Source organism: Scomber scombrus, chromosome 3 (genome assembly GCF_963691925.1).
Source record: "Scomber scombrus chromosome 3, fScoSco1.1, whole genome shotgun sequence".
Classification (NCBI taxonomy): Eukaryota; Metazoa; Chordata; class Actinopteri; order Scombriformes; family Scombridae; genus Scomber; species Scomber scombrus.
The window spans coordinates 27,004,140-27,148,318 of NC_084972.1; the positions used below are offsets into that span (position 1 = coordinate 27,004,140).

General features: G+C 39.5%; 5 protein-coding genes across 10 annotated transcripts in view; 1 reads left to right on the plus strand and 4 right to left on the minus strand.

Moving 5' to 3' along the window:
* Positions 1–7,036, minus strand: part of sh2d5 (SH2 domain containing 5) — an 8,118-nt gene extending 1,082 nt beyond the window's left edge. Inside the window, exons 1-10 of one of the 3 annotated variants that reach the window (XM_062415177.1) lie at positions 6,849–7,036; positions 6,724–6,771; positions 5,712–5,777; positions 5,513–5,593; positions 5,359–5,433; positions 5,117–5,263; positions 3,769–3,969; positions 2,079–2,262; positions 992–1,097; positions 733–892 (exon numbers count right to left, since the gene is read on the minus strand). In XM_062415177.1, coding sequence (XP_062271161.1) covers positions 733–892; positions 992–1,097; positions 2,079–2,262; positions 3,769–3,969; positions 5,117–5,263; positions 5,359–5,433; positions 5,513–5,593; positions 5,712–5,762 — 1,005 coding nt within the window. In that variant the 5' untranslated portion in view covers positions 5,763–5,777; positions 6,724–6,771; positions 6,849–7,036. The remainder of the gene's footprint in view (positions 1–732; positions 893–991; positions 1,098–2,078; positions 2,263–3,768; positions 3,970–5,116; positions 5,264–5,358; positions 5,434–5,512; positions 5,594–5,711; positions 5,778–6,723; positions 6,772–6,848) is intronic. The other 2 variants (XM_062415183.1, XM_062415170.1) reach the window with 2 other exon arrangements.
* Positions 7,037–10,322: 3,286 nt separating this feature from the next.
* On the minus strand, positions 10,323–21,807 carry hp1bp3 (heterochromatin protein 1, binding protein 3). Of its 2 annotated transcripts, XM_062415953.1 has the most exons (13): positions 21,723–21,807; positions 21,123–21,207; positions 19,729–19,924; positions 18,910–18,972; positions 18,619–18,775; positions 18,389–18,532; positions 18,179–18,238; positions 15,663–15,802; positions 15,313–15,403; positions 14,325–14,484; positions 14,122–14,233; positions 12,734–12,880; positions 10,323–11,808 (listed from the first exon to the last, which is right to left on the minus strand). In XM_062415953.1, the coding sequence occupies exons 2-13, from the start codon at positions 21,187–21,189 to the stop codon at positions 11,286–11,288; spliced, it is 1,860 nt and encodes a 619-aa protein (XP_062271937.1). In that variant the 5' UTR covers positions 21,190–21,207; positions 21,723–21,807; the 3' UTR covers positions 10,323–11,285. The 2 variants fall into 2 exon arrangements, with proteins under 2 accessions (XP_062271937.1, XP_062271938.1); XM_062415954.1 differs by lacking the exon at positions 18,910–18,972.
* Positions 21,808–24,719: 2,912 nt separating this feature from the next.
* eif4g3a (eukaryotic translation initiation factor 4 gamma, 3a) lies at positions 24,720–77,902 on the minus strand. 3 transcript variants are annotated; one of them, XM_062415589.1, is made up of 34 exons: positions 77,291–77,902; positions 62,958–63,125; positions 61,125–61,217; positions 59,526–59,558; positions 55,930–55,950; positions 52,535–52,714; positions 51,886–51,997; positions 51,484–51,647; positions 50,443–50,568; positions 48,464–48,686; positions 46,947–47,738; positions 45,919–46,007; positions 43,967–44,270; positions 43,658–43,779; positions 42,105–42,221; positions 41,446–41,601; positions 41,001–41,198; positions 40,187–40,333; positions 39,844–40,080; positions 38,234–38,338; positions 36,647–36,785; positions 36,204–36,334; positions 34,195–34,285; positions 33,433–33,553; positions 32,985–33,211; positions 32,720–32,832; positions 31,172–31,344; positions 29,878–30,003; positions 29,662–29,743; positions 29,118–29,216; positions 28,767–28,913; positions 26,663–26,744; positions 26,434–26,571; positions 24,720–25,473 (listed from the first exon to the last, which is right to left on the minus strand). In XM_062415589.1, the coding sequence occupies exons 1-34, from the start codon at positions 77,468–77,470 to the stop codon at positions 25,292–25,294; spliced, it is 5,418 nt and encodes a 1,805-aa protein (XP_062271573.1). In that variant the 5' UTR covers positions 77,471–77,902; the 3' UTR covers positions 24,720–25,291. The 3 variants fall into 3 exon arrangements, with proteins under 3 accessions (XP_062271573.1, XP_062271574.1, XP_062271575.1); XM_062415590.1 differs by lacking the exon at positions 55,930–55,950; XM_062415591.1 differs by lacking the exons at positions 55,930–55,950; positions 59,526–59,558.
* Positions 77,903–78,972: 1,070 nt separating this feature from the next.
* On the minus strand, positions 78,973–95,169 carry ece1 (endothelin converting enzyme 1). The gene is made up of 18 exons (XM_062443492.1): positions 95,026–95,169; positions 91,183–91,321; positions 89,314–89,526; positions 89,037–89,161; positions 88,786–88,932; positions 88,247–88,312; positions 87,738–87,926; positions 87,422–87,564; positions 86,461–86,575; positions 84,278–84,388; positions 84,089–84,187; positions 83,841–83,918; positions 83,640–83,743; positions 83,209–83,319; positions 82,015–82,082; positions 81,570–81,760; positions 80,956–81,051; positions 78,973–80,053 (listed from the first exon to the last, which is right to left on the minus strand). Exons 1-18 carry the CDS (start codon positions 95,152–95,154, stop codon positions 79,877–79,879), a joined length of 2,301 nt encoding a protein of 766 aa, XP_062299476.1. The 5' UTR covers positions 95,155–95,169; the 3' UTR covers positions 78,973–79,876.
* A 12,273-nt stretch (positions 95,170–107,442) lies between these two features.
* Positions 107,443–126,198, plus strand: alpl (alkaline phosphatase, biomineralization associated). Its single transcript, XM_062415658.1, has 12 exons — positions 107,443–107,580; positions 109,987–110,147; positions 110,687–110,806; positions 112,880–112,995; positions 114,659–114,833; positions 116,311–116,486; positions 119,670–119,810; positions 119,983–120,052; positions 120,198–120,332; positions 123,367–123,558; positions 123,680–123,799; positions 125,301–126,198. Exons 2-12 carry the CDS (start codon positions 110,027–110,029, stop codon positions 125,564–125,566), a joined length of 1,632 nt encoding a protein of 543 aa, XP_062271642.1. The 5' UTR covers positions 107,443–107,580; positions 109,987–110,026; the 3' UTR covers positions 125,567–126,198.
* The last annotated feature ends 17,981 nt before the right edge of the window (positions 126,199–144,179 follow it).

The window sequence follows — 144,179 nt, forward strand, 5'->3', positions numbered from 1 at the left end:
CTGACATGAGAACTGAAAACGTAAGAATATTTTTTCCCAATTGGCAGATCCATTATCACAAATTTATGTTTAGCCAACTTTTGCAACATCCAAATAAGGACTTAATTCTAGCCTACATCTCACAATTTACACTGAATTACAGTGAAATATGTTTCAAATGATCTACAAGGGACCTTAAAGGAAGATCACTGTATCCAAGTGAGATATCAGGTGTAGGCCTGTCACAATAATTACGTTATCGACTTATCGTACAATAACGTAATTATCAACATCATCATGTCTGTATATCGACTTATCATATGATACATGGGCATGACCTTGATCTTTTTTTTTTTTTTTTTCCCTCAATATTGCCACACTTCAAATGATTATGCTATTATGTTATCATCATATCAGTGGTATTAAATTATCTTCAAATGACAATAATATTGCGATTATTTCTGAGACAATATATCGTCCAGGTGTTGGTATCATCCTTGAAAAAAGTGACAATATTATACTAAAATTTTATAAAAATATATAATCAAAATGTAATGATGTTCATGACGTAAGTTGTGGAAAAGAATGAAAAGTCTAACATACAATTAAGGTAAGTTTCTTCTCTGTAGTTCGGAGTCTACAACATCTTATGCTTTTGTTTCCACTACAAATCTGAGAAAATATTCGCCTCAAAAGCCTCAATATTTACGAAAAGTATGTACAAGTGTCTACCTGCCCTGACAAGATAATTACCTCCAACAGGAATTTCCCTTTACGAGTGTTTTCTATGAGATGTGTGATCAGACCAGAGGGGAAGCGAATGATGAGAGAGCCACACTTTGGTTTCTTCGGATGAGGGCAAAGGAGGAATGATCCCAGAACATCGTCTGCAAGCAGGGAGTAGCTGTTGTCACTGCAATAAAAACACAAAAAAACACCCTTAGAAACCCACTAACATTTTAAGGGGAAATTAAAGGCTAGGAGATGTGAGGTAAGTTGGAGTGACGCTCACGCTGCGATACCAGCCCAACACCACACTGCCTGAGCCAGTGCTTCTTCTGTTTCGGCCAAACTCGGAGCACGGGATCTCCTCGCTGGTATCTTGTCTTGCTCCTTTCCTGTTTCACATATTTAAGAAAAAACAGGAAAAAAAGGAGGAGGAAATCATTATGAATTTAGGATCATTTGTTTACATTCCAAGATCTCCCAAAAGTTGAGATGTTCCACCAGCCGTGTTTGCTCGGGAAAACGTCCAAAGTAATCCCGACTCGGTGAAGGGAGTGTTTGATTTATAACATAGCAGGGATGAGATGAACAAAACAATCAGTGATGAAATAAGCTATAAAAACAAAGCTCGTGTTGCAGCTCGCTCAAACTGACAGTGAAATGAAGAAAGGCTCTAAACCAGGGGTGTCAAATATACAGCCTGTGGGCCAGAACCGGCCCGCCAATGGGTCCAATCCGGCCCACTGGACAACTTTGCAAAGTATGAAGATTACAGTAAAATAATTCAAATTTTTTCCACCACAAATTTCATACTTTTGTATAAGTCCTACAAATGTTTGTCTTTTTGTTAAATTAATAGTTTTAACAAGATTGCTATGTTATGAAAAGTATTATGAGGATTTTTATGGTTTCATAAAGTTTTTGGAATTTCCAGTTTCAATAAAATACATTCAAATAATTATTATACATTATATTTTCATAACTAAACGAGAACATGACATTGTGCAAAATAATCGGAAAAAACAAACTGCTCATTTTTCACAGTAAATGGTAAAGATATTACACATATATTATTTGTTATATGTGATGGTTCGGCCCACTTGAGATCAAATTGGGCTGCATGTGGCCCTTGAACTAAAATGTGTTTGACACCCCTGCTCTAAATTGTGAGGAGCTTTAAATGTATAACCCGAGTGAGACAAGATAATTATCCACCACCTTATATAACGTTGAATATCACGCTATACTCCTGTGGATCGTGACACCAGAACAGACAGTGAGTGGCTGCCCATCACCTAACAACTGAGGGTTTTTTTTGCTTTACCTAATCAACTCTTTGACCCTTGAAAGCGCTCTGTGAACACTTGGCCCACCTTGTGATGCGCTCAGTCGCTCCTGAACATTTCGCTGTTTGAGCGGCGTGAAAGTGAAGGAGCGGTACGCCCCCGAGCGCAGTACTTTGTTGCGGATGGCTTTCTTGCGCATCAGGGACGGGGACGACGTTGGGAAGACTTCATCTTGGCTGCTGTGCTGGTCATCAAAAGACTTGTGACTTTTCTACAGATGGAGAAAAGAAAATATAATTAAATCTCTTTAATTCATTAAACTAGTGGAGCTAGTTAAATTTTGTTTTATTTGAGTTAAACAGTAGCACATCCTCTTAATTTGTTTAGCATTTTTCACACTGTGGACCCTTTGATAAATCTATAATCTGTAACTACAAGCAACCCATTTTTTATACATATATACAGAGTCAAGTGATCAATTATGAATACAAAAATATAAATTATAGATGCTTTAACCCTTACATACAGTTCAGGGTCAAATATGACCCATTTTTACATTTGACAGCTGTAAAACCATCCTATACACATTTCTTCTAGCTAGACTTTTCCTAATGTGACCCCATATATACAAAAATAATCTTTTTATTAATTTATTTGTGTGCAGCCGATACACATTTTAGTATATGCAAGTCCAAATTTGACCTGTGTTTATTACAAAATTCTAAAATCAACATTCAAACACGTAGGGTTAAAGAAAATGCCCTTAAATTTGCCGTTAATTTGTTGTTAAGTACGATTTGAAGAATCAATTGAGGATAACTGAGACACCGTCATGCAAAAAATGTAACGTAAAAAAAGCAGTTTCAGGGTAAATTGTGACTAGAAGGGAAATACTTGGGTTCAAGAGGGCAAAGCAATAATATTAATGGGTCGGTAAAAAATAAGGGTTGGCAAGAAGAGCAATTCAAATACATCTTAAAAAATATTTTTAAAAGCAGCATCATGTTTGTTAAAATGTAAATTTTGTATTTCTGTTGGCTTTGTGCCATTTGAAATGACATTTGCACCCTTTTTTTTTTTTAAACCAATAGTAAGACTGAATGCTCCTGAAAATGTCAAATGGTGTAACCACAAAATAATGATAAATATTAGATATTATATCCACCTACAGTGTATTTAAGTGCACTTATACAAATAATTACTTCATTTAAAAACATCAAATGAAAAGAAAATGTATTAGAACTAGTATTAGTATTTCTACATTTAAATTTTAAAGCATTTTGTCAATATTTAACAGGACATATCCTAAAAACAAAATTTTTTTCTAAACGAGTTTTGACAAATGATGTAAAACTTGTTAAAAACACAGTGTTGCGTTGCTAAAAGTGGATTATATTTAATCCACATTTTAGTTCACATTTATTTTCCTGTATAAAATTAGATTATTATGAAAAAATACCGGTCACACCAATTGACCCTAATTCAGTTCAATTTTATTTGTATAGCGCCAAATCACAACCAAAGTTATCTCAAGGTACTTTTCACATAGAGCAGGTCTAGACTGTACTCTTTAATTTAAAGAGACCCAAAAATTCCCTATGAGCAAGCACTTGGCGACAGCAGCAAGGAAAAACTCCCCTTTAAACAGGAAGAAACCTCAAGCAGAACTAGGCTGTACGTGGGCGGGCTTCTGCCTTGACCGGTTGGGTTGAAAGAGAGAGAGGGGGGGAGAGACTTGTAATGATTAAATGGAGGAAGAAGATGTTAAAGTCCAAACCTTTGTCCCTGGCAACCACCCCCTAAAAGGGGCTCTTCTGAAGGACACCAGGGCACTGACGCTGAGAGGGAAGCCGTGGTTGAGCAGGGAGGGGCTGCGATGAGGCAATTCGCCAACAGAGTCTCCCTGGGCTTCATCTGGGTGCTTCTCTAAGTAAGACAACTGGAAACAGCGGCAAAGCAGCAGGTTCAGGAACTGGGCCTAAAGCAGAGAAAAAAAGAATGAATAGTCGCAATCAAAAAATGTCCAAATATCCACTTTAGAAGATTACCGTAAATCTGAAAAATTGTAATTCAAATAATGATACTTTTCATACTATAATGCGCTGAAGAAAATTATGTTTATTTCTAAAATGAGATATAAACCCATTACAATGTGTGGTAGTCAAGTTTGTTGTGCTTTTAGCTGCCACTCATCCAGAAACATTGTCAATAGGTTGAAACTTTTCTCCAAATTTTAAATATGAATGTACTTTCCATTATCTATCATCCACTATCTTTGGCAGGTAAAGAGAATATGCTGTGAAGATGATAAAACATTGCCTCCTTTACTTCAGCAGAAAAAAGTCCTCACACTGCACCTTATGCTCTTCTTCAGACTAGGTCTAGATCTAAGTCCTAGTCTGAAGACGAACATAAGACTCAAAACATCACTGCTGATATCTGGTGCAGACTCTCTTCTGCTGTTACAGATTTAGTTATTTGGTCCAGCACCTGCTTTCTTATTCTGGATGTGCTCGTCTACCACACAACTTTCTCCTCCAGTTTGGGCCATGAAAAATTAATATCACAATCTCTGGATAGATCCAATTTAAAATGGTTATGTTTTATTCGCTGAATTTGAATATCGTCAGTTGTATCTCGTGTTCACTGGTTACATCAGTTATTGTCAGAGCTGTGAGTTATGTTGTTGTGGTAGCGTCTCAGAGTCCGTCAAAGCTTTTTTGGCTACATTTTCACTGGACATAAATCAATGACGTTTACCTGTGCTCAAAGATTGAAGTAAGTTCAATTTTGATGGTCATACTGCTTTAAAAAGGTATTAAACTGTCAATCTGTGTCAAACATTGATCCAAAGATGTTGATGCAGTTAATGCAGCAGGACAATAATAAAGCCATGTTAAACTCCCACAGTGATTTCCTCAATTGGATTATAAAACCCTCAAGTTTAGTGCAAGTAATCTTTTGTAACCAGATCTGTAATTTTCTAATAATAAAAGTTATTTTGTACCAAAGCATGAAAGTCAAGAGTCAAATCGTTTCCTTAACTTGGTTGTAATGAAACAAACACTGACACAGGGTAAAAAAAAATGAAAATGAAAATAATTTGTTTGCGATTCATTTCTTACAGCTCGGGCGTGCCTCGCCTTGAAGACATGGCAGTACAGCTGTGCGTCCATGCTGCCGGGGTTGTGGGAGACGAAGGCAAACTGGGCATCGACGGGCCGAGCGGTGGACAGAGAGACTCTCCGCAGAGCGTGAGCCATCAGGAGGGTCTGCAGACATGAGGTTGGAAGTTTAAAACAAGCTCATCAGATCCACCCGTCTGTATATTCTCATAAATGTTTCAGAGACAAACCACCCTCCTTACCGTTTCATCCTCATTGTACATTTTCACACCTTTAATGGAGAATTTCAGGGATACAGACCTTCTTCTCTTGCATACCTGATTGAAGACAAACAATACGATAGTGATTATATCCTCCGTAAACTTCTCAAGAAACCTCGGATGTCACAGGACTCACTTTAAGGGACTTCAGCTGCGTGTGTAGTTGCTCCATCTGGTCATCCAAACAGCAGTCGTCCACAGGAAATGAGCCCACATACTTCAGAGTAAAAACAAAACTTAAGGAAAAACCAACACACACACACACATACACACACAGGGAAAAAAGAAGAAACTAATGCAGATAAAAGATATAAAAACACATTTTCTGAAATTACCTCTGCTGATCGTGTCACTATGCCATCTTCTGTGGTTGGTGCCTCACCCATGATGCCTGTTTATCTCTGTAAAAACCAAACAAAATATATCAGCATGCAAAATCAAGGATGATAAAAACAAGAGCAAAAAAAAAAAAAAAAAAAAAAGGAGTTCATTTTAAATGTCAAAACATACACAAAAAAATAATGTAAGGAGCTTAAAGCAAGTTAAGAAATCACAATAGTAGGTTGAGAAATAAAATAAAATATAGGAAAGACATTGTAGATTGGACGCAGGGTTCCCACGCGTCCTGGAAAACCTGGAAAATGATTGACCAATTTTCCAGTCAAGGAAAACACATGGAAAATGAGAGAAACAGTAAAATGTCCTGGAAAACCTTGAGTTGTCCTGGAAAATTATTTATCCTCCCTTTGCTTCTCTCTGCCTTTTGAGGGAATGCAAACATTTTAGCAGGTTTGCACTCAGTCTGTTCTTACGCTGCCTTCAATGGGAAACATTAAGGCACAGCTCTTCTCTGCTTCTATCTAGATATAACCTCTTGATGTTGCATTTGACTTAAAAATGTACAAACTTTTCATCCCGGGGAGCATCACTCCAGACCCCCCCATAGAGGGTCGGACTGAGATCCCACCACCATATTCTCTCACAATTCTGTGGGACACACTGATTAGTGAATAGCTTGATTAGTTGTTTGTCAAACTGTAGCAGCTGAAAAAGTCCTGGAAAATGATTTCAAGAAAAGAGTGGGAACCCTGGGTCATATTTCAGGAAGAAAGAAGTCCAGCATAAAAGTTAAAAGATTAAAACAAACAAGCAACAGAGTGTCAGTGAAGCCCGATTTAAGGTAGTATTGCTGTGTCGCCCTTAAACACACATTTTAAACGCGTCACATGGGACACTTTTTATTTGTTTTTACTGAGTTTACCGTCCAGACATTTCCCAACCTGTGGACTGAGTGAGTAAGTGAGTGACTAAGGTTAAAAACAATGACAGAAACACCGCCAGACAAACCTTTTTGCAACGTCTCCGCCCCGTGCACACCGTCTCAACCTGAGCTCACTTTAAAAAATGTGTTAAATGAAGACTTTTAAATCAGAATAACTCACTTTATAACTCACACTGCGGTCTTTACTCACCTTACCTGTCGCGTCCTCTTGAACCAGGTGTGCTGCTGGCTCGAGGCGGAGCCCAAAGGAGAGAAACACGGGAGAAGAGGAGGAGGAGGAGGAAGAAGCCTTCAAGCATAAGAGCAGTTCTCTTCCTATAATGTGAAACTCAGCGGAAGATAACGCGTTGAATCACTCCCCCCTTCCCCTCCTCTTTTCTCTCTATCCAAACTTTTTTTTTGTTCCCAGCTCCTCAAATTCCTGCTGATTGCGCAATTTTCCCCTCTGACGTCACGTACGCAGAAGTGGAAAATATATTATTTACTCAAATAAAGGTTACAAAACAAACACGTTTTTTATTATTTACATTATTTTACATAAGAAAGAAGCACATAATGGATATACTCAAAATTCAGACATTTTTAAGATGTATAAATACTCATACTTACTTAATAATTGTCTTAAAAATAAAGTTAATTTATCTTCATGAAAATAATGGTTTGAAAGTTCTTCTTTTTTTGGGCTTATGAGCTTTTTTAAAAATGTGTTTGTTTTGGTACTTTTATTTGAGTAAATAATATCTCAAATAAAAGTTCCTTTTTTTTAAAGGCTCATAAGCCAAAAAAGTTTTGAAACCATTATTTTACATAAGAAAGAAGCATATAATGAATATACTCTAAATTGTTCTTAAATATCCCCTTCAGACATGTTTTAAGATGCATATAAAGCACTCATACTTACCTAATAATTGTATCTAAAAATAAAGTTCAGTTATTTTCATGACCATTACATAATTGTGTATTTGGTTATTTATAATGACAAGTTAATTTGGGCTTGTAAACAAGTCTTATCGACTCCCAAGTGGTTTGACGGAGGTTTGGTGATCCTAAAATATTAAAGATCCCCTCAGACGTGTAACAAAACATAAAAATAGTCTGCTTTGAAAAATAGTGTGTCTGATATGGTTCTTCTACAAAAACACAAAGTATAATTAGTACTTTAAAATCCTTAAAATAACATCTACTCCTCCCTCACAAATATAAACCCAGAATCTAAAAATATTCAAATATTCTTTTAATTTCAGAGGTTTAACAGCTGGACACAACCTGTCTCCAACCTCACTGTGAAGTCTGTTATCAACATTTGTGCACTGAAGGCTTCAAGTTTCTACTTCACACTTGTGTAAGTTGAATATTGGACCACGATCAGCTCCAAAGTAGTCGTTATGTCCTAAATTTTTCTTAATGCAAAGAAAACCTAATTAATGACCTTTTCTAGGGCTCGTTCCCACTCCCAAATAAGAACTCAATCTAAAAAGTGACATCTTGTAAGTATTGAGGTATCTGGTTGGATGATGAACTTCCTTTCAAAGTACACATTGAAAATCTTGTGAAGAAGTCAACACTAATCGTCTCCTTCACACCATCAGAGTATCCACTTGAGCCGACTAACAGCTACGAGGAGGATCAGCGGCCCTCGTGGAGGTGGAGGAGTACGACTCCTATGGACCTGTCACCACTCAGGTCACCATGATCACTGAGGATGTCTTCCTCTACGCCACCACTGAGTCCCACTACGCAGAGCAGGACACCGGGACCAGGGAGGAGGGCCTGCAGAAGGTTGAAGGTCCTCGAAACAAGGTTTGGTTTAACATGTTAGCCAGGTAAAAACTTGAGCAGGCCACATTTTTAAGTATTTTGGACGATGGTGATGTTGTTTTACACGATGCCTCTTGTACACTCTGACTTTTAGATCCTGTGAAACAACCAACTCTGGTTCTTGTGCTCTTCGTTGTACGTTTTATAAATTGGTAGATGGGTTGTCACTAAATCTATATAGACACCTTCATATGTATATTTTTGTGTATGCTGGTAGGGCTGAGTATCGTTTAAAAAATTACGATACCAGTACCAATCCAAGTACCTTTAAAATGATACCAAATGAATACTTCATTCGATACCCATTACACATTTTGTGCACTTTATCTTATTTTGTCATTTCTCTCTATATTTTATATTTTATCCAGTGTAACAGGTGTGTAGTGTAGCCACACTTTAGAGCGTTTAGGTGGCATCTCGGCTGCTGAACTGCTAAGCGCTCTAACTCAAATTCACTGTGACTTCACCATCACAGACGGGTTGTAGCTGCTGTGGCAGTGGACTAATCACGTGTCGCATTAAATCGAAGAATGCTTGCGTCGATTGGCTGTGAGGGAGTCCGCATTAATAGTCATATTTTCTAACTCTGGGTCCAGAAAAGATTGATTGCAGGTATCGTTTGACGGGAGACGTGTCGATACTACTTATCGATTAGGTATCGATTTATTTCGGCCGATATCTTAAGAGTATCAAATACCGATACCCATACCTAATGCTGGGTATATACAGCACCACTATTAGATTTGATGTTTAAGCAATGCTGTAATGACCATATATAATTATTTCTCAGTCTCTTTATTAGAATACAACCAGAAAATACAGGAAATGTGTATGCAGTATTAAAAAAAGTTGTGCATAGTGCCGAGAGGTCACATTAATAATACTGACTTTTGCCTGTAGAAGACATTTTGTTATGAAAATTGTTTTTTATTTTTATTTTGTGTACATATTTCCTGTATGTTCTGTTTGTATCTTAATAAAGAGACTGAAAAATAAATATGGATGGTCATTAAAAGTTAAAGCTAGTGTTGGTTTTAGACTTTAGCACAGTACTGTATGTATGTAACCATCTGATGCAGACCTCCAGCAATGTTAAAGCTTCGTTACATCAGTCAGCTTCATTACCAGATTCAAGTGGTTTGCAATGAGCTGGGAAAAAAAAAATCCTTCTCCTACTTTAGTCCCTGGAAGTAATCTGCAGAGCATTTTATATTTTAATAATGTAATCCTCTTTAAAGCCATTTTTAAAAGTACATTTAACTGAGACATGCAACTGCTTGAGTTACTCCCCTCCCTGATTGTTACTTTGTACTCTATTATATATAGTATATAGTGTTTTATTTCTGTTTAACATAACTGGTGTGACGTGTTGGTCAGGTCTCTTGCAAAAGAGTTTTTAATCTCAAGAAACTTCCTGGTTAAATTATGAAAGAAAGGAAAGGGGAAAAAAAACCCATCTCCTTTTCAAAACCATAAAATAATGATGTGCTCGCCTTTAAAAAAAAATGTTTTCATGTAAAGTGGTTTCCTGGTTTTTGTTATTTCATGACGTGGTTTTCTGGCCAGTGACCTTCAGGAAGTGACACAGATCAATCAAATTAATTTGGACATTAATTTCCTAATATTGAAATTCCTGCAAAGAGACTAACAGGGAACCTTTAACATCATTACACAACACTATGAAGAGGATGAAGAAACCCACATACTCATAATTTATTACCAAGAATCATCAAGTTAATTTAAGTATTTAATAATGCTTTCTGCTCTGGAATCAGTGTACTTTTAAAAAATCTAATATTCCCCCCCCCGTACACTAAATTAAATGATAATTAAAAAACAAAGACTCTACAAATATAGCCATTTTATTAATGACTTGGAAAAAAAGCTTAACAACACAAGGAATACATGCATGCAGGGTATGTATGAGCTATTTATCCTCCTGTTTCTTATTCACAACACACATTTCTGAGTTTGGTACTGAATTACAGCTGTGAAGCAATAAAAGTGATGTATGTATATGCTTGTTAAACACACACACATATATCAGAAGACAGTTTGACTGTATTTTGAATGAATACTAAACATAGTGTTTTATCCTCTGTTGAGTCCTCGACCCGTCACCTGCAGACCTAATCTTTTCACGGGGCAGTTTTTTTTTCTTTAATGGATTATATAAAAAGACAAATGTGGAGAACAATTCAGTTTCTAATGCAGAACCGCAATGGCAAAAATATGGTAACCTATACCCAGGACACACAGGACAACACCCTTAAAATCTGTGTTTCATAAAATATTAATTATATTAGTATCAGTTCAAACTTTTAAATCCCACATTTTTAAGCTTAAAAAAGGTCTCTTCTTTTCAAACCTCCAAATAAAACACCGATATCTCACTTCATTTGATATTAGGAATGTGTGCTGCCAACACCTAAAGAGTGGATGAGGAAGAGATATAAAAACAGAAGTTACTACATGGCTCTAAATTACAGTATGTTGGATCTGGGTTTCACAGATCTGTTTTAAACGGCAACACTAACTGAGCTTTTTTTCTACACATTGTGTTTGAAAAGGATAATTCAGATACTCTCAAATGTACAGTAAACTTAACTGGTAGGATAACATTCTTATTTCTACAATAGAAATAAAAATAAAAAAAACAAGAAAAAAAAACTACTTGCCCCATTAAAAAGGGAGAATAAAATGATAAAAAGAAAGAGAGAGAGAGAGAGAGAGTGGGGGGCACTGAAACAAAGCGGCAAGACTTGCTGCATATTCAGAGCGACCCAGTTTATGGAAGACGCTCCTGGGCTCATTTTTTCCCTCTCTTGGACTTGCGAGTGGACTGCTTGCTTTTCTTCCCCCCCCTTGTGGCTGCAGGCTCGTCGGAGGAGGATTCTTCAGGCTCCGGCCGCCTGGATCCACCTTTGGTCGCTTGTTTTTTTTTAGATGCGGGCTCCTCAGGGGACAACTCCTCAGGCTTTGATCTCTTGGACGCGCTCCTCGACGTCTCCCTCGCGGGCTCCTCCGGAGACGACCCTCGGGACGCCGCTCGCTTGGACGCGCCTCTACTCAGCTTTTTCACCGCTGGCGTTTTGGGCTTTCTTGCAGGAGCTCCTCTCTTGACGGGCGTGGCTTTAGACGGCGGCGTGGATTCCTTCTTGGAGGCCGGCTGTTTCTTTCCCGTTGTCTTGGCCGAAGACGGGGCTTTCTTAGCTGGAGATTTCTTTGCGAGGGCTCGTCCCCTGCCTCTGGCTTTTGACTGACTAACGCTCCGAGATTTCTTGGTTGGTGGAGGACGGCGAGCTTTGGGTGGAGGCCTCTTTTGAGATTTCCTGAGAATGATTTGAGAAGACAGCAGTTAGTTGAGTAGAAAGAGCGTAATTATACGAATATCACATGTAGGTGAAATGATTTTAGGAAACAACCACCAACTTATTTAGATCTCAGTTGCAGCTTCATCGGGTCAAAATGCTTAAAAATGGTTAGACATTAATACTGTTCTCTAAAGAAAGAGTACATCTTTACCCCTTACATTTTTTTATTTTTTGGGCTTTTTCTTCCTTTATTGGACAGTTTGTGGACGAGAGGAAACAAGGGGAGAGATAGAAATGGGTATGACATGCAACAAAGGTCTCTTGCTGGACTCGAACCAGGGACTTTGGGAGTACTCGGCTATGGAGGGCGCCCTTGTGCCCCTCAAGAATTTATCTTTATTTATTTATTTGCTTGTATTGTATTTCTTCATTACTGTACAAAGTCTCAACCACAACATATGTTTATGCTTGTGTGTTCACAAAAAAATGTGTGTCAAGACTTTCATGTATTAAACACATTTTTTGCACTTCTTAGCTTTAAAAGATTTGCTGTATTCCCACTTTTTGGGATCAATGTACATTTGGGTGCAGAGTAAATGTGCAGGCTTTACTCTTTTCAGCCAAGCTGGTACTTTAGTGCAGGGATGGGAACATTACTTTGGAAATGTTTACTAGTTACCCTATTTAAAATATAGTTCATGTAGATTTTGAAATATAAAATAAAAGATATTTTATGAAAAAAAGTCAAAAATCTAGCATGTGTTTAATTGGTACAGTGACAGCATTTATGCCATGTGTGCTCCAAATAAGGTCCACATCATGATTTATTTACAAAATATTAAAAAAATACTGGTTTGAAAGAATTAAAAACAGTTATTTTTATATATATATATATATATATATATATATCGACGGGTCGAGGATTCACAACTTTTACACCCACCTCTTGCGGGCAGGAGCTTCGTCTTCGGACTCTTCCTCTTCTTCAGACTCTTCTTCCTCGTCAGAAGATTCAACCGTATGCCTCCGCTTCGGTGGGGGGTTTGTCTTCGGAGGCTCTTTGAACTTGTCGGGATACAGGATGGTGGGACTGAAGAGAAAGATTCAAATGAAAAGATCTGAGAAAACATGCAAAACAAGCACGTCAGTTGTGTGGGCGTCTCTGCCTGAACCTCTGCAGCATCACACGACAACTTACTGATTACAAAATAACCGGAGACATAACCGCAAGACATTTTGTTCTTTGGTTGGCTCCAAGCGTTAAAACTAGGACTGTCAAAGTTAATAACACGTTAATGCTAATTAATTTTATCAGCACTATTTGTTTGACCCTTGTCCCGGCCCGTAGTTTGGAGATAAGGAGGCGATGCAGCAGCAAAGTTTTGGATAACAAGCAGAAATGGATAAAGAAAAAAAAAGTCTTATTAACGGCAAATTCAGCACCAAAGCCCTAATGCAAAGTTATTTGCATTTATTGTCGATGTGAACTGAGTTACCACCAGAGTACATTGAGTTTTAAATACAACCTGCTGGCCGAGCATACAGCTGATACAGAGAGACTTCCTCCCGCTCGCCAAAGGCAGACCTTCGTCCTCCACAATGTTAACCGGCCTGCATGCTGTAGCCACCAATTTAGCTACCGCTGTTGAAAGTTTGTTGCGTGTAGAGTTGTCCATGCGTCTCCCTTGGCAAACCATCTAGTGTGGTCTGCCTTTAGTGAGCAGGAAGAGGGCTCTCTGTGTCAGCTGCTTGGATAGCAGGTGGTTTGTCATGTTATGTTTTCTTAAAATTTTGTCAGCATGCAGTATTTCATTGTTCTGAATTTTTTCAATAATAATATAATTATTATAATAATAAACATACATTTGCATAAGCATATGTGTCCTCTCCCATGTTGATAAGAGTATTAAAAACTTGAAAATATCCCTTTAAAGTAAATTTAGAACAAATAAAAAATGTGTGATGAATCGCAAGTTTACTCAAGACAATCATGCGATTAAATATTTTTAATCGATTGACAGCCCTAGTTTAAACAGAAAATATATTCAAACTAGTAGATCCACTGAGGAAAGAAAATGGACACCTTGTCTTTTAATTATTACTTACATATCTAAAGGATAGAGGAGATTGTATGTGGTACAGATAGAAAAACCCCAAGGCAAATTTGTGTTTTTGATGAACTTGACTAGTTAAGATGTTATAATAATCAAAAATCCTTATAAGTAGGAGAACAGTCTGTTATTTCTGGGCATTTGTAATTTGAATATTGTGTTTCTCCGTATAAAAATGTGTAATTAGTGGATCTACTTTCTCTACATGTGGTTGATATACCTTGGGTAGAAGGGGAACGAGAGCTGGTAGGTCCCTGTGAAGCCGTGACCGGTGATCTGGTCCATCCAGCCGAGTACTTTACACTTTGTCAGGGTCCTCCTCAGGTTGGCCACTAAAGAAACAGAGTTGAAGCAGGCGTGGTTTTAGCTACATCAATGTCAGTCTGTCGTTGGGTCTTTTGTTGTGGGTTTATCTTCACTTACCTAACTGGTACTCCTTTCTATCCTTGTTAGCGTCTACTAGGTATCTGCGTAATGTAGTAGTGCTGCAGGTTTTAGGTTCATTCATGGCTGTGATGGCGGCTGTGATGGCGTCCTCCAACGTGCTGCCTTTCAGCAGGACCTGGTTGCCGGAACGTTTCAGCTGTGACAGACAGACGGAAATAAACATTATTAAAAAGACACATGGTTTGGTTTAAAGTTCATTCACTTGCCTGTCATTTCCTACGCTGCTAAAGTGAGAGAGAGTAGGTCGATCATATTTGTGTACTAGTATTTGACACTTTTCTCTGTTTTCCTCCTAGTTTTCATAAAGAATACTTGCCTGGTATTATCTTTAGCTCTTGTAATATCTAATTTGACTGAAGTACTAAAATACAACTATACCCAAGCAGGCAGATTGATCCTGAGGTGGTTCTGTGTGGGTGCTTCCCATTTTTCAGACTGACCAAGTTACCATGCGTTACCAGATGTTGGCACCTGCATGAGACAGGACTTGTGTAAACTGAAGAAGTTTTACCTGACGGACTTAGCTTTAGAAAAAGACAAAAAAATAATATCCAGGAATTGCCTTTTAGGCTATTATTAGTTTTTAAAGCTTACAAATACACATAAGATAGATGAAGAGGAGATTGTGTGACATGAGCTAGTGGTGGAAGACAAACATTACATCTTTGTCTACCGTAGTGGCTTTGATTTAATGTTGCCAAAAATTGAGCATTTTATGTGCTGCCAGTTATTTGTGACAAGATGTCACTCATTTTAGAAAAGAAATCATTAAAATAGTGTTTTTTACTTAACCAGGCCAGTAAAACGCACACTGAGATCGAGGATCTTTCACAAAGGTGACATGGCCAAGAAGGCAGCAACACACATCATAATATAAATAACAAGATTAAAAAAAACAGTGTACAAAACAACATGTAAAAGCACAAAGCAGCAATAAGACGTATCCATGATAAAAGAGCTTTACCTGGAAAGTCCCTCTCGCTCCTTTCCCAGTGATTTGCTCCAGCTGTCCTTTCTCTACCGCCTTTACCAGGGCCGTCTTCAGGACATCCGGCCTGACGACAAATCAGAGTCAATAAAACATTAATAAATTCAATAATCTCAGCTAATGACACAATGTTAAAGACCATTTCAGAGACTCTGAAATCTATGTCACTGGTAACACTGTATGTGCTTCAAGAGCTCACCAACAGTTTAAGTTAAAGCTCTGAAGGCTCATCCACTCTTTTTCCATCTTAAAATGTTCATGTGTTTTAAATTCATGTATGAAACTTAAAACCAGCAGTCAACATGGAAACAGTCGTTGTAATGTACCTGCTCTCGATGTTGAAACTGGGGAAGTGCTGCTCCAGGTATTTCTTGATCAGGTTGTAGGAGGCCTCTTTGGGCTCACAGAGCCGAGTGATGATCAGAGGCAGAGCGTCTCCCAGAGACTCCTGCTTCTGACCAGCTTTCTGAAACACCATCAACAGACATGACGATTAAAACCAAACATCTCGATTTCGTAGGGAGTAATGGGAAAAGGAAGCCGTTGACACAGCCTCTTTAACATAATGATTAGACTTATAAATAGTGTACCGTCGTCTCCTCCTGAATATTTTGTGGTACTCGTCTATGAGTCGGGACATTGTAGGAAACTCCTCAGTGAGGAGAAACTGACTGAGGCTGTTTGTCTGAGTTCTGCAGCTTTAAATCACTTCTAGGACTGTAAAACCTATCTGAATGATGCAAACTGAAGGAAACTCAATGCTGCAAAATAAAAAATATATTTAAGGTTTTTTTCTTTCACTGAATGCAACATTACTAACCAGGCTAATAAAAAAAACTTAATTAATATACAGGAAATAGCATCAGTTTGTGACAAGCTATCTAGCTGGTACGTGTCTTTATTTTTGTAATTTTTGAGAAGTCTTAAGTAGGTTTGATATGAATGTGTTGGAGCTGCTCTGGCAGTCTGCTATCATGGCCGTTTGCATCATGGCTGCCTGGACCATGATGCTATGATTTATGTTTGTAGATGTTCATTTTGAATGGGGAGAATAGTTTATTTCAACACTGGCCCCGACAATAGTACGTAATTGATTGTTTGTAGAGTTACAAACCTAACCCTAAGTCTTTTAGAGTTGACCGACCCTTAAAGTATGTTGTTAACCTGGTTTAACCTTCTGCAGTTACTGATTGATTCTGGTTTTGCGTTTTGCTGCCTGACTAGTAAATTAAATACGAGTCAGAAGTTTCTCACAATGTGTCAGGGTGCCAAGAATCACTGCAATCACAAAACTTTTTTATGAGAAAACAGAACTAACATGACTTTCCTTTTCTGAAAGGTCAGGAAGTTTTAAAAAACACATTTAAAAAGGTAAAGTCAGTGATTCTACTCCGGCGTTCATACACAGCGCCGGTTTTGTAAATCGACTTGAAAACAAAGTGAATCGGAGCGAGTCACATAACACTACCAGCCAATCAGAAGCAGGGGGCGTTTGTACGTGTGCACAGGATCAGGGGAAGCCATGGGAGCAGCTGTCTGTGTGAGGACATGACAGTGTCTCATCTCCAGCACCTGTTGAATGGTGGAGGAGGGCTGTTAACTGGAGAGTGAGAGGCCAGCTCACATGGAAAGTGTTTTCTCATGGAGCAGATATGATTTTTATTAAATGTGTCAATCCATACTTAATTAAAGACAGTCTAAGAGACTGCAGCGAGTCTGTTTCTGTGGTTTTAAATGTAATCTGAGCAGGAAGCTGCTTAAATAACACAAATATCACACTTAATGTGTTTTCAACTTATTAACTGTACCAATGAATCAATTAATACAAACACTGCTGATTTTTTCCCGTGGAGCCGACGTGCAAACTATTTTGGTTCAGTAAAGTTCTGGGTGGGGCGAGGAAAATAAGTAATATGGATGATCCTGTATTGATCCACAAAAGGCAAAAAAAATCAATTTTCTAAATGTTTATTAATAACGTGAAAAAGGCGGAGCTCAATAGCGAGGGTAGAGCAGCACCTGGATAGTCAACAGCGCGCACATGTCGTCTGTCAGCTGCAGTAATATAAAAAATTTGGAATGTGATACGTTGAGATGACGGTGAGGAAAATAACTCTGTCCAGTCTGTCTCGCCTCAACAACCCAGCGCCTGCTCAGCATGTTGGACAGTGATGTCTTTCCCAGAGCGAACAGTGCAGCAGAGACTCTGCTCTCCACTGCTGGAGACATGACATTAACACAGCGGAGCACTCCACCCTCAGTGTGTTATTCACCCCTACGAGGGCTACACTGTTTATTTATTTTGGTTCACAACTCATTTTTATATTAAAAGATATTTATGTTTAACATTCAGATTTTTAAAGCACTTCCTAAATAAAAACAGGGAGTTCATATTGATCTGTCTTCTTGTATCAATTGAAGAAAAATTAGCCATGCAGTAATATAGAAAATTGAGGATGTGATATGTTGAGATGCTTCAAGATGCATCGTAAAATTGAATCGAACCGATGACAGGAGAATCGTAATCTAATCAAGTTGTGAGGACAGTGAAGATTCATTGCCTTGGCAATGCACAGCCATGAATTTGAGGGGCCGAGCTTCCAAAAAAGCATGAAGAGAGGAGTGTTTCTGTTTGAGTGATTAGTTCATATATCAACAATCTTTCTCAAGAAATTACTGACTCTACCTTTAAAAGATGAAATGAGAGTTCAAGGGGCCTTTCTCCTACTTCTGAAAAGCTTGATGAATACCAGCTCTGACCTACTGACGTTCAGTCTCCCCAAAAAACAGAAAGTACTGTGAAGTTTATGGTACATCACTTCCTTCTTCTGCTGTAACATACCTTTAACCAGTTGGACTTATTCCCGATGGCGAAGGTTCCTGAGAGGCCTTTACCCTTCAACTGAATGAGAGAAAAAGCAAAAATAAGAATAAGTAGACAGACATCTTTACTATGTACCTACATTTTAATTGACATGACGTGAGAGAAAGCCGTAAATTATAATAAAAAGACATTGAAGACTGTTTTTTGTTCTATCCCTGCATCCTTTACCTGTTTGATGGTACCTTTCTCCAAATGTTTCTTCATTGCTTTCTTGATGAGAAACTTCTTCTTGTCAAGCTCCATTCCAGGGTAGTTTTTCACAATATATTTCATGACGGACTGGTACGAAACTCCAGTTCTGTCATTACAAGCCTGCAAAGAAAATGGAAAAAAGAAAATCACAAAAAAAGGACAAAAAGAAACGACTGACTTGTGTTGAGAGGCGGATTTGTACACACCGTTATAGCTTCGATGAGGATATTATCCACTTTGTTCTGAGTTCCTGCAAAGTTGGTAACTGGAAGCTTTTTGCTCGCGGTGACGCTAGCCCACGCAGGAATAGTCCTTTTAACCTTCTTCCCTTTGGCTTTCTCATACTTGTAGCCATCCTTCAACCTGTCACCAACAAAAAAACAACAAAAAAAACCCAAACACAAGCAAGACACAAGTTTAGTGACACAGGGTTGTTTTCTTTAGGAGCGATATTTCACTGTGATCGTTACCACCCTTATCCTTTATCACATCCTCACCTTAGTAGGAGAACATAGCAGTGTGTTGCGCACTGTCCAGCCGCGCAGTCCTTGCATTTGTCACTTTGTCCGTTTGACACCGACGGGAAAGACAAAATGAAGTTTGAGAACATCTGTCTTTAATGAGCACCATAGGATATCTGTGACGCTAATAACTGGAGTTGCTAAAGCTAGTGTACTGTGTGCAGAGAGTTTATGTGTCGGAGCCTGTTTTTCCCACTCGGTTAAGCTTCATCCTGACTACTTGCTTTGTCAAGGTCTGGGAGAAGAAAAGGAGGAGAAATTACTGGAGTTATTAACTTGGGAGAGCATAGTAAGATCTAATTATTTTTCTCCTTACATTAGCTGGGTTCCCACATATGATCTTTACAACTAGTGTCAAGAAAAGTTACCAAAAAAAAGGGTTTATCCGCGTTTAAAAGTGCCCAAAGAATCTGGTCATTTAAAGCTACATTTAGAACATGTTTTGTTTAACTTTTATTTTCATCTAAATGGGCAAAACATAAATATCTGGTTATTACATTTAACGTATTAAGTTCGTAGCAGATAATGCTGCTCGCCAGACTTTCATGATGCTAACGTCCTCTCCTCCTGGACTCCTCCGAGACCGCGTCCACATCCACTGGGACTGCTACATGTGTCTGATGACTATGTAAAAAGTGGGAGTGAATATGGCTGTGACAGGTCACAACACTGCAACCCCGAGAGAGGCGCAGTACTGTCATCCAGCAGAGGTAAGGATCATATAAGCAGATAAAAGTGCTATCAAAGTGAAATATCGCTGTCAGAGTTGCAGCCTATCTCTCTGGTGAAACTCACTCTTTCTTCTCTGTTCCCTCTCCTTCTTTCTCCACCGCGGCTCCTTCGTCTGCCTTCTCTCCGTTCTCTCCATTCTCCGTGGGCGCTGTCTCGGCCGCCGCCTCCTCCTCGCCCTCCTCTCCCTCAGCCGTCGCAGCTGAAGATGCGGCCGGCTCCTCGTCAGCAGAAGGCGACTCCTCTGAGGTGGCTTCAGGCTCTGAGGAGGAGATTCAAGAAAGAGGAGAAAGATGATTTTATAAACATTTCCCAATCTGTTTATAGTTGATAATGTAGAGATAACCATGAAACAGACACATAAAGAGGTGAACTGCACGTCTTAAATCAACAGCATATACATGATGTGCACCGTAACCACTCGGCAGGCTGTTTCACGTTTATGTTGTTCATGTTGATGATTTTCTAGATTAACTAATTTGTCTTTTGTTGAAAAGACATTTTAAAAATGTCCTGACTAACAGTCCGAAACAGAAAGATATCCAGTTTACTGTAAAGAAATCAAAATAGTTGGTGGTTAAGCGTATGTAGATTACATTTAAAAAAGGTATCGACCGAAATGAATCAATACCAAGAAGTATCTCCCATCAAACGATACCTGCAATCGATCCCTTTATGCACCCAAAGCTAGCAAATATGACTATTTGTACGGACTTGCTCGTAGCCAATCAACGCAAGCATTCTTCAATTAACAAATCTTAATAATTTGAAAGAATCAAATCATTTAAATGTGGAGTAGTGGTGACCATGACATTTATTGCAATTGGTATTGGTATCACTTTAAAAAGGTACTTCCATTGATAATGGTATTGTAGATATTTAAACGATACCCAGCCTTCATGTTTATTCACACATCGTAGCAAATTCACGCAGCTTTTTCTTTCTGGGGACTTTCCTGCGTCTGTGCAACCTGGGTGACGTTTACGCCTTTCCAGCATGAGACTGCCCTTGTGTTTTGTCTTGATTCCCCAGCTGTAGCGCACTATTTGACCTTGTGAGAAGCAAAACATCCCTTGAACTTGCTGTAAAGTGTCTGAGAGGCATGTTTTCCCCGTAAAGACATCAATGTTTTGATGATGTGTCGATAAGTTTTTCACAACCTAAACACTGCTTTAAATTATATGTTGCTCGTTTAAAAAATGCTGCATTTCACAACAGTTATTAAGGATCATCTTCTCAAATGAATTATATCACCTAAATGTGCTTTAAAGCTTGCATTTAAACACCAATAATCATGTGATCATGGTGTTGATGTTGTGGTATTTATGTCTGCAGGCTTGTTTCTGTGGTGGAAGCTTGTATAAACAAACATAGACACTTCCGAGTGCAGCATGGACTCTCAAATCACGGTGGTGGTTGCATGTGGCTTTGGTTCAGGTTCAGGTGATGGACGTCCTCACCTTTCTCTGCTGCAGAGGAGGGGAGCTTCTCCGGAGTGGGAGTTGCTGCTGCTCTGCGAATCGGCATTACACAGAGGAGATTTACCTGCAAGACGGAGAAAACAACACTGATCTGAGAGACACAAGAGTGTGTGCGTGGTTGAAAAAGGCGACTCTGCCAAACCCACTTCATTCATTGAGGCCCCATTCCTCTCCCTCTCCCCCCCCCCTCCTCCTCCTAAAACAGGAGCAAAAGGTGCGCTTGTTAATCAATGTGGAAAACGCAGCAGAGCACCTTGGAGCCGGAGAACAGCGCTGCAGACCCTCCAGCCTCTGCTAATAATAAACCCTGCTCACTCTCACACGGGGCCAAAAGATGAGTTGCCAGAAATTTTTTCGGCAATTCGGCCATTTTGTCGGTCGGGTTTTACACACACACACTCTCACACACACACACACACACACATACAGTGATGGCGTCGCACAAGGCAGAGAGATAATTTCACTTGCATGGGATAAAAAAAAACAAAAAAAAACGTCGGTCTGCACTTGTTTCCCGGCAACGCATCCGTGCACCCGCACATTTATCTAACGTCGTATCACAACGCGAGGCACACTTACCTTTCACTTATCGAGAAAGAGTGGGACACTTTGGAGTAAATTTCTGCACGATCCTTTATTTAGATTTCTGTTTACGAGCCCCGCCCCATTAACGCCGCCGTTGACGTCAGCACGTAGTGAAGACACGCCGTCAACGGCTCCCCGCCTTCTCCGTTCTTTGTCCCGAACTGTCATGGCCGCCGTCAACCGTCAAAATACCTTTGAGTTTTACTCTGTAATGTTTGGAAACTAATGTGGTGAAAACAAGCTTTATTATGATAAACTATATAACTAATGACTTACTAACTTCAAAATAATGACTTACTAGCTCAAAATTATGACTTAGTAATTCAAAATAATGAGAAACTATCTCAAAATGATGATTTAATAACTCAAAATAATGATTTATCTCAAAATAATGCCTTAATAACCCCAAATAATGACTTATCTTCCGACTTATTAGTATTATTTTGAGACAGTAAATCATTTTGAGAAAGCATCTCATATTGACTTACAGGATTTTTTCCCCCATCACATTGGTGAAATGGGGCTTCGACAGTACTGTTGTAAACTATGTAAAGTACAAATATAAATACTTTACCTGATAATAAATCAGCTGTTTTGCTGGCCTAAAAGAAACAACAATTCACAAACTATGCATTTTTGTCAAATTTCTTTTCAAATAGCTCAAAATATAAATTATTTTGTCCATATTCTGAGCTCACTTGATACTTAGTCTTTCTGGTCAATAAAACCTTAGACCTTAATTATTTTAACCAAGATAAACCAATTCTTGGCCAATGAGCATTGACAAACTACAGCTCTGATTTAGTTTTCAATGGGGGTCTATCGCTCAGACTCATGGGAGTTGTAGTTCTCTAATGCTATTGAGGGTAAAATAGTTATATCTTGGTTAAAATTGAGATATGCTTGGAGCTTTAAAGTAGTAGACACCTTTTATACTTTGAATATTGACAGGAAATTCCTCTATTATGATTCAGAACAACCAAAAAAATTATGAAAGAAATGCTGAATAGGAAATACAGGAACTGAAAGCTAGCGGAGCAAAGCTAACCTAGAAAAAGAGAAGGAAGGCTCTGTTGTGTGATGATGGCTGAAAGTCTGAAAACTGCTTTTTGTTTAAAAAAAAAAAGCCTTTCACCATTTCCTGAAGCTCAAGATGACTTCTTCAAATTGTCGAAACTGCAAAGATAAAATGATAAAAATAACAGAACAACCCCACAATTAAGAAACTGGTGTACAAATGTTTGGCATTTTGTTTAAAGAGGAACAAAAAGTCCTTAAAATGATAAACTGATTATCAAATTAGTTGCTTCATAATATTTTTCTGTGGATCAACTAGTTCATTAATTGCTTCAGCTCTAGTCTCTGTTCACACAATGTTTTTTGGGTGATCTAAAAACAGCATTAAAGACGTGTGAATACATCAGAGACCAACGGAGATCCAATCACTCGAGTCACAGTTGGTAATCAGATACATGTGACCACAGACACTGAACTCTGAACCACAATGACAAACTATACACCATCAAAATGACATAAAAAATGTGGCACTGATTGTGAGTTAAAATAACAATTCTTCAAGCTTGAATGCCTCAGCGGACCAAATCTGAGGCTCTAGGTGACTCCCAGGGTCGGGGTCCAGTTCAACCCTTCAGCTCTTCTTCTCCGTCCGATGATGTAGAGTCGTGATCCAAAATAGAAAAACTGAAACTCTGTGTCTTTAATCACTCCCTACATACTGTACAGTTCACTCCATTGACCCCCTGGGGCTGGGTATCGTGTACAACACTAAGATACCAGTACCAATCCATGTACCGTTAAAGTGATACCAAACTGAGTACTTCATTTGATACCCATTACCGGTACACATTTAGTGCTCGTTTTTATCTGGTGTAACAGGCGTGAAGTGTAACCACACTTTAGAGTGTTTACGTGGCATCTCGGCTGCTTGAACTGCTAAGCGCTCAACTCAAATTCACCGTGACTTCACCACCACAGACTGCTGTGGCAGTGGGCCAATCACATGTCGCATTAAACTGAAGAATGCTTGTGTTAATTGGCTGTGAGGGAGTCCGCACAAATAGTCTTTTTTTTCTAGCTCTGGGTGCAGAAAAAGATCGATTGCAGGTATCGTTTGATGGGAGACGTTTTGATACTACTTGGTAGAGCTGGGCGATATGGTCAGAACCAAATATCTATAACAATATTTTTAACCAAATACCTTGATGTTTATAATTTGACAATATTGTTGGGACTATCGGTGCTTTCAGAAAATATTTACACAGTGAGATTTTTGATAATCATCAGTAATATATATACATAGATATGACAAAATGAATAAAGGCAGATAATAGAACAGTCTGTTAAGCTCAGAAAATGACATTTTTACTGTAACGCAGCCTTTAAAAGCAGGAAAAGACAACACGTATTCCATATAACGATACTGAAAATCTAAGACAATATGTGTAAAATATCACAATATCGATATAATATTGATTTATTGCCCAGCCCTACTACTTGGTATTGATTTATTTCGGTTGATACCTTAAAAGGTATTGAGTACAGATACCCAGCACTATGAATGAGTGAACGAGGGAGTGATTTCGGACAAACACACACACACACAGAAGAGATGACCCCCATTCATCACAAAAGATCAAATCATGAGAATCACCTTCTTTTTTTTTTTTTTAAATACCTTTTTTGTCTTTAATGTATTTACAAGCTTTTTAATCTGCTCTGTAGGTCTGAATTATTACAAGCATGTCAAGTTCAGCAACCCTGGCCATTTGCTTTTTAAAGTTGCATTTTTGCTCATTTCATGTGAATGTGTCCCGTTTGTTTGTTCGACAGTTCTGTGGACTGACCTGCATCGCGACTTCAATGCATACCTCTTTGCCTCGTCGTGAGGCGTATGTACATATCACGTGGAGCAAGCCTCAAACATCATTCACGGACAACGTTAATAGTTTCTGTGCATCCAGGCCTCCTCTGTTTTTTTTGTTTTCGTTTTGTTTTGTTTTTTAATCTCTCTCTTCCCCTTCAACCCAAAATAACTTTGTTTTTACCCTGTTTTAAACCAAACAGTGTGGAATCCGGGGAGTCTTATTTATTTCACAATTATTATTTTTGTTATTATAATTAATTATATTGTTATTTCTGTTGACATTTTTCTCATTGTGAGCATCTGCAAATGTTAAATAACTTTCATATTTGCAGTCCTTAAAAAAATAATAAATTAAAGAGTCCAGAACCTATGTATCTTTTAAGTCTCTTCTTAAAAAGTAACAAAAAAAAAAAAAGAACAAAAAAAAAGGAAGTTAAAATTTAAAACAAAAATATTTTCTATGTATTATACAGGTATTTAGTGCTTCCGCCGTTGGGAATCCAAACTCAAAATGGCGGTATGTTTTCAGAACTGTACCGCAGAAAAAAATTCCAGCCGTAAACGTGTCGTCCTGCCCATACACCCATTTTGAATGTTTGTTCTGCTGTAAGGAGATGCAGTTCTAGTACGCCTTGCCCCCCTCAAACCCCCGCCCAAGCGGAGGCGTCGCCCCCCCTCGTCAATTATCCTCAGACTCCTCCTCCGCCTCCCGCAGCCAGGTGAAGAAGGCCGTGACGGACTTGAGGGCCACGCCTTTACCCTGCTGCTCGGCCGGGTCTTTGCTCGTCTCCCACTTGTAGAAAGCGTCCTCCGAGATGACGTCCTCGTCATACAGACAGTCAAAGAACATCCGGAGAAGGTCTGGAAGAAAGAGAGCGAAAATACACATCACATCAGCTCTCATCTGTCATCTGGGAAGTGCAATGCCAGTTAAAATAATCATAATTAGGTATTTCTTCAAATTCTAAATGACCCCCAAATATCTTTATTCATTTATTTTTTTTACTTATTAACTAAATGTATTTATTAAAAATTACACAATATGTAAACTTTGTTTTTAAAAAGGTGCTATATAAATAAAGCTATTATTATTATCATCATCACTTCTTCAACTGAGCCCCATCCAAGCAAGTGAGAGGAGGAGGAAGAGAGATAAAACAGTGACATCAACTAATTTATTGGTTTCACTCTGCTTCATTTAGAGGAACATGACGGACTTCTGTGTTCACTGCTGTGATTGAACGACTCCGCTGCTTCTATCAACTGAACATGTGAAGAAATCTTTGAATATGAGTGTCGGATAAGATGATTACATGATTACAGTTTTCTCTTGATTGTTTTGTTCTGTCTGCCTTACTGACTATCTTTTTAACCCTTACTATCAAAGCCATTATCCAACTCCACGTCCCTTTAACTACTTTACACAAAACATAAATCAAGTAAATGTTAGTGAGTTCAATAATATCCAGATTCAAAGTTTTGTTAACCGTTTCACTTTTTAAATTAACTTTAAGTTATTTGCCGTTATCGGGATGATTTTAAAATGTATTTTTAATTGCTGTTTCAAAAGTTAAAAAATTAATTGAATTTAGACTTTTAAGCCAACAGGACACAAAAAGTCCTCGAGGTGCTCAGATCTGATGGAAATTTGAACGTGATCAAAATTATGTGACGTGATCAAAAGCTCCAGAACAGCTACTAAATGGACCTTGTGGTGAGATTACAGTATCTACAACACTACTTAAAACATGTTAACCAAGTAAGACATTGCTTCTAACCCACAACTTAACGTTCTCTGATAAGAAATGAAGCAGCACTTACTCGGAGGCTGATCGAGGGCGACTATCAGCGCCTGAAGTGCATAAAGTGCTTGCAGCTGTCGCTCAGTGTCTGAGTTAAGGTATTTGAGTAATACAGGCAATCTCCTCTGGATGATGGCCGTGTCCACTCGTGTGTCGTCTGTAAATGAGTTCAAATTTAAAAAGTCAGCAGTGAGATTTGAGCAGAGTGAAGAAGTGAAGTCTCTCCCTCCAGGTGGCGACGCGCTTACCTTTCACTGCTGCTTTACACACAGCCGTCATCAAAGCCCTCAGGAAGGGAGACGAGCTCATCTGAGATTCGTCGAGGTTTGCCTGCAGCACGGAGGAGGAGGAGGAGGAAAAACACACACACACACACACACACACACACACACACACACACACACACACACACACACACACACACACACACACACACACACACACACACACACACACACACACACACACACACACACACACACACACACACACACACACACACACAGTGTCACAGAGTCAGTTTCACAAGGCTCAACACACTCAAGAACAACATGGTGGCGTTATTGTATCATTTAGTCATTTTTGGATGACGTCCTCTGCACACCAACACTTAAATAAGAAGCATCGTGTGCACATTTTTGGGTCTATATTTATATCCTGAGGCTCATCTGGAATATTTTTGCATGATTTACAGTTTTCTAATTTCCTCATTTATCTTATATTGGCTCTTTTTCAGTTCAGCCTCTGTCAGAAACAGGCCGTTTTTTATTTGATGCCTCGTTCTCTGACACTCCAGCCGCATTGGAAGATACATAAATAGACACAAGTAGCAGGATTTTTTCAAAATGTAAACTTCTTAAATATATCCGTACATGTTTGAGCCCGAATCTGATCTGAACTGAGCGAGTGGACGACATTAATAACTGCAGACGACTGTTTGTTGGCACGCACGGACGATCATTTGCTGCCTTGTGACACTTTGTAACTTGGATTTTTGAAAAGTGCTCCATAAATAAAGTTTATTATTATAATCTGACGTCATCACGTCAGGAGGAAGTGGAGCTGACTTTGCAAACGAAGCACTGAAATTTGAAGCTCTCACTTCTGTTCTGACATAAGGTATCTTTTTGTCTAGCTTTTTGTTTTCTTCCTCTCTTCCAATTTTTCTTTACTTATTTGTTTTTTTATTGTATGTTTTAATGTTTCCAATTTTTACTTTTCAATTGTTATTTTTTTCTTTTTATTATAATTGGGTTTTATTTATATATTTTTGTTAATTATATATTTGTTATGCTTCCAATTCTTACTGTTAAATCATCAGATATTTAGTTTTTATGTAAAGCACATTGAGTTGCCCCTATATATGAAATGTGCTACATAAATAAAGCTGTCTAATGGCAAAAGTGATAAAAAGAAATAAAATAAAATACTACATACAATAAATAATATCTGTGTGAATAATCTGCAATTTCATCAATGTGCAATATGCAGAAGTTCCTGATATCATATACATGTTTAAAAACATACATTTTGTAGCTCGACTTCGACCGTAACAGCCCACTATGATCTCCTGTTAGGTGTCATTTAACTTAACTTTATGTCCCGGCTGGTTTCTGGTACTCTGAACTACTATCAGCCCAATAACAGTCTGTGAGTCACCACCTCCACATTCCTGCTGGTGAGTGCTGTTGTGTAACGTGGTGATTATCTGTTGTAGTCGGCTCCGTCATTCATGTAGTTCAACACCAGATCAAAGTAAAATAATCCACCGGATTTGTACTGAAGAGTTATTTTGTGGTAAGGAAGACTTCTTTATTTCACCTTCCTCAAAAACACGCATGCATCAAACTCAAATGAAAAGTTTATATCAGCTTCGACTCTAAATGTACTTTCAGACTGCAAGTGGCTACAGTCTCTCTCTATTGTTTCCTAAGTAAACACGACGGTGGTTTAACTTTTCTCAACTTGGCACCTCAAATGGCTGTGACCATGGCAACCACAGAAATGACACCAAGCAAAACTAAGCAGAAGTTAATTTTACTGGTATCAGTTCCCTGAATTGTACACCTCCTCACCAGCAGTTAAATATTAACCAATAAAACTTGTCTGTCAGACATCCGATCTTATCTGAGCCACTTAACGCTGTTTATGGACCGTGTTAGTTTAACTTCCTGTATTAAACGCATCATATTACAAGTTATTTACTAAGATTATTACTTCAGTATTTTTTGCTGGTTAGTGGCTCATTATCTAAATACGCTGTGTCAGAGTTTGTAAGTCATAAATATCAGGCCACTAGTCTTGCAGAGTTTGGACGATAGATTCTCTGCATGCATGCGTCACTTCTCGTACCTCGACCCAGTCAAAGATCTGCTCGTCGCTGGCCATGTCCTCCAGGAGGAGTTTCTCCAGCTGGCGGCTCAGCTCCTCAGGAGACAAGATCTTCTTAGTCAGAGTCGTCTCGGGGCCGGAGCCGTCTGACAGAAGGAACTGGAGTTTCTGGTTGGTATCATTGATGTGACGAGGAAGTGATGAATGAAGGAAAAGATGATGAAATGGACACAAGAACGAGGAAAGGTTAGAATGTGCTACTTATTAACTTATTAAGTTAAGTACTATTATCATAGTATTAAGTAAGCAGATGATGGTGACTCAGTTTTCCTAAAATTGATATTTGTTGATTTGAAAAGCTTCATCACCGACCTGTTCTGAGATGAAAGCCTGGACGTCTTCTCCCTCTGGGAGGAGGTCGGTCCAGTTGAGGCCAGATTCCCTCCACAGAGAACCCACAATCCTATGGCTCTGTGGGGACAAGAGGGGGCAACGTCACACCTCACTTCAAATATCTTAATCCAGTTTCCAGCAGTGGGACAGAAAACTACAGCAGTACAGACTCAATAGATTGTCAGTTTATAATAGAAATACGATTACATAACGAATAAATAAACCAGATATATTTATTTGCTACAAATCAAAAGGACAAAATAACTTTTTATTTGGACGCACATTTCACACGACTGATACATTTTAATAATAGAAGTGAATGAATAATCAAATCCTTTGTAATGCTTAATAAAAAGTGCATTATTTTGTCTTTACTCTTTAATATATAACCAAATATCCATCACAAAGTGAAAGGGCAGAACAGTACAGGGCTGCACATCATATAACCCACAAAATAATCAATTGTTAATCTTGTTAGACTTTAAAGTGAATGATTAAAGTTTAAAAATTAAAAAGTGCTTACCATTTGTTTGCATAGTATGTACAGTATTTTAGAAATTAAGATCCCAGCTCTTCCAACAGGAAGCAAAGGTTTGCTTAATTCACTGTAAACAAACAGAAAAGACACAAATTAATTACAAGTCTGCCTAAATGTTGTTCAACTTTCATGCTACTTCAGATCTGCTCAGTTTGCAGAAATTATGGTTTTGAGCATTAAGTGAGTGACGCATCTCCGTACCTAAAGAGCTCTCTCATAGAGAAGCCCCCTTCCTTCAGCACAGGGGTGAGCAGCTCGGCCAGGTACAGCCAGATGTGGGGAATGTCGATGGCCATGTCGTCCGCTTGCTCCAGCGTGTCTGAAAACCTGAAGGAAAACAAAAACAAAACATATTATTCTTTAGGATAACACTAAAAAATGAGAACATTATGGCTCCTGTGATACAGAACAACTATATACAAACATACAAGTGTCGACATGTATAAAGCATGAAGCTGCTCAAACCACCAATAACCAACAAGTTAAGGAGAAACAAAAAAAATAATTTAGAAGAAATAAAAATTTAGAAGTAACAGTTTTCTTCTAAAATATTTTGAAGAAAAAACAGTGATTTAATAATGAAATTCATTATTTAAATTCGGTCGCTTCTGAGCAAGAAATTGTTTGAAAGTCCCTGAAAAAAAAATATCACCTCTTCATTAAAAAAAAACGTTGCTAATTTTATTTCTACTTTCGACCTGACATCACTTCAAGTTTGATTGGTGAAAGTTGTTGTAGATTTGGATGAATGAACTGTTCTGTTAAGACCCTGGAAATGAGGTTAAGAGGGCCATGACTGAATAGAGGGTTGTCTGTTTAAAATTAAAGAGTCAAGTGTAGAGACTGAAGAGGATTTCATTTTAGAAACCTTTTTATATTAAAAAAAAAGCACTTAAATTTGAATAGAAAACATCCCTTTTTCAAAAAGCACTCAAATTCTGACTTTGTAATTACTTTTAAACACCAATGAAAAAATATTCAGACATTATGTTCAAAATGTCCCAGAATGTATTCATTTTCCAGACTACCGGTATGTTCATATTGGTTGGACAATATCAAGTTGCCCAAAATAATCTATACAGAACCTGATTGGTTGGTTGGTTGATTGAATGATTGATTGATGAATAAATGAAACTGAATTTACTTTGTTTGATTTCCAAATTTGAACAGCTGGAAAATGATTTTTGTACATCTTTAAACAGATAAACAGTTTGGTTGTATTCCTTCAACAAGAACACTTTAAAAAAAAAATTTCTTTTTTTTTCTGGTAAATCAAATCTTTTTCACTCATTTACCACCATAAAAGAAGCTTAAAAAGAATGGAGTTTATCTCTTCTTACGAATGCAGCGTTTCAATCAATGAGACGTTACATTTAAGAAAAAGCAGACACGACTGTGATGTGCCAAAAAAATAAAAAAGGTGACCATCAGCTCTCTGCTAATAGAAAGTGATTATCTTCATGTAAGGCGGCGAGCGGCCTGCAGGTGAACTGACCCTTTGTAGAACTGAGGCTTCTGCAGGAGTCCCTGCTGCACCAGCTGGAAGAGGAGCTGGCCCATGTGGTCCCGTGTTATCTGACTGCGCTCCAGGGTCGACTCAACCCCGACACGCACAAAGACGTGCAGCTGAGAGCTCAAGTCGAACTCGTCCACACACTGGATCGCCTCCTGCAGAAAACCAAAGAAATACGATCAAGACTGGAAACTAGAGGGAAGCTAGGTCACTTAATATTATTAAGAGAAAGTAAAAACTTCACTTTAGCTTTTCTATCAGTCACTACAGCACTTCTTTTAATAGTTATATTGATTACTTGATTTTATTTGTCGATTTTATTCTTTTTTTTAATAGCTACTTTTACTGTGTACTATTTTTATTATTTTTATTCTTATATTCCATCTTATATTACATTTGTGTTTTATTTACCTCTTTCTTTTCTGTTATTCTTTTAACATTGTTTTATGCTCCTTTTATGTGAAGCACTTTGTTTATATAATTTTTGTTGTAAAGCACTTTGAGCTGCATTTATTGTATGAAAGTTGCTGTACAAATAAAGTTATTATCAGACCCAAACTTAATCTGCAGACTTTTTAAATTTAATTTAATTTTTTACAGTTTACAGTTTTCGGTGATGATCCAATGAGTGAAAATCTGGGGAATTCTGTGGAACATTTTTTTTGCTTGTTATGTGATAGATAATATTAATTTAAGATAAGCAAGATAGTTTTTAGTGAATCAGAGCTCAGCCACATTGTTCTGGGAATAAAAACAAAATTTGTGTCCACTGATATCAAAACACATCTCTCTTTCTGTCGTTGTTTTGTTAGCTAGTATGGCGTGCGGTTTCCAGTATAGCCGGCTACTTACACAAAATCACATTTGATTTTGCATTTGATTGGGTTAACTTCTGTAAATGCCTCTGTATTATAAGCAAACATTTGAGACAACATTTTGCAGGAAAAGACATAATAATGTAAAAATACAGATTTTATGACATATTTGGCATATAATAAGAGATAAATAAGCAATTAACACAGGGACACAAGATTAAAAAGTGGGAAAAAGTAACTTTCAATCCACCGGGTCTGAACATTTTGAGTTTCACAAGTAGCATCTTTATTGGTGGTAAATCTGCGGAAGTGTCATCGGAATTCTGTGGGCGCAGATTTTGTGTGGGACTGATTACTATTATTAGAGAAACGAGAGGGGGAGGTAAAATACTACATGAATAAGTCAGTCTGTCAATACATGTGTACACAGAACTTCGTTTAATACATTTAAAAGAAACAAATCTTAATGTTTGATAGAAGCAATTTCTGTTGGTCATTTATTTTTAAACTCCACAAATACAAAACGCATGTTTTATCTGAATTAATGTTTTATTTTAAAAACAGTTATTTGCATGATTGATGAATCTGAAGGAGAACTGCCTGATTAAATTGTTAAAATCTCTGTGAGATCCATTTCCATTAAACCATTTGCACCTATTATCACAGATCTTAGACACCATAAGTCTCGTCTGCCGTTGATTTTCTTTTGACTTACCTTGTAATCATTTATGTGGAGGAACTCATCGATGATGGACTTTGACTTCCTCTCTATCTCCTCCTCAGACAGGGCGGGTTTGTCCACTGTCGGTGCCGCTGGCTCAGGTTTCACTGTCAACGTAAAACAACAGTAAACAGCAATGTCTCTAGTCCGTATGAGTCTGTCCTCTCTGATTTAAATCTCCACATCAATATAAAACCCACTCTATTCTGAATTTGATAAATCACACAATTCCTTGAAATTTTATCTAGATGTTCCTCACCAGGCTCTTTGACTCTGCTGCGCTCCGGTTCCGTTTTGTCCTCGGTGACGCTCGGTCTCCGGGGCTCGGCTCCTTCTCGTTCCCGGTCTCTTCGCGGCTCCTCCGGGGTTTGGCTCTCCAGCAGCTCCTTCGAACTGCCGCCCCTGATGAAAGATCCGGGCCGTGACGATGGCGGCGCAGAAATCAGAGGCTTCTCACTGCGTTCTCTCCCTGTACTGCTACGAGTGCTGGAAAGAAAAAAATTAGACAACAATAGCCCCATTTCCACAAAGGAAGTTCCTCTCACTCGGCCCTCTACAGATGATGTTACTGAACATGAACAGAATGGGGAAGCACTTTTATGAGTTCAGTTTTTAACAAATTTGACTCCAGTCCTGCTAAAAGAAGGTCTAACAGTTTAACACTTTATTGACGGAGACAAATAATAAGCTTTGCTGTGTTTATTCACCTTCCCAGAGTTCTCCTGGAGTCAAAGTCTGGGTTCTGTGGAGGGGTGGTGGAGGGTTGAGGTGAAGGTGTAGACTGCAGCGCGGAGAAACGGTTGAGGCTGCTGCCAGTCCGTGATAGTTCTGTGAATAAGAAAGACGATATAATAAAACAAATGAAATAACAAAAAACACCATCAGATCAACAGAAGAGATGATGGGCTTTTAGAGTTGAGCAGTTCTTTAACACACGCTCTACTAACCAGGCTACTATCACTTTCTGTAAACATGCAGCGGATGAGTAACCAGCTTTCTCCTCTACCCTTGACCTTGTTTGGAAGCACTGTTTCTCCTGAGTCACCGTATTTACAACATAAAACAGACTAATATGTCGAAAGTTCATCGCTGACAAAAAAGGGAAAAAAAACACAGAAAATCTCCTGTAAGCTTCAGGCTCAAATTAAATGTGGGACATTTAAGTGAGCTGCAGATTTTTTCATCGTTGAGTTCTGGCCGCTCACAAAGCACAAATGAGAGTGATGCGTCAAGGTCAAGCATTTTTATCTCTTAGCATCAACTCTAGTTAGAGCCAACATGATTATTTAAAATGTTTTACAACTCAAATTTTGGTAACATTAAAATTAAAATAACAGCTTTGGGTGATAATGTTACGTTTTGATGAGTTTGTACCACGATGTGCCTCAAAAGGCTAAAAGATGTGGAAACAAAATGATGTAATATTTCCACCTGCTGTGGTCTCGGTGAGTTAATAAGCATCATCTTACCCGAGTCGCTTGCTTTGGCTCCTCCACTGCTGCCCTTTACCCACGTGACCTGAGCTCGTGGGCCAAGCTGGATCTTCTCATCCATTTGAGGCTGCAGGAAGAGAATCGTGTATTTATTCTTAACGAAGACAGCATTTTGTGAATGAGACTTTAATCCATGTGAACTGAAGAGAAACATAACGCACATCAATCAGTGTAGATACTGGTCATGTTTGTTATACACTGAGAACAACTCGCTGCTCAGTTTATTTGTATTCAGTGTTTTTAGGCATTATTGATTAAATGAGGACAATAACACATAAAATACTGATTATAACATCTAATATAAGACATGAATTATCTTAAAGTCTTAGTAAAACAAGTGCACAACAACACCGAGAACATGACAGAGTCTTTCCAGCAGGGGGAGCTCTGAAAATAACCTGTTTTTTTTTAGTTTTTTTTAAATACATAGTAGGACCCAGTGGATCCAGCAGGGGGACTTTGTGTTACTGTACATGTAAACCACAATAATGTAGATCAGATGAGGACAGGGACAGTTTGTGTACACAGCTTAGTTACGTTGAGCCTCAGGATTCATCTCAGTGCTGTGTAAACAGTTATCTCCTGTGTACAGAAACTTTCTCCTGACAGTAACAACTACGTGTGAGGGAGCTTGTGACTGGAGAGAAAAAACACTTGAACCTGAGACAAACTTGTCATGACATGAAAAACTATCCCATAAGAACTTTTATTTAATTTGAGTGAGAGTAAAAAAACAACAACCTGTGGACTCATGATACAAAATGCTGCAATTTAATGTTTCAGGACTTTCAGCGATGAGTTTCTAATCTGTGATCATTCCTGAAGTCACCACAACACTGAATTGATCTTCTGTTGAACAGATGGATTATTTATCTTATTATCCTGATTTTAATCATCAATTCAATCATAATTGTATCATAGTATCATACAAGGATATAAATAACTAAGTTTCTAATCAAGTCTATCATCATTTATAGAGGAGCATCTTCACATCTCTGACAGACTGTCATTTCTATACTCGTGCAAATATGATCTGATGTTTTATGACATGATATCTATTTTAATTCTTTTTACAGGCTACGGTCTGTGCACACACAACTTACAATAAGCCTGCATTAAGTAAAGTGGTATAAAAAGCAATTGAGATAAGTTTCACAGCAGGTAGCTTTGCATGAAACAATAAAACTTGAATTTTACTGTGATGTCATCATATCGTATTTGACAGATTATGTGGGTGTGAATATTTCGTGGTCAGGAAGAGATCCAGACAGACGCTCTTCACTCACCTCACAATTACCAAAACAGTGATACCTTATATTAAGTGAAACTAATAGCTGCAGCTCATTTATATTTTGAGTCACTTGTTCACAAACGCTGTGCTGTAACGAAAGCACACGCAGGTGTTGTTTTCAGAGGCAATCTGTTGATCTAAGCTAAAACCTGGACTACATTTATTAAAAATGTCTGAAATTATCTACAGACGTCATTATGTTCATTTTAATTTCAGAGTTTAGATCCTAACAGCTTTCATCATGATGTGTGCTGTTTTACTGCAGGACGGCTACAAAACTGGAGCTGAGGAGGCTTCTGCTCACACACACATGCACAGTATCTGGGTTATAAATTTTATGATGGTTTTTATTATAAGATATGTTTGAATGGAACATAAGTAGCCAGCAGGTTGTTCATGTCATTGTACGCGCAATCTGTACGGAGGGATGTGAGCAAATCAAACTATGTGGGTCACAAATAAATGATATGACAGTGATCAGTCTCAGATTGAGTGTCTCCAGCGCCTGTAAACTTCTTCCAGTGTGAGATACACTGAGTGGGTGTAATAAAACGTACAATTTGGGTGTCAGTGTAACAGACTTTAAAAAAAAGGTTGATAGACTAAAATTACAGTTCTTTGGCATCCCTCCAGCCGGTGGCGACCTCCGAGCTCATCCTCCATGCCTAAAAACAGACTTGGCATCATGTCTCACCTTTGAGATCTTTGGGATCTTGGTGGGGTCAATGGTCCTGCTGTTCTTGGTCATGGGCACAGTGTTCCAGGTCTCTTCTCTCGGCGCGCGTTGATCTCTCTGATCTCTTTGATCTCTCGGATCTCTCTGATCTACGGGGCACAGAGAGACACACACACACTGAAATTTAAAATGAGCTCAGTGATATTTACATTTACTGGAGTCAAACGACTGTCAGAGAGACATTTCTGACCATGACTGCCACACTTGATGAATTATTTCAGGTCAGCTGACAGACAGGAGGGAGGCGGGCGGGGGCTTCCTGTCTGCCGCTAGGCACAATAGTGTCTCTGCAGGCTATAAGGACAGGAAGTGTGCCTGTACACTCGCAGGCTTCCTGAGTCACTGTAGCTGTGCCTATGTGATGCTAAGCCTTAAAGAGGATTTAGACTTGCAGGCCTAACCTGGCCGTCTTTTGCTGTCCTTGGAGAGCAGCTGCTGGTGCACTTTTCTTTGCTCCTCCTGCTCTTCAATCTTCGCCTCCTTGTGGATCTGCTCGATGGTTTTCGGGCCCTGATCGGCTCTTCTGGACACCCAGTTGTGCTGTAGAAGGAGGAGAGGATAACCACGATGATGTGAATGAAGCAGCTGTGTCAGATTCAGCATTTTAAACTCATTTTCCCCTCGATTTAATGTTAACTTTGAGTATTAGTGGATTTAATCACACGAGATACATCAAAAATAAAAGAAGCCGTGGACCACAGAGGAATATCCTAAAATTTAAGGGATGCACTGATGATCTGAGCAATGATACTGACAGATGAACATGTTAACTCTACGCTGCTTAAGTGCCGATTTTAATTTAAAATTTGACAGAAGCGGCACAGCAGGGCTCGAGTCCGTGTTTTTCTGATGTCTTGTAGTAAGGAGACGGTGACATGGATTCAAACAGCTTGTGTTAGGTATGAGTTAGGAGGGAATCACATTTAATCAATTCAGACGTCGCTCTATTAGAGAAGCCTGATATATTACACTTTTGCATGTTAAATCATTTGCTTCTTGTTTATTTGTCTACATATTTGTTTCTGTCAGTGTTGCGAGCCCAGTAAAGGTTCATGTGCTCCTTCAGTTTATTACTAAAGTCATAAATCCAAAGTATAATCTGGTTTTAATTATATTTTTAACAATAATACCTATGAAAAAGGGAATTATTAGACTTTAATAGCGTTCATGGTGGAGATATTAAATCAGTTTGGAGGACGTACGCTCCAATTCATTTCCATTTCCTTCAAGATTGTGTTAAAATAGTATCTTTTTTACTGTTTTCATTCACTATTTTAAACTGTTAAAATATAATGTTACAACATTTTTCTGGATTAGTACTCAGAGCTTTTGTCATGAGTCAGTCTGACCAGCAATAAAAAGCCCCTCATAACCCATTTTCCCTATTAAAAAAGGTGATGTCATGTACTTCTGTGCACTAATCAGGATTTAACAATAGTTGAACCAGAAGCTGATGACAGTTATGGAGGTTTTCTCGCTTATGAAGCCAGACGATCTTCAATCAAACCACACCCACACAGTCCTGAGGACGAGGATTAACTTGGACTTGGAGAGTTTAACTTTGAATAAATAACACCGCAGGATGTTTTTTTTATTATAAAACTGTAACCTTGTTGATTATTTAATGGATTAAATTTAATATAACAGAAGAATATTTAAGTTTTTAAAGGGATTTAAGAGTCAATTAGCTCCTCTATCGTCAAGAACAGGCAGGTCCAGGTAGAGCTTTGCGTCTGTCCTACAGTTTATTTTCCCCAGAGTTTTTTCTCTCATCAATCTCTCTAAAAACAAACAAACAAAGGTCCTCAAATTCAATAATAAGAGCAGTACAAAGAAATCCATTTAGCAGAAATATGACCAGAATACCCAACATCCTCCTCCAGAAGGTCAGAGAGAGATCAATGAAACAGATCTCTGTGGGAACATGGGAGCCGGACTTTGGACTCAGCTGTGCGACTGAACAGATACAAAACAAACATCACACTCACCAATCTCAGGTCTATAATGTCCTGTAACATAAACCGTATCCGAGATGACGTCTTCCTCTCCTTGACAATTTTCTCCATCTGATTGAAATACTGATCCATTCGAGGCTGCCGAGAAAGAGAAAGAGAGAGAGACAGAGAGAGAGGGTTAATCTTCAGACGTGAAGGTTCTCTGTGTCCCTGGACAGCAGATTTTTACGGATTTCCAGATGATTTCACTCAATTGACTCGATTGTTCGGCGACAGCAGAACAAAAACTATAATAGCCTAAAATGAACAGATGCAATTCACAGTAATGGCAGGGCATTAAAACTGCCTTGTTGAGGAAATCACCACATTAAAACAGGATGAAATTCACCAACATGACTAGACGGATGAGTCCAAACCACATTCTGTATGATTTAATCCACTACAGCAGCCCTTTTTATGTCTGCATACAGTATAAATATCATTTAGCAGCAAATAGAAAAGAACCAAAGCTAAATAGAGTTGATAGGTCTTTTATTTCCTCTGTTGCAGGGTGATTGGTAGTTGATTAGGATTAAACCATACATCACACACAGACAGAGACAGAGAGAATGAGAGAGAGACAGAGAGAAAGAGAGAAAGAGAGAGAGAGCAGAGAGAGCAGAGAGAGGCCCTCAGGTCCGTTGTGTCTCTCTACAAGCATCTGAGGACTCACGCTGTGTCCAGCTGGGAGTCACTGATGTCTAACAGGAGAGCCGATTCAAACAGAACAAAGCAAAGTATATTCCTGTTTCCTCATAACCTACATACAGTCTCTCTCCCCCTCTCCTCCACCTCTGGGATGAAATGTAGCCCAGCTGGTTTCAGATCAAATCCCACCAGAACCTGCTTCTTTTTTGTCTCCCGAAAACTGTGACGTCAAACTGAAACGCTGACGTCGAGGAGCTGCTTACTGGGCACGAAGCTAAACTCTTCACCTCATGACTTCGAGCCCTGAAAGAAGCTCTCGATTTCTTCTTCGCTTTTAATTTTGGAGTCTTTAACAAAACGCCAGGCTCGTTCAAGGTCTTCCTCCTGTGTCAGCGTCAGCCTCTAAATATGTTATCAACGAGAATACATGTAGCTCATCATGCTGACGGCCTCAAGGCTTTTACAGCAGGTATGACGCAACAAAAATGTAGCACAACTGCAAGTCACAGTCACACTGATAATCACTCTTAATGTTATATTGCAGAGAAAAAAAAATCTGCTCACCAACTGCATTTTATTTTCTGAATAAATTAGGTCTGCAATTAATCATTATTTTCATTATTGATATTGATAAATAATTTTCTGAATTTGCTCTTGGTGAGAAAATGATAAATAACCCTGACATTTTGTCTAAACTAAAAGTCTACAACCCAAAGATATTCAGTTTACTGTCTCAGAGGACTAAATAAACCCATTAAAAAAAGATTTTTTTTTTTACTTTATTTATACACCAGACATCAGACGCTGTGTTTTGGAGGCTGTCTGAGCCACAACAATCTCCTCCGATATCAATCAGTCTGCAGAACTGAGCAGAATACAGACGCTTTCTCACAAATTCCCCTCAAACACAAACCCTGACTATTACCGAGCACTAACCGCTCTCTCTTCTGACTCACCTTGGCTTTCTCGAAGTCGAGGTCCTTGCCAATGGTGGTGAGCAGCCTACACAGGCACTCCAACGACTCCTGGTCGTGGTTCTTCAGCAGCTTCACCACACAGTCGTGCATGATGGCCTCCGTCAACATCTTGAGCTTGAAAAGTTCGCCGATGAACTTGATGTTGCCGATGGAACGCCTTCGGGCATGGTCTTTGGCCTCCTCCAGCTCGTCCTGAAGCCGCTCGCGCTCCGTCGACTAAGGAAGGAGAATGGAGGAAATGGCAGCTATGTTACCTCTTATTCACAAAAATGTAGCAGTGTAGAATCGGGCATCACATTTGACCCATACAAAGATCACGTACCGATGCAGCAGAGTCCAGCTCTTTCTGCTTCCTCTCGAACACCACATCGTCCACCTTGTCTTTCTCAAACTCCTTCTGGCAGCGGTTTAGCAGCAGCTTGCGAAAGTTCACTGTGGTGTTGGGTTTGTCGGTCATTTGCACTTTGAGCTGAACATCGTAAAAGAAACAGAAATATAAAGACGAGTTAAATGATGAACTAAATGCTTTAATTGTGTTAAATGTTGAACAGTGAATCAGGCCATGAGACTAATGATGTTTTCTGAAAGTCAGACTGAAAGAAATTACTTCACAAAAGCACCAAAAACAGCTTTAATCATTTCTAAATTTGGATTTTTTATACTTTTTTATAGATTAATGTTATTTCTAAGGTTACCGTCTGATGGCAGTCAGTTAAAAATGTTTGTCCCACATTATTATTAAAAGTATCTCACAGTCAATAGATGCATTTTTAATTGTTGACCGTTTTGTAAAGACTTAAGAGAGATTTTGATGTATTACTACCAACAATTGTGACTCCAACTAGGCAACAGCAGCCTTCTTTTCTCTCCTGCTGAGGATAGTCGGTGTAAACATATTAAGATTTTTTTTTTTGCAAGTCACCAAATGAATTCTTAAAATGTGTCATCGTTTCCTGTCTGAAAAATGAACAATAGATGAAGTAAGGGTATTATTCATACTTTTTTCCCCCCACCAACATCTTCCAGAGAAGTCAAATTATTTTTCACCATTGACCTTTCAAACACAACCTGTTTTTGTTTTTTACACACTCTTTTGTTCAAAATGAAAACAATAAGCGTTTAGTGTCAGAGCTCACCGTGGCGAGGCAGCGGCACATGTTTCCATAAGCAACAGAGAAGCTGGGCTCGTCGATGGCCTTCTCAAAGACGAGGTCGATGACTCCTTTGAGCCTCTCCTCTGTGTCGATGGTCAGGTCCGTCACCTGCTTCATGAGCTGGTTGAACTTCTGAGGCGTTAGCTTGTTCAGGATGCTGCGTACCTTCCTGAAGAGATCCTAAAGGGGGGAATCGATCAGAAACGTTAGAGGTCAACGATCAAACAGTCTCTAAACTATCTCATTTGTCAGGCTGCCTATTATCAGTAGTACTTTCCTTCTTTTTATTAAAACGGTCTGTTAATTATGGAGAATAATTAGAGTTAGGATTTCCAATAATTTCAATCAAGTGGATTTTGATAGCTGGTTTTCCTTTGTGTGTCGTTTGTGTGTGTTTGCATGTGTGTATCTTTCTGCTGGCCCTTACCTGTGTTTGCTGGGCCTCGGGTTCCTCTGGGGGGGGCTCTCGCTTCATGCCAGGTTTCCAGGCGTTCTCGGACTTCTTCAGCTGAATGTCGTCGTTCACCGACACGTTCATGATGATCTTCCTGGGTGGAGGCCGCCGCGTGCCGATGTTCATAAGCTGAGGATGCGATGAAAGAACATGAAGGTCAGCGTGATTACAGTTTTTCTTTCTGTCAACACGACACACCGTCTGTGCAGTGTTGAGTCTGTGTCTGAGTCTCTGTGTGTTTAATGAAAAGTTACAAATCTAAATGTCATTCATCATCTTTGCTGTGTGTTGCGTTGATATCCTGTGAAGCATTTTCAATTGCCTTGTTGTTGAAATAGACATAAATTTTCCTTGCCTTGCCAGAAGACTTTGCTCGTTATCTTGTGAAATATCACACCTTTTGTACTGGAAAGCTTTATCACTGACCTGATATCTTGTCTAGTTGTGTCTAATATGTCGCTACGCTCTAGTAGATTACAAAAATGGTTCAATATTTTTTGGGGAAAAAAAGATCTGTTGTGCCTGAGTTTTGAGATAAAACGAAGGTGGAATTAGGGGAGTGAGTGTGTGCGTCTTTATGAATGATCGTGGGAGCTTGAGTGTGTGTGTGTGAGTAGGCATGCGTGACTCACAGCAGCTCCACGTCCTCCGGTCATCTGCCTGCCAAAATCTGCAAAGGCAGGTGTGAAATCAGGTCCTCTGGAAATCACCCTGGAATCCACTCGAGACAGCATCTTGTTTTGGTTCATCTGTAGGACACAGAGCATATATATTTACACACACACACACACACACACACACACACACACACACACACACACACACACACACACACACACACACACACACACACACACACACACACACACACACACACACACACACACACACACACACACACACACACACACACACACACACACACACACACACACACACACACACACACAGAGAGAGAGAGATTGGGCTGAACAGCAGGGGGAGCAGTGATCCTCTAATAGTACTGGCAACAGGGCAAAAGGAGTCAGCCTGGTGAGAAAGTGTTTGCATTTCTAACCGGATGGTGCTTTAAAGGTGACCAGCTGTAAATGACAGTCACACAACATTAGCAGTTTTTTGGTGTTGTTTTTTTTTTTTTTTTTTACTTTACAGGCGATAAATTCTGCTGGACTGGTTCAGCAGGTCGTTCAGTGTGTGAGAGAGAGAGAGAAAGAGACGTCAGAACCAGATGTGGAAGAGAAGGAAGGAAGAAAGGAACGCAGGAGAGAGAGGGAGAGAGAGAGAAAGAGAGACAGAGAGAGATAGTTGTGGGGGAGGAGAAAAAGAGAACAAATCCAGCTCATTGTCTTTAAGCTGTCCTTGACTTCTTCGCTACTCTTTTCCAGCGAGATTTCACTTTCTCCCACAGAGAAAAAGAAGACTATGGGATTGTGCATCAACCGGTCTGGTTGTTCTTTTCGGAGAGGTGGGGGTGGGGCATGTACTCTTAAAATGCTGCCAAGTGTGACATAATAGCAATGTGATTTTAATCAAAACAGCATTTCAGCGGGCCCATATGCTCCACCCATATGTATGTGTGTGGATCAGAAGAATGAACCAAACTCTCTGTGTTGTATCTTTGATTTCAATGCACAAAATCTAACAGAGTAAAGTGAGGTAATGTCTGTATTTACTTGAGCCAATAATGAAGGACCCCATTAGATAAAAAGGTTATTCAAAACGATGGCTGCAACAAATCTTCATTCATCAAATCTATGTTGTAATCACTTAATTGATTAGAATTTTAAAAAACCTCGGCGGTGCCTGAATAATGCCCTCCACAAATTCCCTGAGCCCACTTCAAGTTACGTATTTATCCGTCCAACATTTTAAAATGTGAAGATATGTGACGTACATTTACATCAGGGTTTCATTTATCATTTTTGAGAAGCTGGAAACACACTGAAAACTGAACACTGATACATATGATTTCTATTTAGAGAGGCAAATATTGTGGCCATAATTTAACAATAGATCCATGTTAAAGGACACATTTAGGGCCTCCTAAGGTGGTTGGTTACCTGTTAGATAAACTAATGGTACACATTACATCTAGCCTTCAATTTACCTTCAAATTGCCTGAGAGCTCTTATAACAATAAGACATTTTTGCATGCAGGGCCCTCTGCAACAAGTGGCTTACGTACCTTGTCCAGCACCACATCACTGATGGGTGGGAGTCCCTCAGGTTTCTGTATGCAGGCAGGCATGAACTGGAAGCCCAACAGGAATTCCCTATCATACTGACGCTTCCCGGATTCAGACAGGTCTGGACCACCAAGAAGGGTTTGAAAAGGAAAGAGAAACACGTTTAAAAACAAAAACAAATGGGACAAACACATGTTAACGTGTTCCAGATTTGAAGTTTAAACACAAAGAAATAATTCAAGTTGGGAAAGAAACTGCTGATAAAACTCTGAAAGCTTTTCCACACATCTGTCCGGCTCCTTTCTAACCTTCTATGTCCTGTGGAGCCCCCGTGGAGTTCTCCTTATCTCCTGGGGTGACCCCACTGTCACTGCTCTCCGTCTCCGACGTGTGGCCCGCCCCGTTCCTCATGGGCTCCAGCTCGGACTCTCCGTTCTCCTCTGGGGCGGCCGGCTTCCCGTCGGCCTCGGGGCTGTTGGCGGGAGCTGCAGCAGCGGTGGCGGCGGTAGTGGAGCTGAAGCCTGACGGTAGCGGCGCGGGGCTGCTGCTGCTTGGTGGAGCGGACTGCAGGGACTGGTCTACAGCAGGCTCATCTACTGGCCTCGGCTCGTCCTGTGTGGAGGCGAGATTGAGTTTTCAGATGCGTGACTTATTTCCTTAATATCTGTCAGCGAGCATTATGTCCCGCATAGTTAAACTTAAGCAAGATTACACATTCCTAGCTGCTAAATAGTTTAGCTTATTTTGGAGATTTAAAGAACAAAAAAAAGACTCTTAATTGCAGAATAAATATCTGACAGTCCATAGAATTTCAACACTAGTAGCATTACAATTTCTCCATAAAATACTCGGAGGTCATTTGCAGAGAGGGATGGACGCATAAAAAAAAGGATTTAAAAAAATGCAGGAAAAGAAACAGGAATGAAGGAATAAACACAGAGTGAAGACAGCGGACTCAGGGATGAAAGATGATGAAATGCAGAGAGAAAAAGCAAGAAAATAGGAGCCCAACAGTTACAGTGGTCAAAATTATGCTGGTATGGTTTTCATTATATTTCTACTTTCATTCAACTGTTATTATCTGTACATTCAAAAAGATTTAAGGAAAAAAAAGGGGATTCTTTTGCTTCTATTTTTACTAAAAAGCAGTTTTTAGTCATTGTAATTGTATATTTTTGGACTTTTTATTAGTCACACTAAAGTCAGAACATGAACTTCCTGATTAAACCTGTGAATTGTCCCACAGCAACAACCTAACAGCAAAAACAATAAAAAGGAGAGGAAACAAGAGAGGGGCAGAGCTGATTATACGTACAGTGGGCCAGACGAGCAATGAAGATGATGGATAACTCCTTGCTGTCGTAGTCAGACGATAACGACACCCCAAAGTCATTTATGTCTGCTTTCCCCCACCACACATGTGGAAACATTTTACACTATTGCCTACATCATGCCTTTCCTCTGCTCGCTCACATAATCTGTGTCCCCCCTTCTTTGATACTTTGGAGGCAGTGTAAGAATGTACAAAAGTACAAAATGAGATATCGAAACGTGAAAAATCTCACAAAATATTTGAAAAGTAAGTCAGTTTTACATGATAATTATTGTCTATTTGACTATAAGCAGAAATATACTGAACATAATTTGAAGTTGAACTTATCTAAAATTTAAGATGATTCAAATTCAATTCAATTATGTAGGACTTTAAAGGTGCAGTGTGTAGAATTGAGTGGCATCTAGAGGAGCGGATTTGGCAGAAATGGATTTTAATACTCATAAGTATGTTTTAATTAAGTGTATAATCACCTGAAAGTGAGAATTGATGTGTTTTTGTTACCTTAGAATGGGCCCTTTATATCTACATAGAGAGCGGGTCCCCTTTCACTGAGGTCGCCATGTTGCACCGCCCTGGTTCTACAGTAGCCCAGAATGGACATGAAAACATCTATCTTACGTTTTTCACAGGTTTTGCGGCCTCTGCATGATCTCTTACACACTTGGAAGGTGTGTGTGTGTGTGTGTGTGTGTGTGTGTGTGTGTGTGTGTGTGTGTGTGTGTGTGTGTGTGTGTGTGTGTGTGTGTGTGTGTGTGTGTGGTGGTGGTGGTGATGGTGGTGGTGATGGTGGTGGTGGTGGTGGTGGTAACCTCACCGTTAGATGCCACTAAATATTACAACACTGCTCCTTTAAATACTCACTATAGCTTGTTCGGTCTTATTATCTCGTCCTGCATGTTGAGCAGTTCCGGTGTCTTTTCTTACCTCTTCCTCCTTTTGAGGTGCATCTCCAGCAGAGATCCCTTCATTTGGTTTCCTCCAGGTCTTTGGTATAGCAGAAGCAGTCTGATTTACTGCAGGAAAATACAAAAGCAGAAATATGTAGTCAGCCGCAGCCAAGCAGCAAACAGCCAAACCATAATGGATTAAAAAGACAGAAATCTTTCAGTCTGTATTCATAATCCCTAAAACTGTATACATTTAAATCTAGATTGAACAGACCAGACAAATAATTCTTAGGTATATTTTAAACCTGTGATGGGTGCTCGATAGTTTAATTTTAATATCGTGGAAGCCTGATAATAAAATAAAATGATTTGAAGTTACTTAGCTATGCCTTTAACACTCTCTAAGTATAATAAACCTCATTGATCTCTCACCAAAATATAAATAAACTTAAAAATCCAGTGCAAAAATAAATATTTGATCTGAAAAAGCAGAGAGAAGGTGAAAAAAGTTGGACTTTTCAGGAGTTATTATTTTCAATGCTTTATAACTAGTGCAGCAGACATTCTTCCCATTTCTAGCCATTTAAAAGAACTGTCAATCTTCGTTATTTTCATTTAACTCTGTTGTTCATACTTGCTCGTTCATTTATCTTTCAGACTGAGGCGAGATAAAATAAGTCCGATAAGAGATTTGTTAGCATTGGAGCTTAACAAATCCAGGTATTCTGCCAACAGGGAACCAGATCAAAAGAACCCATCCCTACACTTCCTGGGAATCTGTGTCAGTGTGGTGTTTGATAAGAGATTATTTGCAGTGTGTGCTGTACAGCATTCATAAAACCTTAAATCCTGAGACATGCCAGACTTGTATTTATTTAGACATAATAAAAGCATAAAAGAATTATTGGACTCATAACATTTAAAAAAAAAATTCCGCTTGTAGAGTTAATTACTCCACTGCTTCAAGTAACAATTAAACAAATTATCTGGGCTTTAATATGTTTTACAGTAAACTTTTAAAAATGTCATATCTGGATTTACCTTCACAAGCGACAGATACAGTACCTGTAGTGGGACTCTTCCTGGTGAGTTCTTGTTGCTGGGACTCTGTTTTGCTGTCAGTAATGCCTCCATGTGCCTCTGTCGCCGCTCTGGGGACGAGGTCTTTAGTGTCCAAGGACTTGCTCGGCTCATCGGCCTCTGTTGTGGCCTGCACTAGAGGCGGAAGGCCGGGTGGGAGAATAACTGGCAAAGCTGGGGCGGGGCTTGAGGTCAGGGTGACTGGCACCACAGCCACAGGTGGCATAGAGGCAAGCGCAGCAGCAATGGGCACCTCTGGTCTTACATCAGAGGGCAAGGTTTCAGAGGAGGAGGAGGCTTCTCTGTAAGCAGGAGCGGAGGCCTGGGGCTGGAGTGCAGCTGTGGACAGAAGAGAAGGCTCATGAGCTGGTGGGTCCAACTCAGTCCCAGAGTCTGCAAGGCCATTCAGAGCTTTGGGAGCCGGCGCTGGGGAGGCAGCCAGAGATCGTGGGGCTTCTGAAACAGGCTTGTCTATGTTGGGAGTCTGAGGTGGCGCCAAAGACGGTTTATGTTCCCCAGAGGAGGAGGAAAAGGGGGAGGGAGACGATGCTGGAGCAGCGGACTCCCTGGCTGAGGGACGTTCACTGGTGTTGGCTGCCGCGAGTGGAAGAGCGACGGGGGCGGCCACTGAGGCGGGGAAGGGAAGCTCTGGTTCGGCAGGAGGAGAGGGCTCAGTTGCAGGAGTGTTGGCCTCCAGTCTCTCTACGGGGGCTTTGGGCTGCACAAGCCCAGGTGAGGAAGACTTCTGGACAACTGGCTCCAATTTTGGCGTTTCATCTGGGGGGAAAGAGGAAGAGGAGGAGTGCAGATAAATAATAAATACGTGGCTTCAGAATGGGATCTGCTCAGGTACAGGTTTTACAGGATTTGCATCACTTACTGTAATAACAGGTTTTCTAAATAGATAATGTGTGTAAAGATGCTTGGATGGAAACACGGCTTTGAGTAGTCTTTAAACTAATTAACATTTTGTTGGAGATGAGGCCTTTGCGGTAATTATGCCACTTATTGCAATTAATGTCAATTAAGAGATTGTGACCGGCTGACACAAACCAGCCAAACAATATGTTGCAACATTTACGTGAAGGTATCAATTAGGATAATTAAAAACTGCTGTATGAACTTTATAAATAAACCTCTACACAAAGGAAGAAGAAATGCTGATATAATAGTTAACCGCAGGAAAAGCAAAGAAGCCTGTTGACACTTCACTCTGATAGGTAAAGAAAATGAAAGTGAAGGCATTTGGTGTGCAGTGTGCAAAGAAAAGAAAAGTGTTACATAATCCATGTTTTAGCAAATAGTGTCTTGTGGGAAAATAACCCCAAAGACGCCACTGGCTGACAGGAGCAGAGCAGGCCAGTATTCTGTGAGGAGGATTTAATGTTGTATTTTTTACAATTTAAAAAACTAAATATATGGTTAAAACTGAAGAGTGGGAGCCCTATTATTAGCAGTTGTGGATGTATTTTTTTAAGAAGCGAGGGGGTGTTAGGGCAGACCTGGCCCTGGTTTGTTGTCTGAAGCCCCAGTTGTCAGTGGCTGCTGGGGCTGCTGGGGCTGCTGTGGCTGCTGTGGCTGTTGGGGCTGTTGGGGCTGTTGGGGCTGCGGTATCTGGGGGGGCTCCATCGTGTAGCCTCCAGAATGGGCTTGCTGTGGCTGAGGAGGCTGCGGCTGCTGCTGCTGCTGCTGCTGCTCTGGAGTCTGGCTGCTGCTCAGCTGCTGCTGCGATTTGAGGTAGAAAATGTGAGGATAATGAGGGTGCGGCCATAAAAACTAGCAACACAGAAAACCAGAAAAGACGGGCACAAAGATGTAGGCAAGCGCGCGCACACAAACAAACAAGCCCAAATGCAGAATTAAGCAGAAATAAAGAGTCCGATGGGGTGTGGTTACATTAGCAGACGGCAATGAAATGCAAGACAGAAGAGACAAGATGGAGAATGAAGATCAATGCAGAAGGAATGGCAGGAAGAAAGGGAAACACTCAGAAAAAAAGCAGAGTAAAGGATAAAGGTGGAAAGATGCAGATACGGAAGAATAAAATAAAATCAAGAAGGGGCACAAAAAGACAGAGAAAGAGAGGAAAGACACTGTTAACATCCACAGAGGACACAGGAAGGAAAGAAGTCACAATGTCCCTCTTCAGAATCCAGTCAAATTTGGGCATGCTTCATTTAATCTATTAAAATAGTCCAAGAGAACAGTACTGAGAACTCTTGCCTTTTTATATTTACTTGTGCACAAAGAAAGAAATCCAAATTATTCTTTAGTTAATGAAAGAATTGACAGACACGAGAGTCTGAGTGGATTCTGTAGAAGGAGCAAGAGAATACAGACAGTATGTACGCAGTCTACAGTGACAGAGAGGAAGCAAGTGTAAGATATAAACAGCTGATAACAAGATTACACAGTGAATCCATCACATCTGTTAAGAGAATTCAATGTAAAAAGGTTTTCACTACTTGCGATCACAATGACTAAACATATTTTGTATATCATGTTTTTGAAATGAATCATGAATTATGAGCTGAATAATCCCAGGAATGTATGACTGTATATGAAGGACATTCAACTACACAACACCACAGCTCCCAGTTCCTCCCACTCCAACTAAAAAAAAGACTGATGCTGTCCTTACTGTGTTGATCCCAGTAACATTGCATACATGTATATAATCTCAGGAACTTATGCATAGTGCACATTTATATACAGTACTGTGCAAAAGTCTTGGGCCACCACTAGCTTTGTTGTTTTAGCAAAGTTTTAATCCATATTTATTTTTCGGTCTTATTATTATTATTATTATTATTATTATTATTAATTAAGGTTCCATTTCATTTAGGTTTAAGAGAGCCAGGTTACTGCTATTGCTCAAGTGTAAGGGGCAGTCACACTAAATACTTGCCACTTTTGCCTCTAGAAGCTGTTTTTTCTGATTTTGTTTTTTAATACTGCATACACATTTCCTGTATGTTCTGGTTGTATTCTAATAAAGAGACTGAGAAATAATTATATATGGTCATTATAGCATTGCTAAAACAACATTGTTTACTGTATATTGTAGCTTATTTATTTATTTTATCACTCTTACACTGCTACCTTTTCCCACTGTAATGCTGTCACTTATCAATAAAGATACATCTTATCTTATATCATGTAAACATGTATTTTTATATATACAATAAGTCCTGTGCAATGAACAACATGCATGTAACATTCTGCACAGAAAGCCATCATAAATTCATCATAAAAAGAGTCAGACTGCAGAATAAATGACCAAAGATAGAGGGCAGATTCTGTCTGTCACACAAGATTAAAGCACACTCTGTTACCATACCAAGCAACATGAGACGTCCTTCCTCTCCTCAGCCAAAGATCGAGTCTAATCAGCTGCTCTTTATGTAAGGACTGTAAGTGATTGGTGTGTTAAGAGTGTCAGAGAGAGAGAAAAAAAAACATTCAGCCTGTTGAGCCATACCTGTGGAGGGGTGGGGGTAGAGGAGGGGGGACCGACAGGAGGCGTTGAATTCCTGCTCCCTGAACCCCCTGCCATGATCTCCTCAGTGATATCCCTGCCACCCTGATTGGGGTCACGGATACGGATCTGGGAGGACAATGGCGCAAAAAAACAGACCTCACTAAAGCACCCAAGTCTCAGAGCGACCCGTATTTTATTCATGTTGGAGAGCAAGGAGTCTGTGTTATATCAGCAGCCACTTTCTTACACAGCTGCAAACCAATACACAAAATAACAAGGGACAGGACTAAATTAGGAATTAATCATTTCTCGCGTGTCCCGAAATGAGCATCACACTCCAAAAACAAAATCAAATTCAGCGTGCTGTCACAAGCTAAAGAAAAGCACCACATCTAGGTGTAAATACAGTGTGGCTGCACCGACCGCTAATAATGTCATGTGACCAGGTTTTTGGGGAATGTTTGAGCCACATCTGGCACTACGGTGGCTCACACGCTCCATCATCTCTGATGGATGCCATTAAATAAACACACCTGGTTATGCAGTAAGCATACTGGTGTTTGCCAAAGCCACTATATTCAACAGTACTCTGAGAATTTAGTGTGTGGTACAATGCAACCCTTCTTATTTTTTAAGATACGGCAAAAGGAAATAGGCCAGTGACATCTAAAAATAAGTATTTCAATGTGTTACAACAGACTCAAAATTAGCTGTGCTATACATACATTTGTGGTATGAGTGCTATAGTCAAGATTAAACACTCACACAAGAGCATGAAAGCTAGTTTAAATTCTGTGTTTTAATTAAACATGTACCATATTTCCATTTCCCCCCCCCAAAACATTAAATATTTTAGACCAGGCTAAATGTATTGTTACTCTCAACGCATAGATTAAAATTTCCAGATAAAGTTTTGCCTTTTTATCTCACAACCCTACATGAAAGCAACCGATTCTTAACATTAAAAGTATTAAAAATGGAGGCTCAGAGTTTTTTTATTATCTAATATCGAGACATCAGGTGAACTACTGAGATACTCACTGTTTTTTTCTCACGCTTGGCTGGTGGTGGAGGTTGCTGTGGTGTAGGCACTATGATGGGGGGTGAGGGGGGGTACACAGTCTGTCCTTGGTAGTAGGGTGGACCAGCTGATTGAACGGGAGCAGGGACAGAGGGTGAGACAGGTGGGTGGTACCTGAGGGGATCTGAATGAGTTCACGAGAAAAAGAAGAAAAAACAAACAAACACAGGAGAAGAAGAGAAAAGAGAAACATGTTTTAGTACAACACAGTTTAGAGGTCCCCGCTCTCAGGGCACACAAGGGTGATGGGTAGTGTGTATTCTTGCAACTGAGATCATATTTGAAATGTGATACGGGTGTGGAAATAGTATGTGATGCGTGCGTGTGTGTGTTTGTGTGTCTGTGTTGGATTAATGACTCACGATATGGAGCAGGGTACTCCCCTGGCCCTGGACCAGGATAGAAGGTGCCAGACCCTGGAGGCTGTACAGAATACTGCTGAGGAGGTCCCACGTAAGGCGTACTGTGGCGATACTGCGAGAAAAGAAGAAAGGGAGATTAACACGTTCATACAAATTCATTAAATAATAAAATATATGAACTCAATGCTATTTTTTTTTTTTTTTACATGGTGAAATTTATTTGCTACATGGTTGAAAGAGAAATCCAACTTTGGTTCAGTCTCCTGTTAAATCTGCTCTACACCATTTTGCTTTTATCTTTCTAGTAACTCAATAGGTTGACATTTTGGGAAATATTCACTTTCTTGTTAATCAATCACACTCATGAATCTAGAGTCATTGTGCCATTGCCAGCAGTCAGTTTTGATAGTCCAAAGGTAACAAAATACATCTATCACCTCTGCAGCTCATTAATTAACATATCTTATATCTTGTTTGTTTAATCCATATTAAAACCTGAGTGTTAAAACAACATTTCTCAAAGTTCTCAAACTTTGAGAAATGTTTTTAGGAAACTATAATGCAACTGATACTGAAATATGGGCAGATAATTGAAGTTATCCACTGCTATATTAAATAAGAGCGATCCATTTCCGTGTGCCAGTCTCACCTGTGGGATGTAGTACTGAGCAGCCTGTGGGGATGGAAAAGGCATAGGTGCCATGGTCATCATGATTGCTTGATTAGTGGGGTAAACAGCCGCTGTGGGAGTCTGTGAGCCAGGCCGTATGGAGGGTGTGTTCGTAGGGATGGTGGGCCTCGCAGTCTGCATCTGAGGCCTCTGGAAAAACTGAAGGAATCATATGAGAGAGATAGAGAGAGACGGAGAAAGAGAGAGAGAAAACAAAAAGATATTAAGCACTATCCTAGAGGCAGCAGTCTCATTTCAGCGTGCTGTCACGCTTTATCTCAAATACAAAAAAAGTAGTTTTTCAGATGTCTTCACCATTTGGCCTACACATTTCTCACAGTGAGCCAACCCTGTTTTTATCAGCAACTGAAGAAAAAAAAAAGGAAAAGTGGAGGCTCAGCAGCAGGACTTTAAATCTTTCTCTAAACTTTTCAATCACAACGCACGATGATTCACAACAAAGCTTCGAACGCACACTTTCATACCGCTGTAAAACTCTACAAATCAACCGATCCTTCATGAATAACGTCACTAAACATCTCAGAAGTTTGGATTTAATGCTGTAGCTGGCGAGCAATAATCTGAATGACAACAATGTAGGGAGTACGGCTCCCTTTTTAGACTCTTTGGTCCTAAATATTTCATCCTATAATCATTTAATCAACTGAACAGAGGCTTTAAAAACAAGTCGTTCATATGGAGGTAAAATGTAAGTAAAGAAAGCCATGGCACATTCACTATATGGCCTGCTCAGCACAAGGTTCCTACTGTGAAGTTCGTACATGTTGTAAAAGGATCTTTGTGGTCTCCACCTTCATTTTGTTCAGCAACTTACATCAGAGAGAAAAAAAAAAAAGCAGGTCAATTTGGCATTAAAAAATATTAATGACGGCAGCGGATTTATCTTTTTTCTTCTAGTTATGTGCTTCATGTCTAGTTTCAGTTGAGTTTTCTTTCCATTGTTTTTTTTTTAATCAAGATGTATTGTGATCTAACCGATAGTTTCACTTCTTGTGCTAGTTTTTTTTTTTTTCCTTGATGTTTGCGAGACTGTGATGGGCCGACGTTAACCGGAGAGCGGTTTGGAATTGTGACAAATTTGACATTTAGTGAAGATAAGTGAAACCAGATGCTGCCGCCGCTGCAAACGCAGACAAACACGTAACGAGATCAACTAAAAATCTAACGGTTGCCATGGAGATATCCCACACCTAAACACACACACCAGTGGTTTATACTGTTGTTCGCCTGTGGGGTCATTGGGTTTAAATATCTGTTGAATTTTTGGTGATTGATATTTCAGCATTAAGTATCTACTGAGAGATGAGGACTTTCTGTGATGATGTTTCCTGTAGTAGAATAAACTTTATCCCATATAAGAAGTTTTTTTTTTTTTAAAGCGAAGCAGAGCAGACAGTGTTGGCAGAGACTGTACAGATTAATGTTTCCTGCTGAGGCAGAGGCCCAAAACCTTAAAAAAGGGGGCGCTGCCAAAGTGTAAATTTATTATTACTTCTTGTTTTGTTTTTTTATACATTTTCCTATTTTTTCAGGTATTGGTATTGGTGAGGTTTGTTTTTTTTTTCTTCTTCATTTTGGCCGGTCTGACTGCACAGTAATATGCTGCAGCAGACTCCACAGTAATATGCTGCAGCAGACTCCACAGCTGCAGAAAATAAAAACACTTGGACTGCTGAATGGCTTCAAATACCTCTTCTTCTTCTTCTTGTGCCTGAGCTGCTTTGGTCAAACCTTACAGTTGTGCTCAATGTGTGACACACAGCATGCCTCCGTCCATCAGGCATCAATATGGCCCTTTCATGTGCTTCAAAAGGGGCACAGAAACACTGAAATATACTGTACTGACGCCTACAGTTACAATGACTTCTATACAGGAAACGTCACAATCGGTTTAAACGTTTTTGGGTGGGCTTTATGTTTGAATGGCACATAAATTAAAATGAATCTGAAAGAAAGGCCGCTACCAAAAGCTGTGACCGACTTCCAAACATCTGAGGACTCCAAACCAAAGAGTCACAGTGTGCTTTGCTGACGGAGAGCAGAATCAACAATGCTGTAAAACCATCTAAAAATACCCGGGAGGGAAATCACCTTTAAAACGTAATAAATCAAGTTTAATGGCTTTTGTTATAAATGGCCCTGTGGAAATCTGGGAAACTACCAGGAAACTGTTCATTAGCAGCTATCCCAAAGAGAGTCTCTGTGAAAAAGTGCTTACATGGTGAGAAATACAAGTAAACAGACAAAACAACTTTTAAACACTTGATGAAAAGAGGAAGTTTGTAACTTTAAAATAATCACTGCACATCCAACGGGCATCTACGAGAAAAAAAGAAAAGAAAAGAAAAGAAAAGGTAACAGACACTTTATATCACATTAACCCTTACATACTGTTCATATTCTGCACCATCGCAGTATGTTCCCCTTATAAAAAAGTGTCTATACCCAATTTTGAGCCACAGATCAGAACAGAACAAAAAGCATAAATAACTGATCTGACTGACCAATAAGTGATTAAACCTTGATTAATGTTTGAGAGAGCAGAGAGTGTATTTTTTAGGTTTAACACCACTCATTTTTGGAGAAGAAACAGCTACTATCCACACAATATCATGTCCTATTTTACCTAAGACATGAAAATATAACATAGCAATAATGATTGAAATGTATTTTATTGAAACTGAACTTTATGGAACTGTGGGGTTTATTGTATAACCATTAGAGCCATCGGTCTCCACTGCTAAAAATAAATCCTCATAACTTCTATCTTATTAAAACTATTAATTTAACAAAAAGCCATGTCAGGAGATATGGGTCAAATTTGACCCGGAACAGCATCAATGGACAACAATTTGTAGCATCAATACATAGGTATAATATTTTAAAAAATATTTTAATTTTTGTGAATCAAATTTCAGGGTAAAAGACATTTGGGGTGTTTTTACAGCTGTCAAATGTCACAACGGGTCAAATTTGACCCGAACAGTTTGTAAGGGTTAACATATAAAATGGAGCTGGAAAAAAACCCATATTATTAGGAGGAATATACCATATCTCTTTCATTCCGCATGCTGTTCATTAATCTGTGCAAGTCCATTAAAGATGAATAATGGATGAAGAAAAAATTACTCGAACTGAAAAGTAAAGTCCAGTAATGATCCTCTACGAGATAAGACGTGGACAAAGAAAGGGATGAAATGAAGAGAAAGGACCTGTCTACTGAGCATTCACTCTACTGATGATGAGAGGAGGGTGAGGGGGTGTGCAGGGGTTAAACATTAAAGGGGAAGGGATCATTTCAGGATGATCCTCATCATGCCATGCAGGTCCGCAGAGACAGAGGTTAATGTTACCTGGATGGGCCTGAATCCTCCCTTGAGTATTGAAAGCAGGAGAGAGAGAAGAGCCAATGGGAGACTGAAGCCTCAATACAGAATAAGCAGGTAAGCATACACACACACACACACACACACACACACACACACACACACACACACACACACACACACACACACACACACACACACACACACACACACACACACACACACACACACACACACACACACACACACACACACACACACACACACACACACACACACACACACACACACACACACACACACACACACACACACACACACACACACAGACAGAGACAGACAGAGGAAACTACCCAGTTATTTCAATCTACATGACACGACGGCTGGTCCTCCTGAATCACTTCTACAAAATAAATAAATAAATGGAACGATATAAAATGAGCACTGGTTTATCATCAGTGGGCGGTAGAGTGGGAAAAGCTTACCAGTCACGGTCAAATTGTATCAGCATTTCAACTCGTGGCCATATGCCATCCTGACGTAAGCAACATGCACACAAGCCTCTCTCTCTCTCTCTCATTCTCTCACACACACACACACACACACACACACACCATGAGGTATTCCCTTTCTGAAAACGAGCACTTAGGCCAATGCACCAGTCTCACATCTCGCTTTGCCAAATTGGCATTTTCCAGCCCCCACAGACCTGGCTGTAAACTGCAGCGTTGACTGAACAACAGAGGAGGTAAAGACCCCCCTCCCCCGCCCGTCTATCTTATGGACTGCCCTGCTAGTTTGGGTATTTTGGCTCAGACATTTTGTGGGTTTAATGTAGAGAACAGAAAAAAACCACACTTAGCTCCGACTGATTTAAATGATTTGAATCATTTCACCGTCTGAACTTCTCTTTATCTGCATTTCTACATCTTTTCCTTCAGCATCGTAGCACAGTTTATACAAAGTGACCTAAAAGTGAAAAAGCTGTCATCTTTATACCCTGTAAGGTGCAAGTTAAGGTAAAAATGCTAACAAAGAAAATTGGGTTAAGTTCAAACTACTATGTGACATTTTCTCACTGTCTAAACAACAAACAAAGACGACACACTCAAAGATAAAATTTACAGATTAATCCAGTAATTTACACACTGACACTGAAGGGCTCTCTGAAGGAAACAACAGTTGTTTGTTAAACTGTAACTTCCACTGACTTCGACCTTTTTGGCTCACACACACACACACACACACACACACACACACACACACACACACACACACACACACACACACACACACACACACACACACACACACACACACACACACACACACACACACACACACACACACACACACACACACACACACACACACACACACAAGTACAAATACAAGCAGTATTTGAAATCCAATGAAACTGGTTACACAGATAAGTGGAGGAAAATACATGAAACAATGATGATGGTTGTTTGAGGACAGACTTATGTTTTTGAGCAAATGAATTAATTTTCTGATCTCTATGTACCCTTTGCTGTGCATCGAGTGTGTTTCGCGTGGGGGGGGGGGGGGGGGGGGGGGGCGTGTAGGGGAATGAAGGGGGTTGAGGGAGGGGGGCGACAATGGCCGTTTTTCTCATCGGTATAAAAGGCCACTGTTCAGCTTCATCTGCTTTCCACTTCCGTGGTGGCACAAGAGAACCAAGCGCCAGTTTGTGACAGCCAGAGCATGCACTTGTGTATATGTATCTATGTGTGTGTGTGTTCACGCTAATGCCAGCAAACACACCCGACACACTTAAACAGCATACTATTTATAGTCTGTTAAAAAAAATATTGTTTGCACTCAACCTTCCAGAAGGTGAGGATGTTAGACAACAAGTTACACAGGGTACAACTTTTAGGAGTGGTGGGAGGGCGAGGAGGGGGGCCAGGAGGGGTGACTAACACATCAATTTTAAAAGTGGACAGCTGCATAAATCATAAATCATAAATCAACAAACACAAAAAGAAAACAGGAAGTCACACGGACCGAATATCAGCGCCCAGACATGTCCGACACCGTTAGCGCCCACGAGGGTAAAAACAAACAACGTTGTAAATACTGCGCGGCCAGACGTGAACTCATTAACACGCCCTTCATAATCTAATGACGCCGGGTTCACGGAGGGTCAACCTTCAGCTAAACAGAATCCAGGATGTAAATTACACACAAATGTTATTCATGAACTCAATCACACAACATCCTCTTTCCAGGACTGCAGCCTACCTGACCACTGAATGATTTCTCTTATCACTTCATTCTCTTTTACCCCGAAAATCAATAATTACTGCCCCTGATTATTTAAGTTATCAAGTAATAATGTTAACTAGTCAATAAGCAATGTGAAATAGTATCAGTAGTATTGCTGTCATCTGTGTCCATCTACAATATGACTTGTAGTTGTGGTTGTGAAGAAAATTAGTCACAACGTTCGCACCCAAATTAAAATAGAAAACAGTTTAATTGCAGTAACTTGATGTAATTACTGTTAGTAAATGAGATGGTGGTCTCCGGAGGCTCTGCCATCGCAAAAAGTCACACAGATTTAGATTAATAATCAGTGAAACAACAACAGTTTTCTGTCATGAAGCTTAAATATCATAGAGGATCCATCCTGGTTTCTCCTTAGTAAAAAAGTGAAGAAAAAAGGTAAATTAACTTCTCTCTATCAAAAATGTCAATAAATAACAGGTTAGTGAGGTGGGCAAGAACTGATATTCACTGCCAATGTCTTGTTTGACACACAATAAACGAGAAAACTGTCGTCACAGCTGTTTCACAGGACAGTTAACTAAAGACACCACATCCCAACACATATAATATTAAAGGTAATAATAGCGCTGTGTGTTTGGGCCTATGGTGAGACCGGCACTAGTCAGCCATTCAGTGACTAAGTGGCCCGTTGAATTGGGGTGGATGCAGTTGTAAGAGAGAGCTCTCTGAGTGAGAGGTCAGTAACTGAATCTGCACAACGTGGCTTCTCCTTGTTTTTCATCGTTTCTTCTTCAACAAGTTAAATATAAAAGGACTCACACTGCTAATGCAAATTTCAGATATACAACCAATTAGCATTTTGATCATCCCAATAAATCCTGAGCAACTTTCATCAGGAGACGACGAGGAGCAACGCCTAGTTTAATGTAATTAAATGTAACGAAGGACAAGTTTCTATCATGTAAACAGCCTTATAATCAAAGTGCTTACTTGTTCCACTCAGGACCAACGACACTTACATGTTTCATTACATTTAAACCTTATAAAGGACCATTAAATATACCAACTATTAAATTCTCTGATCAATCTCAGCCTAAAAATAAGCATGAATATTCCTCACACAGCTCTGAGCACCTGGATATCTTGATTAAAAGCAGCGCACTCAGAAAAAAAACCTGCGATAGTCAAAATCTCTTTAACTGTATCCAAGATACTTGAAGGCATTCAAATCGGAGACGTTTCAAGGAACAGCAGACGTCCCACAGAAGGCCCTTTGCCAGCAGGTACCAACAAAATGCTTTGATGATGATGATGACGATGATGATGTGAGAGAGAGGGAGCAAGAGAGGCGTTCAGCAAAGGTAAATTACCTGATGGTGGGTTGGTCGAGGGCCCGTAGCAAACTGGTGGGGGAGGAAGGAGAGGAGGTCCAGCAAGGAGCATTGAAGCAGTGATGGCAAAGCGGGGGGGAAGAAAAGAGCATAAAGAGAGAGAGAGAGAGAGAGACACAAAGATAAAGATGAGAGATGAAGGCAGATGCTTGAAAATACAGTACAAAAAACCCACAGAGCAACAAAGCTTTAGAGACACATGAAACATGATGCAGAACTCAAACCCAAGTCAAAGTGTGTATCTGTATGAAAGTTTGGGATTTTCCTGAATTAGGATGATGTTAAAAGTGCAAAAGTATGAATTGTATGCTGGAGTTCAATTAATACCCACTCACTCTTGTTACTTACCACACAGTTTAAAACAAGCCTTACTGTGTGTGTAAACACGCTTTGACTGAGGTCTGGTTAGCCTTGCTCTCCTGATGGGGGCTGGGCAGGAGCCAGGGGAAGATTATTAAGTAAAGCTACTTGGATACAAAAATGCTGGCAAAGGAAATACAATTTTTGGATATTTTCTTACTCGGCTTGTCGTGGTGGCAGATTTTCAGGTCTAAAAAAACTGCCAATTCTGGTGTTGCCTATTTTTAAAACAGCAAAGCAGCTTGATTTCACACTACGAATTTCACACATACACCGTATGCTATAGACATCTTAAACTATGTAAGATAAAGACAATAAAAGCCAGCCACCATTTAAAAGCTTGTGAAAAAACAATAAAATATAATAAAAACACCTTAGTACAAAATAGACTCTACAGGTTTTAGTAATGTAATTCATCTTATGAGTCTAGGCTCCATGGGGGATTTAATCAGATCAAAGCCTCACAAAAGCTTAAATATCTGTAAAACACTGAACAAAGACTTCAAGCTGGCTGAATGCTGAATCCAAAGTTGTAGACTGGCCCCACAAATAACAGAAATGAGACGTATCGGATCGCTTATTGATGTACGTTCAGTTTGGGGGAGGTTGCTGTTCCTCATTAATTACCCAAATAATCAATGATCTGGCTGCTGGATGGTTGGATAGATTTCTGGCATGAGGCAACCAAACCTACCCTGCTCTACTTCTAACAGGACTGATTTGATTCCTTCTCTTTTTTCTCTTTTTGTGTTTTTTTGAACACCTTTGTTTCTACTATTTTCACATTCATTACTTATGAATAGTGATAAATGCCTGTAGTAATTGCTGGTGAGTGTACTCAGGTTTTCAGATAGTAGTTGAACGTCGGTAGAGATGAGGAGAGGACAGGGAATGACACCGGTGTAAGCTCCTGCACCCTTTGATCCTGGTGATACAGCTCCACCAACCACAACAAGCCTGTAAGGAGCCTCTAAAGAGGATAATGAGGGAGACCTCATTAAAGAACTACTGCCTGTGGTAATGTGCCTCACTGCCTTAAGCAGATTGAGGTCAGTCAACACTCAAGCAGCTCTCTTTGCGGCATCTGAAGATCTCTTGATGAAATACAAACCCTCAGTAGCAGTCACAGTAAACCACAAACTGTTGGGGGGGGGGGGGGGGGGGGGGGGGTGTTAGAGGGTTTAGGGAGGCAGGTGTGAGACCAGCAGGACGACTCACCGGGCGACTCTGTGGCTGTGCATTCATTGGCTGTGTCTGGGTAGAATACACTAGTGGGGCGGAGCCAGCATTTTGTCCAGGGTTGTACGGAGACTGTCAAAGAGAGGAAATGGAAAAAATAGAGATAGCAGGAGGACAAATTATTACATACACACACACCAAGGGGGCACGTTATCAGTCACTTTCATTTTCACAGACAACAATACACCAGACACAAACACACACTGAATGGGAACTTACTTTTGGGATACTGCTGGGGGAGAAAATGTTTTTCAAATTGGGGTTTATGTGAAGTGCAAAGATAATTGGTACCCTCAAGGGGCTGCAAATCCTGTGTTTTCTTTATTCTTCATCTACTGTGCAGTTGAGCTAAGCAGAGGTGGGTTTAAGTAGATCTGCTTAGGGCTCGGTTCCATATAGAGTTATTTTCTGAGAGCCAGCATTTTTATTTATTTATTTTCCAGAGCACTAAACTTTTCAGAAAGGTGCCACCAATCATCGTCACTCTCACTCCTTTCTCCTTTATTATATATATTAGATGGGGCGGGATTCATCACTAGTAACCAAGAAAATGGAGGAGAAGCTTGTTTTTGTCGGTCTATGACGAGCTTTCTGATATGTCAGACTGAAATTATCTTAACAAAAGAACAGAACATCCCATTTAAGGGAGCAGATCGGCCAAACACTGAGTGATGCTGGTGAGTTTTGTGCTTTTATGTCTCACACGTTGTAAAGCTTGCTCTTAGTTGTGTAGCCAACCCTCTGTTAACATAGTATTAAGTTAGCCAGCACCAATCTGCTTCCTTTCACATATTGTCACTTATTAAATTGTCAGGATATTGTTGTCATAGCAACAAAACCCATGTGCAGCTGTTTTTAAATTTTTTTTTTTTTTTTTAAATCATCACTGCACAAGTGCTTCATCCCAGCGCTCCCTGTCACCCTGCCAGCGCTCTTCTGCCAAAAAAAAAAAAAGCTTCATGGACACTCGCTCTTTTCTCTTCTTCAAGCTGCTGCTGATATTGTTGTGATAATTTAAGTTTATGCTGGCTGACGGTTTTCTATTTATAGAAGGCCGGGAAGAGACTGGAGCTGCTTTAGGGTGAGGCAGTGGGCCATTAGGCTATAACGGTAAAGAGGAACAACGGCATTCCTCGCAAGCATAGTCACATACTTCCAGGGAGGCTGAGTCACGGAGTCAACATGCTCGTAAGCAACAGCGGTGGCAGCAGCATTGCGGCTGGAGCATCACCACAGAAGTGTTACCAACTATGAATTATGAATAATGGTTGCACAGAGATTTACTAGTTTTAATAATGTTTTTTATGTCAAGCAAAATATGTAAGTGGAGGATGTCTTCTTAACCACAGAAATATGACAAGAATAATTACATACTTCCCTTTTTGCTCTGATTTATATATTTTCTGTTATGTTATCAACTTATTTTCTGGATTTTGTCATTGCCCCGTATCGCTTCAATCATATGTAGGAATCCCACTGTACTTATAGGCAGAGAAGGAAGTCCCCTCCCCCCAACTGACCCTTAACAGGATTAAATGGACTTTATAGAATAGATGCATGCTTGACTACAGGCAGTGGTGCACATGACATGTTGTACTACAGTGTAACCCTGTTTAATTTATACATTCATACATCTTGAATTTCATTTAAAAAATACACTCATGCACACATGGCTTCCAGCTGTATTACAAAATGATAGAAAATGGGACGGACAGGAAACTGAAACTTGTGAAAAATTGATACAGAAAAGACAGATAATACAGGTTAGGGGTTGGCAATATGGCCAGAATTAAGTGACAGTGGCAAACTCACCCCTCCGCCTGTCTCCCAGCCCTTAGCGTAGCGATATGGGGAAGCTGTGGGTACGGATACCTGAGAGAGCGCCGGGGAGTGGGCATGACCGGGCGGGGTGCCCGCCAAGTTAGGGTGTCCCTTTGTGATGTCATGAGCAGTGTAAGGAGGGCCAGCGTGCCTGGGTACCTGCATCACATAGAGCAGCGAGGTTAGACACATACAGTACGAGGCATTATGTCAGAGTGATGCACACACGCACAAACACACACACACACACACACACACACAGACACACACACAGACACACACACACACACTAACTGATGTGATAAGGGAAGAGCAGTGGCAGGAATCCACAGGTCATTAGTCCTCCCTCCTGCTGAGGAATTTAAATTAAGCACTGAAGCTCTGGGATTAGCCCCCGTACGTGTGCAGAGGTGAAGACCTGTGCTGTGCATGGGTGTTGTAACCTGCTGGGGTTGGCTAACAGTACGCTCTGGCCTCTTCTGCAGCCCCACTGTGCCAGAATATGCTCTGCAAAGATGTCTGGGGCTACCGGAGGCCTCATATGACAAAACTGGGTCAAGTAATCATATTACAATCCCACTCGTCTGTGATAGATCGAGAGCACCTGGTACAATGGATTCAACTGAGTCATGCTAAACAAGCCTCGTCAATACGGGGCAACGGAGGGTTCAGGGTAGTCTCTGGCCAAGTGAGCAGTATCAGGCAATTTGTGAGGATGAGGTCTGACTCAGCTCTTGGCCCTGTAGTGTGGCAGAATGGGCCTTGGCTGCTGCAGTTGTGGGCTGGCACCACTGAGTGCAGGTGCTGCTTGTTCCTGCAGCAGGCCCGACACACCAGGGAGTGTGAGAGGATACTGCAGGAAGAAAGCAGCAGGCAGACAACAAGACAGCCTGAAAAGCCGGGAAACCCACTTCTTCTCTCATGGGCCTTTTTTTTTTATCCTTTTCTCTCTCTCTCTCTACACAGCCTTACACCATTAGAGCTGTAAAAGAGACAGCTGCAGACAGTCATATTTTAAAACTTAAACTCCAAACTTCTATTATTCGTAAAACTACTGAGTACAACAGGCAGCGGTCTGTACAGCCTTTACAACATCAATCCTTTCCTGCATCTCTCCATCTTCTCTGTGTGGCCCACTTCCCTCAGATGACCTGGGATAAAGCAACTAATCTAGCTGCTGTTGCCAGGGGAGGAGCCTACTCTGCTTCGGGCGAGTGACTGATTCCGAGGACGTACAGAGTGATGGGATGGGGGAGGGGAGGTGAGCGGCTGTATAGAAGCTGTACGTGATGGGTGGAGCGAAAATAAAGAGAGCAAAACCCCACATCCACCGCACAGAACAAATGTTTCACGCCAATGGGGCACGGTTTATTTCCGCCAGTGTCATCATTGTTGCAGCCTAACCCTGTAAAACAAGCCTTTTGCAATAGAAAATCTTCAGTTTTCATTACGGTTATGTTACAGAGGATAAAAAAGCTTTTCTTCTTTGTGATATCAAATTACTCATGTGCCAATTTTCAGGTGAACTATGCTTGTAAACGCCAGATATTACAGAATTAACAGCAGCAAAACACTAATGCCAATACTATCCCATAATAGACCACTTAAGTGTTAGTGTTAAAACATGTCTCTTCAAGTGTGACATTTGCTTTTTGTGTGTGTGTGTGAAAAAAAAGTGTAAAAGAAAATCAATCTCTTATCTTCTAATTTCTGCATTAAACATTCATTATTTAAGATGTGTTACGAGGAACGTAGAGGCATCTGTGCCTTTAATGGTAGAATTACTGATCAGTATCTCACAAAGTCTACCGAGCCGTATGACAAATCGCTGCCCTGCGGGTAAATACAAATTCGGTTTATAAGAGGAAAAAACAGAGAGAGTGGTGCGGCAGAGCGCTGAGGGTGTGTAAACAGCACCGCTCAATGTGGACTGTTGTACACCATAATGCTCACTCGCAAAGAGTGACAGTCATGTCAGGCTACGATCCTAAGAGGATGGGGTGATGCCATTTCAGGTTTGTTTTTGTCTGCAGTGTGATGCAGTAGGTGTGCCTGCGACCACTAAGGATGAGACAATAAATGGCCTAAAAGGTCAGCAGAGGACGGCGTCAGAGTACATTTGAGATTCCCTCTGTGATTTGAATTGAATTATTTGTCTATTTAATGCCTCTAACTGACATGTTGATGCTCCATGCAGGTTAAAATAAAAATAAAAAGGACTAAAATGTGTTTATTCATAATATTATTGTAATCAAGAACAAATACAGGAAATGTTAATTAACTCCTGAAGGAGTCAGTGAATGGCAGAGGTTCCCTGAGGTGACTCATTTCCAAGGCGGGCCTCCTGTGGTCATGTAACAGCATTTTAGAGCATCTTGAAAAGTACGACTTCCTCTTTTTGAAGTAAAGAAAACCACAGATGCATGTTTACTGTGCCTATAAAATGTATAAAGACCTGTTTTGTAATTCTTAACTGTGACAAATTTAAATATGAAAAGCTGAGTAGTTTTATAGGAGTTGAATCTTGTAAGGTACCAAACCACTACAGCATATTCAAACTGAACATATGCTCTTGGCATAATTATACTCCTGAGTATCGTAGTGTAAATGCAGCTGTACACACAGAGTCCACACTGTAGATATGAGTCCTGTGTTTGTATTCTTGTGAAGTTTGTGAATATGCTCTGCTGCATACTGTACACACAGGTGGGTGTGTAAAATGTGTTTGTGACTCACGCTGTAGACTGCAGTGACTCCAGGCTGTGTGGGGAAGATACGGTCATCCAGTGATGGCCGAACCCATGGGATTCTGGAGAGGTGTGTATTAAGGAAAACTCTAAAGGCAACTAGACACTAAAAACAAGTGTCATAAAAGATGAGAAGCACTGGGCAGCTCAACAGGTAAGATTGCCATCATGTTTTAAGTATTCATGACAATGTTAAGTCAAAATATTGCTGACTGAACCAAATGAAGAGACTTCATCCAGTAAGCTGTCTTCTGATTTCTGCGCTGAACAGCAAATTCTGATTGATCCTGTTTAAATCGGGTAAAACCAAACATGCTGTTTTCTAAAAAACTGATTAACAGTTCCACTGAAGTGAATATTACTCCTCTTAATGGGACGCCAATTGAGAGAGACCATCCTCCTCCTCTGACAAGCTGAGCTTCAAAAGACATTAATGAACTAAGTCAGTGAAACTGGCATTCTTTTATAGAAATAAGGCACATAACACCCAAAACTGCAGAACGCTAATTGTTCAGTCATCCTTTTTATCCATAATGGACTATGGTGATGTAATTTAAAGGAATCTCCTGCCTCTAATCTTAAACCTGTCGACGCAGACTATCATTGCACCCTTAGGTTCTTAACTGGGGATGCTTCAGGTGCATTGTTGTACACTATATGAAAAAGTTGGGTGGTAGTCGTTGGCAGTAAAAAGAGACCCTGCATTCATTTTATTTACAAAACACGTACCTTTTAACTGCAGTTCATTGTCACACTACACTAGCCACCGAGACTGTTTGGCTTTTAAATACGAGGCTCCACACAAGAGATAAAAATTTGTAGAAGCTTGTAAAATTAGTCAAGCTAATCCCTTTTAAATCAATTTAAATCTCTTTGGACTGACACAGATCAGTGTGAATGCAAGGCCTGTTTGCTGTATAATCTGGTGATGTATACTGTAACTTTGGTGCTCTGATGACTCTAATCAGGGTTACCTTGTAAAAAAAGAGCTTGCACTCAATGACCCTCCCTGTTTAAATAAAGATTAATAAGTGGGAAGTTTCTGCTTAAACGCAGACATGACGCCTGTTAAGTTTATATCAATCCACCGCTCTATACATGTCTCAATGCGATACATTTAACTCACTCATCCAAAAGGGCTTTCCTCAAACCTCAATAGCTCGCCTAGTTTGATTTAAAAGATCCCCCAACAAACCCACCCCGCCCAAATGCCCCATCTCTCAGAGTACACTATGTACCTTCACCATTTTGCAAGTGTTAAAGGGAAAATCTGAAATGGATTTCTGGACCACTTCAGGAAAAAGGGGGGCAGGCAGAGCAGAAGATTAGACAACTGTTACAGCCCTTACACGCAGGAATAGCAGAGGTACAAACTGTATTTAATATTAATCATCTCCTTCTGATGCCAATGGCTGTAGAATAATAATGATCGGTCAAAGAAAAACTTTCTGCCTTAACATTTAAAAAGACCTATAACACATTTCGAGAATTTATTAATGCTTCAAGGAGCTGCTTTAAACAGAAGCCTACGATAACTTTTCTTTTAACAGCTGAAACATGTAATATGGAGACTCGCTCGGGAGACATCACTCAGATGTTAGAGGAGACAAAAGAGGGAATGTGTAATAGTCACACAAGAGGGAAGCCCTGTGGTTAGTAACCTGCTCAGGCAGTTGTCCGTGACAGACAGGCTCACACACTGCTGGTCACATGGTTTAAGGGAAACCGAACGTCTGGCTTTCTTCCTTTCACCCAAAATCACACCTCCCCTTTTCTACCCCTTAAGCCCTCTTTCCTTTACTCTCCCGCTCTTGCCTGCAGGGGCCGTCATCTCTGTTGGCCACCTGCCAAGCACCTCCACCCGTAACCGACAACACAAGAGGGAGAAGAGGGAGATAGAAAGAAAGAGAAAGGGAACATTTTAAACAGAACAGAACAAAACAAAAAAAGGTGGCTGTGATTCAAAAAGCAGAAGCACAGCAGGAAGCATTATCAGTTTCATTGCCGGGGAATTCGGAAAAAACAACACCCCACACTCCACCCCCCTCCACCCCATCCCACCCCCACACACACACACACACAAGAAATAAGGGGCAATTACAGGCTTGGTCTCGTCACACTGAACTGTCAAGTCCAAGTAAGGAGAAGCACAATAATAAAACTGTAGAATGGACGTTGTTTTGATACACTTCCAGCACAGGGCAGGAAACATTTCTTACAAAGTGCACGTATCGGAAGGACAGATCCGATTATCTGTCATGACCTGAAAAAAACCCGTAATGTGGCGCATCCAAGTGATGCCACACCACAAGTAGGTTAAAAACAGGAATGGTGGTAATCACTTAAAAATATTTCTTCTTTCTGAAGCGAGACAGGAAACAAACAAAAAAGAGAGGTGGGGGGGGGGGGCTATCAACAGAGAGGCAACCTGATCTGTCTGCTCCACATGACCGCTGGTTGGTTGTCAGGGCAACTGTGGTGTGTAAACAGAGGAGAAGGGAGGAGGAGGAGGAGAAGGGGGCGGTGGAGGCGAGATGTAGACAGGTGAAAGCGGGGTTCAAACCTGGCGGAGCAACAGGAACAAATCCGCTGTGAGGGTCGTGAGGGTTCGTTGTCATGAGGGCAGGAGGAGCAGAGATATAAAGGCGTAAGGCGAAAAATACTGAGGCAAGACAGGACAGCTGAATCCAACGGAGGATTTAAGCAAGATTGGATTTTATCTTCTTACAACTGCAGCCAAATTAAAAAAACAAAAAACAAAACAAAAAACAAGAGATGATATAAATGGCTCAAAGCCAGCGTACATGTTTCCGTTATCTCAGTCGGCACCTGTAGTCACTGCAGAGTGTTGTGAAACTAGGTGCATCCATTGTCTGATGGGAAACCATTGTAATTGCTATAGCTGGAACACTTTTTTCCCCACATCATGATTGAGGGGAAGTCATCAGCTTAAAAATCAACACAGGAAACTTGTTTCACTGCATATCGACAAGTTAAACTACATAGCAACAGACTTATTTAGTAGGAATCCTGATGTTTGGTTTCCCTGTGTGGGTTCAGCACACCATAAATGGACGTCCAGAATACCATGATATGATTTAATGCAATTTCTCCTCTGTTTTTTTAAATTATTTTTGTTTAGTTTTAAGATCGACTGCTTGTGATTAAATTATTCTACTGGCCTGATGGCATGCTGGGAAAAACAACAAAATGTCCTGAGGTATAACATAATTTATGTCGAGCTCTCCATGTTGGTGGCCAGGTAACCAGATGGATGCCGACACTTCAGTCGAGCTCTGCCGTGCGTGTGAATCAGGCGCTGCCATGAAAGTGGCTGACCGCACTAATTAGACATTAGTCATTAGTTTGATCTCTATTAATTTTCTGCTGGAGGAGAGAAGGTGAGCACACTGTCATCTTAACGAGTCACAACAGGGACACCGCCTCAGAAAATAAAGGGTGTCAGTGTAGCTGGGAAATTAGCTTTAACGTACGGGTAATTGAACCTGGTCAAAATGACACAGATGGGGACTCGTTCGTATTTGACTTTTGATACTTTCAATGGACAAGGTGCTTCCTAAAATCTGGTATTCAGATGAAGGATTGAGAATGCATAAACCTAAATGATATAAATCAGGATGTGTAAGGCCACCAGCTAATCGAACTGGATGTCGTGGGATGCTGTGAGGCCATTTTTAAACTAATGTATACTTAATATATCCTACAATATCCTAAAAGATTGAGCATGCTAGATAAAACTGATCGATAAGCAGTTAAATCTCTTCTCATTTCTCTTTTTTTCTTACATAAATGGAGTGAGGTGAAATCTACAGGCTGCTTAGACAAGCATCACTTAATCTTGACACAATCTTCCACGCTGTAACCTCGTTTATATTGTTGACAGGGTGAAATTCGGGTAAAAAAAAAAAACAGGTTGAGCGAAACAGCCTCCAACAAACACACGCTGATCCTTCTTCCTGGCAGAGACCATAAAGCAGCTTCAGTCACTCCTCCTTGTCCTTTAACACTACAGTGACCTGTAAGCCTCATTTAGGAGGGGAAAAGCTGCTGTGGCTCCTGCTTCATCATTAGAGTCAAGCCACTTAAGTGCTGAATGTGAGAGTAAGTGAAGAGGGGGGTGGGGTGGAGGGGCGTGTGAGGAGATATAACCTCACGTAGGTCAAGGCCGTCATCAGAGAATGATACAGCTCAATAAACTGTGATATTACTATTACTGTATAAATTAATGAATGTGCAGCCAATGCCTCACCCTCTAAATAAATTACATGTAATTTAGATGTTCTTAAATCAAATAATAATGTTTGCGCGCCATATAATTACATATATAGCGTCCTTTTTTAAACAGACCTCAAGAGCCTGTCATGTCTCATTTCAATGATTCAGGCTACCTGGAAATCTCAGAGCATAGCAGTGGGTTCAGAGTGGAGGCACAGGAAGAGAGTGGAGACGGCCCAGATGGTGCAGACACAAACCCTCCTTCTCCCTGCTGGCCCACTAGCCACTCACACACACAATCACTCCCTCACTCTCTCCCTAACACACTTAATCAAACACACACACACACAGAGTTGGATAAAAGCAGAGCTCAAAGCTCTCACTGCCTGCCTGCTGTTGCTGAGACTGCTCTTCCACTGCAGTATGTACAACAATGAGTGGTAGGATGGTGGATTCAACTCTTACAAACCAAATCTTAAGCAACAATAGGTCTGGATGTATGTAGCATGAAGCACCTTTGGTTCTTAGTGTTAAATTAAAAGAGGGGGTAGAAAGGCAAGCTGCACTTCTTATGAGGTAAAAGTAAAATCCAAAGTAATAAAACCACGACACAACGAGCTGTTTCACAACTTGATTAATAAGCCATTAATTTATGTTACTGTTTACTATGGGTTTCAATTATTAAACACTAATATTAGTAGTAAAATGTTGTGACTATGATGAAGAAATGATGAGGAGACAAATATTTTGAAAAGCTTTTGACAGTTACATATAACAAGGACAGAAGTGGCCGTTTAAATAGATTCATATATAATGGAAAGTTAGTCCCAATATTTTATAATGTGCGTAGGTTAAATCTGCTGATGACACACTTCCTAATTATTATTTATTTATTGTATTCAGCTTTAGTAGTAATTTTAGCTAAATGCTAACATCAGCATGCTTACAGGCTCACCATAGCAATGCTAACATGCTGATGCCAATAAAGTATAATGTTTACTATGTTAGTTAACCATCCTAGTTCAGTGTTAGCATGCTAACGTCAGCTAATTGGCACTAAACACAAAGCACAGTTAATGCTGATGAGAATGTTGTTAGTTTTGCACACTAATCAAAGTATTGGACAAAATGAAAAGTTGACTTTACGATGTTGTGAGAAGAAAAAGGTGATAAGCAAAGTAATTATAACTTATCCTGTCATCACATTTGATATCTGTATAAAAATGTAACAGCAGTCTGTAATAGCTGACAAGATATTTTACTAAAAGACAAAAATGTCTGCCTCATGGTGGCACTGGAGGTAAAGTCAGGGGATAACAAACTTCAGTGGGATTCATCCTCTGTGAACCATGAATGTCTGAATCCATCTAATAGTTGTTGGGAGACTTCAGTCTGTATTAAAGTCGTGGACATACTGACACTATCATTGCCAGAGCTATGTCACTAGTATGGCTACTAGAGCCTTTATTCCTGTTATAGAGTCATTGACCATAACTGACACAATATTGTTCTTATGCTTATCATCTGATAAACTCTGGAGACACTTACTCCAGAATATATTAATTAGCCTGATAGAGAGGATGATGACTTGTGTTATTGACTTGCATGAATCAGACACGGCTGATGAATTAAATGAGTTATCAGACGCCAGGTTACAGAGAACGAGAAATTAATAACTTTGTCAGGAGATGCTGATATTGAGGAGAGCAGCAACACAGACCGACCAAGCGGCAGCCAGGAATACATTATCAACAGGTTAATAGTTTATCTTTAAAAATAGCAGCAGCTTTGAACTTAGCCAACAGCACCACGAGTCTCAACACTTAAGACTGACCCCGGTCGACAGAAAAAACACTTGCAGGAATACCTCAGGCAATAACAACAAGCGTTGCCAACTAATAGAACCAAGATACTCCCCTACAGCCAGTTCCATCATGCATTTAAAAAAATACTTAAAGCTGCAACTGTGTGGCTGTGAGTCTGAAACAACCAACTCCAACAAGAACTAAAGAGTAGTGATAAATGTGACAAACATTTGAACATGTAAAGCAAAGCATAAATTCTTTCTTTGACACTAAAAATAATTAACATAATATTGTCTAAAGCTGTTAAAGCGCTACTTTCTGACAAGTGGAGGTGAACATTTCCAACTATGCCAGAGGCTTGCCAGCATCACAGTGTGGGCAGGATGAATCTACGGACCCAGAGTTCACTGTAAATACCAAATACTGCAAAAAAATGTTGAAAGCAATGTGACTAGAAATCAGAAGATGTCCCGTTTCTAACCAATTACTGGTTTTAATCTGAATGTTACTTTCATTTCTTTGTGAACGCGGTAAATATAGATAAACATTTAAATGACGGAAGTGTCACTTGAGAAAGAAAACACCGTTGGGAGCACTGACATTAAGCAGGATGTCTTCTTCTTCTTCCGCAGGCCACTCCCTCTCTGGAAAGAACAGTCCTGCATGCTGGCTCATAACAACTCAGCAGTTTATTTATAACATCCCACAGTGAGTATGCTCATGAGAATATCTTCACATGCTGGCTCTGCACACACCTGTCCTGAAATACAGGACCACTGTGACCTGCCAGTTGGGTACACAGTCTACATATCTGCACCTCATTACTAACACTGAATGTGGCTGCATGTCTGGTTTGGACGTTACATTTAACTACACTTCACTGGGAAATGCTTATATCTTTTATGTCTGAACAAAAGCACAGACCACGAGGGGGGGGGAATGTAAAAAAAATAGCAAAAGAAAGACAGAAAAAGGAGTGAGCCTCTTCCAAAAAAAAAAAAAAAGCATGAAAGTACTGTACCATGAAAGCTAAGGGGTTAGAGGAGGGTTGCATGGGAGGCGAGTAGGGGGGGAAAATGGGGAGAAGCCCACAGTTTTCTCAGCTGGTCCCAGCAGCAGTGGGGTGAGGTGAGTTTGTGGGGGGATGGAAGGAAATGAGGGAGGGCTGAGGCAGGCTGGGTGACCTGGGCCTTTGTTGGCAGATGGTGGGAAGCGCCACCTTGGCCTCTCGCTCTGAATGCTAAGCAGCACTGCCATTGTCTGGCAAGTGCAGCAGCAGACGCATGCGCTGGGTGTTTCTCAGACGACCAGGAACAGAAACAAACTGCCACCACCTCACTGTCCCGTCTCTCATCGAGGGCCAACGTCTCTAAAATGGGAATTCCCATCCACCAGGAGCCCAGGCCAGACAAGAGCGTAACATGCTCCCACACTCCTGACCTTAAGAGGTCTGCGCAGAGTAAGAGGTCAGACAAATGGTGACATTCACATGGTCTGCTTTTATGTAGACATGAAAATCAAATGCAGCACGGTGTAGTGTTGTGCTTACTACAACGGGGTCCATGCAGCATCAGGGAGCGATACTAGAAGTTAACATTAAGTCCTGGGCACACACAAAGCAGGCTAGTTAATTTTTTTTCCTGTCAACTCTCTTATTTGATGTTGGTACAATTTATTCTTACAGTTAATTCCACTCCTTCTGCACAGATGGTTACGCAGTGCAAGAACAAATCATACTTCGTTGCACTACAAGAAATTCAACAATACGATACAATCCAAATAAATTCAACTGCACCACAAACTACAGACCCCAAAACGACTACATTGTTGAAACACCACCTGTTCGTCAATAAACTGAACTAATATGAGCTTCATAAAGGTTGGATTTATAGCAGGACTAAATGTATAGAAGCGAGGTGTATCTCATAAACTAGCAAATAATTATAACTACTATTCCCAACCCTCATACGCATACAGACTGAGAAGAAACACTGCACCTTCTCTAACCTTCTGTTTGTTTGTTTCAGAAATATATGAGCTGTGTGCCGCTATCTCTTCTCTCCCTATTTTCTCCTCCTGTCCTCTCTTCTCTCTCTCTCTCTCTCTCTGTGTCTGTCTGGCGTCTCTTTGCTGGACCAGCACCCATCCTGGAACCCGCTCGGCTTCCCTGGCTGTCGGTGCCATTTCCTGAGGTTTTGGATCTAGTTCCTCATCCTGCAGGAATTCAGACTCACTTCATGTCTCTTTCGCTGAATTATGACTCTATTCTTCTCTCTCTCTTTCTCTCCTGTGTCTTTTCTTGTCTCTTCTCATGTGTATGTGAATGGTGTAATGCGACTCTCCTCTGTGTGTATGTGCACTCTGTCCTCCAGCTAGGTCTCCATGTTGATGGAGGACCGTGGCTCAGGTCCTACTCTGCTCTGCTCTGGCGGCATCTGGAAGCTGCTTGGCATCCTTTTCATCACATTCTTACTATATATTATAAATTCATTATAATTTTGTCATCCTGTTCATTACTGTATTCTAAGGCTGGGCAATATGGGCAGAATCAAATATCACAATATTTTTGACCAAATTGCTCGATATCATTATTTTTGACAATATTGTAGGAATGACTGTTGGTGCTTTCACAAAATATTTACGCAATGACATTTTTGATAAATAATCATCAATAATGTGGATATAACGACTAGGTAGATAAAGCCAGATAATAGAACAGTCTGTTAAGCTCAGAAAATGACATTTTTACTGTAATGCAGCCTTTAAAAGCAGGAAAAGATGACACTTATTCCATATCAATATATTACAATATTCAAAATCTAAAGACAAAATCTATTAAATATCACAATATCGATAAATTGCCCAGCCCTACTGTATTGTGTAATTATGTTGTATTCTGTACACACATCTATTGCACATCTGTCTGTCCTGGTAAAGGGATCCTTCTCTGTTGCCCTTCTTAAGGTTTCTTCTATTTTTTCCCTGTTAAAATGTTTTCTAAAGGAATTTAGGATCCCTCTTCTGTTGCTCATCCTGAAGTTTCTGTTAAATGGCTTGTGTTAAAGGGAGGTTTTCCTTATTCACATTGAGGGTCTAAGGATGGATGATGTTGTATTGCTGTACAGTCTGTAAAGCCCCCTGAGGCAAATTTGTCATTTGTGATATTGGGCTACACAAATAAAATGGACTTGACCTTGACAGTAACCAGCTACTGCACTATATAACTGTGTGAGTATTTAAAAAGGAGACAATAAGTACAATAAGTACATATGTGGGATCAACAACCACAGCCTTGTCAGGAGAGGTTAAAATATTCCTTAATGTAATACTAAAATCAGACATATTACTTTAGTAGATCTAACACTTAAAGTTGTGCAGAAGGAATCACAACAAACCAAAAGAAAAAGCAATTATGCTCAATAGGTGTGTCATTCTCTACTCTTCTTTAAAAAACAAACAGAATTTTATCGTCGTTTTTAGTCGTTATATCGCTTAAACAAGACATGCATTGAGTAAAATGAAGAGGGTGCAGCTCTGTACTCCAAGGAAAGTAGGTTAAGCAAATTGAACAATCATTTCAAACAGTCAGGAGAGTCAAAAGAGGACACTGCACAACACATAAAGAGACCATTATGTTCTTGTGTTTTTGTGTTAGATTTACTTATCTAACTCGCACACAATTAAAAAAAGACATCACAACACAGAACACTTAAAATAAACCCAGAAGGAAGCGTTTCATACTGCCACCTGCCATAAACAGCTACACACTGCTGCCCCTTACAGAAGTCAGAAACACAGGACAGGGCTGTGATCGTGGGTGGCAGGAAATCAGGTTGAGACATCAAAAACCTCCGAAAAAGCTAAGCCATCGCAGAAGCTGTGAGATCACAAAAGACACACCTCTCTCTCTCTCTGTCACTGGCAGGCGAGGAGGAGATGTCAACCTAATCCTCTCTCTCACACACACTATACTGCCACCATGCTGTAAATAAAACAGGAGGTGACATAACCACAGTGACTTCACTCCACCAAAAAAGTAGGGTAGAGGTAGGACAGAGGGTACAGGTTACGGCTCTGTATCTGTGATAGCTCGCAGGTAAAGGTGTATTTTAAGGGGGGGTGATAATGTTTATCACATTATAATGCTCCAACTACTTATTTTAGACCATTAACTGTCATGACACTATCGGGATTACTTATTTCTGTAAAGCTCGTTTCTCCACTGCAGGCTCCTATCCTGTATCTGTTTTTAACTTGCAGGTAATATTATATTATTTTGGAGGGGGCGGTGACAGCATGCTATGTCATTTAAGGCTGATATAACTCTATCCTGCATGAATATTTTTACAGACACTTTTTATTTTGGAAGAACAAACAAGTTAAACAAACAATAATGGTAGTATAACACAACTTAAACCATTTAAAGACATGTTTATCAGATTATAATGCTCTTAACTACTTATTTTGGACCATTAACTATCATGAAACTAGCTGGATTAAATAATTAGTTTGTCTCTTATCCTGTATCTGTGTTAACTTGCAACTAAAGGTATATTTTGGAGGGGCGGTGACAGCATGCTATGTCATTTAAGGGTGCCAAAACTCTACCCTGCATGCATATTTTGGGAAGAACACGCAAGATAACACACGAACAATGATTGTAGTGTAAAATAACTTAATTTAAACACGTGTTTATCAGATTATGATGCTCTAACTACTTATTTTAGACCATTAACTGTCATGAAACTAGCTGGATTAATTACTTTCTTTTAAAAGCTAGTTTTTCTGCAGGCTCTTATCCTAACAGGCCTGCACCTCCCACCCCCCTCCAGTGAAGGAAGGGGGAGGGGGGAGGGGGCTTTACTCCCTTTCAAAAAAAAAAAGCTCAAGTTATGTGAAATGGGGCAGCTGCATGGATGTATAGACAGGAGGTGCGATTTCTTAAAATGCTGGGCCTTGTACAAAGCTACCATTAGCCCCCCCTCACTTACATTATTATTATTAAAGCCACAGGTTACCACCCAGAAATGGGGGGCGAAAGCTTGCTTGCTTGCTGCTCTGCGGTGTTGCGTTCACGGACCCATCTAAACTGGCGGTGCTGGTACACTAAAGCTAATGCACCGGTAACGTTAACTGAACAAAGCCGGTAACCGGTGCTTTTAGGGAAAGGCGGATGATGGGAGTCAGCTAGTTTGTGGGTTAATACACACTGACATACAACCAATTTAACATGCATGTGTGGTGTTAAATGTAACTGTGAGTAGTGGTGAAGAGTCAACTGTACAATACATGCGTGACATTTGCGTTAGCGTTAAAAAACCGGCTTGATAAGCTAACATTAGCATCGTTAGCTCCCTAGCTAATTGTCTCCTCCCCTCCCTTCCCTGCTGAGAAACATCATCCCAAAAAAAACGTCCAATAAAACATAAATGCATGGCTCTAACACCCTAACATTAAGACAGGGAGGAGGTGAAATGTTTTAAAATTAAAAAATAATAATAATAATACAAAATATCGTAAGTTATTTCCACGTTACCCATGTCAAAGGATACTGAGGTGGAGGTATAGCGCCGGGCTGAGGAGCTGTCGGGGCTCCCGGTGGCAGAGACACGGAGGTCAGGGTCCGCAGCTGGCCCGACGGAGAGCTGCCACCCCCGGCTCCGCTAGCTGCGACAGCGGCGGCGGGTTTAGGGACCACTTTCGGTGGTAAACTCATTGCAAAAAAAAAAAATCAAGAATAATAATAATAATAAATACTGATATAACGACGCCTAGCTTGCATACATGGGAAGCAAGCGGGGTTTTTTGTGTTTTTTTTCTTATGTTTAAGCAGATTCTTGAAGAAGCAGGCCCCAAAATATCCCGTTACCGAAGCTCAGATAGCGACACAAACGTCTCTTTTTCTCATAAGTCGCTGCTCGGATCAGCGGTGCTGTTCATGGGGACGGTGGGAGGTTGAGCCTCCCCTCGCCCGTCCGGAACCTCTGCGGATCCGGCGGCTCGGTTTCGTTTTTCTTTTTCAAAAAACGAAGGGGGAAAATAAATATATCACCCCTTCGATCTTCAGCCGCCTCCTTCCAGCGATCTACCTTTTTCTCTTCTCGACAAGTGTGTTTTTTGTCATTTTTTTCCTCACAGAGACGAGAGACTTCGCCAACATGGCGTTTGCGGCCGCTTCCAGCAGTCCGGGCAGGACAGATGATTCGGCAACTCTCGGCCAGTTACGGAGGCGCTCGGCTAATCAAACCAAGACACAATCCGACACACTGTAGTAAGTTTCCATGCAGTGTCTCAATACTCAGTTTTGGGGTGGTTCTTTTTCAATTGTTAAGTCCTATATACAGTTTTAAAATAGTATAATCCAGAATAAAAACATGTCATAAACAAAGCCTTACATTTTGATTTTTTTTTTTAAAGACAAAATAATAATAAATAAAAAGTCTAAATACTCATTTTTAATAATACATATTTTTTTATTATTATTATATATTATTATATAAAGTTGCTTAAATGTTTCTAGTAATTCGCGTGTATAGTATAGTAAAAAAGCCTTCACATATTCAGCTTTTTGCACAGCATCAATGTTTCGTACTGTGCACTCTGCAGCAGCAGCAACAGGATCATTAACATTGACATGAGCTACTGGCGCCATCTATCGTTTTTAACCTGGACTCGCATCTTTATGGGTAAGAAACACTTTCACTATTAGATTTAATGTAGTTTGTTAAAGGTTGGGTTAACAGTTTTTTAAAAATGTGTCTTAAAACAATAGTCAGCTGCCCAACTAAACATTGAAACAGGTTTTTCTTGCCATGATGCTCTTGCAAAGTAAATGATGGGTGGCCGTATTACACAAGCCTCCTTCTGTGCAAAAATGTGTTTAAAAGGTTTATCTGAAGCTGATATGAAGCTCAAGATGTATTTCAATTTCAGTCTTTTTTTGTTATTTTTGTTACGATACTTCTACCACAGCTCAACAGGGAAACACTGTCCGAGGAAACATAAAGAGGGAATTTGATGTAAAAAAAAGAAAACATTAGTGATATTAGGTGGATATCTGCTACATTTGCAGACTGCTGAAGCTGAAGGACAGACTTTTAAAAAATGTAATGTATTCTGAAACACTGGATACTTTATGGATCTAGTCAGTATGTATGTGTCTGTGTGCTAGAAAGTGAGACTTCAAGCAACAGAACAAACAGTAGACATGAGACAAAGACGTTTTATGATTGGTTTTACTATACAAAATAATTTGTGACAGACTTTTACTCATAAAAAGAAGTATGACACATCATATTTGAGCCTAAATAGCTTCTGAATGAAAAAACAGTTAATGCTTTGTTGTGAATTTCTTAATTTCTTCAATCTTTTACTGATTTGTATTGGTCTTCCATTACAGAAATGAAATACCTTCAATGTGATACCAGGTCCGAAAATAAGTTTGAAAAACAGAAATATCCCATCAATACTTAATCTCTATAAAAATGTTGTACACAAAGATTGTACACAAAATATATTTCTGTTCTTCAAAGACAAACCTTTGCTATTGTATTAAAACATGTATACCCATTCATAAGACATGGCTTTTAAAGTCCATGAATGTAGACCAGATTTTTAATTTTTCATCAGGTTAAACAGGTCCCTGGTTCACTGTCATATAAAATTGTGACCATAAATAAAAATACATGAAAGTAAACAGGAGCAAATCCAAGCACAGTGAAAAGTTACAAGAAAAAGAAACGTCACTTTGTTTATCACTTTACGTGACAAACGAGCGGTTTACAAAAATTTGAGAGTGGGTTCACCCATTTTTTTGTAACCACATGTTGGGTTTCCAGTGTTCAAAAAGCACATTTATAGCTACATTTGACGTCAGAAGTTGTGGAAAGCTGTTTGCTAAACCACCAGTCCTTGCCGAGAAGCACTGAAGTTTGCAATCCTCCATATAGAGCAGGCACATTTTGTCCTGATAAGCAGCCTGATAAGCAATGAGTGGCAAGGCAGTAGGATAGTCAGTGGTTCTTGCATTCCTTATACAGAGAGGCTTTGTCAGCATCTTGAGTCGCTTTGCCAAACATCAGTTTCGCTCTGTGCTGACAAACAGCACTGAGCAGTAAAGGCATCACCAAAGCTCACACTTGTGTTTCGGGTTCATGGGAGCATCTGCTTTGCATCCAAAGTGCTTTGAGAATTCCTGTGAGTTGGAGATGGTGCCGATGACTCTGAATCTCGATGGACTGTGAGGATCCGTGATTACGCCCTCATGCGAGCTTTCAGGTGTCCTTACAGAGCACCATACCTGCAAACATAATGAAGGAGAGGGAGACACAAAATGAGGAGCTTGCAGATTTTTTATGAGTAGTTATTAAGGTGCTCGGAGACTGGGATGAATTTTTATTTAAATTGCTCATTATACTTTCATATTCATCATCAGTATTCATTTTTTGTCATTACACTTCTTTCAAGGATGGGTTCACAATTTTTTAGTCAGGTACCAAAATGAATATTAAAATAGGATTTTTCTTGCTACAATCATTCCTCCTGTTCATACTGACCATTAGAGGATCCCTTCGTAATGCTCTTATAATGTAAGTGATGGGGGGACAAAAATCCAGTTGTCCTTCTGTGCAGAAATGTATTTAAAAGTTTATCTTAAGTTAATATGAAGCTTCAGCCCTCCAAATGAGTCAAATCAAATAGATATCTTTCAACTTTACAGTCTTTTTAGTGCCAATCCCTCTCTTATTACTATACTTCCACCGCAGCCCAACAGTGAAAATCTCTCAGAGGAAACACAAAGAGGGAATTTGATCCTTAAAAGACAGTAAATGTGGCAGATATCCACTTGATATGACTAAATCAGACCGCTTAAGCCTCATATGAGCTTCAGATCAACGTTTGCATGCATTTTTGAACAAAATGACTGTGTGGATTTTGGCCTCCATCACTTACATTGAAGCACATTAAAAGGGGATCTAACAGGAGGAGTTATTACAGTGAGGAAAACCTCTTTCAGTGTTAAATGGGGCATCTGACTGTTGTTTTGAGACAGACTTGAAAAGCTGTCAACCTAATTTTAAATTTCCTATCCATCATGCATTTATATGTTTGGGATAGTTTACTTTCGATAGCCAACTTCAGAAATATAGTAGTGTGAAGACAGAAGGTTCAGATCAGGAAAATGAATACACTGATACAAACCTGTGCAAATCCCACAAAAAACAGCTGATGGTTTGTCATTCCCAGGGCAGGCAGCTTGGCCTCCTCTCCGTTCTTTTTGATCCAGTTCACATAAGCCTGCAAAGCAACAAATGATCATGTTACACACGTGCATTTACTGTTTTGCTCTCTGCATCGATACATAGCAATAAAGACCATGGGGGAAAAAACCCATAAACTCAACATCTTCCACAGCTTTACTTTCCCCAAAGCTTATTGCAAGTCTGCTTTTACTTACATATGATTTGTTCATCTGCTTCATAGCTTATGACCTTTCATGACATGGAAAGAATGTGTGCATGTGAAGAAGTAACCAGAGGCTGACAAGGCCACTCATAACCACCTGTTGCACTTCTAGGTTTCACAGTAAATAAGACATCCTGCTTTTTCCAATACAGATTAATGGATGTGACCCACAACAGCCACAACAAATAAACTAATGCAGCGGATTATCTCGGATGTGATAGTTTTCCGACCTGTTTGCTTACATTGCTGACAGAAAGCCCCCCCCCCCCCCCCATGTTTAAAGTAATTCTCCTCAATCACAAACAGAGAACATATTGAGGGTGAGGTAAGTTTCCTGTCTGACATCAGACCTTGTAGGCAGCTTTGAGTCCACCGTTGTCAGCGATGTTTTCTCCCAGGGTGTGTCTTCCATTCAGAGGCTCCTGGTTGATACTGTAGTTACCGTACTGCTCCACCATGCACTGGGTCTGCTTCTTGAAGGCCTCCACGGACGAGTTCTTCCACCAGGAACGCAGGTTTCCGTCCTTGTCATATTCTCTCCCTTTGAATGAAATTGAGAAGTATTACTATATTATCTGCCACATCATGCTTAAAGATATATTTAGTCAAATTATTTAGTATCATTATTATTTGGATAGGTGATAGGAAGCGAGGGGAGAAGAAGACAGGGAATGGCATGCAGGAAAGATCCGCAGCTCGAGTCAAACCGCGGGCATTGCAATTATGTGGCATGAGTCTTAATCAGTGGGTTATCCGGTCATGCTGAAATGTAAATTGTTAAAAAAAATTCCTAACCTTGGTCATCAAAAGCATGAGTCAGTTCATGTCCCATCACTACTCCAATTCCACCAAAGTTAAGAGCTCTGGGAAACGCACAAAAACAAAGATGTATTAGTAAAGTTACATGTATTACACAGAATTTGTGTGTATAGACTGCAATTTTGTTTGACGTGTTTGGAAATACGCTTACTTTCTTTTTGAGCATTAGATGAGACATTTAATACCAATCACATATCAACCAGCAGCCAGTTAGCTTAGAATCAAATCTGGAAACGAGGAAAGAGCTAGCCTATATTAAAAATTACACCAACCAATATCTATAAATCTCAGTAATGTATGTGTTGTATCTTGTCTGTTTAACTTAAAAAAGTGTAAAAAATACAGTTTGTAGTTTTCTGAGCAGTTAAGTGCTGGACTATTTCTTGGCCCTACACAGTGAGTCTTGTAGTTATGGTGAAGTTGCCAGGCAACCAGGCCTTTATGTCTACAAGAGCCTGGTTTTAGACCTCTGAACTGCAACCCACATCTCAGATGTTTTCAGCAATTCAAAATGAACTGAGTGACAGAATATTCAAATAAAATTAAAGAATAACACAAAATATTCAGTTCAGTTGTCCATATGAACACTGAAAGAGGTTTTACTCGCTGTAATCATTCCTCTTGTTCATACTGGCTATTAAAAGATTCCCTTTAAATGTGGTTTCAGTGGTTTAAGTGATGGGAGCCAAAATCCACAGTAGGTGCACTCAGTCATTTTGTGCAAAAATGCATTCAACTTTTAAGTTGATCTGAAGCTTATATGAGGCTTCAGCAGTCTGAGTTAGTCATATTAAGTGGATATCTGCCACATTTATAGTCTTTTTAGGATCAAATTCTCAAGTGTCCCATCACTTACATTGTAAGTGCATTATGAAGGGCTCTTATCATGGTCAGTATGAACAGTAGGAAAGATTATGGCGAGAAAAAACAATGTTTCAATGATTATTTTGGGTACCTGACTGTCGTTTTAAGACAGAGCTGAAAGATTGTGAACCCGCCCTTTAAGTCAATTGCAGCGTATTTATGTTTGTTTCAATCATGCTTCTTTTACATATTTCTGCACTTCTATTTCTATGGAAATATATTTATACATGTAATATGTTTCAATATAATCTATATATCCCATCCCACATGATTTAGTGAACTTGGAAAACAATGTAGAAGACGTACTTAGGCCATGAACGACTATAGAACGGAGCTTGAAGGATTCCTGCTGGCAAAACCATCTCGTTCTTGGTCGGGTTGTAATATGCGTTCACGGTTGGAGGGGTCATGCTCCACCTGTAGAAAAACAAGGAACACAGAGCCACCACATGAGGTTGACCTCAAGCTCAAGACAAATTCAGAATATTGATTCTGCCTGGTCTGTTGTGCCAGGCTGACTACAGATCAGTTTGGAAGGCATGGGAACCCTGATCTGTCCCCTCCCCCCTAGCCTAATTAGGGACAAGGATCAGTTCAGCGGAGAGAAGTTTGTTGCCTGGGAACGTTTGTGGATGGCAGCAGTATTCTGCTGAGTCAGTATAATGGGAATTTGTCCCTGCAACCTCCTCTCTGACAAGCGGGGCAGTGGGGGATGAGGGCTACAGGGAGTAACTCACTGGTTTCTGTTTGGAGTTTTCCTCAGCTGGTCCGCTGTCACTCTGGCTGAGAAGTTGTAGTACTGCATGACATTTTGGAAGTACAGCTCTGACACCACTTCAAACTAAAAAAAAAGTGATGGAAAAAATAGAGTTCAGTGTTTTAATGAAGCAAAAGTGTGACATAACATTTGTCACATATGATCACTTCCATTTACCTACATCATTGAACACTTTGTCCAGCTTTGTGGTATTCATGATGAACTCTGGATATCCAACCATGTTGTATATTGCATCTGCCTGTGAAAGATGAGATAAAAAAAATGTATAACTGTTAAATAAACACTTTCACACCAGGTGGCAGTGCTGTATTTCTCAGTAACTTCAGCACAGAAAACAGCTCAGCAGAATAGAGCAGCAGTAGTAAAAGGTCCTGGGAAAGAAGTGCCCATTAACATCTTTTTTCCCACCTTTTCTTTTGCTGCTTTTTTTGTATCAGAGTCCATCCAGCTCACATACTTCAGGCTGTCCTCAAACGCCCATTTGATGTCTCCAACCATATCTTCAGCCTGAGGCACAGGCAGGACAGAGGCAAGTCAGAAACACATTATGTCACACAGTGTGAGCGGCTATTGTGATAAGTACTTGGAGACGCTTACAATGGCCTTGCTGTCCTCAGCAAAGGTGGCTTTGACAAACATGGCTCCGAGAGCGAAGCCCAGGGCGCTGTCTGTGTCGCTGACGCACAGCTTCCAGCGCGGAGTGCAGCTCTGCAACATCAAGTAAACACATCATGACATGTTGAATAAATACATCACTGCATTTTCTCACAAAGTTAGATATCGTCACATCACCTCAGATTTGGCTCAACCCCTTTTTTCCCTCCCTGCTTTAATTAGTAACTTCCTACATTTCCCACACTGAATGACGAACCCCAGAAGACATGGGCGGACTTGTTGCCGTCTGCTGTAGGCAATATGTGTAGGTGGAGAGAACAGTAGTGATAGTGAGACAGTAGTGATGCAAGAGAGTGAGAGTGTGTCTACTGAGAATACTCATTTTACTAATACACCACAATATCTCTCTGTATAGCCCTGAAAGAATAAGAGATCCTTAAGGGGGATAAGTGTGTATAGAAAACTGATGGATGGATGAATTTCTCTCTTTTTATAGGAAGTTGAATAAAAATGAGAAAAAACCTTAACACATATTATCTTGCTTACTGCTGGAGTATTTATCAGTTGGTTTTTATTCAGATTACACTTTCCTCCAACATATCTGTCCCATATTCAAAAGTGAAGAGACTTGTTTTCTATCTCTATATAAGAAGCGAATATGTAAACCAACCTATGTCTATGCCATTACAAAACTTTACCAGCATACATAGTGTTTTTTTGTTATGGCATGCTTTTTAATACTCGAAACATAAACTGTAACTTCTACCATTATTGTTCCATTTTTTTGTGTGTGAACAGACTTAAATAAAGAAAAGTGCTGACAAAATCCTCAGCAGTTGTGACTTTGTTGAGAAATGCGTGACCTCTGAGTTCATTGCTTTTGAGGCAAAGCTGAGCTGGTATCTGTCTGCGGTCTCCGAGACACAGTGTTCCCTCTAAAGGACTATGTGTTCAGGTTTTTCTTTTTTTTTTATTAGACAAAGTGGCAACAGTAAGACTCCCCACGTACCAACTCTTGGCCTGCTTACAATGAACTGCAGCAAAGCAAACGGAGGCAACACAGACAGCAGAGCACTAGTGGAAATGAATAACGGATGGAAGTGATTTCTTTGGGGAAAGGAGTTGCATCCTAAGATGTAAAAGTCCATTTGACTTAGTGATGAACTATTATTTGACACTGCTTTGAGTGATGTTCACCCACCAGGACTTAAAAAGCCTTTCTTTTTTTTATTTTGTTGCTATTTTCTGAATTTCTCAACAGAAACTATCTAATATCTCAGCTGTTCACACTACAACTTTTTAACTTCCTCTAAAAACCACTTGAAACACCGCGTTTTCACTTCTATTTATGACCAAATGTGATTTTATGGAGATGATTTCTAGAATTATGGAGGAAAATGTGCATGTTTTCATCACACGTTTTACTTATATTCACAAAATACATTCAATGCCCAGCAGCCTTCTCCCCATCTTTCTTAAAACAATTATTCTGACATGTTAACTCCGTAATAAAATTCTCACGCCCCGCCAGCTAATCACTTGACAGCTGCTAAAATAAACCAGTCCCTATATGACAAAGTTATTATCAGGTGAGAGGAAGGACAAGGACAAATGGAGCTGCACGTATACGTAGATAGAGAGGAACAAGGTCAGAGTGAGGAAATGAGGAGTGTCCTGAGCAATCGACGGCAAGTTGTAAATCTGTGCACATAGGCAAAGATGGAAAAAGAGGCACAGCTGCACTCTCACAAAAAACAGATACACAAAGAGACACACACATAGAAAGTTTGGGTTTGTTATTACAGCTTGACCCCAGTGGAAAACAAGGCCAGAGGAACAGGATCTTGTTCAGATAAGGGCTGGGGTCACTGGAGACTTCCCAGTAAAGCTCTACTAGTCTTTCTTTGTCTGGAAACAATCCAAAAAACATTATGACCAAGTGACTGGACTGTGTGGATTCAAGTATGTTAAAGTCCACAGCAGATGACAAATCGACAACTTAGATGTTCATATTCATTTAACAAACAGATTAGAATCTGCCAGCAGGCCAAAACACGTAGATGCATATTTTTAATTCCATTTTATCTGCTTAATCTCACCTCTGTTTGAATCTGTGTCATGCTGGATTATAGTGATTGTAAAAGGGCCAAATCTTCATATCTCACCTTCTTGGTTCCGTACATGACCTCAAGGAAGCGCTGCTCAGCATCCTGAAACCTCTGGTCCAAAATGGAGACCATCTTCCTCACCACTTTCATTATCATGTAGTTGTTGAGTAGGCTGCAAAGAAAACATTTAATTTATTTATTTCTTACTCTCTATACCTTCTATACTGCTTAAAGGATAGACTATTTTCAAGTCTGTCTTAAAACAACATCTACAGGACACGCCTAATTAAAAGACAAAAAACAAAACAGAAACTTTAGGAAAGCTTTATAATTTTAAGTCTCTTAAAAGAACAGTCAGGTGCCCATATGGACACTGAAAGAGATTGTCCTTGCAGTAATCATTCCTCCTGTTGATACTGGCTGATAAAAGATCCTCTTCAAATGTGCTTTTAATGTAAATGATGGGGGCTAAAATCCACATTGTGTCCACACAGTTATTTTGTGCAAAAATGCATTAAAAAGTTGATCTGAAGCTTATATAAACCTTCAACAGTCTGGGTTAGTCATAACAAGAGGATATCTGCTGTCTGTTTAGCATCACATTTCCTCTTTGTGTTTCCCTGTTGAGCTGAGGTGAAAGTATAGTAACAAAAAGGAGGGACTTTGGCACTTTGTCTGCTTCACTTACATTGTAAGAGCATTATGAAGGGATCTTCTAATGGCCAGTATGAACAGGAGGAATGATCATGGCAAGAAAAATCTCTTTATATGTTCATTTAGACATTTATTTGATAATTGTTTTAAGACAGACTTGAAAAATTGTAAACCTTTACAAACCTCTTTTAAATTAGTATCATTGTATCCTTCCACAGGCGATAAGTTTCCCATTATACACCAGAGTGAACGTGTATTTACATTTACATAACTACAAACTTGTACGTAGTTACATTTACATAGAAACATGCAGTCTGTATTTGACACATGAATGAGAAAAACCATTAAGTGTTAAGTATCTAACCTTTTATTTGTCTTAATTATGAGGTCAGAAACTTTCTGGAGGTATTCTTTGGCATAAACAACCACCGGCTCTGACTTGTTGAGTGGTACAGGAGCAAACACTTCTGTGAGGTACGGCATCCAGTCCACAGCAGGAGCCAAAGTCTGCCAAGGCACAGATAAAAGCCAGACATGCAAAACACAAACAGAGGTTGAGTTTCTTTACAGGAAAGCAGAAGAAGAGTAAGAACAGTCATGATGTGTAGGAAATGATTTACTTTGATGTTGTGTGCCTTCGCTGTCGTTTTATTTGGCTGATACAATCAGGAGACACTCACCGTCAGGTCTTTGGCCTCCATCTTATGGTAGATGAGCTCCTCGTCTCTTCTCTCCTCCTGAGGGACTGTGATGTTAGCCAGGGTGGTTTCAAAGTCCACAATCTCCTCCATCAGCGTTCGAGACGTTTCCGCCGAGCCACCGAGAAGATCCCCTAACTCCACCAGGAAGTTGAGGTATGCCGTCAGATACTGCAAAGTACAGGAAGGCAACGGAGTGAGGAGTGTGTGTGTGTGTGTTTATATGTTTGTGTTTGTGTGATAAAATTCAATTAGGACAGTAATCCTGAACTATGCAAGTAACAGCTACTATGCAGGGGCTGAAGTATTTCTCTTTTAATATTTCCTGACTTTCTTTCAGTGAGCCTTTGGGTATTTTTCAAACTCCGACTGAATTACGTTCTCAGTACAAAAGCATCTTAACTTTCTGATCTGATTGTGCCTCAATATGCTGTCTTAAACTTTCCAACTTTAGCCTCTGTGGGGCCAGTATAATGCTGTAAACACAGTACCTTTTCATTTGCTGTTTTGTTGAGGTAGTAATCCCGTGAAGGTAGTCCCAGGCTGGACTGATCCACCTACGGTAAAGAAGTGAAGAAACATCCTATGACGTTCATCTTAACCCACCGATTTCATCACTCACAAACAACCTTTTGTTTTCATTCTTGTGCTGCCAGCATGTGGGCTAAAAGTAGACGCTTTCCAAAGATCATATCACTAGGATTTGTTACGGTCCTGTGACACCATACAAAGGAATGAACTCTCATTTCAGACTCACAGTGTGAAACCGAGAGCACTGTGATAATGAATGGATTGTCCCCAGAATATCAACAGAGATAAAATCAGTCACCTTAGTTGAGCCTGTAAAAGCTGCTTTTGTTGGGAGTGAATTTAAATGTAAATGAAAAGTATGTTTGGATGTAATTAAATGTTTTTGCTGATGAAGCACTTTATGAGGTGTAAATATATGTTTTTAGATAAATACATCTAATTATTCAAACAGAGGATGCCTTTTAAAAAACAGCTGGATACAAATATCTGACCCTCTCACCTGGATGATATTACTGTTGGAGTTTTTGGAGTCAGTGCTGACAAACACTGTGAAGAAAGGCGAGGTGTGATAGTTTGCTGACACTGTGCGCAGAACTTCCTGAAAGTTATCCTTGTCCCAGGATTCGGTCAAGGCCCACCCTCCTATCTGAAACAGACAGTGTTGGGGTAGAAACTTAGAGACTGCTGGATGTATGGAAACTAATCTTTTACTAGCAATAAATGAAGTTTAATGTCTGGAAATAAGCATACCTGTCTGATTAGGTCCTGTAGCGGCTGAGCTCCTAATTCCTCAATCTTGGCTTCGTTCATACAGGCCTGATAATATCGCTGGGCCTTTTCCTCAGCCTTACTCAAACCCTTCATTGTTTTATTTTCTGCACAAGTAAATATAAAAGATAAATTACTTGAATGATAAGACAAGCTGCTTTACTCAGCTCTGTAAAATGAGCCAAAAAAGACACAGTACAACGTGCCTGTGGTAAAGGCAGCTAAGGACACTGAACTGCACTCAAGCAAGAACCCCTACCTAATAAATGCTTCATTACAAGCATGTTGTGTTCCCACAGGTTGCTGAAAGGTCCCCAGCGGGACTTGCCCTCAGGGAGGGGATTGTTCTTCACCCAGCCCCCGCAGGCAAAGTTGTAGAAGTCGTGGCAGGGGTCTACGGAGCGGTCCAGGGCTCCCATGATTGTACTGGCCACAGTGATGCATGGCTCTGTTAGGCACAAACCCGGGTGAGCTGCAAAGAGAAAAGATTTTTTTAAAGATTTATTTTTGACAAATACTTTTCTTAAACCCTCTCCTTTATTAGTCCTCGAATGTGGGGGGAAAGTCTCTTGGTAAAAAACATTTTTGAGGGCCACAGTGGATAATGTGAAAATATTTCACAGTAGGACATCCAAATATGCGCGTTGGATTTCAGAACATCTGGAAACGATTATTTTATAAGAGGTAAAAGCCAAGATATACAACCAGGAGGGAATATTTCTCCTTCTTAAAGTCCTTTATAAATATTTAGCCGTGACGTCTTCAGAGGATGGAATGTCACGTTAATTATTGGCAACTAACCATGTAGCTGATTAATATGTAGACAACAGATGAACAGATGAGGATGAATCAATTTCTTTTTAAAAGTGTTAATACTGGCTACTAAATAAACGTCATTGCACCTTGGGCTTGTTAAAAACCTAAATATGGCTTCCAAAAATACTTTTTTCAAGAGAAATGATATTTTGTGTGTTGAAGAAAAGTGCCTGGAAGGGCTGCATAAGAGTTTTAACTGCTCTGTGTTATTTTTTAGAGTCTAAACACAAGGAATACTTGTCTTGAACAAAAGCTTTTTCACAGGAAGAGCTTTAGAAAATCTGAAAGTGTTTAGAATAGTTTAAGAGCGAGTCATTGTAATGTTTGTATGGCACAAAGCACAATTCCAGGGCTCAGCTCTAACACTTGACGTTCTCTAAAGACTTTTACCATCGGTCCATATAAGGAAGGAGGAAGAGACAAAGCTATCACTAGTGAAAAGGTTAGGGCTCCAAGGAGAATTCATCTTTGTTCCTTTTATTATTTTAAAGTGTGATCCGACATGCAGTTCTGAATGAGAGGAAGTGGCATTAAGTTTCCCATGATAAATTTGAGGAAACCAACACAGATGAGACGCCGCCTGGCTGTGATGGTAAATCCACAAGCCCTTTTTCCGTAATGAACAAGCTCAAGGGAGAGATTTAAAGTTGTTTTTAGGCCTGCCCAGCTTAAGGTGTGGCTTTGGCTTCATAAAAATAAACCACATTAACACCCTCTCCTGTCATACAGATATTGTTTTAACCTGTCTGTTCTTCAACTAAAACTTAACTACACCCTGATGATCACATCATTTTTAATAACTGGCAATACAGAGTGAACATCTTCCGATTATTAGGGGTTGTCCCATGTTCGACTCATTTTGATTAAATATGTGTGTGTATATAATCTATACACAAGAATTACACTTGGTTATTTTGACTGCTTGGAGGATACTCTTAAAGACAAGAAAGAATCCACTTTAATTCCAAAGATGGTTACAAGAATTGATTTCTGTAAAACTTTTTGAAAGTTTCATTTGTTGAATTTTCTTCCTTATTCCTTTTTAACATTTTAGTAACTTTGATTGTATGTCTACATGTCCCTGAGCATTTCTTCTGCAATAACTTGAGACAAGAAGAAAAACATGGACTGACTTATGGCTTTTTGATACTAACTTCTTAATGTTAAAGTATTCTTCTTTTTGTTAAACTTTGTTGCCTTCATTTTTTAGCTAACAAACTTCATAACAGTAGGAAAACACTGAGCTTTCATCCGGGGTCCGCAGGTGTTTCTTTTCAGCGTATGTGTAGTTTAAACAGAACCTCAAACTCACTCTGTTTGTAGAAGACACCGGTCGTGATGAGGGATATGAACAGACCCACAGACACCACACACACTAGAAACAGCAGCCTCCTCTCTCTCTGAGTCCTCTCGGGCCAACATGAGGCACCGCGGCCGCGCAGAAGAGTCACCTGCACAAACACAAACACACACAAACAGCCTTTAAATGCTTCATTTAATTCAATTAGACTGGGTTGCACCAACAAAGTTAGTTCTAATCACAGTTTAGCAAGACTAGGTTTAAATTGAGTAAATCCAGATTTAAAATTAAGCACAGCTCTGTTGCTCAATTAAAAACTGATCATCTCTGTTCAGTACAATGAAATTAAATAGAGTTTAATCAAACTCTATTTGATTACCCAAATTTAAATAAATAAATTAGAAGTATAAGCTCTCAGATGCTCTGTATTCCTTAAGAAAACATTGCATTGTTCGCTTCCTAGATAAAAAGTAAATCCATTCGTGATGGATCAGCAGAGAAGCTCTACTATCCCCTTTAAGAGAAACCTGTTGAATGAACTAATGAAGCAATATAGCCAAATAATAGAAGATTAAAATGCAGCACAGTGAGGGAAAAAAAAACTAGAAACAGCAGCAACTGGAAGATTGATTGAACAGATTAACTGGAGTGAAAGAAAGAAGAGACATTCATCAGTTCCCCTATGCCTCTTTCCAAAGTTATGATGAACTGCTACAATGAGGGTCAAGGTGGTATCTAGATTAGTGTGCAGTCCGTCTTTGATGCGAGATAATCTCCTTTTTTCCCTTTCTGTGATCCCTCTTGCTTTAATCTGACCGGAGTTGTACCTTCTCTCTGCTGGAGTTTGGAGGGTCAATATTGGAGTCAAGAGTTATGAGATGCATGAATTACCATGATGTTGGTTATTTCAGATGTGTCATCACCACACACTCCACTTGCACACTGATAAAGCGGTAACCCCTTCTGGCTTCGAAAGAACTCCCCATTCACTCAACCAGGGCCTTGAATGGGGTTGTGTGAGTACTATCAACAGCATCCAGCACTTCTGGAAATCAAACTTCCCAATAGAATCCAGTCTCTGTTTCCCCCATTGGAGAGAACTGGATTTACTGGTTTCTTTAGGAGTATGATATGCCATTGCCCTGGGCACTTGGCTGACATTTCCGCAGACAAGTGGCATTGTGTAGGGCCAAAAACATTCCCATCCACCCTTTAGAAACATTCCCATCCACCCTTTAGAAACATCCAGTGGCATAAAATCTCAGGGCTGCATTTCTGTTACTTCCATGTTTGACAGCTGGTCCTTGTTCCTGTTCGGCTCCGTAAAAGTTTGTCGAGAGCAAGTCAGCAGCATCGTAAAACTATACTAAATATTATTGAGTCTGTGACTTAACTTTCTTCGAGGAACATAAACACACTTAATGATACTTTGTTGAACTAATACAGGGTGGAGAAACATTGTGTTGTGTGTAGTCATACAGCTGCTGGGGGGAGGGGGGGGGGGGGGGGATTTGATGACAGTTTTGGTTTCAAAGCTTTTCTATCATTGTTCTTCCAGCCCTCATAGGTTATGCTTTCCTCTATTGTTCCCTCACTTCTAGTTTAACGTGCATTCATAAAGGATATTTTCCGTTAGCGCCAGATAAGGAAAAGACACAATGGTCTCGTTGGAAATATCAGCTGCTTTTATGTTTCACCTATAAAAGGATGATGATGATGATGATGATGATGATGAAGTCAACCGATGACGGACAAGTAATCAGTTAACAGATATACAATGTCATAGAGGTTCAACATGCAAGAATTTCAGTGCATACTTTGTGGTCAGTGATTTTTCTTTTTATCTAAATCAGTGATTCAAACCAGCACAAGCTGCGCCTGCACTTTTTGTAGTGAATGCTGTTTCAATCGAAGCTGCCAAGGGAATTTATTTCCTACAGGAATGATTCCAAGAGCCACTCACAAATCGTTCACTGGACACATTTAGCACTCTGGCCACTCTTTTGAGTATCCCCTCTGTAAATAAATGCGAGATCTTGGACCTCACATATATCCTGTGGAAGTCAATTACCCCTTAAGTGTGTATAAGAATCCCGTTTACTGCTACTAGCAAAGATGAGAGTTCAACAGTCAAACTTAATGTGACCAAATCAAATGCCAAAGCCACAGTGGCTTCTTAATCCCAGGAGCTAAGCTTGTTGGGTTGGTTTGGAACTAAATCCTATTTCTAAGTGTAATTGAGAGAATCCTACTGCCAAGCTTGCTCACTTTCCATCTGTGCTTCATTGCAGTCTCTGGAAACCACATTTTATTACCCCGAAAACCGCTGCAAAACGATGAAGGGAGACTCATGTCAAACTCTTGAATTCAACCACTCTGTTTGAACTCTTCAGGTATATTTATGGTCAAATAAAGTATGTAAGGAATGGCTTCGCTAAGGGGTCTCAGCTCCTTGTTCTGAGGGTTCAGACGTAGAAGAAAAGCGGTCAAACTGCCTATAAAAGACTGAACAGATTGTGGAGAACATGGTTTTTGCAGGGCAGATACACTAACTGAAAACCCTGAGAAACTATTTAGCAATCTGAGGTCATTTATACTATTTGATGAGCACATTTTAAGATGAATTTTGGTATAACGCCTATTCTAGGATGGACTAATCGATAGCAGGTTGTTGTGTTTGGATGTGTACACTGTGATGTTTTAAAAAAGGAATCGTAAACCAGAAGAAAATTTAGATAATTTCATCAGAGACCTCACCTAATAGTTATAAAGGATTTATTGCGGTCTTACAGTATAATGACTCATAAGAGTTACGTGTGCCAGGTTTAAGTTCACAGACAGCCATTCCTTTGTTACATAAGAAATGTCAACGTTTTTAAATAGCAGATTGTGTGTCACCATCTGTAAAATGACCTACGGCTCAGGAGCTTAATTTTAAGAACTTGATTCTACATATGAAAAAGCAGAATGAGGCTTATTTTATGGTCTGTGCAGCAACAGATAGTGATACAAATTTTACATACCGCATGAGTGATAAAACAAGCTGTGTAAACGACAAAGCACAAAGGTCGGTTCAGTAGCATCGCTGTAAATGGTACGGACAAAAATAACTGCATTAAGTGTAATAATGTCATTTTTATCCCCTATAGCAGCCTGGAGACCACTCAGCATCATCATCATCATCATCCTGTACTTCTTTTCTTTTTTTTTCATCCGTCTGTTCATCCAAGCGAGCACTTAATTATGCATTAGCTGTAAAACAAACACACTACAAGCATTAAGCTTCCCTCTGCATGTTAAGACCGTTCACCATGAATCTGTTTCTGTCTGAATGCATCTGTTTAGCAGATTGGCTTCTGTAACAAATTATTGAGGCTTTTTGAAATATGGGCGTTTAAAGAAACATGTTGTTCTTCCACAAAAGGACACAAAATACTTTATATTACATTAGAAAACAGGTCACAACACACTTGTTTTGGACATAGAAGAAGTATTTGGTGTTAAATGTTTCAAAGCACCATCTGATGAATCTACTGTAGTTTTGTTGATTTTCTCATCTTTAGTTTTATTAGTTCTTTATGGGGTTTTTGGTGGTTTCATCTACTGACTGCCTCATTAGCAATTTATAAGATAGCACTTATTTTAAAACACAATTAGTTCATCTGTAGTTGAAGCTGATGACATTATTTTGAAAAAGCAAGCGTTTCACTTGACAGCAGCGTCATTGTTTCATAAGGCGTGAAACCTTTTAAGAGCCTATACTTATTTTCTGATGTACTTTATAATAGAAATAATTATACGTTAGAGACACAAAGACATTTCTTTATCTTTAGAACAGTGTATTTGCAATTTTACCTGCATGGGTGATGATGGGTAGATGTCTTCACCGGTGGAGTCCACCAGGTCCTCCTCATCCAGCGTGGCTCGCTTATACGTTGACATCTGAAAAGTCAAATGCAGAAAAGACTCTCTCAGTGCCTCCATGCTCCTTCTTAGTCCCTCTGCTCTCCCACTGAGGTGTGTGAGAGAATGTTTGTGTGTGTGTGACGTCTATTCCTCAGCAATCTGCAAGGCTTCAGGGTAGGGTTTCCCTTTAAAATCCATCAGGAGGAATCTGGTTCGTCTGGTTGGAGCTCTTCCAGTCATACACCGAGTTGACTCTCATAGAATATGCCTGTCCTCTCCCTTCAAAGGCGCTTTTATGCTCCCACCAACCCCAACAACACCTTTTACAGCCCCCATGGCGTCTGGCAGACGTCACCAACAACACACTCCTCACGAAAATCCTTGTAAGTTCTCCTCGTGGGTCCTCTCTTCCTCTTTAACTGTTCTGTGGCTCTTTCCTGGGCAAACTTTTTTCTGGACTTCCTCCTCTACTCAGTCTATGCAAACAGGGCACAAGAGGAGACGGAACTAGTGGAAAGCAGGAAGGAGTCCTGACTTGAGCGACTGAGTGTGTGTGTGTGATTGTGTGTGTGAATGTATGTATGTGTGTGTGTGTGTGTGTGTGTGTAGGTGCATTCCCCAATGTGGTTTCACTTAGATTTAGGGAGGGAACCTCACAGTTGTAGTTCACACCCTGTGTCTTTTTCTATAGGACATGATAAAGTCGGGGGAGGAGCTTGGACAAAATTCCCCTCCTCCTCCTCTTAACAACATGCTTGTAGTCGCTGCCCGGGGTAACCGTTACCTGATAGGCATGACAGTCAGTTCCTCCTGTTTAACCCCTCACCAACAGGGCCACTAACGCGCGATCCAAACTCTGCATTTTAAACAGTTTTCTCTTTATTTAAAGCAACAACGTTAGACTATTAAAATGTCTTTAAATTCATGATAATGTGATATAAAAAAAGGTTTAATAAGAGACGAAAAACACTGGACTTTACAACTAAGAGCAAACATACTTCTATTTATGATCAACAACTCAAACGTCACTTCCAAATATGTAGAAATGCACTTCTTTTTCTTTTTTTTTAATCTATAAAACAACAATGTATGTTTCTTTAATTTCGTAACTAATCTTAAGTAATTAAAGAAAACTAGAGTAAATCAATCTTACCCTGTTCAATTGCAATTCTTTTCAGCTTTCCAGCCCTCCACACACAATGCACAACCAAGCTAAAAACAAATGAAACATGTGCAACTAACATTTATTTTCATGATCTGATCACTTTTTCCATTACCTGTTTTGTCTAGAAATTCATAATCACAGTATATGTTTACAAATTGCAGCCCAAAACCCAAAGATAAGATACATTTGCTATCAATGTATTGATCTGGAACTGGTGAGAGTTTGGCATTTTGCTTCAAATACTTGAATTAATTGATTAATTCATTGTCAAAATTGTTGCTAAATAACTTTCTAGTGATCAACTTAAATGAAATAAGTGACTTATCGTTTCAGCTTTAAAAATAAACAGCACATCAACAAAAACTGGCCTGTTACAGTCAGTATCGTATGCTCTTTCAAGGACACGATCTGTGAAAGTGTGAAACGAACACAACGACCGAAACTCACTTTAATGAACAAGGACAAACAACAGGAAACAACTCAATCTCATCAAACCACAAAACATCATGTTGTTTTAACACTTGTGTGTGAACTTAAAAGGAACCGAGAAAATTAACCTCTCAGTTCAACATATTAACACTTACTGATGTTCTGCTGGTAAACCTTTGTTTGAAACACAGGACAACATTTTAGTCGTACAATCACATAAAATACATAATGAATATTGTTCATCTCTAAGTTAAACCTCAGATCTAAGTATACTCTGTTTGTGAAACCAGTTTAGCCTTAAAACAAATGTCCCTTTTGACACCAGTTTGACAAACGTCCTTATAGTTGAAATCTAAATACTAGGCTTGTTTGCATCTGATTTTCTTACAGCGCAGTGCCAAGTACTGTGAGGAGGGCAATGATTAACCTCAGCTGTCTGTCAGCCTGACACTGTGCGCTCCAGACTGATTTCTCAACACAATGCAACACACACAGACTCACACGGAGGAGGTAACCGAACAGAAAGAATCCTGACTGAATTTTTAGTATAAACTTTTACTGCGTAAAAAGGGCAGGACTTAATGCTGCTCACATTGTTCTGTCAGTACCTCAAGTTTCTCTCTCCATGTTTACAGAATATAAATGTTTACTTGATGAAGATGGATTAGATGTTTGTGTAAACTGTGACAGAAGGCGACCCTGTCGTGGACCCACGCTTTATTTTATCTCTCCACTGGTTTCAACATAAACATGCCACAGTAGGAAAAATAGTCGTCCCGACGCAAGCATTCCTGGGAATTCCAGGAGCACTGATTCCTGTTAAATCTTGTTTTCTATTAGGGCAAGATTCTGCAAATCAAACACAGTGAACACCGGGAGGAGGGAGCTGCTGTTAGCATTACCTCAACTCCACTACAACAATAACAACAAACTGTGACAGTGTGTTTGATGAACTCTGTTAAAGCCCAGCAGCCAGCAGCCAACTGATGTTATCAGCTTATAAAAAGGCCCGATGGGACAAAAGATGGAGAATTTAAGTGATGAGGGATGACCAGCAAATGTTTTTAGGACACTTTCAATTACATAAATGGTTTCAAATGACCTATAGCTCGAAGCCTAATGGGGGTATTGATGTTGGCTGTTTTTCTCTCTCTTTAAACACAAAGTGCATTTAACCTACAATTCATGACCAGATTACAGCTGCTCCATTGAACAAAACAAAAGGTACTTACCGAGTTTCTCAAAACTGGAAAAGCTACAGAAAAGCTCAGGTCAAAATATTTCTTATTTAATTTTATAGCCTGCCTCGGTTCACAATGCAGAGTGTTGGCACCGGCCGTGTTGTTGTCACACACGCATTCCTCAGCACACATTTGCTGTTCTCGAACCCTTTCCTGGCATTGGAGTCTGTGCAGATGTGCTTCGCAGAATTGTGCACATGTTGCCACACAGACTGACCCCCCTAACCGGAGCCGAATCAATGCTCAGTGACAACACTGCCTTCCCTTTCCTGTTAATCACATTGTCTGACTAATGTCAACCATTTCTTAAGGAAATAAGTCCACGAACCTTTGAGCCTTAATTCAGTGACTCATGAATTACGCCTCGACATCCTGAAACCAGGCAATACCCGAAAACATGTGAGGTAATCAGCATACTTTCACTAGGCCGGTCAAAGCTGTATCGAATAATGTCTGTAAAAACTGTAACCTACAGTCCTGAGGGGTCCCTGAACTCTCTTGAACTCACGTTTAGAGGCAACTGGGAGTCATCTGAGAATACAAAATGATTCGGGCCTCAGTCGAGTGGTGTTCGAGGTCTGTTCTGGACAGTTTGTAGCAGATCTCCCATTGTGTCCCGAGATGTCTTCAGAAAGAAATGCTGACACTATGAGAGGTCAGTATCCCCCGATTCTTGGAACGGCGTGAGGCTGCGGTCTTTGAGTGAGGCTTTAAACCACAAACATGCGTCAGTAATTCGTCACTGATCCTGCAAAACCAGACCATTATTTGGAGCTCGCAGGCATTCCTCCAAGAATAACTGGAGTGTGTTTGTGTTTGGGATTGGGTGCCGCATGTACTGCAGCGCACAATGTTTGACAGTTTATTTCTAAGGAGAAAAACAAGAACAGGATAAGAATTTGTGAAGAGAGAGAGAGAGAGAGAGAGAGAGAGAGAGAGAGAGAGAGAGAGAGAGAGAGAGAGAGAGAGAAAAAAAAAGATGATGAGTAGTGTAAAGATAATGACGCTGAGGACATAAAGGACAGGAGAGGGAGGAAAGAGGCTGCAGGTGATTTACAGGTGTGTTTGACGTGAGCCAGCGGTAGTTTTGCATCTGAGGAAAGATGGATCAATCAACCAGTGAGATTCTGACACTAGATATGGTTTCAGATCACAGAAACACAATTAAATATTTCACACAATCTAACAATCGGAGCTTCGTACTCTACGTGACGATTTACTATCCTTGTGTAACCACAGACATATTTCCCATGAAATCTAACTTCTGCTTTTCAGCTCTGACCGTGCTTGTAACCGTTCTGCTATATCAAGATAAACCACAAACAGCTACTACAGCATTAAAAAAACACTTCCTTTACAAGCTTAAATTAACCCCCTTTTTTTGTTGTTGTTGTTGTTAATCCCAATGGAGATTGTAAAGGTTGGAAAAACATTCCAGGAATACCACGATCCGAAACGTAAACACGACCACGCTCCCGACAGGATTTAATGAGCGCAGCACAAAACAGATCGTCACCTGAAGATAAACTGGCTGCGCGCACCACAACTGTTTACTGAACATGAGCAATCTGTTACCATGTGTCCCCCCCCCCCCTTCCCTTCCCTTCCCTTCCTCCTCGACTTGTATGTGAGGTTTTGACCCTGTGTCATGTACAGTATGTGCTCTTGTGTGTGTGTGTGTGTGTGTGTGTGTGTGTGTGTGTGTGTGTGTGTGTGTGTGTGTGTGTGTGTGTGTGTGTATGTAAGCCGTCTGTATGTTCCCATATCACATGAAACAAAACGGGATGATGACTCAACACGTACACATTCATTAAAGCAGCTACAAGCCAGTTCAGCTCTTATACATTTTATCTTTTCGTCCCCCCTGTGGCATCCGCCTGAAGCTAAAAGATATAGAGGCAGAGTTGTGTCAGGCTTAAGTTCCTGACCCCCTGACGTCAAGACAGCGCTAGATACTTCTTCCTTTCGCAGTTTCCTTTGCAGAAAACACCCTGATAATGAAGTGTTCCAGCAAAAAGAAAAAGCGAGAGAGAAAGAAAGAAAAAAAAGGTTACTTTCCCTGGCAATCCGCTTTCCTGCTCTGGAGTAGGATTGTTAAACTAAGCTGAAGGACTTTTACCATATACATAACACTTAGGGTTTATTTTTAGTCATGCATGAGCACAAAAAAAAAACAAGAAAAAAGAGGGGCTTTTGCATTTTCTCTCACATTGTTATTAATATACAGGCTGCAGCTCTGAAATTCTTCAGATTCCTTATTGACAGAAGGACTATAAGTAATTTATCTGTGCACGTTTCAGGAGCTCTGACGTATGTGCAATGATCAAATAACACCCAGTCAGGTCCTGTGTCGCCCTCTTGCACTGTATCTACTCAAACTTTGATGCTCAATCAGTCACATAAGCCGGCATGCACAACACAGTAAAGCATAATATGGGGCTTGTATTGTACCACATATAATGATAGGCTATTTAAAGTAAATGTAGATATAAGTGCTCCTATTGAGATTTTCTTTAGCATAAAGTCAGGATTAAAAGGAGTGGCACATTGGAAGCTTGTTTACAATGAGGCTTTGAGCTAAGGCACAGGCAGATAACAGGAGATTACCTGTTCCTGCAGTTGTTATGGCACCCTGCAGCACACTCACGATCACACCTAGGTAATGAATAACTGCAGAGTAGATCAAGCTCCCTGCACGATGCAACACATCCGAGAGAGAGAGAGCCATGTTACATTATTAAACTAATCCATCACCCGGGGCGGTAGTTCGTACGATTTAGTCATCAGTGTCCCTTGTGTTTCATGCCTGCTAACAAAAGTTCAGATGACTTATTTATTGGTTTTGATTTATAGTATCTGGTTTTTGGCCTTTTTAACTGCTTCATGAGTTACAACAAACACATAATATAGCAGAAAAAACTTGCTCCACCTTCTCCTCCTACATCCTTTTTGCTAGATTAACAAAAATGACAGTTTGTTATGGTGTTTTTTTGGGAGGGGAGTCTTGTCAGTGTTTCAGAAAAACACTCCCAACAAACCAGTTGATGACATTTAGCATCTGCTATCTGTTTTCTAAGCTGGATCATGTTGAAATCTAGCCTACTGTTTGCTTTGAGATATTTGATTGATGATCCCTTTTATGTCATATCTTCTTTACAACATCCCCCCCTCCCAGACCTCATAAGATAAACGAGCTCACACCAATCAAGGCAAACATTTGGACAGTGAAAGTAAATATTAATTCTGTTTTTCTTCTTTTCTGTCTCTCTCTTTATTTTAACCACTGCAATCATTAAATCATGCAAAACAAACACTGAGGCACTTTTGTGGCCACAGAGTAATTCTGGCTTTGATGTGGCTGGTGTACTGTTTATTCTGCAAGCATGCTAAAATTGTTATGCAGGTCACTGAAAATGATTGAAATCTTATTCTGTGAAGTGGTAAGAGGGGGTAATATGAGGTTGGCTATATAAGTCACTGAAAGTAGTCTGAGCACACATGTGAGTTAGCTCAGATGGGGAAACCTTATGGGTGTCAAAACTCCTACTGAACAAAACAGCAAGCAAAAAGCAAATATATTTGATAAATTAGATTTACTGTAAAGCGGCAAAACCTCAACTCAAGCATGGAAAATACAGTTTAATACAGATTAATACAAAGCTGAAAAGGTCACTGAACTTCATATGAGTGTCCTTATATAGCCGATGTTACCCACTGTAGTTATACAACAAATATAGCAGCACAATTAAGAAGATTTAAAAGGAAATTTGGCCGTGAAAAAGCATTAACTTTCATGTAAACAACAGCAAACAAGCCTTCAAGTAAGTAATCCATAGCAGCGTGCAGCAGTAGAGACAGAGAGACACACATGTGATATGTCATTCCCAGGAAGATGACACGATTTAAGCTTGTTTTAACTACTAATGATTTACTTCTGCGTAAATCAGATTATGGTGTACAATCAGAGGACGTGTAAGTGTACTCACCCTGCAGTCAGATGGTCCTCCGCAGCCTTCCGCAGCTGCTGTGACTCCGCTGTGCTCTCTGACCGGGGGACAGTGCGTGAGCCTCAGATAAAACACCAAAGAGGCTCCGCTTCACTGTCAAGATAGTTCACGTCCCGGTAAAACCTCCACCGCTGCACCGCTACACCGGAAATCATCTAACACTGCAGTAAACGCCTCTGAGAAAATATAACAATACTGAATAAAGGCATTTGCGGGCAGTGTAATGATCATATGTGTTGCCAAGTGTAAAAAAAAAAAAAAAAAAAAAGCTGTCACGGTACTTTTATGTTACTATTTGTCCTTTTTTCCGACCATACACTTGAGAGAATACCCTGCTTTTTAGTTTTTAAAGGACATTTTATTAACACACACATCATCACTTAATGGCAGTTTAAACCAACAGTAGCTCACTGCAAGAAAACAATTAAAAAAAAAAAAACGACGCCGGTCTGTGTTCAATGGCTGTTATTAATATAAACCCATCTGCTAGCTAATGTCCCAGTATGTCAAACACAGTTGGTCATCAAAGTAAAACCTTTAGCACTGTGGTGTACTGGTGTTACTGGAGTAAAGTTACTGGTATTTCTCATAGTTTGAATATAAACATTGCCTTAACTGGCAGCTGCTAATGGTTACTGACTTTTTCAAATTTAAATCTTAACTTTTAACCGTTAACAGCAGTTAATGCTAACTTGTCAATATGGTGGAAAATAACTAAGTGCATTTAGTCAAGTAAGTTACTGTATTTAAGTACATTTTTGAGGTACTTGTGCTTTATACTGGAGTATTTCCATTTGATACTACTTTATACTTCTTTTCTGTTACATTTCAGAGAGAAATATTGTACTTTCTACTCCACTACATTCATTTGACTGCTTTACAGATGTCTAACACAGTTGGTCATCAAAGTAAAGCCTTTAGCACTGTGGTGTTGGTTACTGATTTTTTCAAATTCAAATTTTAACAGTTGCATTTAACTGTTAGCCGATAACCGCAGTTAATGCTAACTTGTCAATATGGTGGAAAATAACTAAGTGCATTTAGTCAAGTAAGTTACTGTATTTAAGTACAATTTTGAGGTACTTGCGCTTTACTGGAGTATTTCCATTTGATACTACTTTATACTTCCTTTCTGTTACATTTCAGAGAGAAATATTGTACTTTCGAAATTTCATTGCATCTTGTGTGCAATAAATGACAATAAATTTCCATTGCGTTAACTGGTAGCTGCTAAAGGTTATTGACTTCAAATTCAAATTTTAACCGTTAACAGCAGATAATGCTAGCTTGTCAATATGGTTGAAACTAGCTCAAGTAAGTTACTGTATTTAAGTACAATTTTGAAGTACTTGTACTTTACTTAAGTATTTCAATGTAATACTATTTTATACTTCCTCTATTACATTTCAGAGGTAAATATTATAAGTTCTACTCCATTACTATTTGACATATTTGGTTATTTTTCAGATGAAGATTTGACACAATAAATAATATAACAAGCTTTTAAAATACAACATATTGTCTCGACGTCTTACAAAAATCAATGTGTGTCAGGGTCACATTTCAGATGTCTATGAGTTGTTAACAGCTCCACCAAAAAGTGACACATGGTTTAATTTCAATAAATGTTCAAAGAATCAAAGTTTAGAGAAAAAAGACTGAAAACAGATAGCCTGTGTATCAGAACTTCTTTCCTCTCTCTCTATCTAGTGACCCTTTGGAAGGTCCTCCCCCTGCAGCAGCTATAACAGTAACATACTGCTTACCAAACTGATTCCTCAGTATTAATAATATAATGATATATCAGTCAGAGGGACCAAATCACTACTTTTACTGCGATATTAAATACATTCTATGTTTACATGAGAAGGTTTTTTCACTTGAAATGTAGAATGTTTACATTGCATTGGTACTTTTGTCCGAAGCTCCACTCTGCTCAAAGCTCATAATTGGACTTTCTGCTTTGGCTCTATAAATATTGATTTTCCAGGCAGATGGACCACTCTGAACAAACATCAACAGTATAGAAGTGGACAGTACACACACGCAGAAGAAAAAAATCAATCCTGTTGGATGTTAAAGGAACTTCTATCATAATTAGATGTGGGTTAAGAATACTCCACAACAAGCTATTAGTGTCCCAAACTTTTTTAAGGGCTTGGTAATTGGTAGATTAATTATGCCAATTAAGTTTTATAGGGTGGGAATATGAGGAGGAAAAACTATCAATTAATTAAACAAAGTTACAGATTTTCAGCCCACATAATGATGGTTTAACTTGAGGTGGATCATCTCAGTTTAATCTACATCTGTGAAGAGAAAAAGCAGCTGTTGGTCTACAGTGACATCCAAAGGATTCAAAGTAAAGAGACAGCCTATAGTTTGTCAATCACTCTAAATAGAATACACACAATATGAATTTATTGCAGAATTTAATAAAGAAAATGTAGCCAGATAAAATTGCTATTTTACCAGAAACAGACTAGTACTGGTACTGGTACTTGGTCAGTTGGTTGGTGGAAGTACTTTAGTCTGTTTAAGTGCAAGTTTTAGTACTTTTACATTACTTATATTTCTGGTGTGGGAGAATTTTGAGGCGTCTCCAGCAAAAAAATTGATGACCAAAATAATAACTCAAAGTACTGTGTGAGCAAATATGAGGAGAAGTAGTGATCATTATATGAGCAATTCTGCACATTATAAGTCAGAGGTCAGAGGGCTAGAAGGAGGCACTAAGTGGTGATTCATATGTGCTAAGTATGTACTGCAGAAAATAATACCACTACAGAGAGAGATATGGCTCACCTAATTTTTCGTGGTAGTTTTGGATCCCTCAGTAAGGCCTAGTTGAAACTTCAGGTCTTCCACAACATTTAACTTATCAAATATAAGAGAGAACTTTGAAGAGTCAAACAGAGACAGAGACTGGGTTCAATGCAATTAACCATAGACAAGTAAACAGAGGCAGATCCATGGAACAGACACTAAAGTTCAAGTCCAAAACACATTTGCTTTTATACCTTTTCCTATGTCATCATCTTTGGGTGCTTCCTTATTTCCTTATCTCTGGGAATTTTCACCATTAGTTATCATCGTCCCAAAAATTGGCAGATCGCCTAGATTGACCCCTTCATCCCCCAGAGGGACATTGTCTGTTTTTTGGCACCCTAATTTACAAGATAATCCATGAAGTAACTACTAAAAGAAATGGCACATGACGCAGAGCCTTAACTCAGCGTCACGCTCAGTGATCCACAGATTACATTCATCTGATTAGATCTGTCACAAATTGTTTGCCCTTTCCTGTTGGACAACTTCCAGCAGGCGTAGAAGTGATTCAGACCTACTTCCTACATCATAATCCCTTTGATGTTGGCAGTTACAGTAATGGTTTAATCAGATTTCTGTGTAGAGTTATTATTTTCTGTAGTAAATACTTAAGCACCACTTAGTGTCTCCGTCTAGCCCTTACAGTGACCTCTGACTTATAATGTGCAGAATTACTCATATAATGAACACTTATAGTCATATTTGCTTACACAGTACTTTGAGTGATTATTAAGTGGCTAGGTAATCAATTTTCTTGCTGTTCTCTCATCATTTTTATACCTTTTCTTTATGTTGTCACTTGTTCCGTCTTGTTACCTGCTTGTCAATCAACTGTAAAGCACTTTAATCTACACTTGCCTGTATGAAAGGTGCTATATAATCGAAGTTTGGTTTGATTTTGACTCGGAGGCCACTCGCTACACTACATTTCAGGGAGAAATATTGTTCTTCACAACATGTATCTAATGTCTTTAACCCAGTTTTTATTTCTTTCCAGATTAACTTGACTTCAACATCAGAATAAAACAAATTTGTAAAATATGTTGCATTATGGCTGATCTGGTGTTTGTCATTTAATTTACGGTAATTTTTCTTGTTATGTATGTATAACTTTTCTTGTTATGTATGTATTTTCTTGTTGAGTTTTTTGTATTTTAAAGGCGAATCTCTCGGTGGACATTGCTATAAATATTACATACTTCATAATAAACATTGCATTTAAAAAAAGAAGCTATATGCATGTTATATATAAAGGTTGTTAAAGTAAGATTTCCCTTATGTTGCTGTATTAACCCTTACATACTGTTCAGGGTCAAATTTGACCAATATTTTACATTTGAGAGCTGTAAAAACACCCTTTACACATTTACTTTAGCCAGACGTTTCCTAATGTGACTCATATATATATGTGTTATAATATCTGTGTTGTGCTGCCACGGGGCAGCATATGGTATTTAGCTCTAGAAACTTTTAAAAGGATGTTACCAAAAAGCAGGTCGGCAGGCAGGAGCATGTGCTCAAAGAGGTGATATTTATAACCAAAAATGTTAATGAAACAGAGGTAAAAGTAAGCCCTGTGAAATCAACAAAAATAGCTTAACAAATAATAACACTCACACAGCTATGAGTGCACAAAATACACAATGTCATTGACTACACAACAGTTTTATCCTTCCTACCTCAACTTGACAGAGCCGAGTGACTCACCACTGAGTGTAGCTAATGATGCACACCTGTGGCTGTCACCACTGAATAAGCAGACGATCCGAAGACCGTAAAAGAACAGGACTGAACAAAATACAACACTGTGAAATGCAAGAAATACTCAACTGAAACCTGTATATTACATTTGCATTTACATTACACTGAAATTTACACAAGTATTAGACTGAAATGAGTGGTTTAATGCACAAAAATACTAGTATTGGGAACCATGGCAACGTAAGGCAAGGGAGAGGAGCAACCTTTTTACATTATGATAGATAGATAGATAGATAGATAGATAGATAGATAGATAGATAGATAGATAGATAGATAGATAGATAGATAGATAGATAGATAGATAGATAGATAGATAGATAGATAGATGCTGTCCTTGCTATGTTAATCCCAGGAACATTGCACATGTATATAACCTCAGGAATTTCTGCTTTGCACATTTTATATTGTAGACTTACACAGAGATAGTTTATTGTATTTTACTTTATTTATTTTATTTTATCACTTTCACTCTTGTGCTGTCTCCCCCCCCCCCCCCCAGCTGGATCAATAGAGATAATAAACATAATATAACATCAGATATAATATGGATCTTATCTTAAACGTAAGGCAAAATATTATTAATATTAATGTGCAATTTACAGTTAATAACATGTACATGTAAAAATGTTTATTTTTGGTTCCTTTTTTTGTATTTTAACTTGAAAGCATGACTTTTTTTGTAATGAAGATGTTGTTTTTTACATGGTGGTATCGTATTTATACCTAAGTAACAGACTGAATACTTGCATCTGTTATAGCACACAGTATATTTGGGTTTCTCTGTCTTTCGCAGCAATGCATCAGCCGTCAGACAGGCGGAGCTCTCGGTCCATGTACTCCACCTTCAGCTGCACAGCATCGTTATTTCTAAGGGCTTTTTTTCCCTTTTTTTTTTCTCCCTCGTGGGATACAGACCGCTATTCTCAGGCCCCCGCAGCCACAGTCCAACAACTGTGGCCTCATAAAAAGCACCGAGAAAGAAGCGACAAGGACACACACATTTCAAGGTGAAGGACTGAATGAACTGCACGCACATTTGGACGTAGATTTCTGCTGCGGAACAATACTTGTAGTAAGTAAAACTACATTATAACTTTGCTTTGTCTTGTTTTATGCATAGATAACAGTTTGCATTGGAGAAAACGCGCTGTCGGAGTCGTTTTTCTTTTTTCTTCTTTTTGTGTGCGCGCATCTTTCCTCTCAGCATCAGCTCTGAATTATCCTTACAGATTTTAAGAGAGGGTTATTTGGTCAACTGTTGCACGGAGAGCGGCTCTTCTGTCAATCCTGTTTTCCAAGAGGGATTAAAATGCTGCTTCTTGATGGGATTCAGTAGTGTAGTTTTATTTAATTTATTCAGGATGTGATGTTGCAATTCCTGATTGTGACCTGTGTGTCACGGTGGTGGGAGATTGAACATGTGCTTTACTTTGGTTTATGAGTTTTCCTTTACCCACTTTTATTCCCTTTCACCCCTTTTATTTTGGGTTGCAGTAAACGTTTCTATGTATAGCCTATATAGGGGTTTTAAGGACAATATTTTAGACGTGTGTGTGGACTTTTGCAGATCTAATTAGGGGCTTTTGGATATGACAAACTGTACTTTATATGACCACAACCCCATGCAATTAGTGGTTAGCAGTAGTAATGATGAATTCAGTTTATTTTTGTTTTTAGATTATAAATATCCACACAAACAGTATTGTCATGAGCCAAGCGGTTAAAGCACTTTCAAAATTGGGTTTTGAAAAGACACTCAGCAAATACAAATAAATGGAGGTATCTGGATTCACTAAGTTAAATGACCCTTGAAAAGAGGTCAGCAAAACATTACTTCACTGAAAAAAAGGCTTACAAAACCAGATGTTGACTCTAATAACAGTCTGGCTTATCAGACCAATTAACACACACATGGGAAGGCAGCATGGACAATAACTAAAACCCAACACAAAGAAATCCTGATCACCTGAGGTCAGCCTCTGCCTATCAGCCCTACACCTCTGAGCACAGTTAAGATCTTAATCCCAACGTTGAGCGCGTCTACCTGCGTGTAGCAACACTTGCTTCAGGCTCCAGGGTGAAGCTTTTGCTCTCCATTTGAAACCTGTTTGTTGTTTTGGACCCACTGGAGCAGTCGAGTGCTTTGTGGCACCATGACCGACGTTGGATTGCATATGTTCGTGTCCACTGCCCTATCTGCCCTCCTACTGATGGCAGTGGTGGCAGTTCTCTGCTTCTTCACCTGCAGACTGGCCGGTTCACTGCCTCTCGGTGGACCTGGCCACATCTGATGCCACCGACCATCACTGGCCCGCAGCATCTGAGGAATGGTAAAAGCGCGTGGCTTCTGGTGTTTTGGACAAATACAATCCATCGATGTGTGTTTGGTTGGTGCAGGGGTTGTTTTTTTTTAATGTCCTAGTTTGGTTCAGACGTGCCTGTTTCTTATTCAACCAGATGGTGCCTGGCTGGTTCCAGCCTGAGCAAGCTGTTGGAGATGTTGGCGAGGTCAACTTTGCAAGGAGTTTCATTATACTCAGTAAGAAAGCGGGAAAGGTATGATGCGTGTTTGGTAAATGACAACAGCCTGGGACTTGGTGGTAAACACATCCAACAAAACAGGCTGTGATTCATCTACATCATGCTATTCTTAGCTTACGAAATTGGAGAGTACAGCTGAAATAGTTGGACACAACTCTGTCCACGTTCAGCAAAAAAGAACCAGAAGCTTCTTGTCATATTTTTGGGATAAAAGTATCAGTATCTTAAGGTTTTTTTCTCACGATCGGACGTGTCCAGTCAATCATTTAGTGTTAATCGGCTTTGTTATGGCCCTTGAACCTCTCGGCGCTATGGAGCTCAATCCCATTAAAATGACCTTGACTATAAGCATGGGAGGGTGTGGATAATTATAGATGAAAGCTTGACTGGCCAGGACCCATAAGGAGCCCCTGTTGTGACTACTTACATTCACAGCGAGACCTCCAGCTTAACTTTACCGAGCTTTGCTTTTGTTTCTGATGCAAAGCCCGATGGTAAGCTGAGAGATCCGCTTTTAAAAAGTGAGACCAGTTTCAGTAATGCAAACACATATCTTGCCTCCATACAGATTTGAAGACATAAAAACAGTCTGTTGGTTGTATTCTGGCCTCCATTCCTAAAAAGCCTTATTTCGCCTGTTTCTATATTTGAGAGGCTTATGATGTGGGAGAGGGGAGTGAGTAATATCACCACTAAAACCCACAAGGAGATCCAATAATTCAGTGGCATTTCTAATTCAATGATACACACCTGTGGTTATACCAGTCTCTTACAGTGTGTGAATGTTTGTTTTTGAGCAAGAAATGTGTCATTTGCATGCATCAACTGTGCCTCGTCAAACTGTCAGAGTAAATATTTATTAAACCAGTGTGTCAGAGTCAGTGTGTGACGAGGTGACGCAGACTTAATTACTAGTGTGTCTTCTTTTCTCTCGCAGCTGTGACGGCAGACAGGCTTCCTCAGCTTCTCAAAGTAGCATGTTATGGCTGTCTAGGGTAACACATCAGCCGCGCAGAGACAAAAACATGAGGGTGACGGCCTTGTTCATCATTTGCTTCTGTCTGTTCTTGGAGAGTTTGGGGAAACCACAATTCCCTGGTAAGTTATGTGCTGTTACTCATGAAGCCCTTTCAGGAAGTTATTTTATCAGCATAGGTTTTCCTTTTTTTTTTGTAAACACTGGGTATTTATGGTACCATAGAAAATAACAGGAATTCATTGTTACTCCAAATAATCAATCATCCAGCTTCTCTTCAGGAGATAGATGAATAGGTGGGGATTTGTCTTGCAACAACTTGTATTTTTGCCTTTTTTAAGACTATACAAGAGCTAAAACTGTGTCAAATGTACAGATGTGAAATTCTCTTTAAGTCTATTTACAAAATATTGGATCAAGTGGCTAAAACTTTTTTTTATAATCATTGCAAAACTCCTGAAAAACAGCTGAAATGTAAAATATATTGCAGTCAGTGTCAATGCATAATCTGACAGTGATACATCAATATAATTTCTCATTGTGAAGAATTCCTCTGATTCAAATTCACTTAAAAACACGTAACACTTTGACAGACAAACCTGCATCAATCAGGTGACTCCTCTATTTAAAACTAATGAGACGTGTCTATTGTAATACACAGAGCAAGAAAAGGATCCCAAATTTTGGAATGTGTGGGCCCAGCGGACCTTGAAGAACGCTCTGACCCTCCAAAATCTTAATAAAAAAACAGCGAAGAATCTCATCCTCTTCCTCGGAGATGGTAAGTCACGACTTCATGTTCTCTACATGCTATTGCGTGGCAAGAAATGATGAAATTCCATCAAAAAGCTGTGTAAGTTCACTCAAAAGGTAGAAGGTAACCTTGCTGCAGGGGGATTTGATTTTCAGTAAGCTCACACACAAGACCCAAAACTGTCAGTGTGGAGCTTTGACCACACTTCCTGTCACTTTTTGTTAGATAAGATTAAGAACGGACAAACCAGCACAGGCGACAGTTTAATTTAAGCTGAATCGACGTGACAGAGTGGAGATATATATTTCGGGAGAACATGAAATGAGATTTTCAGACGTGTAAGGTGAATGAATGGTGGAAATCCAAACAACTGTGCTGCCACCAGATCTCCGGGCTTGTGTTTGTGCTGGGTCGCTCACTGGTCACACAATAACTTTTGTCCTCCATCGGGCCTCCGCTCTCTGTTTGGACTATAGGCACAACACGACATTCTTGCGCAGAGCTGCATGCATAGTCCTGTCCAGGCTTGGGGAGTAACGGAATACATGTAATGGCATTACGTAATTAGGATACCAAAAAAAATAAGTAATCAGATTACAGGTACATTTAGTAAAAGTGGGGATTATTTAGCAGGATTACAATTTTAAAACACATTTTACAATAAAGAAAGATATACTATCATGCACTGTATAAGTCCCAAACTAAACAGAGCAGAAACGAGAGGGCAAATTAACTCGCTGATCCACGATGGTTTGAGTAGAGGATGATACCGCATGACGCATGACGCGTGCAGGTGCGCACAGCGGGCGCACGTACACACACTTCACACACACTTTGAACTTTAATATAGGTTGGGACGTTTGTTACGCACTGTGGCTGTCCCAAAGACTCTTACAAATGAGTTAAAAGAGAGCTCGAGTTTACAGCAGTTTGTAGCGCACTCTTCTCCTCCGATATGACTGTGTGCGTAATGTGTTTCATCACAGGATTTTTTAAGAATGTTACAGCATCGAGAATTGCGCAGTATTTATATTTCCACCATGACTGCTTGTGGCAATTTGTGCAACTCTTAGTTGCATAAAAAAAAGTTGCACCAAATGTATGCCATATGTCTTTATTATTGCATATTTGGTATTGCAGTCATTCTAAAGTAACGGGAAGTAATCAAGTTACATTACTTTAATATTGTGGTACTTGGATTACATTACTGGCTATATTTTTTAACAAGTAACTAGTAACTGTATCCCTCCCAACCCTGGTCCTGTCAGCGCAGTTAGAGAATAACAGGCAACTTTGGGCAGACACAACAATTGTCTTACTGGAAAAATAGTCTCCTAGCAGTTGTTTACTAGGAAAATCACAGGATTCACTTGAAATGAGACTCAACTGCATAATAGTTTCCTAATTGTGCCTCAAATCCCCCAGTTTTTGCGTGCAGAGCTTGAGTAATGCAAGAAACACTTCCACATTACCGTAAGTGATCAACCTAGATCATGGCAAAACATGTTTAGAGAAAGTCTTCATATTTGTTTTTCTTCCTGTACACCATACAAGAGGGATGTGGTTCACCATAAGATTGCAATAGTCAGTATATCAAACTGTTTATGCACTTTCCAGTGATTACTTGCATTCAATTTACAAAACCAAACAACAAAAAGTCAAAGAAAATTAAATTCATCTACATCTGGTAGTTTATAAAATCAAACAACAGGGTTTAAGCAAATTAAGGTCCTCAAGTTCTGGCAAATTAAAGATTAACTACATGACCTAAAACTTATGTGGTTTTTTTATCCTTGTTATTTTGTAATTTTTCTTCCAGTTTGTGTTTAAACATTTTTTAGAAGCCCACCCAGGTTTCCAGTCAGTCTTACTGGCACCGAGTTGTTAGTTTGGACTAACAGCAGTCGTCTCCTATGTCAGAATCCTCTTATGTGTTCTGCAACCTGAGTAAATCAGTTCAGTGAAACAACCGATGAAATGTGTTTTTTGTTTATTTTGTAAATGCTCGTCCTGTGTCCCGCCACCCTGAGGGAAAACTAATACAATGCTAACCCTAACCCTAACCCTAACCCTAACCCTAACCCTGTTTTTGGTGTTAAGGGATGGGCGTTCCAACTGTGACGGCCGCTCGAATTCTGAAAGGTCAGCTGAATGGACACAGCGGAGAAGAGACGCAGCTGGAGATGGACAAGTTCCCTTTTGTGTCTTTGGCCAAGGTCTGACTCTGGTTATTATATCATACAATATAGCGTAATTTATTGATTTTACTGTGGCCGTTAATGGCTTCCTGACAAGGTCTGTGACCGTAAACAAGGTCAATCATAGTGTCATACTGGCTGCGTTTTATGTTACAGAAATGATGAAAAAGCCCACAAGACATCGTAGAGCGCTTTCATTATTTATACCTCAGGCACACAAAAAGTATGCAATTTTCTTATTGTCAGCAAATGAATGATTAACTGTGTAGCAAAAGCTTGATTTTGCTTATTTTCCTGAAATGTTCCAACATTAGAAATAACCCAAGCACTGTAGTTTATTTTGAACTCTACATACACTATCCTGCTGCCTAAATACTCCTTACTGCTAATACTGCTGCAACAGGTCTGTATTAATCCGCAGCAGAAAGTAGTCCCAGACCCCATACAATTTACTTCTGTTATGGGGCGTTCACACCAAAAGCATCTGACGCGAATTGAGCAGCAAGTCTACATAGAACATCAATGTAAATGGTGCGATAACACACGATTTCATATCAGGCGGCGCGAATAAAGTTGGAAAAATTGAACTTTTCAGGCAACATCGCGACATCCAATCAGTGGCGAGTTTCTGCCAAGGTCATATCCGTGACGCAAGCGCAAATGAAGCGATGATCCAAAAATGTATATTTATGATCAAGTGGCGCGATTCAAGCAATTTTTTTCGCGTCAGACGCTTTTGGTGTGAACGCAGCTTAAGGGTAACATTGCCTAAAAATTGCAGTGCCCAGCTGTTGTAGGAAATTATCTAAGGATTTTATTTTGAATAGAAAGAGATTCTCCACATGTCTCCGGCAAATTGCAACAGATGCAGGTGCATCTTCTTCTTATACCTGTGTCCTTTTTTGACTCTAACGAAGATACAGTAGGGTGAAAAGATTGGTCTGTTAAAGGGCTGAAAATCAATCTGCGTGCTCCAGGCTTGTATCCAAGTATTTATGAGTTTTTTAATATTTTCTACTGTAGGAGCCAAAGGGTATTGAACTGAAAGAGAGATAAAAGAGTGGAAAGTCCCATGTGTCTTGTATCTGAAAAAAATCCAAATTAGATAATTTTTTTTGCCTTTATTGGACAGTGGGCAGTGAGGAGGCAGACAGGAAACAAGGGGAGAGGGAGAGAGAGATTGGTATGACATGTAACAAAAGGTCCATAGCTGGAATCAAACCAGGGCGCTCCCAAATCTAAATTAGACCTGACACAGTTTGATTTACACTTAGCCACATATATGCGTCTCTGTTGGCCAGATCATAAATCTGATTGCATTCGTCTTGATTTCTTGGCTTTACTCCATTTCAAAGGGTGGTGATAACGCCCCTGCAGCTATTTGGTAACTGCCAAAACCTCTATGCCCTTAAGCAGTTTTGTTACAGAAATAACAATCCTGTCATCTAGCTAGGTTGAGAGACAGACAAATGCAAAGTTGGTATTTGCTGACAACAAGAAAAATAAAGAGTACTGTCAGCCTCATCCTTTAAGTCATTCACACATTTTGACATACATCTTGAGCTCAGTATCATGTGTAAACTAATAACATCCCAATCGTCAACATATCACAATGATCATCATGGTCAAAAACAATCCCATTTGAATTCCAATTTCATATCAACGGCCTTTATCTCCTCAGACGTACAACACCAACGCACAGGTGCCAGACAGTGCTGGGACAGCCACAGCTTACCTGTGCGGGGTTAAGGCCAACGAGGGTACGGTGGGAGTGAGTGCAGCTGCTGTCCGATCCCAGTGCAACACCACAATGGGCAACGAGGTCACCTCCATCCTCAGATGGGCGAAGGAAGCAGGTAGAGTGAGATGAAATAACATAACACAAGCCATTTTCTAGGATGTGTGTTTGTCTATGGGGGGTTGCAATTTTTACAGTTGTTTGCAAATTGTAGCAAGGGTTTCAAATCAGAGGAAGGCTAATTGTGGCGGTAGCTAATGTAAAGTGGGAAAACTGACTTGTGTGCCTCGATCGCTCAAAGCAATGACTTTGAAGCATTTTTGAAAGCGATGCTTTTAATTTGTGTTTTTTCAATCTGCTCATTTCACTTTTTAGCTGTTATCCTTTGAACCAAAGTTATGCTCAGAGCAGTTTGTAAGTGACATTTAATTGACCCACAGTGTTACTTTATATGTATTCTCCTTAAAAAACAACAAGAGGTTAACTTTTAAATACTCGTTTAAAAAATGTCTTGTGATCTTTGCTATGAAGTTTCATTTTTGGTCCTTTTTCCTCACATTTCTGAACCCTGATGTGTCTGTCATGGATTCAAGTGGTTTGTAGTGTTGTTAGTTCATATGAACACAGTGACAAGTGGGTGTTTAGTTACAAATAATTAGTTCAATGTTGTGTCCTTGGAGCTAAAAGGCAACACGCACATATACCTGCATCTCATCCACAGTTTCAACTTAAGCGTATGTTGTGTAACTCACAACACAGAATAATAGGAGACAGATGTGAAAGGAATGAATGGATTGTAAGAGGTCGAAGGTGAAGATAAGTTAGAGATGGGTGAGGGTCAGGGATCACCGATTAAAAAGAGATCCATTTAGTCCTCAGTGAATATGGCAGGCAGCAACTGACCTCCCCCACAAAGCAAACAGAAAAAGAGAAGAGATCATTTTACAAGACTGCTGGTTTTACTTTGTTTGTTGTTGTACTTTTTACACCTCAAGACTTATAACATTGTTCAATGGTGGAAATTATTACATTAGAATTGTCATTCAGGCTGGGGCTGAGCAGTGCCAACATTTTCTTGACTTTGACTACACAACTAAACTGACAATTAAACAATTCACTAATGAGTGAACTGACTATTAAAAAAAACAAACTTAAAATTGGAGGATTAAATTTTACCTGAATCATAACCACACTTTTATTTCTTTTTTTGATATTTTCCGGAAATTCCAGCAGAGAGCAGTTGCAACTCGATATTTTTCTAGTGGTTTAAAAGGACAGGTTCAGACTTTTCTGCTTTAATGCAATATTCACCTCATGCCCACATGTGCAATAAAAGATTTATTGGCTACTGCAATCATTTCTCTTGTCTATTCTGGCTGTCCTTGTTCCATGCAACAATGCGCTCAAAACTAAAATGAAGTAGCAGTCTGAATATCTTGCAAAGATACTTTTTAATACAATATTCCCTCTTTGTATCCAGCTCAGCAAGAATATGCTTTCTGGTGAAACACTAAGACTAAATGTGTGTGTGTGTGTGTGTGTGTGTGTGTGTGTGTGTGTGTGTGTGTGTGTGTGTGTGTGTGTGTCCTCTGCAGGCAAGTCAGTAGGAATAGTGACGACAACTCGTGTCAACCATGCCACACCCAGTGCTGCTTACGCCCACAGCGTGGACAGAGACTGGTACTCTGACAACGAGATGCCAGCTGAAGCTCTGCAGGCTGGCTGCAAGGACATCGCCAGACAACTCTTTGAAAACATTCCCAACATTGATGTGAGTCGAAAGTGTTTATTGTGATCGAAATGCCGAAATGGTGAATCGATTGATAAGTTGTTCCACAGACCTGCTGCTTCTTATTTTGATAATCGCTTCATAGTTTAAGTCAAATATTTCCTTGCTCCAGCTTCTCAGTCATTGGTTTTTTTGCTTTTTTTCTGTCTTATATGATTGTAAACTAAATATAATTTGGTGTTTAAGTGTTGGTTGGTTTTTTGTAAAGATTTTGGAGTCCAAGAACCACCCGACACAAAGCAGAGGCCTTATCAGATTAAAAATACAATTTGTTAATTTTAAATTTACCTTGGCCTCAAAATTATTGCTTATACAAGTAATTAGCTAGAAGAATATTGAGCATAACCTATAATAATAGAGAACAGCGCTGCATCTCTCTGCACAGTACAACAGTCTTTCCAGTGGCTGTCCTCTTTCATGAAGTTAATGTTATGCCCCTCTCCCTCTGGCTCAGGGCGTTTTCACACCTGCCTTGTTTAGTTCCAGTGAATCAAACTGTAGTGCGTTTTACCCATTTGGTGCGGTTCGTTTGGGCAGGTGTGAAAGCAGCAATCGCAATCAGGTGCGGACCAAAACTTTGCTGAAGAGGTGGTCTCGGCCCAGTTAGAAACAAACTCTGATACAGTTTGTATGTGGTATGAATGTGATCCAACCTAACTGCGGGAAACACTGCACAATTCGATGATTGATGCGTTCCTTGTGTGACGTCTTTGCATGACGTGAAGCAACACATTGTTTGCGAGACGTTGCCTCACAAATGTGCCATTTTGTTCAAATATTGTGGCTTGGTATATGGCCCAAACAATGACTGCAGCTATACAGAGATGCCAATTCTGCCGGTCCATTGGAGAGCTATCCTAGAAGAAAAACAAACTCTACTTTCTCCACCCGCCAGATTTCTGATCAGTAAATATAGTGACAGCTCCCATGAAGCTTTTGTTGATACATTTTTTACTCGCTTGACATTTTGCTTGTGTGAAACCAAACCGACCCAAAAGCAAAATGCAACAAAGTATGAATTCATTCCCTTATTTAGGCCAAAGCAAATGAACTATATCTTTGAAAATGTCCTCATACAGACAGACACATTTGTCTCTCACTAACTTGAAACTCAGTCTCTCCACAACTTTTTATTTCCCGTTCATTTTCAGTCACATGTTCTCTTCGCAGCAGCTAATGTCCTTTCTTTCCTCCTCTTGCTGTTGATTTAGACATCCAGATTTGTGCAAATATCATATTTTAAAGGTTAGGTTAGGTTAGGTTTTCTTTATTTGTCTCCTGAGAGAAATTTTTCTCTCAAAACATCATACCAGAAATACATACATACCTTTATACATACTCATATACATACGCACATACCTGCATGCATACCCCTATGCAACAATATACAAAAACAAACCTCACATCATATACAGTTACCTCCTTCGTTGTCGTTCATCCTCCGTCGACCACTCGTTAAGGAGCTTGATTGAGAGAGGGATGAACGAGTATTTAAAGCCATTGTGTTTGCACAGAGGAACCCTGTACCTCCTCCCTGAGTTCAATAGTTCATATTCTGAAAACAGTACATGTGACATGTCGGTCAGAATGTTGTTTGCCTGCCTGATGGTGGCTTGCTCAAACAGATCTTGTGGAGTGAGTGGGGCAGGGGTTACTTTGTGTGGTTCTGCCTTAGCAGCCGTGTATTGGTTATTTGTGACAGTTATTCAGGTTTTTTCACATAGAGTTAACCATTGGCACGTTAATTTATAACTGCAAAAAAGAACAGAGCAGGTGGACCCAAGCACAGGTGACTGCACGCAACAGGAACTTGAAGAATATATCTTTATTCAAGACTCAAGGAACAGGGTACAGAAGTGCAGGCAGGCAAAACCGAACAAAAGATCCAACAAGACTGAACAGAAACACTGGACTAAAATGCTAACTGAACTAACAAGGAGATGAGGCACATATGGGGAGATGGGCGGGGAAGGTCAGGTGAGTGGAGTGAGGTGATGAAACAGGAGGACAGACAGGGAGCTGATAGGCTGAGGGAAACACAGGGAGCAGGGCAGAGCAAGGCTGATGCTGCACAGGTGTGTAGGAGGACTGAGGGAAAAGCAGGTTGTGGAGGAGCACAGGAACAAAGGAGGAAAAACAAACAGAACAACAGAAAACCAAAAACCCAGAAACACAATCCTCTTTATAATAACCTGGTAACACTACAACGTCTCTTATCTGTAATAAACAGAAAATAAAAAACCCTCTGTCTAAATGAAAAACAGATTGCTTTTTATTTTATTTTTATTAAGGCGGGCATTCACATTCCAGAAAAGACATTTATAAGACACACATCACATTTACAAAAATACATAATATTATAGTATTGACTCAAATATTTATGTTAAGCCTTATCAAAATAAAAAATTGTCTTCAGATTGCTTTTTAAACACATAATACATGGTTTCAGCACCTTCAGCAGCCTCACACGCCCCCATAGTTTCAGAGCTCATAAGTGCTTGTTTTTATATTTTGAATTTTGTATACTTGGCAATTACTTTAAACATTCAGATTTGAGTGGGTGGTTCTGCGTTGTGAAACATTCAGAAGAACACATTTATTATTGCTTTACATGGGACTTTAATAACTGAGACTTACTGTTATCATTATGGTCTGTACTCACACAGCTTATGAAGACTAACTAATACAAAGGCAACTTAAATAAATAGTAATAGATAGTCTCTTTTGAAAGGTCCAACTCAAATAAGCCTTCTCCCACACAGTGAAGTCCAAACAAACATGGAGAACAAGTCCTAGGGGCCTCTGGAAAGAATGGCAGCCAGGGACACAGAGAGCCAGACTGTGACACAACCAAACGTAGTTATAGGTTTCCAATTATACTGTCCTGTTAATCCACACTTTTCAGCAATCAGAACTGATCTGATTATGAAAATGAGGTGTCACTAGAAAGTGCTCAGAGTTTCAGGTGACCTAAAAGATGCACAAATAGGCAACAGATGATTTGTCGAAACACTGAACTATAGTGATTACAGTGTAACCAATACTCAAAGTGATGATAATGTGCTATGTTCTGTTTAAATTGTTGCTCTACAAAACACAGGACATGTAATCAAAACATGATATATGACTAAAATTGTATGTTTCTGTTCTGTTGTGGCTTTTCAGGTAATTATGGGTGGAGGAAGGAAGTATATGTTCCCCAAAAACAAGTCAGACATAGAGTACCCTGGCGTGGCGAAGCACAGCGGAACGAGAAAAGACGGAAGAGACCTGGTGCAGGAGTGGACTAACAGGATGAAGGATAAAGTAAATTTCTCCCCCTCGTCTCTCACTCTCTCTATTTGCTCTTCTCTTTCCTCTGCAATTTCTTTTTATCTTCCCAATTACATTTACATATTTAGGAGTTCAAAGTGACTCGCAGTGTTACAAGTCGCAGTGTGCTTTACATTTGTGCCTCTTTTTTTCTACAACCGTGCAGAAAGGCTTTTATGTATGGAACAAGAAGCAGCTCTTATCACTGAACCCTAACAACGTGGATTACCTATTGGGTGAGTTTCGAGTCTCTGTGTCATTATTCTTTCACTCTCATTGAAGTGTAAATGAAGAGCTGTGTGTGTATATGTATCTGCTGTAGGCATATTTTCTTTGCGTAATATCCATTTCTCCTTTTATCCGTGCTTTGTGTTACACCAGGTCTCTTTGAACCTGGGGATTTGACGTATGACTTGGAGAGGAACTCTGAAACTGACCCTTCACTGACTGAGATGGTGGAGGTGGCCATCAAGATCCTGAGGAAGAACCCCAATGGATTTTATCTGCTCGTAGAAGGTCATCTTTTGTTCTTGTGATGATACACACTGTGATTGACTGATGCAGAATGATACTGATAATGATATTTATACTGTTCATCTTCTAAAATTAATTTTCTTGACACAATAAGATTTTGCTTTAATTCGTTTTTTCAATCGTCACTAAAAATGTACTAGACAGGACATTTTATAGCTGAAAAATATATATTAATACATTTTAAACGAATTATAAAATGGCGACACACCATATTTTTGTCATATCTGTACTTTAATTTCCAGTCATTTATCAGCGGACATACAACCCAATACAGATATATGCAATGACCTAATAGCTGCTGATTTATCAGCATGGCTGATTTATTGAGCTCAAACACACTGAAAATGTCTGACGTGCACTCTGAAGTGTTAAATGGCTGAACGCACACCAAAAGCTTTATGAGGCGCGTCAAACTGCCTCGATGCCCCCTATTCTGACCTTGATTTTGAAGTGTCAAATGGAGACCAAAGCTGTTTTTTCTGCAGCTAAAAAAGAGAGCGATAAAGCAAATGAGCTGAGCACCAGCGAGTGAGCGAGCTAGAGAGAGACAGTGTGGTGGTGGTGGTCGAGCAAGGAGAGCGAGAACCAAGCCAATGAATGAGAGAAATAAAACATTATATTCTGATCATTTCACAGCGGTTATGTTTTACAGCACAATGAATATCCATCAAACACTCAACAGATGATTTACTGGAAACAGACGCCCTTAGTTTCATTCTGCTTAGTTTCTGCAATTCACAATTTCATTCATTCATTGCTTCCAACTCAGCCAACAAATTAAGGTCAAACCTGTGTTGTTTCTGTTGTTTTGGCATTTATAATCTGATACCTGCAGTGCACCATAGGAGCATCAAATGAGGCGTGACAGTTATCGCTTTCAGTGTGTTTGGGCCTTAATAGTTATTACTGTATCTGATTTGGATGTTTTGACGGTCTGTTACAGTCTTGGCCAACTGTGGGTTGACAGCTGTCTGTGGTATTTCTTGATTTGGCCTGTTTGCCTTTTGACATGCTATTTAACATTATTAGGCAGCTAGGCAAGGCAAGGCAGCTTTATTTACATGGCACATTTCATACACAGGGGCAACTCAGTGTGCTACATTTAACAGTAAGAATTTGAAGCATTAAAACATACAATTTAAAAAAAAGAACCTAATTATAATAAAACAAAAACAAGGTTCAGAGAAATAGAAAGAGACAGAAAATAAAAAGATAGACTAAAAATAGAGCATAAGATATGAGAGTGCAGCATAAAATAATGATTTGTATTAAAACTATTAAAAGAACATACAGTGCAAATTAACTATTAAAATGTAAAGTGCTTTAAAGAGCTCAATCATAAGCACATGAAAAGAGAAACATTTTTGACCTGGATTTAAAATTGTTCACAGTTTGGTCTAATTTCACTTCTGTTGGTAGCGTGTTCCAGTTGTGTGCAGCATAACAGCTAAATGCTGCTTCACCATGTTTAGTTTGAAACTTCCCTTAGTTAGATTAGATTGTTAAAGGAGCAGTTAAAGTCTTAATGGGAAAAACACTGGTTTGCTTTCTTCTAGAAAGTGACATGAAATTGAGGTGAATCTTGTGAAGTTTGTGTACAGCGAAAACACATAGTTGGTTTATCATTGCATAAAGACTGGAAACAGGAAGCAGCTGACTGTCAAAAGTTTAAAAAGTGCTGACCAACACCTCTAAAGTTTAACACACTGTACTTTCTTTATTGAATAGGTACAGAAAGGTTTATTCATCTACCCAGTACTTTTGTGCACACTAACCAGACACGGTTCATGAACACTCGGGTCGGTATGTCTCTAGAAGTATAATGGCGGTCAGAGTTCTCTACAGAGTAAACAAACAAGATACAACAAATTAATTAGTGCTCTTTAGAGGTAATAGTGGGGTTTTTTCACATTGGACAGAGACAGGTTAGGAATGGCTAAGGCTATGGACAGTAATGTACAGTAATATGTTGATGTCACTTTTCAACTGGCTGCATTTATAGTCCAGCACAACGACAAAAGTAAAGTCAGTGCGTTGATGACTGCTGACCGACAAACGAGAAGGAGGTATGACTCAGTCTGTGGTTCGCTAACAATGACTTTGAGCATGAATTAATTGGTATACTTATCAATTGTATAGCAAACTGTCCTTCAGACTTCTAAATTCTTCTACAATGTGTGCAAGATTTATTTTTGGGGCATTTCTGCCTTCATCAGAGAGTGCACAGGAAACAAGGGGGGGGGGGGGCGGGTATAACATGCAGTAACCTTTCAGCTACTGGGACACTGCTATAATGAAACAGCATCAATCTGTTGAATGAATGAACCAACAAGTGGCTCAATACCATTTACATAGCATTGGGAAATTCTGAAAAACGTTATAATAAATCACTGTGTAGCACTTGCACTCAACAAAACATCAGCACTTAGTTCAAAGGCAAGCATTTCCTTAGTCTTCTACCTTGTTTCCAACTCGCTTCAAGGGAAAACATATTGTACAGCACTCACTAAAACACAATGAGAAAGATGTGACATTCAGTAACATTCACACACAATAGATAGGAGAAGTATAAAAGCCAGAAAACATCAAAGACAAAGTAGACAAAGCCTCAGGGGCAGGAGAGAAGTGGACAACTATGTTGGAGGTATTAAACTGCAAATATCAGCTATGCAAAATAGTTTTTGCTCTAAAGGATTTTTTTTTAAAAATCTGTTGCTTTCATTATTCTAGGCAGCTTATGTAGGACAGTGTTAGTCTTATCATCATCATCGTTATTGAAAAAAGTGCTGCAAAATCTGCAACTGGCCGAGGTCAGCAGAGTGTTAGATACACAGTAGTAAGCACGGGAAGTTTGGTGTCAGTAACAAAGTGTATTTGGCCAAGTATGTTGAAAGAAGCACGGCTAAAATCAATGGCTGTGGAGGGACTGACAAACATCTGCAAGTATGTCAATAATTGCTTAGTCAAACTGAGCCAGAATGAGACTGCTGACTGGTATTGTTTTCTTTTCTGTCAGGAGGACGTATCGACCATGGACACCATGAGGGCAAGGCCAAGCAGGCTCTGCATGAAGCTGTGGAAATGGACCGGGCCATCGGCCGGGCAGATCTCATGACCAGCATCCATGATACAATGACCATAGTTACTGCTGATCATTCTCATATGTTCAATTTTGGAGGTTACACACAAAGAGGAAATACAATTTTTGGTATGTAATGTAATAGGAAGTCACATACTGTATATTTCTTATGACTCGTAGTGCTGTAAGTTACATTTTTAGTTTCATTAAGTTGTGATAATAAGGCCAAATACTCTGTCTGCACCCACAGGTTTGGCCCCAATGTTGAGTGATGTTGACCAGAAGCCCTTCACCTCGATTTTATACGGGAACGGACCTGGTTACAAAAATGTCAATAGTGCAAGGGAGAACGTCTCCACCGTTGACTACCGTAAGTGGAATAATTTAGCCACCAGATTGAGAAATATTCTATCAGGTGCAGGTTTACAGCATTAAAGGTGGATTTTCACCCTAAATGTCATTATATCTAAATCTAAAGTTAATGCTCACGGTGTGCTAATCTGAATTCTGTCCACCTTTAATGTTATCAGCTCTTTGGTTTACAGATCAATATGTTAAATGTTGAAGTGGTTAATTAACCTGGTTCTGTGCTGCCAACAGTGTGAAGTCTGAGGTCCAGCCAGGATCTCCTAGTGAGCAACTAGCTGTCTATTGTCACGTGATTGACTGAAACTTAAACAAAACTGAGTTTGCAGGCAGAAATCTCAATGTAAAAACCTACAAACTAAGATTACAGGCACAAAATAATGTTTTCATGCAGATCTTTACATTCCATACACTAGACAATACTACAGTTGTAGTAAAGAGCGTGAGATGATAAGAGGAAGATCTTGACATGTAATACAAGCATCTTTTGTTGTCAGAAGAGAGTTGTACTATGGAGTTATGAGTTAGTTATACTGTAATATTAGTTTGAGAGGTTTATCTTTGATGAATCCAACATAACTAAAATTACAAGGGTGGCTTTTTCTCCTTTGAAGAGGACATGTTTTGAATACTTCCAGGCCTATAATTATATTCTGGAGCTCTACTGGAATATCTTTGCATGACTTACAGTTAAAAAAAATCCTTATTTATTTTATACTGTTCATGCTCAGTTCAGCCTCTGTCTGAAACAGGCCGTTTTAGCTCCTGTCTCTTAAGCCCCCCCCCCGATAAACTCAATCAGTTTCGATATGTTAGCTTCTGGAAGCTGCGTAAGAGGTTACGTAAACCATAGATGTATTAAGAACTGGATACCAGACTCAAAGATGGCACCCATTTATTCAGTGGCACATGAAGACGCTTTAAAGACAAAAAGATTGGGCCCAGTGAGCATGCACACTAATGACCTCTGCTGGCCGATCCAGCTAACTTCTGGTTGGCCCTCCACTCATTTGAATGGGGATAAAATAGTGGAGAGTCATTTTTCTATGTATTTATATTTATTCAATGCTGCTCCTTTGTTAAGGATTGTGTGGGGGGAAACGTTTCTTTGGGCCGGTGTGCACGACTTGAAGGACCTGGAAGTTGTAATTACATGGTTTGACTCACTATTTCAAACTGGCTTCGCAGCCTGTGCTTCTTCTTGGGGTCTGACGTCAACAGACTATGAAACAAACTATAGTTGTAGGATTACTGAAATATGCAAGTGGACAACACAAAACACGTTGAAAACCCCTTAGCAATGAGCAAGGCTACAGAACAGAAGGGCTCTTTATGGGCATGCACAACAATCTGACATCAGCCCTTCGAGGTCACAAAAAAACGTCACAAGCAAAGCGACATGCACGAAACATTTCTACATATGTTAACCCTAAGTTTTTGAACTTGTCTCATTAGTTAAAAACAATAATATCTTAACGCTATCTCCTTGTTTTCCTTCCTTTCAGATGGAAACAACTACCAGGCCCAGTCAGCTGTACCTCTAAGCATGGAGACGCACGGAGGAGAGGATGTGGCCGTGTTTGCTAAAGGTCCCCTGGCTCACCTACTACACGGTGTCCACGAGCAGAACTACATCCCCCACGTAATGGCATATGCAGCTTGTATTGGCCAGAACAGGGAACACTGCATGGCAGGCAGCGGGACTGCCGGTTTACACCCCGTCCTCACTAGCATTGTAGCCCTTCTCACAGTCACCCCAATTCTGTGCTGACCTCCCCCGACAGCCCTCATCCTGTTAATAGACCCATTTTAACCAGTCATACATTGAATTTTACTTTACACCTTTTTCATCATGGGACCACTGTTTGGGCACTTTCATGTTGTAAAAATAAGGATATCAGTTTTTAGTCTATTAAAACAAAACATTACAAAATAACCCCTGAAGCACTGAAATGAAAAGTTAAATTTCAAAGATCACCATAAAATCAAGAGATCGTAGTTGTGATTTGTCTATTGAGTAGTTTTTAAATAAGGGTTTTACGACTTTTTAAGCTTCTTTGTTATTGTAAACCCTTTAGTTTGGAAAAGGTACATTGGCTTTGCAAATGTTTATGATTGTTTCAATTTTTAAAAATGTGCAGATAACACAATCTACCTCATAAGCTTGCAAAAGATCTCTCATGTAATATTATGTATGTATTCAAAAGGATACATTTCAAAGATCAAATTTTATGCCGAAACACGAGGCAATTGAATGTACAGAATAATAGATAAAAAGTAAAAGATATCATGAATAATTTGAGTGCATACAAAGTGCAAAAAGCACTGAGGAAGCCCACCTACCATTGTTGTGTCCAATAACAGAAGTTGTACAATCTCTTAACCAATAAAGAAAATGTTTGTTTTCTGATCATGTCTTCTCTTTTTTGCATTTCAACATTTCCCGAAATGCTTTTTTAAATGAGATGTAATCTTGATTTCCTGCAAATCCTGCAGTTTCCCTCATTTTTCCTTTTTCTAAAATATTGCTTGTGTCAGTGCTCTGACTATTTTGTTGAACACTTACCAAATAAGTGAAGCAAAAGGTTAGTAGAAGGAAGAAGTCTCTCTGGCATATGAGACCAATTAAAGGCTCAATGTTGATGCACCATTTTCATCATGAGTGTAATTACTGCACATGTCTATGGTTAAAAAAAACTCACTTTCACCATGAAAACATTTACCCTTCCTCTTCCTGGAAATATTTGATATTGTGCGTCATTAAACAGGATTCCATGCACCATATGTTGTACTTTTCCATCTGTTGTGTTGTGGCTTGTGAGGAATGTGAATGGGGAATGAAGCATTCCTTGGCATCATGTGGTCACTGGGAAAACAGAGGAGGACTCATGGTGGCTGAAGCATGAAGCTTAAACGGGTATGAAATGAAATCCTCTTGCTGTCTCTAGTACAATCTCAATATCAGCACACATAATGGCTGCTCGGTATCTGGTGAGGGCCTTGGGGGACACTTTATACTTCTATGTAAACTTGCTTTGCTGATAAGGATTTTTATTCCGTTCCTCGTGGCAGCTAAAAATCGTTTTCCTGTCATCCTGTTTTATCTTTTGTATGGCCCATTTAGATATATGGCAATGGGTATCAGATTGTATGGTGTGAATATTCAAGTGGGCTTCAACCCAACATACTCTTGCTATGAAATGTGTTTGTACATGATTCACAGTGCCTCTTTTTTCAGAATAATGAAACCTTGTGTTTTCTAAGATTATGAAATGTTACCTGGGAACGGCCTTGGTGGTATATTGTATGTATGATATGATGTAAGTGTTCACCTTGCCAAAGCTTTGCTATTCAATCTATCAATGATAAAGATGAGCTGTTAAGGTATAGAAAAATAGCTGCTGAAGTCCTCGTCTCTAGTCGTGAACTTAATCAGGTCTATAGAAACTCTAAAGGCGGTCACCAGACATACAATTTTCTTATGCAAGCCATGGTCTCTGGTGAGTCCATATTGTGGGGCCAATGTGTAATACTGCATACCAGAGACACTGTAATTTTCTATGTCTCGAGCCTCTCCCAATGTGATTTTGTCTTTTGTCCACTTAGTACGTACACAGTGTCCTTGGCTAGTGTACACTTATTCGTGGCATGTGTCTGTTAACTCTTTAAAAGGTGTTGTTTTTTGTACATTTTAGCCCATTTACTACACATCATGTCTACATTAAAAAACAAAACTGGTTCAAGACATCTGAATCACAACATAATTATTTGATTTGTTGAGTAATTTGGGTATTTCTGGTGTTATATCCAAGAAAATATCCAAGATAACCAAGAAAAGTGTTGACAAGGGTGTATGAGATCAATGCAAAAATAACAAATCTGTCCATTAACATACTTTTTTATCAGATTTTTTGGAAGATACATAACAGCCACACAACACTATAAATGGAAAACTGAAGAAAAAGAAAAGCATACACAGACACAATAACAAACAGGCAGCTGCACAAAGTAAAGGCCTGCGGCTTATCTCATTGTGATGAGCTACACATTGAGACAGAAATAGATACAAGATCATAAATAAATGTCACTTAGCCCATTTGGAGTTACATTTAGGGAGGTTGGGGGTTAAGGCTTTGCTCTAATGTAATCCATAAATGGTCTCCAAAATCTCTTAAAGTTATCAGATGAGCCATGTATTGTGAATCTCAATTTCTCAAATTTGAGATGCTGCAGCTCCTCTCTCAGTCACCGAGTCCAGCTAGGTGGACAAGGAGAAGGACTGATCTCTGTGCCAACAAAGTGACACATTTTGTTATTTTGCCTTTAGTCCCAGAAAGAGTATTATTGTTCCCTCCTACTATGCCAAATTAGCTACTGTACAACCCAGCTGAATTACCATTTTGAAAATATTTGACAGTGTTTTGAAGATTGAAATCCATTAAGTGGACAGATTAGGACATTGCTAGAATGAGTGCACTAGAGAGACAGGGGAGAGTCTGTGTCTGTCACAGGCAGAATTTACATCTGGGAACATTTTAGAGTTTGACTTTAGAGAAATGAAGGCAATGCAGCACCTTGAGTTGAATGAGGCCATGCCAGGTACAGATTGAGGCCGTATGCACCCCTTCCAGGGCTTTTCTCCACCACTCTGACGTCAAAGCCACTCACAAATCCCCCTCCCATGCAGACCTTAGAATATCCATTGATGTTTTTTGTAAATTAGACCCCTTTTTGAAGGCTCAAAGGAAAAATGTGATTCAGTGGGTGAGTCATCAGCTGGGAAAGGGCTTTAATAGTTTTAATAAAATCTACAAACCTGGATGAATCTAAAAAAGTGAGGTTATGGTCAAGTACATTTATTTAACAGTTGTTTAAGGGTATAAAAAGGGCCTTATGTTGCCTATGCCCTTCTTTTTCCTAATACCAAGCGAGTCATCTGTGATGGACAGGAAGAAGAAGTGGCTGGGACAAACGGGCAAGCAGAGATTCTTTTGGGACTGTGTTACAATGGGATACTATAGGTTCCTTTTTTATCTGTAAGACTGTAATCATTGACTAAATGTCTAATAACTTCTGTCTTCTTTCATTTGTAATCTTGAAAACTGGTGTCATTCTTCCTTGATTCCTGAAATGACTAACATGGAGCAAACATTGCAACATACCACCATCATTGACCTTCCAGAGGTGATAAAAGATAGTCTAGAAGAGAACTTACAATCCCTTGGGAAGGAGACATATGATGGCTTTCAGTTTATTGAGGAAGCTGATGTGCTGTCAGTGTTGAGGCCAATTCAAGCCCGAAAAGTCCTTGTAGAGTATTGTAGAACAGGATGCAACAAGTGCCCAAAGTAGCCTGCATAAAAGATTACTCAAAAATAAAGAAACACTCACATTGTTTTCCTGTGTGTGTGTTTGCAGGCCAAGATTCCGGAAACCAACAGCTCATATGTTGGTGCCAGTGTGCCTCTTTTTCTCAGAAGTTGTGGAATGCTGAAGAATTGACGCAGTCACTAAATAGAAAAGGAGAACGGTCCGGATGTGGTTAGAGAGATCAAGATCGAGATCATGTGATAAAGTTCTTGCATAAGTAAAAAGAACTTCACTGAAGTTGCCAAACAAGATGTTGGCAAAATATCCAAAATCTCTGGGAAATGGGATTAAGAGTTAGAAGCCATCTACGACACCAACAATAAGAAAATGAAAGCATTGCACTGACACAGACGAAATCCTTCCAGAACGGAGAGCAGCACTGCAGGACATGTTTGGGTGCATTAACTGGAATTTAACATTCCTGCCCCTTGGAGAGACCCCAGAAAGAAGACACACCGTAAAAACCAGTGTATAAATCACAGTCTATTTTGGGGGGTGTCACGCTTGGACAAACACTTTTCTATAAAAGACTTGTTTATTTGCATGAACCAGTAGTTATTCATTTATAAACACGTGTTTACACCCCAAAACTTTCTCAATTAACTTGTATTTGAAACACAATCAAAACAGACATATTGCACCTGAAACAGTGTGTCAGGTTAATGGTTTATTGTTAAATGGTTAGGTAGTGATTTGCTTAACTGAACTGGACCGGTATATATAACTCTGACCGGGTTCGTTTTTAGGCTGAGTTTCAATTAAACCTTTTAAAAGAACACAGTAACTTAACATCTTTAATACAGTGTGTACCTGTGTACTTATTCGAGTCCCAAAAACTCTTCAACAGAACTGTCACTGTGGGCAAATAGACTACTGCACCTCTCTCTGCATTTTACTGGTGAATAGGACATACCGGTGTATAAGACGCACCTCACTTTTAAATGAAAAAATATTGCATTAAAGGTGCGTCTTATACACCGGTTTTCACCCTGTCATTTCTGGATGTTGTTAAAAGTGGTCAATGTGTCAAATAGCAATCCAAACATATTGAGAAAATCATCCCTGTGAGTAAAAAGCTTCCTTTCCAACAGTTTTTTGTACTTTCAGCCCAAGCTGATGTTGGATCATGATGGATTCTTTTATGGTCATCTGCTCCACACATGGCGCACATGTTCAATGCTCCACCCCGTGAACATTGTGGTGTTTTTCCATTGTTTTGAGGGTAGACACGCCAAGCCATGAATCCATTACACAGCACAGCAAATTAAAAGTAGTTTACTTGTTGGAGATGAGCTGGTTGTCTACAACTCTTCATCAAACATCATCATCACTGTGGCTGTTTCTGCTTGTACTGATCCTCCCTGCATTATTTCTGACTAAACTCTAAATATCTCCACATGTTCTTGTTTTGACCTGTTTTTAGCACCACTAACAAAGCTCTGCTTTCCCAGCAGGAAAGAAAAGGAGGGAAGATGAGTGCAGCTGGTTAGGACCGTCTACTATAATCCATCTTGCAGATAAAGGGGCTGATTAATTGGATGAAAAGGGAACAGTGTTTACAAAAAATAGTACAGGCCATTTAAACATTTCCAGGGAAGGCATACCCAGAAAACCCCACAAAACTAACTGTGGAGAACCATTAGGAAAAAAAAGTCCAGACCTATGAAGACCATCTAAACAATCTCCTCCACTCTCATACATTGAGCTGACCATTATTGTTGTACCTGACAACCAGCACCCACCATAACCTTCTTCCTCTCCACCTTATTTGTCAACTGAACCACCAGATCAATACCATTTTCTCTCTCTGATAGACTTCACATACACACCAGAGCACCAAACAACTATTGAATCCTCTCCCCTGTCACCAATGGATTGGTCACGTAAACAGCCACCATAAGACCTGTCACCTTCCTGTCATGTCTCCCACACCCCTGAACAGGAAATAGTGGTACCAGCAGACACCAGAGAGGACATTTTGCATATATGTAAGTATCTAGTTTGCTAAGCAACTAAACTGCTGTTTTGTTTGTAGAGCCCTGATGAGAAAAAAAAGGGTGTACCAATATCACACTGGATGTGCTAAACCATGCCTCACCCACCTCAGAAGGATGCAATATCTTCTAATGTGTTCTCTTTGACGTGTGACCTGGAAAATATCGCATTTAGAGAAACTGGATGATGCATGACATTTGGGTTTTTCTTTGTTACTTCTTCAGTTTGCAGAACACGTCCTCAATGACACCCCAATCAGCTTCTCAGCTGATAATGGAGCTGTCAACAAAATGGGAATGGAGATAGCAAATAAATCTACACTGTCAATCTGGTATGACTTTTTATGTATTACTGTTGTGTGCTTTTTGATGTGCGTCACTTAGGTTAGTGTCTGGGTAATTGGGAAATTACTAAAATAAGGGGAATTTCAGTAATTACACCACGTCCATTGTATGGTAATTCATAGATGACCCAATAAACCTGTGTCACTTCTGTGGGGAGGAGGAAACTTTTGAGGTAACTATGACTGGACATTATTAGTTGGTGTGCAGCATAAACAAATTAATGAATGGACCAGGACTGTTACTGTGAGTTTTTCTTTGAAGCAGTTGTTCACATTTTTTGACAGATTGCCCGCGATACCTGCAGAATGTGGGTCCATACAAAGTGTGTGGAAAAGGATAGGATAGAAAAGGAGGATAAACATTCATAGTTTGCATGTTTATAATTGTAGCAATAAATATCAATAAATTATGTAGCCATTTATCAACATTTTTGGAACGTGTATTTTTCCATTATGTTTTCCATTTAGGTAAATCATTGATCCTGGTGCAAAATCAGTCAGTGAAAACAAAAACTGTACCTTTATTGCTTTTTTAAAATGTAAAAATAGTACATTAAAGCATATATGTTAATGTTGATTTATTGTCACTCTCCCTCTCTCTCCCTCTACATCAACCCGAACCAGTCAAGGCAGATGGCCGCCCACCTAGAGTCCGGTTATGCCTGAGGTTTATTCTCATAAAAGGGGAGTTTTTCTTTGCCGCTGCCACCAAGTGCTTGCTCATGTGGGAATGTTGGGTCTCTTTGAATTACGTCAATGAGTACGGTCTAGACCTGCTCTGTGTGTAAAGTGCCTTGAGATTACTTTTGTTGTGATTTGGCACCATATAAATAAAGACTGAATAATTGATTGCGATTGATAAGAACATATATGTCATGAATAACATACACAATCATTGTGGCCCAAATAAGCAATTTACGTAATAAGCTTTAATAAACATAACGCTGAAACTGGCAAGAATTTCTTTCTCACTTAATTAGTTTTATGAATATGTTTTGTGAAACTTAAATTCTGAGGGGAACAGTATCAGGTGCTTGACCACTTTCATTAAATCAGCCATTAGATTTACTTGTTTAAAATGTACATTTTTGTAAATTACAACACAGTTGAACATTTTTAGATTTACATGTCCTTTAAAGTTGTAATTATTATTTTATTAAAAAAATGATTTTTTTCTCAAGTGTATGGATGCCTAATAAAAGGTATGAGGTCGAGTTTTAGCAGGAGAGGCTTCGTTAGAGGCGTCAAGTAATACGGGGGAGATTAATTCAGAGAAAGCTTTAAAGAATTCAGAGGTAAACCTGTCAGTGCCAGGGGTTTTAGAGCTTTGCATACTTTTTAATGCATGTGTTAAATCTTCAAGCGAGAGAGAATGATTAGAACTGGTCTTGTGGTTTGCTAATATTATTGGAATTTGTGGTTTGGAAAGTCACTTATTAATGAAGGGTCACCTTTGGACACCGATGTAGAGACTTTTGTAAAAATATTTAAATTAATTGTTCAGGCTGTTAAAATTGCTGCTTTAAGTCTTGATGTGCTTGAAGAATCTGATGAGCCAACCTGGTACAAGCCAGCCAAACTCTGATTGGAGAGAGATCCTCTTATTGTAGAGGTCTGGAGAGGGTTTAATAAATGCTGATGATCAAGTTCTTATATTTAATCTGGTGTTTAAGACAGGACCAGTTGGTTGTTGCTGTATATGCAGAAATGGCAACATATGTTATTGTCTTAATATCATGTTATACTGCCTTTATAGTCAAAAGAGCATTGTAAACTTTTGTTTCTCTGCATCCCTTATGAAGATGTTCCCAATAGGTACTGTCAAAGGTGATCTGTGGGACTCACAATAACTCACTGTAACTTTATTGCTCATTGGACAGAAGCAGACAGGGAAAGTCCAGGGAGGAAAGGCAGATAAGGATTTGGCACTTCAACTCTTAATTCTCAGCATACACTCCCTAGAGTGGCATATTAATATATATTTTTAAAAGAAACCTATACGGGTGATGTATATGGGATGATTGCGACTGTATGTACAAATACTGGGGGATTGCAAATGTGAACTGTTTAATGCAATAAAACAACCTCCTCTTTGTGAATTCATCTTTAAATTCCAACAACAATACTCAACAATACTCCTTCACAAGTCACATAAACTGTATTAATATTTCTATGCTGTGGGGTAATGGCTGGAGGCCAAACAATCGCCCGGTTTTGAACAGGCACGTTTTGAACGGGCACTGCAACAATTCAAAATATTTCAATAATTCATTATGGTCATAGGAGTGTGTAAAATGAGTGAAAACAAATGGGAGCTGTAAGCTGACCTATGTCGGCTCCATACCAGGGTAGAGCTGGAACTTCATGAATAAGAAATCTTTAATATGCTTTAATGACGTGAAAAACTGTTCAATTTAGAAGGCTTTATTTGGCTCTGATAGGGCAATGTGAGAATCCTAACAACTGCTAACAATTTCTACCATTCCTCATCTTCTGAGTCAACTGAAAATTAATTTTGCAGGTCAGATATGTCACATTTTAGCCCTGATCAATTAGGGAAAACCCTTTAAGTAATTGGCTAACAGGAACACTGTCAGGTTGAATGAGCAAAGTGAAATAAAATAGTGGTTCAGTCTTATTATCAGGCAGTCCTTGGATTCCAGTCATTTTTTCCAGGAAAATAATTGTGTATAATTATGTGTAAGCAAAAGCGCTGAATTTATAAATTCATGTGTGCTTTGGGCCGTCAGAACAGCAAGAAAGTTTGATATTGGAATGAACACAGGTGTGGCTCACAAGCTTTGCTTTGTCTCCTCTTTGCTATGCCCTATTGCCCAACATCACCAGATTTCCCTGTGATTGCTCACTATTCCCTGTTGGTGCCCAAGCTCCAGGGCACCCACAGAATCAGCGCCTAGGTACATGTATATCCACATAAGTATATAAGTATTACTATTACTATTATAATAGTCTCAAAACCTGCTTAAGTTGTGTAACCCATCGCAGTCTACTTTAAAGCTCCGTTATTGTTGTGAGGTTACAGATTTTTCAAGTCAGTCAGCCCTTAAATTGCATTACAAAGCACATAATATTGTCTGCTTGATGTTACTGAATGATAACATGTTACTGTAATAAAACATTTGCCAAAAGTCATTCAGACTTGATATTCACTTTGAATGGTAACACAACTCAAGTAATATCATACTGTAAAGAAGTAAATAACCAATTGCTTTCTCGAAAGTTAGTCAAAAATATTTGACATTTGAAATTGCTCATCAAAAATGTAAAGTATGTATTATCTGAGGACTGAAATGTGAAAACCTAGTGTTATCGTCTTTTAAATCTAACCGAGCCACCACTGAGACAATCTTTATAAACTCATGCTGTGAAACCAAACATTTTTCAAACCCTGAGCACTTTATTTAACTTTGACTGCTTTGCAAAGATAACAAATATATCAGGCTGAATTTGGGGAAAATGTCTGTATATGTTTATATTTAAAATTTCATCAAGAGCTGTAACTCCTTTTAATTATGACGTTAATGCTTCCATATAAAATACAGTATATGCAGTTCTCTCTGTAGAAATTCTTCCCTGTCAGTCGCTTATCAGAGCTTCAGTTAGAGCTTTCACTGCAAGTTACGAGGTAATGGAAAGAATTAGAGCCGTTCTGCTGTCGATATAGATTTTGATTGACCCTGACAAGTTCTGACTGTGTCATCAAAGCGTCACTCGCCCTGACACGACTGACATTAAGTCACTCATCAAATACATCACCTCTCAGAGCAGTGCGCTGTGACAGCTCAATGCTTTCCATTTCACCCACTCTGTTCTCTATCTCTCCACCCCCGCTCTTTTATTTGCCCACTTTTACTTTGAGTGGTGATGCATTATATCAATCAATCTCTCCGTCTCTATATCAGGGATGGTCTCTTCAATCTGTGTCACGATCTCCAGCCCTTTGATTCGCTGTGGGCATGGTTGAATGATTGAAAAAAAAAAGAAAAAAAGAGAGGGGAAAGTGTTGGGATTCAGAGCCTCAGACAGATCAAACTGAGAAAGCAAGACAAGGCTGACAGCTCTAGGGCTGCTGCATAAAAGGAGCAGTGAGGCTGCAAGAAGATGCAAATTCTTCCCTTTTCAAAGCGGAGATCCTCTGGGCACAAATGGAGTTTGTACCCCCGCCCCTTTGGGTGATCTAGTTCAGTTGAGTGCATTTCATAAAACCAATGAACAATGATCCACAAAGGAATTCACAAGGCAAAACATTTAGTTGAAAATGCAAAAGAAAGTCTATTATTATTATCATTATTTTTTACATGGAAGTAAACCTCACACCTAATATATTGTGTTCTACCTCTAGTTATTAACTATCAAATTCTTCAGAAACTATGCTTGATACTTTTGTCATTCCCCCTGCACTTTTCTGAGCCTCTTCGTTTAATCTCATAGTCTCTATAATTTACTACTGGGAAGAGGTGAACATGTCCTAATCGTCTTTCTCTACACCCCCCACCACCCAGCATGAGGGCTAATCCCTCTGCAGTTAATGAGGGTGGAAGGAATCAGGCCTGGGTCCTGACTTCTGCACATATCTCCATTTGGTGTCACCATTCCTCCTCCATACAGCCTCACACTCATGAATGCAATGGCCTAAAATGCCCCCAAAAAGTGCAGAGTCTGAAGACTGCGGGGAAAATCAATCAACTTGAGAGTGAAACCAGCCATAGTGGTCAATTTTATGGACGGGAAAATTTGCAACAAACGCAAGGGGAGACGTGCTCAGCAAATTTACATACTAATTAGAAGCATATGAACCCTCGCTTTTAACTTCTAACAAAAGACCCTACGTTATCCAATTACCTCAGCACAAGAAACAAAAAGCCCCCCAGTTTGAATCCTTTAAAAGTAATGGTGTAACCGATCCACTGCATAATCACTGACGCAGTGGCTTGCTAGATTATTAAGTTCCCAGCAAGCCAAGCTGACATGTGATGACTGTAATAATGACTGTAATTAAAATTTTGAGACATAAGGTAGAGTACATGAGTGCTTTAGATTGGTGGCTGATCACTCTGGTGAAACACAGCCACAATTCTTCATCTTGGTTTGCTGGGGACTAAATAAAGCAAGCTGCTGTGTCAGTGATTATTAATTGGATTTCCACTCTCTAAATGTGACTTGTCTGAGATTCTGCCTCATTTCACCAATTGCATTTACCAACTGTTAGCCATTGATAAGGTAACATTTTTCCCCCCTGCTCTGCTGTCTCTTATCATACAGTCACAGGGTGTGCAAAGTCAGTCTCCCATTTACTGTCAGTGGAGCAGCTTCAGGCAGAGTCGATCGATAGCATCGCAAATTATTGTCTGAGAAAAACCTCACCTGTTTTCATTTTTTGGAAAGGCTTCTGCATGTAAATAGACATTACGAATGATGACTTGTTGGTTATCTGCTTTTACATTTTCTTTCACCCACTATAACTACTGGTGTATACTGGTATGTGTACCACTGGTGCTGTATACTGGCGTTTCAATCAATCAACCTTTATTTGTACTTGAGAGATCATTGAGGGGCGACCCTCATTTACAATGACATCGACTCAATGTCAACAAGTCAATTACATAAGCAGATAAAAGGAAAAACAACAACAAAGAGATATAAAAGGCATAAAATTAGCTCTGAAAAGTCATTATAACATTCTGATTAGGGAACAATTTAATAGAGAAATTAAGATAATAAAAATCTTACATAAAAAATGCAGTTATGTAAAACAATTGCAAGTAAAGATTGGGAGGTTTAAGATCGAATTTCTAAAATGTCCAAAAGATATGCTGTATTTTGTTCAAGGAATTAAAAGTAGTCCTTCCAAGTTCAGACCTAACTTGTGAAACATGAAGTCAGAGCCAGTCTGATCGAGCCTGTCTGAGTAATAAAGCAATTCTGAAAGGTAATGTACAGTAATTTTTCCAATAAGGGCTTTATAGATAAAAAGATGAGTAATATGTCTATTCTTGGAGAGAAAACCACCCAACCCTACCATGTAAAATACAATGATGTCCGTCATAGACATCACCAATGATAAATGTTAAGGCAGAGTCCAGAACTTTTAATAATGGAAGAGGATGTGAGTCTGTAAATCACATCACCGTAGTCTAAGACTGGCTTGAAAACTTTTTCAACAAAACTTTAAAAAACGTTTTTCTTATTTCTGTATTATTTCTTATTTTCTTTTGTAACATTTCTGTAGGAACAGCCAACCTTCTGCCTGAGTCGGCATACAAGACTATCTATATGAAATATGAATGTGAGTTTTTCATCATTCCAGATGCTGAGATATTTATATAATGTGACTCTCTCAATCATAAGTCAGTTCATAGTAGAAATATTAAGATCATTATACTGTATAGCTCTAGCTCTGGAAAATAGCATGGACTTCAGTCTTTAAGAGCACATTGCAGAATGTTAAAGGAATGCTTTAAGTTTTTGGCTTCTACATGTACTGAATCAGCAACATATAGTAATACAACACTGTGTCATCTGCATACAGATGGTCATGACAGTTTGCCAAATATGAAACAATATTGTTGGTTAAATAGTGGAAATAACTAGACTTAAAGTTGAACCCTGTGGAACACTTTTTGTTACTGATAAAAACTTCCAAATGTAAAAGATTGTCGTATCTCTGATAGTGTGTCCCTGAACCAATCACATGCATTGATATAAATTCCAATATTATATAGCCTCTGCAAGAGCAGGAAATAGTATACAGTATCAAACAATTTAATCCAAAGCTGATAAAATGTCATTTAGTACTATAGTAACAGCAGTTACAGTACTGTACCCTGCTCTAAAACCAGACTGAAATGGGCTTAAGATGGAAACTGTGGACAGAAATACCTTCATTTGATCATTTACTACGGATTCAAGGACCTTTGCAAGGTCTATAGTTGTTACGATTGCTCTTGTCATCTACCTAGTGGAGGGGTATAATATGAGCCATTTTTCAAACTCTGGGAACTATATTGGAGGAAATAGAAAGATTGAAAATTTGAGTTATGAGTTATTTGCTCTGAGATCATTTGTGCTGAGATCATTTGTGCTGAGATCATTTGTGCTGCAAGCTGAAGAAAAAAGGGACCCAAATTGTCTCTCCAGCACAGTTCCTTGATGGCAAGGATAGTATTCCTGACTAAAATTGAAGAGGCAGGATCTAGGGTAAACAGAGGGCTACAACAAACAGAAAATACACAGTCATCAGTTGAAGAGGGATGTATTTATGTTTTTATGTATTTATGCTCAGACAATTAACAGTCATTGACCTTGACCTGTGTATGAACTGAGGAAAAGTAGATTTTAGAGCCAGAGTTCAGTAAGAGCTAGAGATTAAATCCAGAAAATACGCAGATTTGGCTTTCCTCATCATGGATGTGCATCTGTTTCCCAGTTTTCTGAAAGCAGTCCAATGGGAATTATTCCCAGATTGGGAAGGGACTAATCTTTCTTTCTTCCCATTAACACATCTGACAGATCATTAGTAACCAAGGGTTTTATCTAATATATATATTGTTCTTTCTAAAGGGTTCATGGACTCAGGGTTTTAGAACTGTTCTTTTGGTTCTATTGTGTTACACTCATGCGGTTTATGTGATTTGACTTATCTTAGAAGGACATTCTTAGTTATCTTATGGTTTTGCTTACTTGGGTTTTTAATTCTGGGACAGTTTGATTAATACTGGGTTTTTATTGAGAGGTGTTGTGTTTTCTGGGTTTTTGGTCTGCTGTGTTTTCCTTGCTTGTTACTTCACCCTACCAGTGCTCATGTGCTCCTACTCACATCTGCCCTGCATCTGCCTTGTTAGCCTTGCCCTGCTTCTAGTGTCTTTCCGAGCCCATCAGCTGTCCTGTTGTTGTGCCACCTGTTTTTTGTTGACTGATTAGTTTTGTTTGTATTTAAGTCCAGTTTTCAGTTCAGTCTTTGTTGAGTCATGTGTTCTTTCAGCCTGTTGTGTCTTGTATTCAGTTTTTTCTGCTCAGCCAGCTTCTTTTTTTCCCCAGTAATAATAAAGCAAGTTTTATTCAGCCTTGCTTCATAATCCATGACAGCTTGTTTATGACTGAGTGGAAGGTCTTGGTGAAATATTCCACAGCCAGCTTAGTAGCAGGAATTTCAAATGAAAAATGAACATCACTATTATCATTAAAAAGTCTTGTTTATCAAATTTTTTTAGGTGATACTTATCACTAATTAGGGATTGCAATCTTTTTAAATGTGTGCTCCTGATACTAGTCACTGGACAGCTATAATTAATTCCAAGATCAAATATACTAGCGCAATTTTAATTGTGATAGGATTAAATAAATTTCTCTTGTGTTTAAAGGCTTTTTGTAGATTAGGTGTACTAGGTTTAGTAATTAGCTGTGACAGATTAAGACTGCAACAGATCTCTTTTAGGTTATCAGAGGCATCAGAAAGCTAATCACTTTTAAAATCACCCATGACAATTACCTGGCTGTTAACATACCTAGAGCGTATATCTGCTCATAAATGGAGCTAGTGGCAGGTGAAGCTAGTGGTGTATATATACCAACTACAACAATAGTATCATTAGACGCCAAAGCAACCTTAAAAGTGTTGAACTTGAAACAATTTACCACAGAAACAGCATGTAACAAGGAGAAAGAAAAACAGGCACCCCATCGCTTCTGTCAGTTCTGACTAAACTGTAATAATTTATTACTACATCAAACATAGAGTAGGAAATGAACTGAAGAAGCTGAAGAGTTGGTTTGATTTAAATACACTAACACTAAATTTAAGAACAACAAAATGTATAATGTTTGGTAATCATTCAATTTACACAAGTAAGAAACTTATAATAAATGATGTACAAAATCGAAAGTGTCTGTAATCAAATTTCTTGGCGTAATAATAGACATTTATTATGTTGGAAGCCACACATAAGTATATTAAAGTCAACTGCAATATCAATAAAGTCACTCCTAAATCAACCATCACTATACACCTTGTGCTGTTCCTTTATACTCCCATACATGACCCACAGTTTGGAAGTGTGGGGGAACACATACAAAACAAACACAGATCTAATCTTCATTCTTCAAAAAAAGTGCCATAAAAGCAACAAACCCACTCTACAGAGAGGTGCAGAGATGGACTGGAATAATATGATTTGGTACAATGTGTCTTTTCGACTTGCGTAGTTGTGAATGTTTCTGGCTTTGATGTGATTGATAAGAGTATAAAAAAGGGTAGGACTAAAAAGTTTTTTACTTCATCTTACAAACTTTTCTAACATTGAATGGTTATTATTTTTGTTTACCTAAAGTTTACAGTTATATTTGTTTTGCTTCACTGCCCACATATTTTTATTTTAACATCAACTTAACGTCACTAAAACTGTTTAACTGTGATTCAATACAAAAACAAGATGTCAGGGTCCGCTTGAGAAACTAGCATCTTAAACATGATCTAATTTCTGATGAAATTTCTGTAGAAATCTTAAACCTTTCCCAGAATTGAGAATGTGTGGGACATTTAGACTAAATGATGTAAGAGACTCTCAGGTAAGAAAGAATTCCTCCCATTGTGGGAGATATTCCTTTGTGATTGATGTGTCACAAATCTCAAAGAGGAAGTATGGATTACATGAATTTATAATTGATAAAGTCATAGTCAAGAGGGTTGGTCTGGGGAAACAGAAGAGGTCAATGATGTCAAGCAGTGACTTGTAGTGACCCTTTGCTTGTTCTGATATGGGAAGGAAGTAGTCAGTCGGTCACGGTAGACTGTGATGCATGCAGGAAGGGTGTTGGTTGTGGCTGATTTTAATGCTTAATGCTAAATGCATATTGTTGGCTGTTTGCCTTCTCCATTGAGATGTAAGCCATTGAATGAACTTGATCTCTTTCATAACACATTAAAAGTGGTTACAAAGGGGATTCCTAATGAGCAACATTATACTTTGAGCCAGATATGTAGCTAGTGGATATGGCTGAACTTGATATCGCCAAACTGCGGAAATGGCAGCGGACTGAGGACAATACATTGTTTTCCATCCATCCATTGCATCCAGGATTTTCAAGTGTCTCCAACTGCTGTAGTTTGAGGGTTATTTGTGCCAGTTGATTCAAGACTGCAGATGCAGTGGGATGATTGTGAAAGACGTTTGGGAGCAGTGAGATTATGTCATAGTATGTTATGTCATAGAGTATAAAAATACATTGTACATGTATATTTAATGGGTTATGTGTAGCATGTGTTTTAATAAATGTGCCAACGATTTCAAATAAGATAGAAAACGTAACTCATTCTCAAAAAACTTTGTACTGTACTGTACTGTACTGACTATGTACCGTTTCAAACATAGATGTTGCCATTTGATGAACTGTACCAGAGTTAGTTTATAGCTAGTTTTGAAGTCAAGAATACTTAAAATCTTAAATTGTGTGAAATGTAAAAATCAGTGATTACAGAGCTTAGAACAGTAATAGGTGATAAAAGTAGTAAGAACACATAGAGAAAATGTGATAGTAGATAGTACTTTGACATTTAAACGTCACATATTCTTTACTTAAACAGACTTACTTTCTAACTGTTTGGCTTTCCATAGCTTTTGCCAGATCTGAAGCACTTGCTCAGCAAAAATCACTTATCACGAGGCGATGACCTGGACGTTTCAATCCTTTATAAAGTCCATCCTTTTTTAATTTTTGTATCACTTTTGCTACTGTGTTTTGACTTAATTGCAGTCATTTGCTTATCCTTTTATACCCTTATTTGTTTTTGTGCAATGAAATAATTCAAATTCTCAAATCAGAAAGTTCTCTCCCACGTGGTGCCATTATTGTTAGCATAGAGACTGACAGTGATTCTATGGGTTAAGTCATATTGTAAATCAATCACACCTGTTTGAGGTTGAGGGTATTTTGCATATCCAAACAGCGTAGCAACATGTCCACAGATAAAAATTGAGCAGTACTACAGTACATGTATGACTGACTTAATGTGAAACAAATAAGACAGCAGTGCTATAAACAGTAAAATTACCCGAATGTTCACTTACTATTGAGGTGAGTAGCAGCCATCTTGAATTCTCATGTCGGGGATGGTGAAGTTGCTCCAACTGTCTAAGCATAGAAATCCGACCTCAGGGGGCATTCCAGTTGAAACACCCGACTACGAATTCGGAAATTCCAACTTCCGAGTACAACTGGAGAGCACCTGGAGAGCACCATTAGTTCAAGCTTCAGTCCATCAGAAAATATTGGGATGGAGATGGGGAAGCAACTTTATCCACGTTGCATAGCAGACATGGGATGAAATTTGTTGGACTATGTGGATCCCAGCAGACGATTAGGCCCTTGGTTTACTCGATGGAGGCAGAGGCTGACCAGGTGCTTGCGAGGTGTGTGTTGGAGTGCCCAACCAAAGTGGAGGGGTGGAGACAGAGACATATCAATGACTTAAAATCTGTTTGATAGCAGGAGAACCTGCGTCAGAGTAGGACACTGTGGGGTATGCCAGATTTGGCTCTGCAGACCAAGGACCAGGATTTCAATGGTGTTGGAAAGAGCACCCTGGAACCTTGGATTTTGCCCCCAGCTGTACTCAGGCACCATCTGGCTGTGCTAGTGGAAGCACTGAGCAGGGTATGGTGGGCAAGCATCCTCCTTCTCTGGCAGTAGGAAAAGCAGTGGCAGAAGTGGAGCATGGCATGGTCGAGTCAAGCTTGCCTCTGGTGATGGCGGTATAGCAGCAATCTGTCCTACAGGAAGCTATTGAGTGGAATTAACTGGAGCAATCTTTGGTTTGGCTGACACTTGAGTCCCTGGAGCTTCAGCTGGAGGAGGAGGCTAAACAAACCTAACTGTAGAGTCCAGCTCTATGCAGTAACTTTGTGTAGCAGCTGTAAGATGGTTGCTCACAGGCCAAAGAACACCAATCACACCAGGAATCAGGATCTGGGTGTTTATTCTATAAGAGCAGCACAGGGTTCAGCCAGCATACACACACACACACACACACACACACACACACACACACACACACACACACACACACACACACACACACACACACACACACACACACACGCTGCAGCAGCAGGGTATGTCTCTGTCTCCAGCACAATAGCTGTAGTAGTTTTTTCTGTTGTATTTTGTTAATTTTGCAAAAATTAACAAAATTCTAATGTAAATAACATAAAATGTACACCAAAATGTATGCTTCCACAATTAACTTGAAATTAAATATCACAGGTAAAATAAAATCAATTAATTATATAAATAAATTAATCAATTTGATTTACAAATAAAAGGTAAACCAAAGATAGACCAAAACAATGTGCTTATTTCCTGCCATTAAACTACTCCTCCTAATTTAACCCCTCTATAAAAGTGCATAACACATTACAAAAAACACTTTAACATCAAAACGCACCTATGAGAGCAGCACAGGGTTCAGTCAGCATACACACACACACACACACACACACACACACACACACACACACACACACACACACACACACACACACACACACACACACACACACACACACACACACTGCAGCAGGGTCTTTCTCTGTCTCCTGCAGCGAGTCACACAATATGCTATGAGAAGGACTGTCATTAGATTTAAATAGAGTTACAGTCG

Excerpts from the sequence above, each read along its gene's own strand:
- ece1 (XM_062443492.1), bottom strand. The coding sequence starts at position 95,154 with ATGGAGGCACTGAGAGAGTCTTTTCTGCATTTGACTTTTCAGATGTCA. Across the intron at positions 89,162-89,313 it reads TGTAATGAAGCATTTATTAG|AAAATAAAACAATGAAGGGT; the intron begins GTAGGGGTTCTT and ends TTACTTGTGCAG. Across the intron at positions 83,744-83,840 it reads TGGACAAAGTGTTCAATGAT|TTTGAAGTGGTGTCAGAGCT; the intron begins GTAGGTAAATGG and ends CTTTTTTTTTAG.
- hp1bp3 (XM_062415953.1), bottom strand. The coding sequence starts at position 21,189 with ATGCCGATTCGCAGAGCAGCAGCAACTCCCACTCCGGAGAAGCTCCCC. Across the intron at positions 18,533-18,618 it reads TCCTCATCGAAGCTATAACG|GCTTGTAATGACAGAACTGG; the intron begins GTGTGTACAAAT and ends TTTTCTTTGCAG. Across the intron at positions 15,404-15,662 it reads AGTTTCAACATCGAGAGCAG|GCCGGATGTCCTGAAGACGG; the intron begins GTACATTACAAC and ends ATTTGTCGTCAG.
- alpl (XM_062415658.1), top strand. The coding sequence starts at position 110,027 with ATGTTATGGCTGTCTAGGGTAACACATCAGCCGCGCAGAGACAAAAAC. Across the intron at positions 119,811-119,982 it reads CTAACAGGATGAAGGATAAA|AAAGGCTTTTATGTATGGAA; the intron begins GTAAATTTCTCC and ends ACAACCGTGCAG. Across the intron at positions 120,053-120,197 it reads CAACGTGGATTACCTATTGG|GTCTCTTTGAACCTGGGGAT; the intron begins GTGAGTTTCGAG and ends GTGTTACACCAG.
- eif4g3a (XM_062415589.1), bottom strand. The coding sequence starts at position 77,470 with ATGAGTTTACCACCGAAAGTGGTCCCTAAACCCGCCGCCGCTGTCGCA. Across the intron at positions 59,559-61,124 it reads CACAGCCACAGAGTCGCCCG|TTTGCTACGGGCCCTCGACC; the intron begins GTGAGTCGTCCT and ends CTCCCCCACCAG. Across the intron at positions 47,739-48,463 it reads AGACAACAAACCAGGGCCAG|ATGAAACGCCAAAATTGGAG; the intron begins GTCTGCCCTAAC and ends CTTTCCCCCCAG.